The sequence below is a fragment of the Camelus dromedarius genome, chromosome 2 (genome assembly GCF_036321535.1).
Source record: "Camelus dromedarius isolate mCamDro1 chromosome 2, mCamDro1.pat, whole genome shotgun sequence".
Classification (NCBI taxonomy): domain Eukaryota; kingdom Metazoa; phylum Chordata; class Mammalia; order Artiodactyla; family Camelidae; genus Camelus; species Camelus dromedarius.
The window spans coordinates 2767869-2911004 of NC_087437.1; the positions used below are offsets into that span (position 1 = coordinate 2767869).

The 143136-nt window shown below is 45.3% G+C and overlaps 2 protein-coding genes and 3 non-coding genes across 13 annotated transcripts; 4 read left to right on the forward strand and 1 right to left on the reverse strand.

Moving 5' to 3' along the window:
• Positions 1-17312: 17312 nt before the first annotated feature.
• LOC105088760 (glutathione S-transferase LANCL1) lies at positions 17313-93877 on the forward strand. 9 transcript variants are annotated; one of them, XR_010382830.1, is made up of 8 exons: positions 17313-17574; positions 26803-26959; positions 36921-37030; positions 41948-42131; positions 42955-43092; positions 44437-44583; positions 89927-90024; positions 93579-93877. XR_010382830.1 is itself a non-coding variant. In XM_064490626.1 (6 exons), the coding sequence occupies exons 1-6, from the start codon at positions 17530-17532 to the stop codon at positions 63335-63337; spliced, it is 684 nt and encodes a 227-aa protein (XP_064346696.1). In that variant the 5' UTR covers positions 17313-17529; the 3' UTR covers positions 63338-63394. The 9 variants fall into 9 exon arrangements, 4 of the variants coding, with proteins under 4 accessions (XP_064346696.1, XP_064346703.1, XP_064346700.1 ...); XR_010382829.1 differs by lacking the exons at positions 89927-90024; positions 93579-93877 and adding exons at positions 53614-53720; positions 60248-62148; XR_010382828.1 differs by lacking the exons at positions 89927-90024; positions 93579-93877 and adding an exon at positions 60248-62148 and having other exon boundaries at positions 17314-17574.
• LOC105088759 (small ribosomal subunit protein eS7-like) lies at positions 67640-71496 on the forward strand. The gene has a single exon (XM_064477245.1). It carries the CDS (start codon positions 70870-70872, stop codon positions 71494-71496), a length of 627 nt encoding a protein of 208 aa, XP_064333315.1. The 5' UTR covers positions 67640-70869.
• On the forward strand, positions 79411-79482 carry TRNAC-GCA (transfer RNA cysteine (anticodon GCA)). Its single transcript has one exon. It is a non-coding gene; the product is annotated as a tRNA-Cys (tRNA).
• TRNAC-GCA (transfer RNA cysteine (anticodon GCA)) lies at positions 81970-82041 on the forward strand. Its single transcript has one exon. It is a non-coding gene; the product is annotated as a tRNA-Cys (tRNA).
• TRNAD-AUC (transfer RNA aspartic acid (anticodon AUC)) lies at positions 85606-85678 on the reverse strand. The gene has a single exon. It is a non-coding gene; the product is annotated as a tRNA-Asp (tRNA).
• Positions 93878-143136: the final 49259 nt, after the last annotated feature.

Here is a 143136-nt window from a genome sequence, read left to right on the forward strand (position 1 = left end):
GGTTGAAATAATTGCAATTTGTGCACTTATGTTGGTTTTTCTCATATTTTTTGTGTTGTAAGAGGGCTGCTGCAGTTCCAGATTTCTTGTCCAATTTACACCAGGATGAAGGGAGAAAAAAGAAGGGCATGCCAGCTGCATCTTTCTCTTTTATCAGGAAACATGAGAACCTTCCAAGAGCCCCTAGAGGACTCGCACTTGTGTCTGGTTGGTCAGAACTGTGTAGTGCCTGCCGCTGGTCATAAGGGAGTGGGGGAAAGCAAGAGCTCTCCTGGGGCTGGATGCGATGCTGCTGTGAACACAACCAGGATTCTGATCCTACGGAAGTAGAGTTAGGGGAGTAGACACCAGCTGGGTTCTACCTTATGGGTTCCATCACGTCAGGTTATAAAGAGGTCGTACTCCAGTGTTTCTTCTTCCCATGAAAATTATTCTGCATCTCTGATTCATGGGAGAATCCAAAGAGCAAGACACCGGAGGCTTAAATTGCTAACTTGGAGTGAAAAAGTTGTGTAACAGTTGGATGGGGAATCAGACAACTAGGCACATTTATTAACAGCAGTACGTACTAGTTCTTCTGATCCATGAACGCAAAGTATCTTTGCATTTGTTTGTGTCTTCAGTTTCTTTCATCTGAGTCTTACAGTTTTCAGCATACAGGTCTTTCACCTCCCTGGTAAAATGTCTCCCTAAGTATTTTGCTGTTTTTGATGCTGTTGTCATGGGATCGTTTTATTTCTTTTTTCAGATAGTTTATTGTTAATGTATAGAAACACACCTAATTTCTATATGTTGACTTTATATCCTGCAACGTTACTGAATGTATTGGTTAGTGGTGTCGGTTTTGTGTTTGAGTCTTCAGGGTTTTCTGCATGTAAGATCATGTCTGGGGGCCAGGCGCGCTGACCTGGAGCGCGTGTCCCGGGCGGTGACGCCGGCGGCGGGCTCCACGTGTGCGGCCGAGGGGCGCCTGATCCGGCCAGCGGGCGGCGCGCGGGGGAGACTGGAGCGGCGCGGGGTCAGGGGGCGGCGCGCTGTGCGAGACCCCCGCGTGGACATGGAAACGTGAGAGCGGGCGACTCCTGCTCCTTGTCTTCAGGGGGCGCCTTCCTCGCGCTCACCCGGGAAGTCCCGCGCTCCGCCGCCGCCTGGGCGTGTGGGAGCCGCGCCGGGCGGGGGTCCCGGAAGGTCGCGGTGTCGCCCCTCTTCCTCCTGCGCGTCCTTCGGGGCCCGGGGGAGGGGTCGGGACGGGTTGGGGGACAGCGGCACGTGGGCGCGCGGGGCGGGGGGCGCTGAACCCCGCGGCGACGGTTGCTGCGGATCCCGTGTCGGAATGAGAGTCCTCGGGCGCCCGCAGGGCCAGGCCCTCCCCCCCACCGCCCCCCCCCCCCCCCCCCCGCTCGCGCCCTTACGGCCTCACCTCCGGGAGCCTGGGGACCCTTCCCCCTGTGTGGGTTACACAGCCTTTCACAGGGCCGCACACTTTAAATTGGCCTCCCCATCTAAGACAGTGGCTGTATTGATTTCCTTTTTCCCACCTGCAAGGAGGGCGGCATCAGTGAGTACAGGGCAGCAGCTGACCCTTTAAAGGGATTATTGCTGAGAATCGGAATTGATCACTTCAACCTGGAAAGGTTTCTGGGCAGGGCCCAGGCTTAGAGCGGGACTGACACTTGGTGTTTGCGCAGACGCTGGGACCCAGAAATGATGGGGACCCTTCCTTCAGGAATTGGATGACACCTGGGGTGCGCGTTTCTGCCCTACACTTTGAGTTTTGCAAGGACTGCTTAGTTTTGTGTATTTGACCCTACACCTTTAGGTGTGTGGTTCATCCTTATGGTAAGAGCTCTGCATTCTTCAGCTCAAAGTCCGAGTGAGTCACTTGAGCCTTTGAGTTTCTCTCTTCCTCACCCTTTTACTTCTCTCAGTTTTCTTGGAGACAGTACTGGTTAAGTCTCTGGTTCTGTGTGTCCATTTCACACAGTGACGTCTTCTGGCGGTGGTAGCACAGAGAAACGGAGGGAAGCCAGCCTTGTGTACAGTTGCTTCAGGCTTGGGCCTATTGTCCTGTTGACGTTCTTTTTCTTCTGGTAGTGGTTACAAGTCTTCTTTTAAGTTAGTTTATATGAAATAATGTTTTCTGGCACCAGATCAGTCCATCGAGAGCAGTAGCTTGTTAGATCTGACAGCAAGCAGTGGAGGAAAGCTAGCAGATCATACTTGCCTGGATTCAAGTGCCTCCTGTGTGTCAAGCTCAGTGCGTAGACATATTTCAGTGCCCCTAGCAATCCAGTGGGGAGGGGAGAGTATAGTCCCCACTTTATAGATGAGGAGACTGAGGCTTCTGGAGGCCAGGCTGCTTGCCCCAGACCGCTGAGTAGTGGAGAGGCAGAGCTTGGCCTGTGTCTTCCCTGCAGGGCAGCAGAGCCCAAGAATGCTCCTGTTTGCAGGTCCAGTGTATGAGTATTTCCTGAGGGCTCCTAAAACACAGAGCCATTTACTTGTCCAGGCTCCAGTGCACCTCTGCTTGGAGTTGGGGGATGACCTGGTGACACCATTTCTAGCCCTGCTATGTCCTCAGAGAGCAGAGTTATAACAGCTGGCTTTTAAGAACCAAGCCACAAGGTCACTCCTTTGGTTTCCTTCCATAGCCTGCAACTCAGAAAACAATGTCCCTTTTCTGGGAAGCAGTTTAGATTGGGTGTTTTGAGAGTGATTTGCTAGACCCTCTTCTTACATACTCTCCTCCACCCTTCGTCTTTCATCCAGTTTCTTCCCTAAAATTCTGAAGCTGGTTTTTACAGAGGATTGCTTCTCATCTGGGATGTGGTGTAGAGAATGGGATGGCTCCTGTATCAATGATTTGGATACATTGTTATTTCTATTCAGATGACATCATTTTTTTAAAATGCCAAGTCATCTCTGTTAATGCAGTATTATTTGGCAGATCCTACAATCTTACATTTTGATAGTGAGGAAAGAAGTAAGGCTGCTCTTGGTAGAAAAAATCCTGGAAGGATTTGTACCAACATGTCAACAACAAAAAATCTTTGGATTAGGGTTAGCAGTAGGGTTTTGTTTGTTTGTTTATTTGTTTTTGTGTTTTGGTTAAGCTTTTTGGTATCTCTATTTTCTGATTTTTTAAAAGTTAAGGAATATTGTTTATTTCAGTAATAAAACACATTTTAAAGACTCCAATTCTCAGTTCTTCAGTAATTCTCACTTGTTTTGCATCATTTATTTTGTGAATTTCTACCGTTGCAAGTAGTGATTTCTGGATTGATTTAGTCAATAGATAGCAGTGTGCGTACCGTGCCTCCAGTGCTCAGCGGCGTTTGCTGTGAGATTAGTGGGAGAGAAGTCATAACTAATCTCATAAACTTGGGGAAACTTACAAGCGCCAAGGAGAGAGGGACCCTGTGACCTGGTGAGCAAGACTTGAGGGGGGGCCTTCAGCTGGGATCAGAGGATGTGTAGGAGCTAAATAGGTAAAAGAGAAAAAGAGTTTTTCAGGCAGAGAGAGTGCTCGGGACTGAAGGAAGATCAGTGTGTTTGAAGCAGAGAGAGACAAACAGGCAGTCACTCCCCAGGGCTGAGGGGGTCTGGAATTTACCTTGAGAGCAGTGGAACCCCATTGAAGAGGATAAAGCAGGGGCTGGTGCAGTGAGGGTGTGCTGAGGCTCATAGTTAGGACCTCGTGGCCCTTGGATACCAGAGGACTGAAAGATGCACCTGAAGGAGGTGAGTGGGGAAGGAGCGAAGCCATTCTGAAATGTTGGCATTTTTTTCTGGTGTTTTGTTCTCTTGAGAAAAAATCAAGAATGACCCGCAAGGTCTTGAATATGTCAGTTTCCATGGGGGAAAAAATGTCACACCCTTAGCACTGAATCCATTTAAGGACTGTTGGTGTGCTAATCTCTGAAAGTGTGGACAACTCAAATGATTGTCTGGAGAACTACCTGTTTGCACTTGGGATGCTTCTGTGCCGTCAAATGGAACAGACAAGGCTATTTTCCTGAGGCTTATCCCCCCCCCATCATTGAGTTAATCTATACTCATTGTAGAAAACTAGGAAGATGATGAAATAGGTGAGTAGGTGAGGCCTTTATGAGCAGTTGTCCTGGGGTAATAGAGCATCGTTGGGATTTGCTTATAACAAATGTCAGGTTGGCAATAGTGGCAGAAACAGCAGAACGAGTTGGCAGTGTCGTTTTTGGAGGCTTACGGAATTGTGCTGCCACCTAAGTGTGGTTGTCAGAATGGATTCTCTTGAATTATCTGAGCTGTTCTAGGAGGTGAGTTAGACAATCTGGCCTCCGACTGCTATTCTTTCAGGTAACGAAACGTGTTTCATGTGCTAACTGTGCAAAGCTGTGTCTTTTCTTTGAGTTATGAAGGTAACGTGTTAAGATGGTTGAGTTAAAAAAAAAAGATGGGGGACCTGAAGTGGTGGCAGTGAGGTGGCAACAGTGAGATGGTGTTAGAAACAAAAGTCCCAGCTGGGGACAGATCTTGCATACTTGTGGATTCCAGCAAACAGGATCCAGGACATTTTAGTCAAGAGGAATGTCAGGCCGCGGGCTTCTTGCCCCTTCCCTGGCTTTTGATGCTGTATTTGTGACTTCTTTTTGTCTGATGAAAGCGTAGGTTAGTCTTTTAGAAGACAAAGGAACTTACTCTAATTAAATACCTGCAGGTAGCCTTAGGAAGTGACTGGGAGTCATCTGGGAACCCTCCAGGGCATGTAGGAAAGGATCCTTGCAGCTTCAGTGTGCTGCACCCACTTTCCCTCTGTCTTCACAAATGTACTTGTTTCACAGGTGAGTTTGTCAGAGGCCTTGCTTTCCTGTTCTCCTGATTCCCAGTTCGTGGATTACTTACATAAAAGGACTGGAGACTTGATACCTAAGGAACAGAGGCCAGCATTTAAGGTAGAATGTGCTGGCAGGGGCTGGGCTGCACCCGAAAGGGGGGCCCCAGAAAGCTGAGGCAGGAGTTTGGGGGAAGGTTAGAGGCTGTAGGACTTTGAGGCTGCTTGGCCTCAAAGACAGACAGGCGCGGCTGCAACCAAGGGCAGGGAGGGTGGAGGCGGAGGCAGCATGGGGGACTGGGGAGGAGGTCTTCACTTGTTTGAGGTTGAAGAATCTTTCTGCCGTTCCTCCTGCAATTCCATCTCTAGATCTGGCACCACCCGACCCACCTTGCTGGACAGGTCTTTTGGTTTGAACCTTCAAACATAATTCTTCCTGAATGAGGTAATGCCTTTGAGTGCACTTAAAAAACTCCTGCTGCACTGTAGTGGTCAACCAGCTCCTCCTGGGGCCGGGGAGGTCGTTCCACAGCCAGTGCCTCCTGCTGTGTGCCAGGTGGGGCTGTGGGCCTGTTCCCAGGCAGCAGGTCCCTAGAGTGGTGGTGTGGGCCAGCTCTGGCTTTGGCTTGGACAGGTTGGGTGTGAGATCCACCGGCCACTTCCTAATGACTTGACCTTAGTGAACCTTGCCCTCTGTTTCCCATTTCTAAACAGGGAATAGTAATGTCTACGTTGAATAGCTGAGTTGGGAGTGAGATAATAAATGCAAGTGGCATAGCACAGCACCTGTTGTGTGTACCTGCTCAGTAAATTGGAGTCCAGGGAGTGTAGCATCGTGACTAGAGTAGAGGAGGCAGAGCCCAGAAGCACGGGTGACTCCTCCGCTTCTCTCGTGTGGAGCACCTCCATGCTTGTGGGAGAAACCGTCACTGTCTGCTCTGTGTCCCTTGGAGCTACAGCCTCTCCCCACATTTCAGATGGAAGAAGGTGAAGTCCTTACAGAGGGTGATACTTGTCAGGGCCACTTTGGTGATTTTTCTACAGCTGGGGTTGGGCCCTGGCCTTTCTGATGTCAGACTGTGAATGTTTTTGCCACCAGCCTTGGCGCCTCCCTAGAGATACAGGGTGGCTGGGGTGGTGATGCCTCACCAGGGCAGAGGAGCCACAGCCCCTTTTTCTGACCCGGGCTTACTGAGCCCCACATTCTGACTTTCAGGGAGAGCCCCTCCATCTGTTAAGATGGGAAGATGTTTGCCAGGCAGCTCTCTCATGGGGTCCTGCCTTTGAGAATCAAGAGGGTCCCCTGTACCTCTGGTTTTACCCCTGAGTAGACTCTGGCCAGGTATGGGAAGTGGACTGCTGGATGGTGCTTGCAGTGACAGATGAGAAGGTCCGGGCCCGGATCCCGTCCTTCTTCCACACCTGCACTTACAGCTCTCTAGCCAGCTCGGGAATTTGACGGGTCTGGCTTTGTCGCTGACTGCAGCTTCCTGCTCTTCGGCTTTGGGTGGGTTGCCTGGACACCTGGCTTCAGCTTTCCCATCCATAGATGGGGACTGCGTCTTTAACTTCATGGGATGGCTGTGAGGACAAGTGGGAAATGTTTGAAAGTGGTCAGGGGTACCCTAGCCCTTGCTCCTCCATTCACCTCTGAGACAGAATCCTTTTCCCCCTAGTTGACAACTACATGATGATCCCCCTGGAGTCTCGCATCTCAGTTACCACGCCCAGTGAACCACTCAGATCGAGGAACTAGATTTTCTTTATCATAAAATCCCACCACAACCTCACCATTTGGAGGTCTTCAGGAGTCATTGTAAGGAGATCTCACCTATAAAGGTCAGTCAGGTTATCCCAGAAAGGAAGTGAAAAAAACCCTGTGGCCTTAAATCTGCCTATAATCCCGATATAACATTTCCTCCTGTCCCAGTTGCTCAGTGCGGTTAGCCTTTGAGTCAATGGCTCTTAAACTTGACAACACATTTTTACGTTAGAGGCAGCTGCTCACCAAAACCTTGGAGGGGAGCAGGTTTCAGGCCAGGATCTTCACTTGAGTTTCCGTATGGTGGAATTTTGTAGCAGTGGCAACAGATTTTAAGTTTTCTTGTGTATTTTGGGCAGGCTTAATCTGCCAGCCAGTTCTTTTGTTTGTTTGTTTTATTTGGAGGGGGAGGTATATAGGTTTATTCATTCATTCATTTATTATTATTTTCTTAATGGAGGTGCTGGGGATTGAACCCAGGATCTGGTGCATGCTAAGCATGTACTCTATCACTGAGCTATACCCTCCCCCTGCCAACCAGTTCTTAAGGCTTTGCTGCTACGACCTTCATTCATCCTCAGAGGAAACACATTTTTCCCAGTTGCTCAGTCGTTTGGGGAAAGTAGGAGCAGGCAAACTGAATTCTTGGTTTGAAGACATTGACTGAATTGGTTCCGTCACTCCAGACCCGTGATGTTCTCAGGACTTGCAGGTTAGTGACCGAACACCTGAACTTCATTTTCTGTTCTCTCGTCTACTGTTCTTGTGCATGCAAAAGTTTAATGCCCATCGCCTTCAGTGGCAGGGGGTTCTTTCAGAGGATTCTGGAATCAGATTCCTCCCTGGGATTCTCTTATACCCACTGGAACCCTGGGATATTTTGAGGATTTCATTACTGTTTTCCTTAACACTTACTTATATTAGCTGACCTTGTCAGCAGTTTTGTATGTGGATCATCTGTCTTTTGCTTCCCCTCCCCAAACCTTTTAAGTTTTTACCGTTAAGTTTTTATTCTGTCGTTCAGCCTTACAAGTGACATTTCCTGATGCTGGAGTCTGGGGAGGACACCGGAGGAGCCTCAGGTGTCAGTAGTAGGTACTGCTTGGTCTGCTTTTGAAGTTTTCTTGGTCAACGATATTAATGGACTGAGTCTGGGTTGAAATGTAATCGCAGCCTTACTGTCAGTTTATATTTGTCAGGCAGAACGTTAGAAATGTAACCATTCTTGGTCCTTGGGCAGCAGATAAGTTTAACATTCACCTGGAGCTGGCTAGCTTGCTTCTGTGTGCTGTTTTGCTGAAGCCAGCATGCAGCATACAGACTTCAAGATGAGCGGGGCATCTTGATGTTTAGAACTGGAAAACTGAGGCCTGAGAGGAGGAGTGGCCCTCCCGGGGTTGACCTGCAGAGGAGGAGAACATAGATCTCTGTTCCCTTCCGGAGTGGTCTGATCTCTGTCATTCTTATTTCTTCATGGCTTAGTTAGTTCAGTGTTTTTTGTTTTTAGGTTCTTCTCTTTATTTACATAGGTCCATAGGCAGGTTTCCTTCCTCAGGGCCTTGTCTTTTTTAGGTCATCGTTGTGTTTCTAATGTGAAGATGGGACAGGGCACAGTGAAGAATTTTGGAATTCTTCACTCAGGGCTGGTTCTGAATCTCAGGGCTGCCTTAAACAAACAAACAAACAAACAAACAAACAAAACCCCCGAAACTCGATTCCTGTTCTGAAATCGAGTGGGTGATGGCTTTCAATTTTAAGAGCATTAAACTGCTTTTCCTCATCTATTAAAAAAAGTAATGGCACTTATTATTGAACTTCAGGTGAACCATTTTGGGTGATCATTTCAAGATTCAAGAAAGCAACCCGTATAAATTAAACAAGGTGGAGTGGGCTAGACGTCAGCTCCTGTGTCAGGCTCTGCTGGTCAGCTGTGCGAGAGTCCAGGGTGAGAGCGGAGGGCCTTAACACTTAGATAAGGGTGAGTCTAGAACAGCATAACCCAGCTGCTGAAAAGCTTTCAGGGAGGTTATTTCTCACATATTCTTTGTATGTGGGGGAGTATGTCCTGCTTGCTGAAGTGGTCATTTAACCATTTCACAGGAGAACTGGTTAGAGGAATTGAACATGCTTTTGGAAGAGACAGTATCGGGGGTTGGAAGTGGGGAAGGAGTTCTAGGAGGCCCACTGGTGAGTTGGGATCTGGGCTCAGGATTGGACGGTAGGCCTTTCCTCCTGCTGGTGCCATTAAGCACCCACTCACCCTCTCAGGGAAGTTGGAGGGGCTCTTACTTTCCAGAGGTGAGGTCAGGTGACCTTGCCACCAAAGGCAGCAAAAGTGGACAGGTCACCACCGGGGGAAGGTGCTCAGCTTTGGGTGAGCAGGTAAGAGACATGCACTGGCCTTTAAGTGAAGTTTAAGATGGTGGGAGCATGTGCACTTTGTTGCCTTGGTTTGTTGCAGAAGGGAGAAGAAACTTAAATTGCTTAGAAAAATTAGGGTCACTCTGATCAGTTTAACCAGTCTTCTGAGTCTGTTGAACCAGTGTTGGCTTATTTTAAAAAGCTATTTTAAAAAGTTAACCCATTGACATTAAAAGAATCTGAGCACGTGCTTTTTAAAATATATATATTTTTATTGAAGTATAGGCAGTTTACAATGTGTCAATTTCTGGTGTACAGCACAATGCTTCAGTCATACGTAAACATACATACATTCGTTTTCATATTCTTTTTCACCGTAAGTTACTATAAGATACTGAATATAGTTCCTTGTGCTCTACGTATGAACTTGTTGTTCATCTCCCATTGACATTTCAGAGTTTAAACTACTCAGGAGGTGCCACATGGAGTGAAACGCAGCACAGGCTTCTCATTACCGCACAACGGGATGGCCAGAGCAGGGGATGCTAGCTGTGTGACTCTCTGAGCAGAGCTTCTGAGCCAGCTGGCCGAGATGGGTGGGGGGCAGGGATGTAGAGAAGTCCTTGTGACCAGGTGGTCCCAGCCCCAGGCCAGCCCCTCAGGCTTCAGTAGTCCTCATTTTAACTGAAGTGTGTTGTGCAAATATACTTTTTGTTACATGCCATGATGTGAGAAAGACGGGGGATCTGATTTGTGCCCTCCGTGCACACTATTCTGAGAAGAGATGGTTTTCTTGGTCTTGGGTTCACAGATATTGTGAAGAAGGTTTGTCATGCTGGACTAAACTGTTTACAAGGAGTATTCCCTGCACTGGAGTGTCAGGAAGGGATGGAGTTGGCAGATCCACTTCCTGGACCTCAGGGTTTATGTGAAGTCTTAGTGGAGGTAAGGTTGAAAAATGATTATTGCTGATGACCTTAAATGGAAGGCTTTTGACACCTCATCCTGAAAGAATGGGGAGCCCTCACATTAGTGAGGAGGAGAATGTCGATTTGAAATGGGCAGGGAAGCCAGTGAGGTAAAAGGGTGATTGATAAGAGGCCGGCATGAACTAATATGGCCTTGAATTTGCCTGATAGGGAATAAAAGGCAGGGACAGGTGCCAGAGACACTGCATGGAGATTGGGTGGGGATTCACTTGATACCAAGGGCGGAGGACAAGACATCTGCCTATCCAGCAACTGGGGTCCTTTCCCTGCTGGGTGTGTGCTGTGCCCCTGGGTTCTAGTGATGGGTGAGATGGCCTGTTCCCATCCTGGGGGGTCTTACCACGAGACAGGGCAGGACACCCTGGGAAAGAGGAAGGACGGGCAGGAGTGTGTCTGAGAGGTGGCAGCCGAGTGAGAACTGGAAGGTGACACAGGCCCTGAGATAGTGGGTCTTTGTTTTTAGGGGTGCTGAGTTTGAGCAAAGGTGAGGTGAGCTGGGTCGTGGAGAGGATGGTCTGAGATGTTTCTACTGCCTGGGAGAATGGGAGTATTGGTCAGACAGCCTAGCCTGTGGCCCTGGATGGCCACTCCCTGTTTCCCTGGGCTGGGAGAACACAGTGGGTTGAGATGTGGAGGTCCTGTGTGACCATCAGGACCTAGGACCCACATGAACTAGAGGGGTGTGTCTTTGACTCTGGCAAATCTCAGCTGGCTCTGTGGACTGGGTGCAGAACTTGATAAAAGAAAAAAAAAATCATGTCTGTAGGTATAGATAGTTTTACTTCTTCCTTTCTGAGTTAAATACCTTGTATTTCTTTATTTTGCCTGATTGTATTCTAGCCAGGACTTCTAGTACTATGTTGAACAAGAGTGGTAAGAGTGGGCACCCTTGTCTTGGTTCTGATCTTAGGGGAAAAGCTTTCAACCTTTCAGCACTGAGTATGAAGTTAGTTGTAGCCATGTAGTATATGGCCTTTATGATGTTAAGATGTGTTCCTTCTAGAACCAGTTTGCTGAGAGTTTAGTCATGAAAGGATGTTGTTTTTTGTCAAATGCTTTTTCTGCATCTGTTGAGGGGATCATAGGATTTTTATCTCATGTTCTGTTAACATGATATGTCACATGTATTGATTTGCATGTATTGAATCATTCTTGCATCCCAGGGTTAAATCCCACTTGATCATGGTGTAAGATCCTTTTAATATATTTTGGAATGCAGTTTGCTGATATTTTGTTGAGAACTTTTGCATCCGTGTTCATCAGGGATATTGGTGTGAAGGTTTTGTTTCCTAGAGTGTCCTTATCTGGCTTTGGTATCAGGGTCCTGCTGGTCTTGTATTTGGGAGTGTTCCCTCCTCTTCAATTGTTGGGAAGAGTTTGAAAAAGATTGGTGTTAATTACTCTTTAAATGTTTGATGGACTTCACCAGTGAAACCAACTTGTGTGGGGTTTTCTTTTTTGGGAGGTTTTGGATTACTGATTCAATCTCCTTATCCATTATTGGTCTACTCTTATTTTTCATTTCTTCCTGATTTATGCCTTGGTTAGTTGTATGTTTCTAGGGATTTATTTTTTCTAGGTTATCCATTTTGTTATATATAATTGTTCATAGTACTCTCTCATGATACTTTGTACAGTTGACCCTTGAACAACTCAGGGATTAATCCATGTAGAATTTATAGTCGGTCCTCTGTATTCTTAGTTCCTCCACATCCCTGAATTCAACCAGCCATGGACCTTGTAGCGCTGTAGTATTTACTACTGTGCTGTTACTATTTGCATATAAGTGGACCCATGCATTTCACGTCTGTGCTGTTCAGGAGTCAACTGTATTTCTGTGGTATCACTTCTGTTTCTATTTATTGAGTTTTCTTTTTCTTAGTCTACCTATAGGTTTTATTTTAAAAAACAGTTCTTAGTTTTGTTGATCTTTTCTATTATTTCTCTGGTTTCTATTTCATGTATTTCTGCTGTGATCTTTGTTATGTCCTTTCTTATGCTAACTTTGGGGTTGGTTTATTCTTTTTCTAGTTCTTTGAGTTGTAAAGCTAGGTTATTTATTGAAGATCTTCCTTTTTCCTTACTGTAGGCATGTATCACTGTAAACTTCCCTCTTAGAACTGCTTTTGCAGCATCCCATAGTTTTGGTATGTGCTCACATTTCATTTGATTCAACATACTGTTTGATTTCCCTTGTGATTTCTTTGACTTGTTGGTTGTTCAGGAGTGTGTCATTTAATTTCCTCATATATGTGGGTTTTCCATTTTCCTGTTTTTGATTTCCACTTTTATACCAGTATCAGTAAAGATACTTGGTGTGATTTCAACCTTTTAAATTTGCTAAGACTTGGTCTGTGCCCTGTCATATGATCTATCCTTAAGAATACTCTGTATGTACAGAATTCTGTTGTATATTCTCTTGTTGGATGGGGTGTCTTATCTATGTCCATTGGGTCTATTTGGTCTAACGTATGATTCAAGTCCAGTGTTCTTTATTGATTTTCTGTCTGGATGACCTATCCATTGCTGACAGTATGGTATTGAAGTCCCCTATTAGCGTATTGTTGTCTATTTCTCCTTTTCGCTCTGTTAGTATTTCCTTAATATATTCGGGTGCCCTGGTGTTGAGTGCATATATATATTTCCAATTGTTAATTCCTTTCCTTTTTGACTCTTTCTACATTCCGTTGTGAATTGGTGATTTCCCTCCATTGTGCACCTCTGATTTCCTCGTCTTCATCTTTTGTGAGCCTACTCAGATTTTTTGCTTTGTGGTTATAATGAGACTTACATAAAACATCTTGTAGATGAAACAGTCTGTTACTCTGATAACAGCTTAACTTCAATCACATACAAATCTTTACTCTTTTATTCCTACTACCTCTTTTATGTTTTTATGTCACAGTTTGCCTCTTTTTGTATTGGGTATTCATTAGCAAATTATAGTAGCTATAGTTATTTTCTATAGTCTTGTTCTAACCTTTGTACTAGAGTTAAGTTTTAACACACCATCATATTAGAGTTTTCTAAGTTTGACTATATATTTATCTTCATCAGTGTATATGTTTCATGTTACTAGTTAGCCTCCTTTCATTTCAGCTTTAAGAACTTCTTTTTAGCATTTCTTGTTAGACATTTCTGTTGGTGATGAATTATATCAGCTTTTTTTTTTTTTTTTTTGTCTTGTCTGGGAAAGTCTTTATTTCTCCTTCTTTTCTGAAGGATGACTTTGCCAGATGGAGTATTTTTGGTTGAGTTTTTTTTCTTTCTTTCATCACTTTGAATATATCATCCCACTCTCTCCTGAGCTGTAAGATTTCTGCTGAGAAATTCACTGACACCCCACTTTGGGTTCCTTTGTAGGTTACAGTCATCTTTTCTCTTGCTGCCTTTAGGTTTCTCTTTTTAAAGTGTTTGATTTTTGACAGTTTTATTATAATATGTCTTCGAGAGGACATTTCAGGTTGAGATAATGGGATAATCTATTTATTAGCTTCATGAAGTCTGTGTCCAAGACTCTTCCCAGGTTTGGCAAGTTCTTAACTATTATTTCTTTAAATAAATATTCTGTCCTCTTTCTTCCTTACTTTTCCTTCTGGAACTCTAATGATTTGGATTTTGCTCTTTTGAAGATGTCTCATAGATCCTGTAGGCGTCTTCACTCTTTATCATTTTTTTTTTCCTTTTTTTCTCTTGAGACTGGATTATTTCCAAGTTCCTGTCTCATTGACGTTATCTTCGATGTGGTCTGCTCTACTTTTGATGCTCTATTGCATTTTCCACTTCATTAAATTCTTAAGCTCCAGAATTTTCTTTTGTTTTTTTTTTAATGATTTCTGTTTCTTTGTTATATTTCTCATTTTGATTGTGTAGTGTTTATTTCATTAAATCATCTTTTTGTGTTTTGTTTGTTTGTATTTTGTAGCCTATTGAGTTTCCTTAAAACAGCTATTTTGAATCCTTTATTGTGTAAATATTAGATTTTCATGTTTGGGTTTGGTTACTGGGGGATTATTGCGATCTTGTGGTGATGTCACGTCTCCTTGAGTTTTCATGCACCTGATGGAGTCCAGAACACACCAGCAGGAACTGCACTCATTTAATGCCCTCTGGGAGTCTCATATGCTCTTCTCATGATTTGCTCCCTCTCCCCAGTCATGGACTCCCTCTGCAGTGCTCTGGATGCATGGTGAGAAATGAGAGAAAGGAGTCTCTTCAGTAGAGTCCCACACAGATTTAGAAACCGGGCATTCTGTTGGTGACTCTCCCTGTCCCCTGCAGGAGAAGCCACTGGCATCTACTTAGCCAGACGCCATACCTGTAACCTTAGGTGGTGCAGGTAGAGACATGCTGTTCCACTTACCCATTCCATCCAAACTCCTTTTTGTTCCCTCCAGTGGAGTGTTGGTCCTTCTCCTCTGGAAATCTGGGCTTCCACAGAGGCTCTCTCATCTGAAGGTGACTGCCTGAGTCCCTGCTCGGCCTGCACTCCCACTGTAGCTGAGAGGAGCTGGAACCGGTTCAGTCTCCTGTAGGTTTCACAGCTGGTGCTGAAGTCTGTCTGCTTATTACCCGGTGCTAGACTTGCCGTGGGTCCCTGGGGTGAGGTGCTGGGCGGCACTTGTGTTCATGGATGATGCCTATTTTCTGTTCTTAAAGGGGCGGACGAAACAAAGGATGCAGTGCACCACCGTGGTGCTGATGCCATGCCAGTGGAAGTTTTAATATTTGCACTTGTTAATTTTTTCTTGAATGTACAGAAGAGGTTTCTGGATCATTGATTTCTTGATTTACCAGACAGAAAATAACCAGTGTGTGGTTCCCTGAGTCCCAGGTCTCACCTATGGGGCAATGGAAGTCAAATATCCTACATACACAAACTCTGTACTGTACTCAAGGGATGAAGAAAAATAAGTTTTCTGTGCTTTTTACAAAGGGGGAAGGGGCAACTGTCTCTCTTTCCCTTTCTGAGAGAGTTTCCCTGGAAATGTGTAAGTCTTTGGAATAAATAAATCTCTCTGAAAAAGACAGGCCCATTTGTTTTCAATTTTCAGAAATGTAGACACATCCCTCCAGGGTTAAGAAAACCTCTGGAGCTTTCACAGCATGTACATACAATTGTAACTAATTGTTAAGGTTGCTTTAGCTCAGAATCCCAAATTTCTGTAAAGTTTGCCCTGACAGCCCAAACTATGCAGTAGTGAGAACATTTTCCCTATAGTCCCACAGAGGGACGTTTCTTTATGATAAAATCTGTCAGGAAAATGTAAATTTATCTATGCCAAATAACAGAAATGCAAATGCATAGAGGAAAAATTAGGCAGAATTAAACGGAGAGACAGTTTCATAAGCACAACTGGAGATTTTGCTACATGTCAGGTACTGATGTAGCAGCTGGAGTTTTCAAAAATCATCAAAGGCAGAAAAATCTGGACACACTGTCAGCTACATGTTTAAGAATGTTGGCAAATTTCCCTTGAGAAAGATCACTAGCAATGAACAAAAATACCTGTTTCCTTAGCTCCTAGCAGCCTTGGGACTTAATATTTTTTAATTTTTTATTTGTTGCTCTGATAGGCAAGGGTTAGTACTTGTACTTATTTGCATTTCATTAACTGCTAAGTGATTGAACATTTTTGCATATGTTTGATTTTTTTAAATGGAGTACATTGCTAATTTTAGGTGTATTGTTATAGTTTTCCTTTATTTATATTTTATATTTGCAAATATTTCCCCTTGTCATTAACTTTTTTTCCTTTTTAAAATTTTTTTTATGTATTTATTTATTTTAACATTTTTTATTGATTTATAATCATTTTACAATGTTGTGTCAAATTCCAGTGTAGAGCACAATTTTTCAGTTATACACGAACATACATATACTCCTTGTAACATTTTTTTTCACTGTGAGCTACCATAAGATCTTGTATATATTTCCCTGTGCTACACAGTATAATGTTGTTTATCTATTCTACAATTTTGAAATCCCAGTCTATCTGTACCCACCCCCCGCCTCGTTGGCAACCACAAGTTTGTATTCTATATCTATGAGTCTATTTCTGTTTTGTATTTATGCTTTGTTTGGGTTTTTTTTGTTTGTTTGTTTTTTGTTTTTTGTTTTTTAGATTCCACATATGAGCAATCTCATAAGGTGTTTTTCTTTCTCTTTCTGGCTTACTTCACTTAGAATGACATTCTCCAGGAACATCCATGTTGCTGCAAATGACGTTATGTTGTCAGTTTTTATGGCTGAGTAGTATTCCATTGTATAAATACACCACATCTTTATCCAGTCATCCGTTGATGGACATTTAGGCTGTTTCCATGTCTTGGCTATTGTAAATAATGCTGCTATGAACATTGGGGTGCAGGTGTCATCCTGAAGTAGGGTTCCTTCTGGATATATGCCCAGGAGCGGGATTCCTGGGTCATATGGTAAGTCTATTCCTAGTCTTTTGAGGAATCTCCATACTGTTTTCCACAGTGGCTGCACCAAAATGCATTCCCACCAGCAGTGTAGGAGGGTTCCCCTTTTCTCCACAGCCTCTCCAGCATTTGTCATTTGTGGACTTTTGAATGATGGCCAGTCTGACTGGTGTGAGGTGATACCTCATTGTAGTTTTGGTTTGCATTTCTCTGATAATTAGTGATATTGAGCATTTTTTCATGTGTCTATTGATCATTTGTATGTCTTCCTTGGAGAATTGCTTGTTTAGGTCTTCTGCCCATTTTTGGATTGGGTTGTTTATTTTTTTCTTATTGAGTCGTATGAGCTGCTTATATATTCTGGAGATCAAGCCTTTGTCGGTTTCATTTGCAAAAATTTTCTCCCATTCCATAGGTTGCCTTTTTGTTTTACTTATGGTTTCCTTTGCTGTGCAGAAGCTTGTAAGTTCCATTAGGTCCCATTTGTTTCCCCTTGTCATTAACTTTTAAACCATCCTTCTTACGTTCTTTAACTTCTTATAATATTTGTGTAGTCAAATCCACCTCTTTTTTTTTCCTTGTTTTTTTCGTTTGGTTTCTGCAACTTATTTTCCGTGATTCTACTGATGACTTACAGTTCATTCAGGGTGTTATCTCATTTTAAAACTTACCCTGTAAAAGCAAGGCAGACTCCCTCCAATCAATGAAGCATTCAAGTGGGCCAATTAATTTCTGTCTGTTTTTACCACTTAGACTGTTAGTTGAAGTATTTGCTACAGTATTATCCTATTCTATTTTATTCTATCCTTTCTTTCTTTCTTTCTTTCTTTCTTTCTTTCTTTCTTTCTTTCTTTCTATCTATCTATCTATCTATCTATCTATCTATCTATCTATCTATCTATCTATTTATTTTGCAGGGCGGAGGGGGTGGTACTTAGGTTTATTTATTTAGTTAGTTTTTTTGATGGAGGTACTGGGGATTGAACCCAGGACCTCATGCTTGCTAAGCAAGCACTCTACCACTGAGAGATACCCTCCCCCACCCTATCCTATTCCTGTGCAATTTAAATGTCTGTCTTCTTTTGGTTCTCAGATCATTCATCATTTCACAAAGCGGATCCAGACCAAAATGAAGGATCTTCTACAGCAGATGGAAGAAGGGCGGAAGACAGCTGGTCCCCATGATTGCTCTGCTTATACTGGTTGGACAGGTAACACTCTGGGCTGTAAGTAATTGATATGTCTGATTTTTGGATTATGATATGTAAGACATGGATTTGAAATGTTTTCCTTTTAAGATGACCAAGTTTTATACCTTTTAAAAGAAGTTTTAAACTGTCTTTATTGATGAGATGCTTTGTAATTTTATTTCTAAAGAAGTTCTTTTCTGTCTGAAGCTTAAATGTCATATGAAGTTAGTATGTCGTATTTTTGTAACCTTAATTATCTGATGTAATATGTGGCTGTTTTTGAAAATGTAGTAAGAGCAGACTTACTTTCAGTGTTGCCAGTGACTAGGTTCTTGTCCTGTCACAGAAAGAATTCAGAGATGGGACGCAGAAGTTAAGAAAGTCAGGTAGGGATTTATTAAGGGATGGATAGCACACTCTCAAGGGGAGAGCGGGCAGGCTCCGGTGAGCGGCTGCCCTGTGTTTCTTTGGCAAGTTGATTACATAGGGTGTAAAAATGAATGGGCAGAATATTCATTGGGAGGGAAGGCTTTGGGGTCGTATTCCCTGATTTTCATCCCAGCTCCACCTTCCCAAGGTGGGAAGGGATTTTGTCTTTACTTAGTCCGGATTGGAAGTATCAGTGCATGATGGGTACTTCCAATCTGCAAGGCTAATTTTATTGAAATGAGGGCATAATGAGCAAAAGGTTACATCGGGACACTGAAAAGTCCTGTCTTTCCCCACCTTTCTTTGTTGGCCTCCAGGCCACTTGTCATCTCAAAATATGTGACCACAATCAGCCCGGAGGGTCCTGCTTTTCTTTCTCTGCCCAGGGACCCCTGTTGTTTACATGATGTAGGGTTTCCTGAATTTGCCCCTCTTTTCTGCCCAATTCCTGCCATTTGGGCTGTGTCCCCCTTTCTCTGCTCATGTCTTAGCCATCTGCCTGCTCTAATATAAGGTCAGTTTTTTTGTTTGCTTTTGTGTCTTTGATCTTTGTGACAAGCTGTCTTTTGTGTGATTTCTCTGGTCCTGTATGTATATGAATGATTTAACCTACCACTTGTTCTCATTTGACTCATTTGGATACATAAAGATTTTAAGATTTATCTTGGTGTTAGTAATGAAACAGGCAAGCAGTAATACACTTCAATTCAGAAAGTTTAATTTCAAAATTAGCTTGCATCATTAACTAGTCTTTACATTCATCTCAGTATTTTGCCATGTAGCTAGAACATTCTAATAGGTATTTAGGGAATATAAAAGAATGAGACCAACCTTGTTCAGAGGGATTAGACTAGAGTGTGATTACTGCTAATGACAGTTCGCATATAAATTTATAGGGTTTTCTTGCTAAATGTTTGTAGTTCAGTCAGTGAGCAGCGGGGACACAAGGGTAGGTGTCAGAGTCCCTGTGAAATGGCTCCTGGCTTTGCTGTGTCACCCACACATGAGGGCCCTGCCCTTTTTTATTGTTTGTGTTTGTGTTTATACTCATTTGTGTGATGCTTTATTTATGATTTGCCTGTTATGAATGTAGTATTATGTAGTGACCTCTTCTCACTGAGCATTTCACTGACTGCTCGTTGCTCAGGGGCTTCACCACACTGGGGGGCTCAGGGGTCCAAGTTCCCCCATCTTTTTATTCCACTCTCCCCTGTTGGGCGGGGGATGCCCACCTGACTTGGAAAACTTGAACTTGGAAATGACAAATGCCACTCCCCTCCCTCGGTGGGTGCGGGGTGGGAATAGGGGCTGAAGAGTCCTGTGAGGCACCTCCTCTCAGCCCAGCGGCCACCCTGCACTGTGGAGTGGGGTGCCCCGGGGCAGAGGCTGCCTCTGCCCACAGGCTCAGTCTTTTTCTCTTTCCTAGACCCCGTAAAACTTGTCTGTCCCTCCCCCACAGCCATCCTATTGTATTATTATTGTACTGTTATTGTTTACAACTTAAGGCTTCTTCAGGGCTCTGGGGCTCCCAGGGAGGGAGAGGTGGGTTAGGGCCGGAGCTGTGCTGGTTCGCAATCTGGGGAGCTTCCAGGGTGAAACCTGAAATTGGCTGGGTCCCCAGTGGGCGGGGAGGTGCAGAAGAAGGGGCAGGTCCCTCCAGAGGGATTCACCTACAAGGCGTGTCCTGGGTGCCGCCAAGTGAGCAGATCTCCGCGCCACCCGCCAGCATCGTCCTGTTCCCCTGGAGGCCTTGCTGGGGTTCAGCCGCGTGACGGTAGAGATGTCGCAGCACCACATCACCTCTCCCAAAGTTGCGCTCTGGGGACCCCCGGGTGGACCGTCCGCTCACCGCACAGGGGAGGTGCGAGGAGCCTCCGAACGCCCGGGTCAGCTCTGGGTCGACTGGCGGTCACGTCCTCTCCGTGACCTCGATTGCAGACCACCCCCTGGCTGTGCACACGTGCGTGGCTGAGTGCGCGGACTCGCTGGGAGGTGCTTGGCCCTGGCCGTGCGCGCAGGAGGGACGGGAGGCCGTGCGTGCACAGAGGAGCCCGCGGTTTCCAGTCATATCCAGTGACCCAGCAGGTGAGGTGCGCGTGTGAGCCCCTGGGGAGAGGACACCCATCCTGCTCCCAAAGATGGGGCTTCAGCGGCTCTGCCCGGAGTCACAGGAGTGAGGACCTGGCAGCTCACATAACTGTGGGGTTCCAGACGCAGAGCCCTCCGGCGGCACCGCCCGCTCAGGCTGTTGTGGGCATGGCTACGTAGGAGAGAGAAGCGGAGAAGTTCGTTTAAAGAATAATTTATTGAAATTGAAATTCCCATAACGTAAAACAAACCATTTTAAAGTTAATATTCAGTATATTCACAATGTGCGACTTCCCACCTGCTTCCAAAATCATGTCCTTCACTCAAAAGGGTGACCCTTCACCCCTGTGAACTGTTTCTCCCCACCGGCCCTTCCTTGGCCACCACCAGTCTGTGGGTTTACCTATACCTGCGTGGAATGAGACGTTATGTGGCACTTTGTGCCGGGCTTCTCTCTCTGGCTGTAGTGTCTTCCGGGCTCATTCACGTTGTAAAGGTGTCAGCGTTTCTCTCCTTTTTATGGCTCAACAATAGTCCGTGTGTGTATTTGCCACATTTTTTTTATCCATCATCTTTTGATGGACAGTTGTGTGGTCTCCACCCTTTGGCAAGTGTGAATATGCTGCAGGGAACACGGGTGTGTGTGTACTTGTTTTGAGTCTCTGTTCTGGATTCTTTGGGAGTCGAACTGCAAAGTCACATAGGAGTTCTTGGCTTAACTAAAATTGTCGTCTTGAATCTTGGAAAACTGTTCTGGGCAGCAGCACATCCTCATGGGTGCAGTTGTGCTGTGAATACCACATGCACCCTTCCCTGAAAGCAGTAGATGAAATCATGTGCAAGGGCCCCAAACGCTGGCTGCTGTGAGAAGGAAACGGGGAAAACCCCACGGGTAGGGGCTCGTCCTTACACTGGAGGTTTTAAAAAGAATGACAAGCTCCCTGTGAAGTAGTGTTTTCAGTGCCACCTGCAAAGGGAGCCAGGGCATCAACGCTGAGACTGCGGGACCAGGCTTTGGAGGGTGACAGCCAAGGGGGATCTTGGCGGGTGGCACCAGGCAAACCGTGCCTGTGTGCCAGCCCCCCGCCCCCGCCGGGGAAGGGCTCTCACCCTGGTGCCACAACATATGTAATCGGTAAGAGAATAAAGATGTTAAATTATGTTCTTTTTTGAAAAAAAAAAAAAAAAAAACGGATTTACCGATCATTGACTCCATTTCTCTGCTGAAGCCTTTGCCATTTCCTGTTGCAAAAGCTGCCCCCCAGAGAGGGCTTTCATTGCTTGTGAAAATTGCTTTATGAAATGAAGACCAGAGGAGTCTGGTTGCCTGACATCCGTCAGACCACAGCTAGAGGCAACAGGAACCCAGGAGCCCAGGCCCCAAGGACGATGGAGCAACTGCTGCTCAGCTGAATCCATCATTCCAGTTAAGATGGAACCTGTGTGCAAGAGTCCCCAGGACCCAAGTGACCCACCCACTCCCCTACCCTCTGAGGGGTGGGCCCCCACCGCGGATGCTCCTAGCTCTTTGTCCATAGCCTTTCTGTCGGGCAGCAGTGAAGAGTTACAGGTGGGAGAGTGACAGCGTTCCTACTTTCCCTGGGCATCCTGGGTTTACTCATGGACCCCCTGCTCTGCCCTGCTGCTCTGGGAAGCACAGATCCTGAGCTTCTGGGGAAATGGGTGAAAGAGGTGGTTGAAGGGAGTGCTTCAACATAGCCATCCTTGAACTTGAAACCCCCTTCCTCGACTCCCCCCCCCCCCCCGGCCCCTCAACCTGCCCCAGACCAGCAATGTTTCCATCCTTCCTCTGATGGTCCATCTCAGGACCTGCACAGAAGACACCGTTTTGGTGGATTAGTGTGTTTGTTGGGCTCTCAGGAGGGGGCGGGGGTAATTCCACCCAATTAACATCAAGGGAGAGGGAGGCTCAGGGCTGGAGGGAAGCATTTCTTCTGGGCACATGCATCAGTTGTGTGTGTCCTGGGAAATGTGCGTGCCCAGGACAGGGCCTGGGGGCTGCCTCCTGTATCCCAACCCTCCCGGAACACTGGACGGCCAGTGGGAAGGAAGCATCTCCACACAGAAGCAGAATAAGAGGGCCATTTGCTGCCCGCCTTATTCAGTCCCCAGTAATCTGTCTTGCATCACTCACTTTTGTTGGGATTGACTAATAAGCAACATGCTTTCACCCAGCCTGGTGGATATAAGCTGGGTGCTGGGGGCTGGCGGGGGCTGGCTCCCTAACCCAGTGCAGGAGGCCAGGCATGGGGTGGGCTGGGCACCAGTTCCAAGCCCTGCTCTGGAAACACTGGCTCTGCAGAATCAGACACCCCGTGAGTGAGTGCAGCGTGTCCCACAGAGGTTGGGGATGAGAGGCTGGTCCCCACACTGCCCACAGGGAACTTAGGGGAGCCCGGACAACTGAAAGCCAGAACCCCCCCTCAGGGCTGGAGTAGCTGAACAACCATCATGACCAGCTCGAAATCAGGGCTGTGGCATTGGGTCAGAATAGGGCTAATTTAGAAAACCTCTTAAAAAAAGGGGAATTTGAACTTTAATAGATGTTTTGGACATCTGTTGTAAAAACTGAAGTGTGGATCTTCTTGAGGGGACGGGGAATGAAATGCATTTAATACAGAACCACAGCCTCACGGGTAGTGAGTTCAGTCCGTGAGGCTGCACAGTGTCTGTAACCGGAGGTGGTGTGAAGCATCACTCAGTGTAATTCTTCGATGTCAGATCTTGAGTGTTAATGCACTTCTTTTGGAAACCATATGCAAATTGCAAACCGTATCCTAAGTAGCTTGGACTTGCTCAAACCCAGTGTGCACTGATGCTATGTAAATATTCTGTAAGAGGGTGTCTTAATGAAGTAGAAATCTTACTACTATGATTGGCTAACCTTTATTCCTAATGCTACTAGATTAATATGAACACTAGTAAACGTCCTTTTCAGTAGAAGTAGCTCTGTCATTTCTGATGTTAGGGTCCACGCTTAGCTTATGGAGTTTTTGTTTGTTTGTTTTTTCCTGCTGACCCATTCTTCTGTTGAAAGAAATTCAGTAATTGACATTGAATTTCATTTTGCTGATTCTCATATGCAGGCTGTTCTTTCATCTTCAAAGTAAGGGAAATGTAAAAATGTAAAAAAAAAAAAAAGGTGTTTTCTCTCATGCAAAGCTCTTCAGGATTAGAAGAATTTCAGTTGGAAATTTGCACAGAAGTTGTAAAGTCAGAAACTAACAAGTGAGATTTCTGCTGTTGCTGGATTGTTAGTGTGTCGGGTGTCTTAAGTGTTTTTTCAATTTATGAACAGCATAATTTATTGATATACTGTTGATTTTGGGGAACTAAGCCTATTTTTCTATGAAAGAATTTTGCAGGTCGAAGTTAGATACCCAGGCTCCACTCTTTCTGGTTTTTTTGGAGAGGGGTGTTGTGGTTTTTTGTTTTTTTTTTTTTTTTTTTTGGCAGGGCGGGGAGGGAGGTAATTCGGTTTATTTATTTATTTTTAGAGGAGGTACTTGGGATTGGACCCATGCTGTGCATGCACTCTACCACTTGAGCTATACTCTCCCCCTCTTTCTTGTTTTTGTTATCAACTCGTTTAAACCTCAAACCTGCTGAGTGGGACAGGTACCAGGACTGTCTCTCCTTTGCTATTGGACACTTGAATTGTTTAAATGTTTTCATGGTTATTAATGCTGCTGAGATCAACACCCACATCAGAAATATTTTATGCATTTATGAATTTGATGACCACTTCGTTAAATGGTAGCTCAGGCATTGCATCATTCTTTGCCTTATTTTTCTTGTTGGTATTTATCACTTCTGACATCACATGGATTTACCTATCAGTTAATTTCCTCTGGAGCTTGGATTCCTTAGGGCAGAGTTTTTTCTGATTTGTTTACTAACGTATTCCCCAGCACCCAGAACAGTGTCTGGAACCTAAGAGGACAGATGTCCAGTAGATATTTGTTGAATGGGGGAGAAAGCAAAGAATACAAGATTTATTGCATCTCTGCTGTGTGCTTGATGCTGGGTGAGCCAGCCAAATGCCTGCCCAGAGCTCCAGGCGCTGTAACTCAGGACAGAGGAAAGCAATGGGGTGTACACGTTCGTACTTAATGAACCTGCTTCTGGGGGGGGGGGTCCTGTCCTACGTGCGTCTCTGCGCGTGTGCGAAATGGTGTTTGTGCCGGTAATTCGTTACAGCAAGAGAGAGAAAACGACCCGGGGGTTTGATGCTGAGACCTGGGAGCCCGTCCCCGACTGGACTCACGTCCCAGTTTTGCCACTTCCTTGGTGACTCGTGTGGGCAAGTTTCTTAACTTGGTTTTCTTCCCTCTGCAGTAAGATCGCTGGTAAGGATTAAACGAGTGTGTCGTGCTTGTAGTGTGAGAGCTGTTTTCTTACTTGGCCTCTGGCAGAGATGGGAGTGGTAGAAACAGGTGGTCTTGGGCGTCCACAGGGGCAGGAGATGGCCCCATGGAATGCAAGGAGGGGGACAGAGCCAAGGATAACTTACGCCTGTACAGATGGGTTAGAATGGAGCCCAGTGTGGCTTCACATCTCCTCACGCTATTGCCTTGGAAATACTGAGGCCGGACCCCTCTGGGCGATGTCTTTGAACTGACCTCTTTATCACAGCTTTCTCCTGCTCTCCAAAGAGAACCTGTCCATTCTTTGTTTCTGCACGGCTGCTTCCCAACTGTGTGTGAAACGGGGTGTAGGCATAACTGGGGGGATAATCGGTCTGACCATGAGATTAAATGGCCTCAAAGAAATGTTCATTTAGTAAGTAAAAATCAAGCAGCATTTGTCAGGTGAGTATACCATTGAGGGAAATATGTTTCATTTCATATTTAATTAAGAAACTCCATGTTATTATATTTTATTCCTATAGTTCCTGTAGAAAACCTCTTATTATGGATGGGCATTTCAGACAGAATAGTATGAGTATTGTAGAATGAATGAACAGTAACCATCACACTTGTATTCATACTTACTTAGCTTTACAGATTGTTGAAATTCTCCTATTCTTGGAAAAAAATTAAAGTAGAAGCATTTAAATGTTTGGGGGAGGGCAGGAGAAGGTAATTAGGTTTTTTTATTTATATACTTTTATTTTTATTTTTCTTAATGAAGGTGCTGGGGATTGAAGCCAGGACCTCGTGCGTGCTGAGCCCGTGCTCCACCACTGAGCTGCACCCTCCCCCCTCGAAGCACATTTTTGTAACTACTTTAATACCACTTTTTTTTCCTCTTGAATTTTATTTATTGCACAAACAGCACTACAACAATAAGGAAACATTTAAAAATCTAAGCAGAAGCATATTTTTGTAACTACTTAAAAACTGCTTGTTTTTTTCTCTTGAATTTTGTTTATTGCACAAACAGCACTAACAATAAGGAACATTTAAAAAATCATCTAAAATTGCATTATCCTAATGTGCCTGCTATTTTTGTGCTTTTTTTCTTGCTATTTGTTCAACTTTCGGCATCTGAAAAAATTAAGGATTGGTTAAGTAAATAAATAAAGTCTCACAAGAAATAATAGAAAAAAGTATCCAGTAACAATTTTTTTTCTTGTTTCTTGCTATCAAGAAAAACTTGATATTTAAACTGGAAAGGTAGGAGAATTAGCAACAAAAAGAAAAAAAATAACACCTAAAATGTCAGAAAGAAATGAGAACCCAGGTTATATAAAAAATTGCATCCTTAAGAACATACCTGATGTATATTTAGTACTTAAGGATTAAGGTGAGGTCTCAGAATCCTGTTCCGTGTCTTGAGAAATTCCTGTAGCCTGCAGGTGGGGCCAGTTTCAAAGGGAGGAAAACCCCATAAATTGCAGAATAATTGTGAACAGGATGCTAATCTCCAACATTAAATCATTAAAATGGTATTGTTAACCTGAATAAAAGAATGGGCATTGTTTGACGCTTTTGTAGGTTTTACTAAAAAATGAATTATGCTCTTTAAGCCAATTTAACTTTTTTCTTAAAAAAAAAAAAAAGACATGAAGACTGGGGCTGCCAAAATGTTTATTTGAACTAAGTATTTGAAAGGTCACTGATGAACATGTAAATACAAAGAAAACACCTCCATCTTATATGCTCTAAACTCATTTTCTTCATGCCTCAGTTACGGGGCGGATGTCTGCTGACAAGAGTTTCTAAAACCCTACTACACAGACATCATATTTTCTGATTTAAGAGGATGTATCTTTCTACCCAGGGACAAGTACCATAGATCGTATAGAAAAGGAACTAGACTAAAACAAAGAACTCGATCCGGCAGGGTGCCCGTGCAGAGGGCGCTTTCTGGTTTTATCTTTTTGTTTTTTTTTTTTTAAACATCTTTTTATATAGAGCTTTCCGCTGTTGATAGCTTTTCATTCTCACTCTCACAAACAGGTATTTCTCCTGCTTTATGGAGGGGAATCAAAGCAAAGGAGCGAGACTAGGCTTGCCCCTTGTGGGGGGACGGCGGGGCTGTGGGCTGACTCCAGATCACATTGCTGCAAGCCCCGTCCCGGCCTGGACCCTACCCCGGGCTCTGCCCGTTAGATTACAGCGTCTTCAGAAGCCCCTGAAAATGTGCTTTGTCTTCAGAAAATCCTGCAGGATTTATTCAGTAAAATGTGCTTCTGCTCACTGAGTGAGGAAAAATAACCAGATGAACAAACGCTTTATACCGCTGAAGAAGAGGAAGGTGATTTTTCACTCTACTTTTCAGGTATGCGACTTTTCCTTGGATGTACCTGATCTCCAGAATCTTCTCCAGTTCCAACATTGCTTTCACCTCGTACAAGTCCTTGAACTTCATCTTTGGCCTCCGCACCTTGCTGATGACCGTCATGCTCCGGCTGCTGGCCACCACCTCCAAAGTCCAGGTCAGTGAGTTTCAGTACTGCCGCCCCCAGGGCGCAGGGAGAAGAGAGTGCTGACTCATGCCTGGTCTGTTACTTTCCAACTGAGATTAAATGAAATGTGCTAGTATCCACTGCCTTCAACCTCCAGGAAGAGAAATTGGCTCTAAGTAACAGAAACGTCTGTGTCATGGTAAGAGCCTCCCCCAGGCTGGTGACCACAGACAAAGCACGAGCATTTGGTGCTGTTCCCTTCGTGAGGCCAGACCCAGAGGCGTGCTCATGGCCGCATCCATGGGTGCGTTTGTGGATGAGTCACTGATTGATGGTTGAAGAGTGGATGTGGATGTGAAATGTGTCCTGGCGAGGTGTCATGGGAGAGGGGTCAGATCTTCCTCTCTTTGGGGTTGGATGCTCCAGGGTCATAGGTCCTCGGTGTCAGATGCTTCAGGGTCATCGGTCCTTGGGGTCAGATGCTTCAAAGTGGGATTGGCCACAGTGGCAAACCACACTGTTGGACCACAGCAGGTCCAGATTATCTGGGTGATTCTGCCCTTTCTCCTCTGACCCCTGGAACTTATTTGGATTTGCTGCTTTCAAAATGTTGGAGCAAAGGGCTACCCTGAGAAATGTCTCCTAATTAAGGAATGTGTCTCCTGGTGGGGAGGATGCCCTTCTCAGAGAACCCTCTCTCCAGCAGGCCATTGGCATCAGCAGGCCAGTTTGGGTATTATCCCAGCAGGTGTCTAGATCAAGTGGAATCCACTTGTGCTGACACATCCTTCTTGTCCCCTCCAGGCTCCTTCCGCCCATCTCCTCCTGGGAGGCCTGCCTAGGTCTTGCCTGCTTCAACTCACCTTCCGTTTTCCATCTTCCGCAGCCTACCCTGCGCTGCTTGTGGAGTAGACTCAGAGTTCACCCTCTCCTTTGCGTTTATGTCAACTTCTCTTTTACTTTCTCCTCTTGGCTCTGAGCACACTGTGCTCTCCTGGCTCCCTACTGTACAGACCCCCATTCCTCATGTTACTGAACCAAACTCAGGTCCACTGCCCACGAGCAGTGAAGCCAGTCTTCTGACCCCTGGTGGTGTTGAAGGAAAGTGCAGAGTTTATTGCAGGTGCCCAGCAAGGAGTCCAGGCAGCCAGTGCTCAAAAGACCTGAACTCCCTGGAGGCTTTCAGGGAAAGATTGTCTTTTAAAGACAGGATGAGGGAGGGGGTCGCTGGGGGCATGATCAGCTCATCGACAGTCCTCTGACTGGTGGGTGGTGAGGTCACTGGGAGTCAACATCATCAACCTTCTGGTTCCAGCTGGTCTGGGGTCCACGTGCTTGTGGGCAGCATGCACCACAAGCTTCTTCCACCTGGTGGGGGTTTCAGTGTCTGCAAAACAGCTCAAAGCCCTTTGAGCTACAGCCCTTGAGGAGGAACTAAAGATGCTTGACTTTGTTTAGTGGCTAAACTAATATTATTTTGTCTTGCTAGACTGTTTTCTTTCCATTCTGCGTTTTCTCACTTCTCCGATTAAATGTGCTCTTTGGAACTCTGGGCAGGCCTAGCAGGCTGATGTTTTTCTACAGACAAGAGGCAGGTGGAGGACATGGAGGGGGGTCTTTTCCAGGAAGGCCCTTTGGGGTCCTCAGTAGTCCCGGTGTGTGATTGACTCACAGGCTGAGAAAACAGTGTGGGAAACGCCCAGCCCTCCCAGTTCTGGCGAATGTGCTGCTGGTCGTGTCTCAGAGGGGTCCGGGACTGAGGCCTGCGTAAGTGGGGCGGGCTCGCTTCCTGACGCCTGGACTTGCCAAGACTTGGTAGGCTCTCCACTGATGGCTCCTATTAATTTTTGTGGTTATGCCTCATGTTTGTTTAGAAGCAGTGAGTTATGTAAACATCCATTATGCATTCAGTAAAAGGAACGATTTATTTTGGTGATTTTTATAGATCTGCTATTGACACTAATCTGGATTAATGTGTCTAAACTTTAAATAGAAAACTAGCAAAACCATTAGTTGGTTTTAGGTTGAGGAGAACGTTGAAGTTAGCAGAGGCAGAACACAAATTTCCTCGTCCCCAGCAGGTCCCTAATGTCATGGATGGGGCAGAGCTGAAGCAGTTGGCCTCACCACTGATGGTGACACGAATGAGAAATCAGTGCTTGGTGTAGTAATAAGCACTGAGATTTGGGGGATGTTTGTTACTATAGCAAAGCTAACTTATACATCATTAAACTGAAACCAGCTGCTGTCTTTAATAACAACAATAAAAAATCATGGATGTCAGTCATGAACTAAGATGGGGAGGAAACCAGACTCAAGGTAGATGGACCTTATGGTGAGAAACTCGCAGCAGGATCTGCTCCAGGGGTCAGGATCTCAGATGGAAAAGGAGAGATCTTCCAGACCCAAAGAGGATCTAGCCAGGAACCTTTGTGTGGTGAGATCCTAATGCTTAGGTCAGTGGGAGGCATTGTTCCCTTCTGTTGTAAACAGAGTTGCTCACTTGGAGAGAAAATCAGCAGGTAATAGGTTGTTTGCAAAAAAAAGGGTCAAGCTCGATTGTTAACAGATAATAAAAGGCATTTTATTGCTGTTCCTCAGGACTTTCTTTTCCTTTGCTCTTTATTTTGATGTTGTTTGCTTTAAAAACTCAATGTTATAAATAGGTGGTTTCAAATATTCATTTGTAAGTTAATGGAGCAATTGATACACGTTCATGGCATCAATAGAAGAATCCAAGAAAGGTGACTGGAGTCTCAGATCAGTGCCAAAAGCCAGTACAACTGGTATTGACCATTGCGTACACAACCTATAATGTTAATAAGAGCATTTTAGTTTTTACCACATCACAATTTATAAGCCAATGTCTATAGGAAATACATTTTGGGTTCTAACTCAAGGGCTGGGGCATCTGTCTCTCCCACTGGTGAGGCTTCCTTTTAAGTGGAGAGGGAGACTCACAGTTTCAGTAATTTATTTCTCTGGATACTCAATCTCTAAGTATTGTAAGTCAGACACTTGTGAATTGCTGTTCGATGAATTTGTGTAGCTGCCCGCCTCCACGTGTGGATTACTTGTCAACTCAGTGTCTATGCATCATGGACAGCTTTGTTCATGGCGGGGTAGGTACCTGGGGGTTCGTCACATTCAGATCTGAAGTCCTTATGGTTATTTCCTGAATTGTCACTTCCTGAGTTAAAAGCTACAAAAGTCTACCGTTTCCATCTTACCACTAGTAAGACAAAAATCCTTTCATGTGGGACATTATTTGATCCAGAGACTTTGTTTTATGAAAAGTTGGATTAATAGACCCCTTTAGGACTGGTTGACATCTGTAAATAGTGTCAATCAAGACAGGAATTGAAGGGAAATTAAATGAACCTTTTGTGTTCTTCCCTTGTCTCTACGCGGAAGACGGTAAACCATCGTATAATAATACACGCCCCGAGAGGCTTCATTGAATTTTCTGTTGTCCCCAGTCACGTCAGTTGAGACTACTAATTGTGAACACCTGTGAGTATGCATTACAAGGGAAAACTGGACCTTTTTGGGTGTGTAATATATAATTGACACCTTTAATATTTTATTCTTTAATTTTCATATAACATACCCTGCTGTGTGTGATTAGGTACACATGGTGAGGATTTGACTTCCCTATAGAATATTATTGTTTGAACCAATTACTGAGTTTGAACATAGGGAGAGAAGGGCTCTAAGATCTGAGTCTGATTCTCAGTGATACTTGCATAGCATCATTTGTTAGTTGTGGTTCACGTAGCCTTTCTGGGTTAAACTCTTTAGCTATACCGTATCTAAAAGTCAGTTCAACAAACCACGTTTTGGTGAATTTTCTCCAAATGTTGCGTTCCTTGGTGGAAAAACCTTATTCTTTGGACCCGACAGGTGGGGGTTGAGTCCTGGCCTTCCCACAATGTGGTTTGGACACATTAATCAGCCACTTGAAACTGTGTTTGCGAATTTGTAACTGAATTTACTTCTTAGTACCTTGTACATTTATTGAGAGAATGAAATGCAGTAAAATTCAGTAAAGCGGGGAACATACAGTACTTCACAGAAAGCACCTAGTAGACAGTGATTAACACAGCAATAACTTGAATTTCATTATAAAACACCAGATTCACAAAACATCAGATGGTAGAAACAATAATGAAATTTATGGCAGATTTGTTTTATATATATATATTTAATTTCAAATTGTATTTTTCAAATATCTTCATACTTTTTGGTTTCTCTGCAATTACATACTAATTGTTCTCTTTCCATCTCCTTGGCCTTGTAATACTATTTAATTTGAATGTTAATGACAACTACGTATATTTAATATCTACTCTATGCTAAGTGTGAACTTTTTTCATGTTATGGAAATGTTCACAGTCACAGCTGTTGACGAAAATGATTGACCTAAGAAAGAAATGGAAAATTTTATTTGAGCCAGATTTGAGGATTGTAACCTGGGGAGAGCATCTCAGAAAGCTTTGAGAAGTGTTCCACCCATTACAAATCAAGGCGGTCATATACGTTTTTTGAGACAGAGGGCTGTGCATCAAATGATGTATTATTGATAGTTTACATCATCCAGATCTATGCGTCATCCTGGTGGGTCATGTGACCCCTAACAGAGTCAAGAAGGAATGTTATCTTTTAAGGATTTGTCTTGTTGGCACTAGGAGAATGTGGCTCTTTATGGTTAACCAGGTGTCCCGATCGATGCAGAATGCAGACACATGGTGCACAGTGCCAGGAGAGGAGGTCAGAGGGCAGAGAAGAATTTTTTATGTTTCAATTTTTGTTGTCTTGCCATAACTTAACGAATTTTATTTTACGCGTAATTTTCTTGTCTTGCCATAAAATGTGAACTTTAATATTATCCACTCATTTAGACACTCATGTCCTCCCACGAAATTAGCTACTCAAGTTCTTAGTCAGTTCGGGCTGCTCCAACACAGTGCAATAGAGTGAGTGCCCAAAACAACAGACTTGCGTTTCTCATGGTTCTGGAGGCTGGGGTGTACCACGGTGCTGGCAGGTTCCTTCTCGCTGTGTCCTCGCACCGCAGAGGGAAAGGATGCTCTGGTGTCTCTTCCTCTTCCTGTAAGAACACCGATCGCATCAAGGGTTGTACCTCAGACTTCCTCTAAACCCAGTCATCTCCCAAAGCCCCATATCTTAATACCATCACATTGAGGGTTAGGTCTTCAACACGTGCATTTGGGTCGGGGGGCAAACAGTCTATCAGATTCCCCTCCTGGCCCCCCCAAATTATGTCCTTCACGTATGAAAAATACATTAATCTACCCCAGCAGCCCCCAAAGTCTAAACCCGTTCTAGTCCAAAGTTCCATCTAAATATCATCTACATCAGAGATGGGAGAGACTCGAGGTACATTCATCTTGAGGCAGAGTTCCCCTCACCTTGTGAACCTGTGAAACCAGGTAAGTTGTAAGTTACGCACTTCCAAAATACAGTGCTAGGACAGGCATAGGTGAGATGTTTACATTCCAAAAGGAAGACGTTGGAAGACAGAAAGAGGGGAGGGGTCCCAGCGGAGTCTAAAACCGCGCAGGGCTGAACCCTTAGGGCTTCAGGCTGGAGAATACTCGTCTTGGATTTGATGGCTGTCTGCAGGTATCCTTGAGTGGCTGGGATTGGGAGTTCCAACAAGGAGAAATGGGAATTATGAAGCACTTTTCATTTGATTTCTCTGTCTTTCACTGCACAGAATTTGCAGAACATCTATGATGTCTTCAAGTGAGTGTTCACTATTTTCCCTCAATTCTGCCTGGGCCAAGGATTGATAGAACTCTGTTACAGTCAGATCAAATATGACTTGACCCACAACTTCAGCTTGGATTCCTACATGAGTCCCTTTGAGATGAACTTCTGGGCTGGATCTTTGTGCACCTGGCCTCACAAGGCACAGTTGTGCTCCTCTTGAGGATTCTGCTGCACTGGGGCCTTCTGCAGTGGTCTAGGTACATCCCACAGGGCGCATCCTTGAGTGGTACCCACTTCTGGATGAAGAGGGAGGGGAAACTGCATCCTGGAGGTTGCAAGATAAGACGTGTGTCTGATCAGTATTACACACTGCTCTAATAGTTCAGATTTTATGTTTTCTTGGTTTGTTTTGTTGGTTGGGAAGTTCAGTGCTGATAACTTACTATTAGTAATAATGCATCCCCTCATGAGCAGTGGCCCATGGTCTGCTCCTGGTGTGGAGCGGAGTGCAGGCCCAGAGGCCACTGGGGTGCCACCCTCACGTCTCTTGCACTTGCTCCCATCCCGCGGCCCTGCTGGTTGTCCTCTCAGCTCTGGCCACATACCAGTGAGGTTGGGTGGGTTTGGGGAGGTGCCCTGTTTATTCTCTGTCTGGTCTGGAGCTGGACTTTGTGCTCTGTACCCCAGATGCCGGCTGGGTCTGGGCAGTCCCATGGCCCAGGGCCGCATGTGCCTTCTGACCTTAGGTGTACTGACCCTCTGGAAGGTTCAGCCACAGCTAGTACCCATCAGGTTGCTTCCTTTGTAGAACAGTGACATTTTTTTATGGTTGCCACTGGAAGATGACTAAGGGGCACATTTCTGAGTGCAGGTGAATGGACTGCGTGTTGGATCATTGCAAGCCCAGTAGAAGTGACCCCTCCCTTTGTCCTTCACCCATCAGAGTAACTCGAGATGTGAAGAAGCGTGCGGGACCCTGATTTCAGAGGCTCTAGGGGTGGGACCCAGGGAGGATTTGTAAGTCTCCGAGGAGACTGTAACGAGGAGAGGGTCAGAACTGCTGTTGTGGGTGCCTTGGGGTGGGTCCTGGAAACAGGAAGGAATAAGTGAGTATGGTTTCCTGGTAGAGTGAGAAAAGACCTCTGGAAGGCAGGCCAGGCTGAAGGGTCAAGGAGTGCACTCTCAGCGGGGGAAGGGGAAGGTAACTGTCAAGCAGAAATGAGTAAAACTTGATGATTTTCCACAGCTTGAACACACCTGTGCTCCCTTCTTCCAGACTGAGCACTCTCAGCATCTCCGCAGCCCCCTCACAACCCGCTCTAGTCAATGACCGCTCCGCAGAGGACTGCCTTTCTTATTTGTGCCCCCGTCGGTTCCTGTCTCATGCTTTTGGAAACTATGTAGATTACATGGTATAACATAGACGCCAGAGGGTCTCCCTGTATTTTCTCATCACCTCTGTTGTGTTGAAAACATCATCTGTTTGTCCAGTGGTGATTTCAGGTATGGAAAAGAATAGTACAAAGGAAAGATCTGGGGGCACCTGGCTCTGGCAGTGGATGTTTTATTTTATTTTTAATCCTTTTTATTTTAAAATAGTTTCACTCACAAGAAATAGCAAAATAAGTACAGAGTTCTTATGTCCCCTTCACCCAGCTTCTCTCAATGATGTCATGATAATGTAATAATACGTTACATGACAATAAGACATTGAGAAAGCCAGGAAATTGATGTTGGCACAACACTCTCTCGGTGATCTGTACTCATTTAGTTATTAAAATATTGGCATATTACAGTTTGCAGAAATGGAGATTTATGTGAAAGCTCAAATGCACCGGAATGAAAAACACAAGGAAGATTGAAAAGTGAGCAGCTCAGATTTAGAGTAAATAAATTAGACTTGAAAATTAAATTTGTATTTGTCCAACAGACATGTAAGTCTGTTGGGCCAGGCATTGAGCACAGGGCTTGCCGTGCAATCCTTTTATACAATCCAGCGTACGCTATAGGACTATAGTGTTTGGGTCCTTTTGTGTGTAACCTACTTTATAACATTACTGTTTGCTAAAAGTGCTTACATGAGTTGATCTCTTTTTATTCTAATAAACTATTTGTCCCTCCAACACGAAAGTCTGGCATGACTTTATTATTCATCAAATTGAAGAGTCGTTCTAGTTTGGTGTCCATCCACGTCGCTTTCAGGCACACGCACATTTCCTTCACGTTAAGGGATGAATACTGACTCTGTGGTTATCAGTCACCAGGATGGCAGAACTGGGGTGCATGCACCCCAGCTGATACTGCAGACTCGGAAGACCGTATCTTCTGTTTGGGTGACCTCTGAGCCGCCCCCTCTCTGGATTCTTCCAGCCCCATTTCCCAGGAGTGAATTAACTCTCACTTCTCTCTCCAGGCGTCCTTCTGCCATTCAGGGCACAGTCACATTTTCTAAGGACATAGACGTTGGAAAGGAGCAAATGAGGGTGTTGAAAGGAAGAACCTATGGAGACATTCTCATGTTGTACAACCTTAGTAAAAGTTACAGAAGCTTTTTCAAGAGAACCACCGCTGTGCAAGACATAAGCTTGGGTGTAAGAAGACTAGAGGTAAAAAAGCTGCTCTTTGTTACTTTTCTGCTGCAACCCCCTGTTCCTCTAATTGTTGACCTGCTTGTGTAGTCTCAGAATACCTAAAATCAGCTAAGAGCAGCCTTCACATTTCAGAAATTTCTGCAGAATCCGAGTAGAGAGTCAGTCGGCTCTTTCCTAGTGAAAACTTTGCTGGTTGATGGGGTTTATTCCATTTCATAATTTTTTTTTTTAATGTAAGTGATTCAGGAGTTTTAATGATTGGGCTAGGGGATTTTTCTATTGAGTGCAAATATTTTATAAATGCAACTAATGAAGGAAACCACATCTAACTCTTGCTTGGGCATCAGTACTCTTTAAGTGGCCAGTTCAACCCACCTAGTGAAATGCTGTTCTGCAAAGGTAAAAACGCTCACACCCTATAATAATAACTCAGAATTTTTTTTCATGAATACGACACTAATTCTAGTAGAAATATTCAATCTGAATGGACAGGAGCCGTATAAATTGTTTCTGACTTGTGCTTCATGCATGAAGGAAAATAGTTCTGGAAATAATTACCTTGAATTAACTTAAAAATAAGAGAGTACCTTGCAGTTGTATTGTTCCAAGCTTCTGAGAAATTCAAAGTAGGTTATATCATCACTCTGCTGTGAGTGGCAAACAGGCATTTCAGAGCTGAGTATTCTTAGGTGAAGAGAAGCCAAGAGATTGATCTGAGTCAATCCAGGAACCCCCTTACATCCAGCACTGAGGTGTGTGGTCAAATGGGAGAAGATGGTGAAATTTTTTTTTTTAAGAGTTTACTACCCAACTTTAAGACCAGCTACACAAACTTCAGCATCCTACTGAGCTATATTTTTTTAATCTTCGCTTTAAAAAAATAATCTTTAGTTTTGCCGCTACCTCTCCATGGTAATTTTAAACTCAAGGGTAAGAGAAGAACTTGGAAACCTTCGTAGGAGAGGTGCTCCAGTATCTGAAATGATCCAAGATGTCATTTACATCTGGGTTCTCTTTGCTAGACGTTTTCCCAGCATCTCAGTTTAATTACTGAGTTGGAATGGAAGAATCCGCAGAAGAGACAGAGATGGCTCAGATACGTCCCTGTCCCTCCAGGAATGAATAACTGTGTAAGATCTACAAAGCAGAAACAGGTTCGCAGACGTAGTAAACAATATTATTTTTTTTTCCATTAAAGGTTATTACAAAGTATTGAACATAGTTCCCTGTGCTATACAGTAGAAAATTTTTTTAAAGTCTATTTTTATATATAGTGGCTAACATTTGTAAACCTCAAACTCCCAAATTTATCACTTCCCACCCCCTTTCCCTGGTAACCATGAGTTTGTTTACTAAGTCTGTGAGTCTGTTTCTGTTCTGTAGATGGGTTCGTAATTGTCTCTTTTTTTGTTTGTTTAGATTCCACAGATAAGTGATATCATGTGGTATTTTTCTTTTTGACTTACTTCGCTTAGAATGACTATCTCCAGGTCCATCCATGTTGCTGCAAATGGCATTATTTCGTTCTTTTTTATGGCTGAGTAGTATTGCATTGCATAAATATACCACAAATTCTTTATCCAGTCATCTGTTGATGAATATTTAGATTGCTTCCATGTGATGTAATTTTGCTTATTATTGTTTACCTTGTTTTCCCCTCTCAGTTCTTTGGGCTCCTGGGGTGAACGGAGCTGGGAAGACCACCACGTTCAAAATGCTTGAATGGAGACATCCCTCTGACCTCCAGACATGCCGTCATCAGGACACCCATGGGGTAAAGTCCAGATTTAATCATTTTTGCTGCTTATTGAGTAACTGTCGGTCCCCAGCATCCCCTCCCAGCATCCTGTGCACCAGAGTCTGTGGATGTCATTGTCCTCCAGATTTACCTTCTGGTGAGCACTCCTCGGAAGGGGGAAAAGAGCCTCCAGATGCGAATGAAATGAACTTGGTGTTTCTGGCCAAAGGGTTGAGGAGGTGTTGGCAAGAAGCAGCCAAGGGCTGACCCCTTTCAGAGGCACCAGGTGGGTTTTAGGTGTCCAGCTGCTCCCTGCCTTGGGTAGCTCAGGTGAGCAGGAAGCGGCTGGGGCTGGTTATTCCTGCTTTTTGCCATGGGGTGGAGCGTCAGGTCCCCTCGCTAATGTGGAGGTGCCGGGAGGGGCTGGGTGCTTTCATTTGTCTGGCCACCCGGACCTGACTTTTGGGTGGTACAGTAATTCTCCAGCTCCTCCTCCACAAGCCACCCATGTGAGTCCCAATACTTTATTTGTTCCCATATTCCATCCTATATCCCACTTTTCTTATTTTCAGTATGCTATGAGAAGGTCCTGGCATTTTTTTTTTTCTTTCTTTTTTAAATTGAAGTAAAGTCAGTTTACAGTGTTATGTCGGTTTAGTGTCTTGTCAGTTTCTGGTGTACAACATCATGTTTCGGTCACACATCCGGCATTACATCTTTTCTCTTTGTCCTACTGAGTGAATTCACGGTAACTTGATAACAGATTTCCAGAGTCTGTTGTTGAACTGAAACAGAGAACGCTCCATGCCTGCTGTCTGCTCTCTAAAGGTCATTGTAGAAACAGCCATCGAGTTCTCAGCACTGTATTTGAGTTCAGTCTCTCTACTGCAGATATTAGAGCTATTCTGAAATAGACTTGGAAATGATTTGCTTGGGATTATCGTATATTGGTGCCAATATAGTCATTGGAAAGAGTTGTTCAAAAAAATCATAATTACTCATTAATTAGCCAAAGTTCTGCATCGACAAATACTAATAGTCCATCTCTGATGTGCCGGGTGCCAAGAAGATGAAAAACTTTCCTGTAATCCTAAAGTCCAGTGTTAATATTTATGCCTCCTACTAGTTTAAACAGACATACATATCTGTGTGCATAGATTTAATTTGATCTGTTATCTGCTGTGTATGTACATTTCAAAATCCTCTTCAACAATACTTATTAAAAGGTTAAGTTTTTTGCGAGTCTGGTGGGTATGCGATCGCATTGTTAAATTCATCTGTGCTCCCTAATCACTCATGAACTTGATTACATCGAGTGCCTTCTCCACGTTTATTTGCTGCCCAGGATTTCTTTTGCCAATTGTCTGCCACATCCACTGTCCTTTTCCTATAAGGTTGTCTTTTTGTCACACATTATGTACGGGTTTTTAATACATTGAACTGGCAACAAATCCTTTGTGTGTGTTAAGTATTATCTTTCAGCGGTACCCTGTGTTTTAACTTTGTTTTAAAAGTGTACGTAGAGAAGTTCTCAGTTCTGATAGAACCAGTTGATCATTTTTCCCTTTCGTATTTCTTGCTTTTCAAATTCTTGCAAATTCTTCTTTTTCTAAGGAGATAGAACTATTCTTCATATTTTCTCTTCAAAGGCTTATTTTCTACATTCATGTCTTTAATTTATGTGGAGTTCATATTTGAATATATTGTGTAGTACAAATACATTTTCTTTTTCTGTCCAGAATTCCAGTTTGCCTAGTGCTGGTTTTTCAACAAATTATCTTTCACCCATCAGTTGGGAACACTTCTGTTGCACACGGAGCTCTCAGATAGACTGGACCATCTTAACTCCTCTTCCTTCGGGGTGCATCCTAGTGGTTTCCAAAACCTTCAGTCTTTCCAGCTCTTCATTTTCAGAATTGTTTGGACTATTCTGGGCCTTTATTAAGTACTATTTCTGGAATCATTTTGCCAACCTGCATAAAAATGTCACAATATTTGAATATTGTTGTCTGCCTTATCCTTAATTTAAGCTTAACTTTATACAGGTCACTTTAAAAACATCATTCAGTTGCGATGCACTTTTCTTTCTAGAGTCCTCCCACATCTTTTTTTTTTTAATTGAAGTATAGTCAGTTACAATGTCAATTTCTGATGTACAGCCTCATGTCCCAGTCATGCATATACATACATATATTTGTTTTCATATTCTTTTTCACTAAAGATTATTATAAGATACTGAATATGGTTCCCTGTGCTATACAGAAGAAATTTGTTTTTTTAATCTATTTTTATATATAGTAGTTAATATTTGCAAATCTCAAACTCCCAGATTTATTCCTTGCCACCCACTCTCCCCGGTAACCATTAGATTGTTTACTGTGTCTGTGAGCCTGTTTCTGTTTTGTAGATGAGTTCATTGGGTTTTTTTTTTTTGTTTTTTTTTTAGATTTATTCATCCAGATGAATTAGGAGGGAGGTTATTCATCTCTTAATTGTTTTTGTTTGTTTGCACTTTCTTCTTCTTTGATTTTTTCCACGGCTTTTAGATTTTGCTGGCTCACCTTGCAGGTGAGTTTATGTGCTTTTGCTGTCAGTCTGTCTTTTTTTATCTTTCCCCTTCTGTGTTTCAGTTTGTTGCTCCTTCTGCTTCTTATCCCGTGGTCCAGGGCCAGGTCTTAATATGGACAGTTCGGGGTTCCCTTTTCTGGTCACTGCAGGTGGGCCGTAGTCCTGGTCTTGCACCAGGACCTGGCCAGGAAGATGAGCATCTTGGAAGTAGCCTGAGCTCCAGGCAGCATCCCTAGCCTCCTTCCAGGAGAGGCAGGGCTGGAGACCAGGTACCACACATTGAGCTTGCTTTTGGTCCCTCTCCACCCATGTATGAGTGCTTTTAGTTCCCACCACCTCTCAGGGGCCCAATTCCTAGCTGCTGTATGTAATTCAGGACCAGAAGATGGCAGCCAGTGGCTATAGACCTGCTTCCTGGATCCCCTTGTTTCTGCACAAAGATACTTATTTTGGCGTGTGTTTTCTTATTCTAGACACTAGTCACAAAGCAGTGAATGAGGCAGATAAAAATCTATTCATCATTTTTGCTTGGAGAGGGAGAGAAATGTAAAGCCTGGTGGCCACAATTCTCATTGGAATTTTAATTGGTTTTATGTTGCATTTATAGATTAACTTGAAAAGATCTGACAGGTTAATGTGTTTTCTCATCTGCAAACCTTGAATATTTTTCACATACTGAAATAAATCTAACTCATTTAGAAAAGTTTTAATCCATCTAGAATACAGTGCATGTCCCAGGAATTCATGAAACAAGCATCTCCTTCTCTTATGGTTATGAAACCATAACCATAAGAGGTTATGAAACCTCTGATTTCAATTCTCCTTTTTTGTTCTCCCCAGAACTATCGAAACAGTGTAAAAGGCTAGTGCATCTTATTACTCAGTTAATGGTAGTATTGTTACTGAGTTCCAACTTGTTCTGCTCGCTGCACAACAGGCCAATAAATTAGAGAGGAGGTGTTGGGGCAAGGAAAAGCGACTTTATTCAGAAAGCGGGCAGACCAAGAGGACGGCGGACTAATGTCTTGGAGAACCATCCTCCAGTCAGAATACAGGCTCCTTTAATACAAAAAACAGGGGAGGGAGTGTGGTTTGTTGCTGCAAACTTTTTGCTGCAGGAATTCTTTGTTCTTGCAGCCGTCCATGTAGGTCAGGCCATGGTGTCCCTGCAAACCTCCAACAAAACAAAGGTTATTCTCTATCTTGCAACTTGTGTTTCTACCTAAGTGCAGAAGTGCTAACATCCTTCAAGGTCAGAGCTCCCAGAATAGGCTCTCCTGTGTATTTCAGGCTAAAGGCAACATTGTTTCATAAATGGTGCAGAGCTGGCAAGAGTAGAAAACAGGGCACAATGGTCAAAACTAAAGGAACAGATCCAGTATGGAGCCGGATCTGTTCTCTGTTACAGATGGACGCTGAGGGACATTTAGGAGAAGTTCGGGACAGCTCATTGATTTGATATGGGGGGTGGGGTGCAGGCAAAGAGACCAAGACGATCCCTGGGCTCCCTTCTGACTGGGAAGACGGCTTTGTCTGGACTGTTTGAATTTGAGGTGGCCTGTGCGACCTCCAGGAGGGGACCCTGGGCTGAGGGTACTTGGCATTCAGGGTCACTTGACATCTGCAATCTTTACCTTTTCTATTTGTTTCTTTTCTATATGTAAGAAATGAATTTTCCTAAACCTTGATACTTTTCAACCTAGTGTCCCACTGTTCTCTGTCTCATCAGAAGCTTCCTGAAAGAGTGCCAGCGCCCCTCTCTATCCTGTGCCCCATCACGCTCTGACACTAGCCGTGGGCTCTTGCCACAGCCTCCAGTGGCCTCCTCCTGTGCCTTCCCCCTCCCCCAATTATTTGAGAGTCCCAAGCTCACCCTCCCCCTGGCATTCACCTGCCAACCCACTCCAGCCTCCACATCCCCACCCCGTCCTGACTCCCGCCCTCCTTTTCAAACCCCCCATCCTCCTCCCGGGTTGCGGCCTGGGTCCCGCGGCAGGGGCCCCGGGAACCGGGCGCCTATGCGCACCTTTCGCCGGCGCGGAGCTGCGGTTCTTCCTTGGCGACGTGGCCCTGGGAGGCTATGGACACAGATGAGTAGTAGGTCTGTGCTTCCCTTGTCTGGAGGCACCGCCTCTCTGTGTCAGAACAATTAGCAATGTAACACCTTTAAACTTATTTTAGCTTTTTTCTATCCTGAGTTTTTTTTTTTTTTTTCATTGTTAGGAAACATGTAAGTTGTTTGATGTTGCCTCTTCTGTAACATAGGCTTTATGTAGGCTTTTCATGTAATCATAAAATAATGTTCTGAAGGTAAAAAGGAAAGGCAGTAATGCTTTTCTTTTGGGGCGGGCGAATCCTCCAGGCATAGCCCTTTTGTGCCTGCAGCTGTACTGGGTCGCTTGTGACCAGACCTGTCTGCTGCGATCCCTGGACCACGGAAAGAGAACACTTCGGAATCTGCACAGCTGGAGCCGCACTTTCCTCTGTGGAGATGCTGGGCCCTTTGCCTTCCGAGCTGTGGTACATCATAACTTAAAAGTGATTGCGAGTCCTAGGGGTGCATCACAAAGTGAGTTATTAAAGCTGAAAGTACTTTCTCCAGTTTCTCCGTCTTGCTGTAGAAAGAGATTAAAAAACAAAATTAGTTTTTAATTCGTCTACTCTTGCAAACAGGTCTCTGCAAGAAGCGAGGAGTTTGTGTACTAATCTAGATCACATGCTCCCTTTCTGTCCTAGCATGTGTTTGCCTTGATCTGAGGGCGGACTAAACATGGTTTCTCCTAAGCAGTTTTTGGTTGCCTTCAGTGCGTGAAAATTAGCTTGTACACCTTCGATGCACTATGATTGTCTATGAAACAATTAGAGATTGTGAACTTTTATTGCACCCTGTTGGTTCGTATTCTCTTGAAGCAGCAGAAATCAGGGCACACTGCCATGGTCTGGAAGCATGTTTGGCAGGTGCCAATCAGTTAATGTTTGTTAACGATGAGATGATTCAAGCTGATTTCCAAACATTGGCTACATTTTGGTAACATTTTCCTTAAGATTTTAAAGCACTTCCTTGTATTTCTAAATTTCAAAATTGAGTGTTTTATATAGTTTGGAGCACCTTACATGGTTCAGATGTATATATCTTACACATTTTAGATATAAATGTAGAACTTTTAAACAAAGAATTTTTTATTGTTAATTTTGAGAGAAATTTGGTTTTGTAGTGGGGAAGTTTTTGTTGTTTTCCATGGGTTTTTTTTTGTATTTTTAAAATAAGATTTAAATTAAAAGTAAATAATAGGTAACTTCCAAAGTGATAGGGTTACTTGTAGCTTCAGGAACAGTTATTTTAGACATTCTCTGGGAAAACAGAATTTTTCTTGTTGGGTCGACTTTTGCAGCTCCAGAGAACCATCGCCTGCCAGGATTCAGACCTTCCCAGCGAGCTGCTCTATGGACAGGCCGGTTATCTGTACGCCTTACTCTACGTGAACTTGGAGATGGGTCCCGACGCCCTGTGCGAGTCAGCTGTCAGAGAGGTACTGTGGGATCCTGCCGCCTGCAGAGTCCTGCCCCATCCCCCTGGCTGCTTGCACAGAGTTATAGGAGTGGCTGGATTCTGCTTCTAGGTGGGAGTAATTTCCTAAGGCATCTCATCAGATTCATAAACAGCCCCTTTTTCTCCTATCAGGGATTTTTTTTTTTTAATTAGGTCTGTATTAATTCAGCCGTTTTTACTAGAACCAAACAACAGCAGCTTCAGAAAGAATGTTTATTTCTCTTTCACGGGGTCTCTGAACAGCTCAGCTGGGCAGTCCAGGCAAATACAATTCTTCTGTCTCGCTCCACCTTATTTTAGGGCCATGCCCTTCTCTGCATGACCAAAGGCAGCTGAGCACCTGCAGCCCCCAGGGTGGTGAGGGGTTGAAGGGTGAGCACTTTCCTTTTTAAGGCCGACTGGAAGTTGCCCACCTCCCTTCTGCTCATGTTCCACTTCCAGACCTCAGTCAGATGACTGTGTCTGGCTGTCTGTATCTCTGAGGCCAGATGCCCAGCTAAAAGTTAGAGCATTGTTAGCAAGAATAGACAGGGCAGAGGATATGAAGAAACAGTTAATGTCTTTGCCACATAATCATTACAGATGTGATGTTCTTCTTTTGTTCTAACTAGAATCCTGCAATACACCTCATTTCTTAGCCTTTCATGAATAAAGCCAGTTCCTCCAGCCTTGGAAGATGTGCAGTCACCCCTCAGCACCTGCTGGGGATTGGTTCCAGGAATCCTCTCCTATACCAGAATCCTGGGGTGTTAAGGTCCCTTATGTAAAGTGGTGTAGTATTTGCATATAACCTGCACACACCCTCCCCTGTATTTTAAATCATCTCTAGATTGCATGTAATACTTAATATAAATGCTAGGTAAATAGTTGCACGTGTGCAGTAAATTCAAGTTTTGCTTTTGGGAAATTTCTGGATTTTTTTCCCCCAATACTTTTGATCTGAGGCTCATTGAACCTGTGGATGTGGAACCCGCAGTGGATACAGAGGGCAGACTGTATTTGCCAGTCCTTTGCAGGAAACATTGAAGCTACAAAGCAACTAAGAAGTCTAGGATAGTTTTAATAGGAAGCTTTTCTAGATTCTAGTAAGCTCTTCATACAAAGACCTTTTGAGTTCTTGGGTCTACTTAGTATCTTTTTCTATTGAGATTGTCTTCTGATTTCTCTCTGCCTATATTTATTAATTTATAAAATAAAGATAAGTGTTGGCTACTAACTAAAGATTTTTACATTAAGTCACCTGTCTGTATAAAGATGTATTGTTATTTTTAATTAGACTAAAACAGATTTAAGTTTTTGGACTTGTGCTGTCTCATCTCCGTAGGCAGTCGCTGCTGTTATTAAATCGGGCAAGACTTCATCGAGGGAAGAAAAGAAGGCTGAGCGCCATCCCCTGTTGTATCAGTGGCGCAGGAAGCAGTATGCTGGCGTGGCCCATGGCGTGGCTGGAATGTACTGCATGTTAATGCCGGTGAGTGGCTAGCGCAGTGACCGCATTATGACAGATCCCCGCTGGGACAGGAGATGGGAACTGAAGGTTTACTACAAACCAAGCAGGTCAAAATGAAACGAGGATCCTACTTTGAGTCCTGGCTCCCTGAGCTCTTCTTCATCCCCAAGCAGTGACCTCCTGAGAGCACATTCTGTGTGCAGGCTTGTGCTCGATTAGGTGTCTGCTGCCCAACCTTATTCTGTCTATGCCCTCCTGCTCTGATAATAGGGGAGAACCTTCATGGGGCTGAAATGGCTTCCAGAATCCACACCAGGGCAGAGACTGTTTCCTATTCAGATACCTCCAACTTGCTATCAGTTGTGTTCAAAATGTTTAACCAGTTTATTGTTGTAGTTAAGATCTTGTCTCTGTAGTGAGTTAAGTACTGACTCTTCCATCACATAGTCAGAGACCTCTCCCCAAACATTGCTGCAGCCTGCTTGCAGCCTTACCGTCTGTGGGTCCCGTGGCCCCTTTCTCTGCTCTGTGCATGGCCTACAGGCAGACCTTGGGGACATCGTGGGTTCAGTTCTAGATCACCACAGTAAAGCAGCTACTGCAGGGAAGCTGGTCACAGGAATGCTTTGGTTTCCCAGTGCATATAAAGGTTATGTTTACATGATCCAGTGGTCTCTTGCGCAGTTGCATTATGTCTTAAAACATGTACATACCTGAGCTTTAAAATATGTTATTACTAGAGAACACTTAACCACCATCTGAGCTTTCAGTGAGTTGTAAGCTTTCTGCAGTGGTATCATCAAGATCACTGGTCCCAGATCACCACGAGAAATACAGTGGCAATGAGGCAGTTTGAGAGAGAGCGAGCTTTACTAGAAAGTCTCCCAGATACAGACTGAGCAACTGCTGTTGGAAAACTGGTGCCAGCAGGCTTGCTCCGGGCAGGGTTGCCACAGTCCTTCAGCTGGTAAAAAGCACAAATGAGGCACGATACAGCAAGGTCTGGCTCCTAGCTAAGTTATTCTACCACACCCATAACAGAGTGGTTAAATAAATTTGTTCAAAAAACTTGTTCAGAATTACAGAAATAGTAAGTCAGGGAGCATTGATTAGAATTTAGATCTTTTTAACTAAAAGGCCATATATTCCTTTTAAAAATTTTTACCATAAATTCCTTTTTTATTTTTACCTTCTGCACCATCCTGCTACTTGCTAAAGGAGATTCATGTCTGCACAGGACCAAACTCCCTTTTCTGCTGATTAGCTGTCTTTGTTTATTGCTGTAGAAAGTAAAACGTGTATATTCCAAGATGTAAATTTTGTTTATAGTGCAGACATTTCCAAAATATCCAGAATTGTATCATTTAAAAATGGTAGTGTTATTCTGGTTAGTTGGCAGATTGTCCATTTTTTGGTATTTTTAAAAGAGAGAATACCCTTAGGGAAAACATAATGAGAATCACACCCATAAAAAATGACCTTTAGATTCCGATGTTTAGGTTCATTTTGTTAGGTATTAGAGGGTTCCTTGTGAGAATCACAAGTCATAAAAATTTCAGCTCATCTACTTATAAAGTGGAGAACATGGAAACAGTATTTAATAAGAATTCAATTTAGAAATTGGTGTCAGGGAGGGGCTTCCAGATGGTGGAATAGAAGGACATGGGGCTCACTGTCTCCCACAAATATATCAGAAGCACATCTGCATGTGTAACAGTTCTCAGAGAATGCCTGCTGAACTCTGACAGGAAGTATGGTACAAGAGGGACTACAAGGAAAATCTTCCCAAAACTGGGTAGGAGTTAAAAAAAGAAAAAAGAAACTGGGACAGGACCTCCTCCCCGGGGAAGGGGAAAGGAGCGGGAGCGGCCAAGGAGGAAAATCGCCCTCCCCCTGGGAAGCCCCGCCGCAGTGGGGAGGTCATCGGGGACAGAGGGAGCCTCGGAGGCTCCGAGGAGAAAGCAGCAGCCGCTTGGCAGGCAGGACAGAGAGAAGTCGTCACAGAAGGTCCCTGTGATCCCTAACCCGAGACGTAAGCCCGCAGAGTGGGCTGGGACGGGGTGCTGGAGCTTGGGCTTCAGAGGACGGATCCGGGGAGAGACCTGGGGTTGACTGCACAGAAGCAGCCTTGGAAGGGATGGGAGTGTGCACAAAAGAGCCTGGGTCCACCATGGAGAGCTGCACTGTGGCGAGCACAAGGAGGAGGGCTGGAGCAAGCAGCCAGAGCAGCCTCCTTCTCCGTGAGCCCACAGGGCGCTGCTGGGGCGCAAAGGGCCGCACTGTCAAAGCACCCTCGCAAAGGGAGATGCGCAGTGCTGCCCTTGGAACCTTCTCCGTGAGCCCGCAGGTTGTGGCCTGATACTAAACGCCCCATAGTTAACAATTCTGTGAGCCCGTGTGATGAGGGGACAGGCAGCAGCACAGAAGGCTCTTCCCGGTGGACATGCCTTGTGGGAGGACACCTGGCAGCTACTCTAACGGCAGAACCTCTCTCCACCTGCACGGGTTGCTGTGCCTCTGTCCAAATGCACAGAAGTCACTGCAGCAAGAGTGAGCCCTGCCGGGTATGACTGTGAACTCAGGGTGGTGGTGATGTGTAAGTCACTGATGTCACGAATGTGCCACCTCTCCCAGTGTTGAAAGTTTTGAGTGTGTAAGGACTGGGTATAGAGGCGAACTCTCAGTACCGTTAAGTCAATTAGGCTGTGTACCCAAAGATGTTCTAGAAGTAAATCCTTTTAATGAAAAAACTGTAATGTCTGGAACACGGGCCATGGAAAGACAGGGCCCCAACGCTGAATCAGTGGACAACCACACCAACGCCCTGGGCAGTATCCCCATCCCTGCTGGACACAGAACCCACATGGGAACTTGGGAAAATACAGATGTCTAGGCCCCACCTGCAAAAAGTGGGTCAGAGTCTCCCAGGGGGCCCAGAACGACGCCCTCCTGCCTTGGCCTCCTGCTGCGCCGTCTTCCCCGAGCCCCTTGCAGACACAGCAGCTTCATGTCTCACGTTGTGTCCTGAGTCTCAGCGTCTTCTTACACCGCAAGTGCCCTGGAATCGAAGCAGAAGACTGTTGTCCACCTCTGGTCCACAGTGCACGTGCAGGCTGCATCCCAGGGACTCTGCATCAGAAGGACTTGTGGGAGAAGATTTCCAATTAGAGGCTCTTGTTCTTCCACAGAAAATTGAGGGTGACCCTGGAGCCCTGAGCCCTCACGGGTAGACCGTCGTCCTTGCTGGAGGCCTGGTTCCTGGAGCCCCCACCTCTGGCCCCCTGGTGGTGGCGGCCAGGGCAGCCGGAGCACCAGGGCCCCACAGGAAGGGCCAGGGGTTGCCCTGGACCCGCAGCGCCTGCCTGTGGTGCTGGCTGTCTTCTCTGAGCTCCTTGAGCTTTCTGTCCGTCCCAACGGCTGCCATCCAGCTCTTCCGGGCTCTCTTCTCCATGAAGAGGCTCTTCCGATGGTAGGGGGGTGGGTTTCCTCCCAGTGCTGGCCCAGGGCCTCGGCCATCTGCTTGTAGACACTGCGGAGTAGCTGCATGGAGGTCACCTGTCTGCTCGCGGCGGCCAGCTTCCTCTCCACTTCTGAGCAGCACGTTTTGTCCTGGCACCATGTGTCCTGAAGCTGAGTCAGGTGATGCACGTGGACTGCGGGCAGCATCTGGAGGCTCTGGCGCAGCTGCTGAATCTCACTGTCGAGCTGGGCGCTCTCTTGCCGCAGACCTGCTTCCCCCTCCTGTAGACTGGCTGTTTGTCCTGCCAGCTGTGCACTCATCCACTTTTCTTCCCCCACTTCTCTGGCTCTTCCTTGAGGCTCCAGCTCAGGATCTGGATGGGACAGTCTGATGTCACCCCGGACAACCTGAGGTCCCCTTCTGGCCAAGGGACGGATGGGGGGCTGTGTGCCGTCCCTGCGCCCTGCTGGCCTCTGGCACTGCCGTCCGCCCTGCTGTGTCCCAGGATCCTGGGCCGGGGGGTGGCCCTCAGCAGGCGCTCAGTCAGGGACTTTAGCTTGGTGGCCTTGTCCTCCGTGGCCCGCTCTCTCCGCGCGTTCGCACCCACCAGCCTTTCTTTCCCCTCCTCCTCTTCGACTCGCTGCTTCCATGTGGTGATACCTTGGGCCAGCACCGCCTGCGTTTGTGGAGAAAGAGCGTTTTCCTTCAGGTCATTCCTCCGTCTCTGCTGAAGCTGCTTCCAAGTCCTCTTAGGTGCTTGGACGCTTGTTTTCTCACCAGTCACTTGGGAGATTTCAGGAGGTGGATTCTTCTGAGCCTTTTCCATAAAGTCTGCAATGCCCTGAAATGATGACTTCCTCAGGTTGTGTTCGTAGACGAGAAGCACGAAGTCTGTAAGAAGGGAGGGCTGGCCTCCCCCCCGCTGGGCAGCCTGCCAGCTCCATGGGCCTGGGTCATGGGTCCAGCACTCTCGGTTTGTTGTAGAGTCTTCGTCGTGGGAAGAGCACGCCTCGCCTGTTATCTCCCCACTTTGGGACATATACCTTCTCCGTAGTAGAAACACCAGCCCCAGCACAGACACCAGGGAAACACCAGAGTCAGGCTTTCCCAAACCAGTAGCAGAGCGCACCACAGCCACACCAGCATCAGTGGGGATGTGGGCCTGGGGGCAGGGAGCAGGCCCCCCATGGCTGCCAGGGCCCACAGCTCTGCCTCTGAGGCCAGGGTTCTCTGGGCCACAACTGACGGTTCAGAACTCTGGGGGTGGTCCATCTCTATGTAAACAGGTTCCTGACGACTGGGGCGGACCATCAGTTGGGCCGGGGGAGGGGAGGCAGGCCAGGTTCTAAGAAATTGTTCTCCCAAGTTGGCTCTCGAGTTACAGTGGTGTTACTTCCCCAGGCACTGGGGGAGGGGGGAAGGGCTCTTCCCAGCCTGGAGCTGGGCCACTCTGGCCCCTGCTGGCCCCACAGGAAACCCAGGGGTTCAGAACAGGGCCAGGCCAGGATCCTTTGCACAAGGGTAGGTCTGGGCCGAGTAAGGGAGTCCCGTCCCGTGGGGAGGCTCGTTCTGAGTGAAGGTTCCCTCCAGCGAGGAAGGCTGTGCTCCCACCCAGTTCCAGAGATCTGACTACCCTGAGGCTCCATCTCTGCTGTGATGGGTGATGTGGGAGACAGTGATGGGGGAAGGGCGACCCAAATGATAAGGAAAGCCCCAAAACTCACCAGCAGGTCCCTTGATCAGGTGGCAACTGGATGGCCAGGATGTCTTAGTACAGTAGCTGCCACTGCTGTGTTAGTAGATGTGGCCAATAGCACCCTGGGACAGCCACTGGAAGTTCTAACCCCCAACCAGGTATAGGGAGTCTTAGAGACAGAAGGACACCACTGGCCGACAGGTGGGCGAGTACTTGGTTCCCCAGACAGCACTCTTACAGTTTGTCAGGTTTCACTTCTGGCCACTCTAATGCCAGATCCCGCATCCCAAGAATCCCTTATTGCCTCCTGTGTGGAGACCATGGAGCCAAGTGCACTCTAACCGCCCAGATCTCAGGGAGGAGCCCCTGTGCAGCCCGCTGCAGAGTGGGTTACTGATGGAAGTGGCTTCACACAGAATGGGACAAGGAGAGCTGGTTACGCTCTAGTAAACCAGACACAGCTTTTGAGTCTGGAGCTGTGCCCTCCCAGACTTCTGCCCAAAAGGCATCGAGGCACTTATCCAGGGGAAGACTGGCCAATGGAGTTTACCCAGATGCCCCTTTGTAAGGGATGGAAATAACCTGTTGGGATCCATAGACACCTTGACAGGATGGGTAGAAGCTTTCCCCACCAGAACAGAAAAAGCAATACAAGTGTCAAAATTTATGCTCAAAGAAAAAATCTGAGGTTCGGGCTACCAAAATCTTACAGAGTCATAATGGACCCTCCTCCACTGCCAAGGTGACTCAACAGGTTTCCTCTGCTCTGGGTATTAACTGTGGCCTCCACTCTTCCTGGAGTCCCTAATCCTCAGGCAAGGTAGAAAAAGCCAATCATGTTCTAAAGAGAACATCTGCTAAGCTGTGCCAGGAAACCTCAGAAACCTGCGTCCCCCTCCTGCCTATAGCCCTTCTAAGAATAAGGACGGCCCCTAAGGGAATTTTAAAACTTAGCCGATTTGAAATGATGTATGGAAGGGCTATCTGAACTTCAGCTTTCCTGTTTGATGAGGAGGCCCATAGATTAGTCTCCCACATTGTTAGCTTGAGCCAAGTTCAAAGAGCCCTCCACGAACGTGGAAGCAAAGCATTGCCCTGTCCTGCCGAGGAAAAGGTTGAAGTCCCCCTCTAGTCAGGGGACTTTGTCTTACTAAACCCTTGGAAGGAGGGGTCCCTGAAGACCAGCTGCAGCCACAATGGAAGGGAACGTATCAGCTCTTGTTAAGCTACGAGGAATTGCTAGTTGGGGCCATCTGTCCAGAATAAAGCCTGTAACTTACAGGCCCCAAGAGGAACCAGGAGAGAGCTAGTCCTGCTCGACAACACAAGACCTCAGGTACTTGTGTAAAAAAGACAAATAGCATCCTGTAGTGGTGATTACAACAGCTCACATTGCTTAAATGTATCCAATCAAAGCTCCTAAAATAAGAAGTACTTAGTATGCAGTGGAAAAGATGTATATTCTCAGTAAAACAGTTTTGTTAAGAAGAAATACTAAAAAAGAGTTTCATGCATAATCAGGATTTTAAGTATTTAACAAATTCTAAAAGTTCTTTGTAGCTCCTGCTAACTCTGAGAAGTTTTCAAGGAAACCTGAGGCATCGTAGATATTAAATTAACTAGGAGTATTTGGTATGTTGAGTTAAATTTGGTCAGTCATAGTGCTACTAACTGTAAACACGTCTCTCTTTGTCAGTTACAGATGTTTAACCATCCCTTATAAGTCTTTGTCATTATAGACTGTTAAGCTGCTGTTACAAGGTGCTCCATCTTTAAGAAGATACATCAGAAGTCACTGGAAACAGTGGGTTCCAGAAGCCCCGCATCAGATGATGGCTATGGCAGGATTCCACCCATGACTGCCCTCAGAGGCAAAAAGGAAAGGCTGCCCTGCCCCTGGGCCCCTAGATTAGGCATTCAGAGATTTTTACTCCCTGATAGGCAGGGTCAACGCCCCTACTCAGCCTGGAAGTAGTTTCGGAAGACAGACCTTCGCCCCTCTGCAACCCCATAAGATTATGGGAGTAAAATCTCTGAGGGGGAAATGAGACAGGAGGGAAGGGGGCAGGGCACAGCCATTGAGGAATGACAGCAGTTAACACTAGGACAGTGGAAGATTCAACCCCCAGTAGGCCTTGAGGCTCAAGACGATGGGAGATTTGACTTCTAGTAGACCCTGAGCTTCATTATACGCCCTTTGTAATACATTATGGTGAGTAACATGCCCACAGGTGTCACGACAGCTCCAAGGCTGACCATAGGAGGTCCACAGTGGGCAGTGGCCCACTTCCTGGGAACCCCAGCCCCTTCCTCAGGCTAGTTAGACTGGTCCTCCCACCACAAGACCATAAAAAGTGGCAGCACCTCACTTTGTGGCTACCCTTTTTGTTCCCTCCTCTTCGGAAACGGCCTGCAGTCTGCCTGTGGAGTGTGTGCCTACTTTTACTCTAACCTGAGCACCCAACTCCGACACCTCTTGGCCTTTCTCTTGTGTAGCCCTCCGACTGTGAGAACAAAGGAAGGAGCCTTGGGCTGGAATGGTAAACAAGTTCTAAAAAGCTGCAGACTCAGAGGTGAGAAGGCTGGTTAGCCAATGACGGGTAAGATCCCCAAAGGGGGAACCTAAGACGGGCACAGCCACCTGAGTCCGAGAAGAACGTTGTGAAGCAGCTGTTTCTCATACATTCCGCCCTGATAAGCTGTAAGGCTCTCTGGTGCCAACACGAACATGATTTACCAAAAGAGAAAGGGTCTTCTGACCTTGAGCCAGACGCTGCCTGTTAAGCATTCCCCTTATCATTCTTCTTTGCTATGTAAGACTGTGTAACTTAGTGAGGATTTAGAGTAGCCGTCAGCTCTCTCCGCGTACGGTGTGTATGTGAACGTGATACTGCGACACCAACGTCTTGCCTTCTGAAACAGCCTAAGCTCTCTGCACTATGTTATCTCTCTAAATGAATCTACCTTTACTCAACTGTGGCTCACTCTTGAATTCTTTACTGTAGGAAGCCAAGGACCAACACTTGGCAGGGCACGTCCCAGGGGCTCAACCGAGACCTGGGACGCTGCCTTACGCTGCACGTCCATTTTTCCTACATCAGTGTGGCGGGGGCAGGGGGGCTGGTAACATTGTCCCCACCAGGTCCGTGCTGTGGGTCTCTTCCCACAGGACACAGGTCTGGGGAACCCCAGGCTGGGGTCTCCCTTAGCCTCCATGTGCATACAGCAGGCACTCAGTGCACTTCACTGAGCTGCCCCAGGCTGAGTCCTGGTGGCCAGACCCCCAGTTCATGTGTCAGAGGCCATGGAATTGGTCTCAAGTGACCACAGGCCAGATGCTGTGTGCCAGGCCACAGTCCCACTTACACCTCAAGTGACCTGCTGTGAGGAGGGTCCTGGGTGCATCATGACACCCATTTTACAGATGAGGACTTTGAGGCACAGAGAGGTCAAGGTTTGCCCAAAGGCACACAGTGAAAAGGAGGTAAGAGCCTGATGGTCTGGCCCTGCACACAGGGCCTTAACCACAGTACTCTGCTCTGCCTCTGGTTCAGACTTCCTGGAAGGCTGATGAAGTGATGTCTTGGGGCTGAAGATGCCCCCAGGGGGAGCTGGAGGAGGGCTGGGCACTCCTGCAGAGGCCCATGGACTTACAGTCTGAGGGATGGGTAACCCTCCAGAAGGGGGTTTGCAGCCGCCCTCTGGCCCCCAACTGCCAGCCCCCAGGATCTGGGACCCCAGCACCCTGTTCAGCTTCTTGACCTACACGTCACCAGCAAACGATATATAACCCGAGTGATAGGGCAAACCACCCCGAGTTTGATCAGTAAGTGTATTTCCTTTCACTTTCTTCATTAAGGTCCTTCTTTTAATCACTCTTACATAATTTTTAAAGCTTTTATTAGGAAAATGAACCCCATGTGTGTCCTCCTGTGGAGGGTTCTCAGTCAAATCGGAGACGTCCTGTCACTGCAGCCGCAACGGCCTGTGTCCCGGGACCACGTAAGTGTGCTCCTTTTAAAACCCATGGTGAAATCGATGCCTGGGTGTTCAGTCTGCCTAAGTTCCCCTGACTGTTTCATTAAGAGTTTTCTGTGCTTGTTTCTGTGGACCTGGATCCATGCAGTGGCCCTCCTTGGACTTGGCCGATGCTGCCTCTTTAACCCCATACCTCTCCATTCCTTGTGGGAGCTCAACTCTGGGTTTGGTCACTGTTCCCCCCCAAACCCCGGCTTGTCCCACAACTTCCCCTGTCCCTGCACTTCCTGAAACCAGGGGGGTAGGGGGGTTGATCTAGGGTCCTGATCAGACTCGGAGCAACAGGTGGGGGGGGCGGCTGCATCTGGGGGCAATGGTGTGTTTGCCATTGTGAAGGAAAAATATCGCAAACCACATCAGCAAACAAAGAATGCTGAAGCCATGAAGTCATCAGTGGCTGCTGCCACCCCACAGCGAGGGCAAGCCTGCAGCCCAACCTCTGCAGCCACTCACAGTGGTGCCCTCTGAGGGAACTCAGAACAAGAAAGGACACTGGCCCTAAATAGCTAGGTGCTTGTTAAAGGAATGAAGCCAATGAGCCCAAATGTCTGCTTCCTCCCATACATAGAAAAGTGCTAAATTCTTTAACATGAGAAGCCTTGTTTTCTTCCGATAATAAGTAATCTTTTAATGTTCCGACTACCTGCTCTTTGTTGTAAAACTCCTGTATATCCTAGCTCCTCCCCTACCTCTTAGGAGCAGTCCCTCAGAGCGATCTGAGAGGCTGTCATTCCTGCTCGAGTCTTCCCACCAAATAAAACAACTCTCTACTTTTAGGCAGTGCATTTATTTCAATCGACAGTTGCAATAACATATGATTGTAACCCTGAGAAATGCAGTTTTAAAGGAATTTGCAACAATAGAAGGAACTGTCATTGCCATGTAGGCTGGGATCCTCCGTATTGTGTAAACAAAGGTGCTGGTGGAGCAGAGATAAAGGACTCCCGCGAAGAATGATGTGGTCAGTAAAACAAAGCCAAGAATCAGTGGTGTATTTGACAGTGATCTTCGGTCACATGTATGCCTTCATAGCTGCATTCCTGTTTGGCATAGCCAGAAGTATAAAGTTATCAAGACCTCCACAGTGCAGGAAGTGACAGAAGGTACAAAATAAATGATAAACCAGCCTCCCAAGCCCTGTACGGCCATAGGCAATACAGAAGTAAACCCTGTGATTAAGTCAGTTAAGATGGCAAAGCTGAATTTCACGTTCTAGGACCCTTGAAGAGACACTGGAGGACTTGCACATATCGGGGGTGGTCAAGAGGCATGGACGTCTCCACCTCAGGTCTCTGATAGGTCGCTGATCAGCTCACTGAAAAAATCTTCAAAAATCATTTGTTTGTGTCCTCTAATATTTTGTAAACTCTCAGTGAGCAAACCAAGCCTGGGACTTCGGCCAGCGGAGGAGATGTGGGACAGCAGCTGGGTCTGGACCTGTGTTTGCTGGTCCCAGTGTTAACAATAGTTGCCACGGGCTTCCTTAGGGACAGATTGAGGACATTCTCTAAGTGAGTGCTCTTGCACACTGGGATTGTCCTCTCCCTCTAGGTAACCTGAAATGGGTTCAGGGTAACAGAGGGCTGCTCCCAGCCAGCATCGTCTGTCCCCTTCTGGAGTGGCTGTGGGTGATTGTGATGTGGGTTCAGCTCCCACCTAGTGTAAACTATGACACTCTGGAGAGACCAGGAGGTTGAATGTTGCATTCACTGGAATTCCACCAGAAAATTAGATAGATGTGCCTATCAGGGACTCTGGCATCCAGGGGGGAGCCATTCCATGAGCACAAAAGATCTCATTTGTTTGTGTCTTCAGTTTCTTTCATGGATGTTTAATAACATTGCAGTGTTCAGATCTTTCACATAGTTGGTTAAATTTATTCTTGGGTATTTTATACTTTTTAATGAAATTGTAAAAGTATGGTTTTCTTTATTTTTAGTTCTGAAGGTTTGTTGTTATCATATAGAAACTAAGTTGACTTTGTATATTAATTTTGTATTCCACAACTTTCCTGAAATGGTTTATTCATTTTCACAACTTATTGATCGGGCCTTCAGGGTTTTCTATAAATAATATCATGTCTTCTGAAAATAAAGACAGTTTTCTTTCTCTCTTTCTAATTTGTATATATTTTGTTTACCTTGTCTAATTACTCTGGCTAAAATTTCCAGTGCCGTGTGGAGCGTAAGTGGTGAGAGTGGGCTTTTTTGTCCTGTTTCTGATTTTAGAAGAAAACACTTTTAGCTTTTAGCTGTGGAGTATAAAGTTACCTTTGAGTTGATCAAATGTGCCTTGGTTATGTTGAGAGATATTTCCTTTTTACCCATTTTTTAAGAGTGTTTACCATAAATGGATTTTTTTTTCTTTCTACATCTATTGAGATGATCATATGGAATCACCATCACTGGAAGAAATCCCATTTGATGGTGTTTGGTCTGTGTAACAGTTTGGTGAATTTAGTTTGCTGAGAATTCATGCATCCATATTCACCAGTGTATTGGCTTGTACTTTTTTTTTTTTTTCTCTAGTAGTGTCCTTTGTGGTTTTGGAATCAGGATAATGCTGGCCTTATAAAATTGGTAAAACAAAAACCAAAGAACAAAAAAAAAATTCCATCTTCTAGTATTGGAAGAGTTCATAAAAGACTGGTATTCACTCTTTTTAAACTGTTGGGTAGAATCCATTAGTAAGGCCATCTGGTCCTAAAATTTTCTTTTGTTTTAATGTTTTTGATCACCAATTCAATCTTCTCACTCATTTTGGTGTCTTTTGGATTTTCTGGGGTTTTTTTTTTTTTATTGATTCAACCTTGGTTGATCTAAGAGTCAAAGGACTCACCAGTTTTTTCCTGGGTTATCCACTCTGTTGGTGAAAATTGTTCATAGTGGGCTCTCGTGATCTTCTGTATATTTGTAGTACAAGCTATAGCATCTCTTCTTTTGTGTCTAATTTTATTTATTTTGAGTCCTCTCTTGGTGAGTCTACCTGAAGGTTTGTCTATTTCCGTTCTGATCTTTTCTGTTGTCTTTTTAGTTTCTATTTCATTTCTGTCCTCTCAACTCTTTGTTACTTCCTATCTCCTATTACCTTTGGGCTTAGTTTTCTTTTCTCTTTCTAGGCCTTGATGTGTAAAATTACTTTGGGTTTTTTGTTGTTGTTGTTGTTGTTTTAGGTTTCTTCCTTATTTCATTCTGTGTTTGCAGGAGGCCGCAAGGCAGGTGAAAGCATGCGCCGGTGTACTGGCTGGCTGTGGCTGCTATAGCAAATTACCACAAAGCTGAGGCCGTGCAAATTTATTCCGAAAGTCAGAAGTCCAAAATGGGTCTCACTGAGCTAAAATCAAGGTATTGGCAGGGCTGCCTTCCTCCTGGATGTTCCAGGGAAATACTAATTCTTTGTAAAATTTCTTTGTTTATTGGAGATCTTTTCTGTTTCTTGAAGTAGGTATTTATTGTTACGAAGTTTCCTCTAGGAACTGCTTTTGCTGAGTCCCATATTTTGGAGTTCTGAATTTCCATTTTTATTTGTCTCTAGATTTTTTTGATCTCTCTTTTCTGTCTTCTTTGACCCACTGACCGTTTAGTAGCATGTGTTTTAATCTCAAATATTTGTAACTTTTCTAGTTTTATTTTTGTAATTGTTTTCTAGTTTTGTATCTGTGATCAGAAAGAAAATGCTTAATGTGATTTCAGTCTTCTTATATTTATTGAGACTTGTTTTGTAACCTAACATACAATTAATTCACCTTGGAGAATGTTCCACATGTGCTTGAGAAGAACGTGCATCCTCCTGTTCTCAGGTGGAATGCTCTGTGAGGGTCTGGTGAGTCCGTATGGTCTCACGTGTGGTTCAAGAGCATTGTTTCTTCATTGCCTTTTTTAATCTGGATAATCTATTCTTGAAGGTGAGATTTTAAAGTTGCCTACTGTTACTGCATTTATGCCTATGTCTCATTACAGGTCTGTTAATATTTGCTTAATATTCATGTGCCCCTATGTTGGGTACATAAGTATTTACAAATGTTATATCCTGTTCTTGGGGTGACCCTTTTTCGTTATAGGCTGACCTTCTTTGTCTTTCATTACAGTTTTAGGCTCAAAGCATTCTTTTGTCTGATATCAATATAACTTTCCCTGCTTTCTTTTGTTTTCCATTTGCATGAAATATCTTTTTCCATCACTTGACTTTTAATTTGTGTGCACCTAAGAACTGAAGTGAAACTTGTATTGGCAGGATATAGCCAGGTCTTCTATTTATTTGGCTATTCAGTATCTTTTCTTTTCAGAGCTTCTTTTTCTAACTGAAGTATAGTTGATTTTCAATGTTGTGTTAGTTTGAAGTGTACAGCAAAGTTATTCAGATTATATATATTATATATAATATAATGTATATTATATTATATTCTAATATATATATATCTTAAGAATCTCTTCCATTATGAGATATGGGTTATTGTAAGATATTGAATATAATTTACTGTGCTATACAGTAGGTCCTTGGTTGTTTTTTTGTTTTTAATCTATTTTATGTATAGTAGTGTGTATTTGTTAATCCCAAACACCTAATTTATCCCTTCCCCCCTCCCCTTTCCACTTTGGTAGCCCTAGGTTGTTTTCTGTGTCTGTGTACCACTCAGTATCTTTTGATGAGAATTTAGCCCATGCAAGTTTAAGGTAACCATGGATAACTGCAAACTCGTGTTGCTCTCTTGTTCATTGTTTCCCGGCTCTTCCGCACTGCATTTGTTGCTAACTTCTTTTCCTCTCCTTTGGGGATTTGAAGATTTTTCTGTAGTGGTATGTTTGATTCTTTTGTCTTTATCTTCTGCGTATTGATTATAAGTTTTTTGCTTTTTGGTTGCTGTCTGGCTGGTGTGAAATACCTTACACTTATGTCAGTCTATTTTAAGATGATAACTTCTTAGATTTGAATGCATACTAGAGCTCTTCATTCTCACTGTCTCTCTCATATTTTATGTTTCTGATATCACAGTTGTCACCTTTTTATCCTTGCTACTTTATGCACTTATAGTTAATCTTACCACTTCTGTCTACAGCCCCCATGCTAGATTTATAAGTGATTTACCCATCACTAGTACAACATTAGCGTATTCCGAACTTAGCCATACATTTTCCTTTGCCATTGAGATGTATACTTTCACACGTTTTCCTGATACTAATTAGCAATGTTTTGGCATGAACATTTTTCTCTAAGAATTTTTGTAAGGTTGCTCTAGTGTTGACGACCTCTTTTCAGCCTTTGCTTGTCTCCAAAACTCTTCCCTTGCCTGCAGATCTGAAGGACTACTTTGCTGGGTAGAGCATTCTTGGTTGGGAGGGCTTTCTTTTTCTTTTCTTCAAACCCTCAAAGTTTCTGCTAAATACTCTGCTGATTGTCTTATGGGGTTTCCTTGTACATAACAAGTCACTTTTCTCTTCTTGCTTTTACAGTTTTCCCCTTGCTTTAACTTTTGATAATTTAATTTTAATTTGCTTTGGTGTGGGTCTCTTTAGATTCATCTTATTTCAAACTACCTGGGCTTCCTGGATCTGGTATTTCTTTTTTCCTTCATGTTAGAAATGTTTTCAACCATTAAAAACAAACAAACAAACAAACAACTCTTTCTGCCCTCTTCTCCCTCTTTTCTTCTTCTAGAACCTGTATAATCTACACCTTGTTCCACTTGATAATGTCTCGTATGTCCCTCTAGCAATGTTTACTATTTCATTTATTTTTGCACCACTGATTGAATGTAGTTCACTGCCCTGCCTTTAAATTCACTGATTTTTCCTTATGCTTTGTCTAATATGCTATTAAACCTCTCTACTGAATTTTTCAGTGTAGTTATTTTATGCTATAGCTCTGTAGTTTCTGTTTGGTACTTCCTTAAATATTCTATCTTTTTTGAAATTCTCACTTTGTTCATGCATTTATCCCAAAGTGGTGGATATCAGTCATCATGAAAAAAACCAGACTTCTTGGCAGATGTATTTCTCTTCCTGGTATGGAGGCATCTTTGCAACATGATTTTCTTTTATACTTGTAATTTCTTTGCAAAGGGGGAAGATTATGCTTTATTTTTAGTCACAGTGAGTTCCCTGTGTCACTTATGGTGGGAATGCAAAGTGACTAAACCACCTGAAGACGTCTTAGCACTTTTCTGCGGAGATAAACCTGGACTTTCCATCTGATGGGGTAGTTGTGCTCTAATGTAGCTCCTCAAATCACTTACAGACTTAAGTCCACACAAAAACTTCATGGGGATGCTTGTATCTACATTAATTCCTTTAGCTTCTCCTCACTCCCTAAGTTTTGCTTACAGGGCATTTCTTGTATGGAACATCACAGGGAACACATGTTTCCAACCCCATTTTCAAAGGAAGCCTTTAACCCCGTCATCCCTGTGTCCCCTCCCCCTGCACAGTCTCCTTGTCCCTCAGGGTTCCTGACACACTCAAGATGTGGTTTGTCTCACTGTGTCTCTCACACAGGAGTACATAGCCATGTCCTTGGATATCAGAGGGCTCACCTTCATGTCGATTGTGCTGGTGGACGTGTCCTTGGTCAAGGTGACCCTGCCCTGGAACTTCTCTGCATAGCTTGTGGCACCGTCTTTGAAGTCAGTTCATCCCATTGACTCAAGCTCTTCTCCAGGGGCCTGCTCCACCCAGTGCACGTTGTAGCTGGCGAAAGTGTATCAGGAAGCCTTGTAGGAGACCTTTGCTGAAGCCCCAGGCTTCCTCAGCTCAGCCCCAGACTGCAGCAGCTGGACCTGCAGGTGGACGCCTGTGCACAAGAGGCAGAGCTGGATGAGCACTAGTTGACGGGTCCTGGATCCCTCCTCATCCCAGAGACTAAGGAGCCCCTGACTTGTAACCACTGCCACCAGGGGGAGGATTCTTCAGCTGCAATCCATGGTGAGGGCTGTGCTCTCAGGGCGTCTGTGAAGGAGGGCGTGTGACTGTTGCATGATACTCCCACAGCTCAGGTTATCCATATTTAACCTAGGAGACCTCAGCTCATTTGTATATTCAAGAGGTTGAAAACTCTGTACTTAACAATCTGGTGCAACTTGAAAAGGAGAACATAAAGGACACAAGGACACACACTCCATGGATGCTGAGGGTCTTCATCCTCATCCTTGTTTGAGAATGTGCATCCCCTGCCACATCCCTGAACTCTGTGCAGAAAGAGCTCTTCCCACTGAGGGCCAAGCCCCCACAGGACAAGGCCCTCATTGTGACCCGCCTTTGAATGACTCAGAGACACCTGAACCTGTTCTGGGCTTTCATGTGTGAATGACTTACTCCTGGGACTGGAAGGCCGCACACTTTTTCACATTTTGAATTAATAAAACCATCCCTGTCTTCAAGCTACTTACTATTGAAATAGCAGGAGCCCTAGAAATTCTCTTTTTAAATGTGGTCTTCACTGACTTACTAAGGCATGCAAAAGCTCTCATTAGAATCCAATATTTGAAGACACATCAGTAGTCCTTGTCAAATTGTTAGTATAGACTTTTTTTTTTTTGAAAAAAGAAAACCATGGCCCCCAAGGAAACCCCTCCAAGGCCCTCTGCCCCTGCTCCTGGGCTGGAGGCCCGTGCCAAGGCTTCCTGAGCGCCCTCACGTGGGAGGGCCCTCTGAGGTCACAGGGTGTGTACCTTCTAGTCCAGTATTACATTCCTCTGCCCTGAAATCAGGGAGCACTTTCAGGGACATCAGGTTTTCTTTTCTTTTCTGTTTCTGTTCTCAGTTATTGAGGATGTTTTTGTTTGTTTCTTTTTTCCGTGTGTGTGTGTGTGTGTGTGTGTCGGTGTCGGTGTCGGTGTCGGTGTTGGGGGTAATTAGGTTTATTTATTTATTTTGTGGAGGTACGAGGAACTGAACCCAGGACCTCATGCATGCTAGGCATGCACTCTACCACTGAGCTGTATCCTCCCCCCATTATAAAATACGGAATGTAGTTCCCTCTGCTATACAGTAGGATGTTGTTTTTTATCTGTTTTGTGTATAGAAATTTGTATCTGCTAATTCCAAACTCCTAAAGTGTCCTTCCCCGATCCCATTTCCCCTTTGGTAAAAATGTTTGTTTTCTATGTCTGTGACTCTGTTTATGTTTGTAAGTAAGTTCATCTCTATCATATTTTAGATACCACATCTTAAGTGTTATACCAAATTTGCATTACTCTTTCTGACTTACATCACTGACTATGAAAATCTCTAGGTTCACTGATGCTGCAAATGGCATTATTTCATTCTTTTTTTATTGAAGAAGAGTCAGTTACAATATGTCAGTTTCTGGTGCACAGCACAATGTCCCAGTCATGCATATGCATACATATATTTGTTTTCATTTTCTTTTTCATTAAAGGCTATTACAAGATATTGAATCTAGTTCCCTGTGCTATACAGAAGAAATCTGTTTTTTATCTATTTTTATATATATAGTGGTTAACTTTTGCAAGTCTCAAACTCCCTGATTTATCCCTTCCCACCCCCGGATGCTCACTTTGAGCCGTGCAGCTGTGGTGAATCAGCAGTTGAGTTGAGTCTGCTGACATCAGGTAGGATCTCTCAGCTTAGGGGAACTTCACATGGGTAGCGCCCCATCTCATTTGCTGTATTCTCGGTGTCAGGAATTTTTTCTTGCCTGTCAATAGTAAGAGTAATAATGAAATTTCCTGCTCAAGATGGGTGGCAGAGCGTGCCTGTTTACCTGTCCTCCTTTCCCAAATCGCATTAGGAAAAATGGGGCACAAGAGGATGGCTATGACAAGACGCACCCCACCGAGTGAGGGTGCTTGGCTTCACACAAGAAAGAATTCAAGAGCGAGCAATAGTGGAGAAAGTAGGTTTATTCAGAGAGACATATACTCCATAGACAGAGTGTGGACCATCTCAGAAGGCAAGAGGCGGCCCCAGGGCATGGGTCATCCAGCCCAGGGGGGTGGGAGTGCTCCATTTTTATGGGCTCAGTAATTAATGTCCTAACAAGTAGGAATATTTTTCCTTCTGTTTGAGGAAGGGGCGGGGATTTCCTGGAATTGGAGCACGGCCCACTCTTCGGCCTTTTGTAGCCTTGGAACTGTCATGGTGCCCGCGGGTGTGTCACTTAGCAGCTAAAGTATTACAATGAGCCTATAATGAGGCTCACAGTCTACTAGGATTTGAATCTTCCGCCATCTTGGGCCTGGTTGGTTCTAACCAGTTTATGTCCTATCCTCAATAGCTGTATCATTCTTTTAATGGTTGTGCCCTGCCCCTTCCCTCCTGTCTCATTGTGAGGTCAAGAAGAAACTCAAAGACTAAAGATGGTGCCCTATCAGGGGTAGTGGTGGGAGTGGTCCCCTCTGGGTGCTGGCAAGGGCTGGATGCATTGTCTATAAAGAGTTTAAAAATAATAATAAAACTCAAAGTTAGTCTGCTTTTTATTATCACCATGCAGTAATTCTAAACAGTGTTACTGACAAAAAACACTTCTCTGTGCCTCAGCTGATGACCCCACCCACCCACCGCCCACTTGGAACTCCTCTGCCCAGCAGACACCAGATTGCCAGGCTTCTCTCTGAAGTAAGTTGAATTTGCCTTCTGGGTGAGAGCATTAAAATAGCATATCATAGACCTCTGTTTTCTGCTAAGGTAGCCACTAGCTAGCTACACGTGGCTATTTACATTTAAATCAATAAAAATAAAATTATATTAAAATTCACTTTCTAGTCTCACTAGCCACATTTCAAGAGTTTATCAGCTTCAGAAAACAAGGGGCTACTGTACTGGGCAGCGCAGACATAGGCTATTTCCATCAGTACAGAAAATCCTGTTAGGGTTGCTGTGGACGCTACCAGGTGTCTGACCATAGGAAAACGTAAATTAACGGCATGCTACTCATGCATATGGTTGCCAGAAAATCAGCCTCTGCACCCCAGAAAGCGAATTCAAACGTGGAGACAGAGTCTTGGGAGCAAAGAAGAGAGCCACTTCACTGCAGCGGGCTCATGCCTTAGAGACTGTGCCTCCATCCCAGGGCTGGGACTTGGTGATTATATAGGCAGACGGGACCGAGCACATCAGTGATAAGGAACAGTAGAGGCTTTTACTGAAGTTTATCTTGTGTTGGGAATTTCTGGTCCCGAGGCCTTGGCGTTGTCAGGTCTGACCCCACTGGTGTCACAAGGGCTTTTGGAGGCCCTGGCCATTCCTTCAAGGTTATCGTTCTGTGACCTTTCTGGAAAACAGCCTCTGGGTTTTGGATACAAGTTGTTTAGGGAAGAGTGTAAATCAGGGTTGGGTTGCTAAGCACGTAACCATTCGAGCAAGTTAAACAATAGCAGTAGCAAGGAGGAAAACCAGTTAGTCAGTTAGAACTCTGAGAAAACAAGTGAATCCATCACAGGAAACTCTGTAAGCTGTCTTAGCATCAGGGAAGCCATTCTGTGACTCCTTCAATATCGTGTATAATAGTATTTCTGAAATGAACTGTGGCATAATAAATCAGCACTGCCTGGGGCAGCATTAAATCTACCCCACAGACATATGTCTCTACCTATGAAAGTCTGAGAATGGTTCAGTTCAATGCAGATATGACTGACTGCCCACTCCGAGCCAGGACTGGTTAAGGAACTAGAGATGAGTCCGATTCCTGCCAGGAGGAGTTGATCATCTCCAGATGATGAAGAAACATACAGGTAAACAATAGTATATTGCAGGATGATATGTGTCAGAACTGAAGGGTGCTTGAAGTATAGAGCCAGCACAGAGGAAGGTTTAACAAACTATCTCTACCTCGAAGGTGGGAGGAAGTTGGTATTTGAAGACATAAAGGCAAGCCCTACCTTTGTGTTACAGAACTAAACCAATTATTGCTAATAAATGTGTATTGCAAATTATATAAATCTTAAAGCGCCCAGCAGAGACTTAGTGGAAATTGAGGTCTTTGCTGCAGCCAGCGTTCTGCTTCTCCATGGCTCTCAAAGACCCTTTTCAAGTGCCCATGAGGAATGTTCCCACCTCAGATGAGAAGGCAGCACAATGTCACCATAGTTCACCGTTCCTGATCTGCCCTAAACTTCCTTTCTGACCAAAATGAAAGGCTCTGGGTTGAGGTATTTTCATGGAAACATGGTGTCTCTGGACAAGAGAAGGTGCTTTTCGATGCTCTGTATCCTTGGGGATTAAAAGAGGGCAGAGAGGGTATCTGGGTGTCTTGGAGCAGAACAGGGACCAACGCTAGGTGTTTTGACCCTCTGTGGCTTCTTTATGTTTGATCTTGGACATCCCTTACAACTCCATTTAATTTAGTTATTAAGTCCTTAAAAGAAAAGTGTTTTTCCTTCTTGGGCGGATGGGCAAGGGGGACCTAGGTGGACAGGATGTCTTTCCTCTCTAATGGGATGGAATTCCTGGGAAGGCCGTGGATAGGCTGATGGAGACAGAGGTAGTAGCCTCTCGAGAGGTTAGAAAATGGAAATGCTTTAGAAGTGCTGAAAATCTCAGTTGTGATTGCCCTTAAGCAGAGTTCCATCTTCTGCATTTGTTCTGGGCTGATAGGTGCAATGCTCTCTCCTTCCAGACGGGGGTGGAACTACTGAACCCAGGGAAGGGATGGTGGCACTGCCAAGTGGGGCCCCTTACCACCGTGCTCAGGAAAAAGCAGGAAGTCTTCCTGTTCCTGAAAGTGAACTTTTTGGGTGTCCATTGTCTAGAGGGCTGGCTAGGGAAGATACCCCTCCTGCAATCCAGGCAGAGATTGGCTGGAGGCTGAGGCTGAGGGACAGACTAGGGAAACTCAGGGCTGATTAGAAGGAAGCACAATGGTTGATGGAGGGTGGAGGGGGCAGAAGTGAGCAAAGAGTGACAAGCATCTTGCTTGGGATATCTGCTCTTAAAGCATCACCTCTGAGGCTCTTCCTCCTCCAACCTCCAAAGCCCCAAATAAACCATCGGACTCACGATGTGAAGACCCACGTCACTCAAGAGCACCGTCGATAGCAGCAAGGGAGGCCCTGGCTCTGCGGGACCGCTGCCAATGCAGCGTATCTTCTCTGGGTTTCCAGTCTGAGGAATCTGAGAACAGAACCAAAGTCTCAACAGGTGCTCCTTAAGTCCCTGTGGAAGCTCTCTCGTCGTCTGAGGCAGCGGTTCTCCAAGTGTGGTCCCTGGACCAGCGGCGTCAGCACCACCTGGGAAATGGTTAAACACGCAGATTCTCCAGTCCCACCCTGATCTACTGTGTCAGACCCTCTGGATTTTACTTTCGAGCCTTACAAGTGCTCAACACGTAGCCCACCTGAAAACACGTCTCACTTCAGTTTCTGTAAACCCTGGGTCCCTGAGCCAGGTTACAGTTTTGGAGTTTTTAGGAATTTGCTGGGGGGCACGTTTCATCCCTCTCACTTGGAGCAACACAAGGGAATATCCGATAAATTGAACAAACGCCATACTTGTCTCTCCTCACCCATGGCAGGAGCCCTCAGTGCAGAAAATAAAAATAAAAGACGACTTTGTTAGTAAAGAAAACCCACAGAAAATTGGGAAGCTGCAGGTGCAAAGTCAAGATCAAGGTCTTGCCAAATGTAGGTTTTTCCCTGGGATGTACAGGTATTCTGCAAAGTTAACAGAAAGGGAAGATGAAAGCAGGGTGGAGAGCCGGCGGCTTCAGAGTGTCAGCACCACCCACTGCGCAGCCTGTGCACCTTCCTGCAGGTGCCCCTGGGGCGCGCCCTTAACAGTGGGCGCTCAGCCCAGCACAGCGCTCTCCCGGGAGGCCTGCCTCTGCCTTCCTGGCGCCTCAAGCACCAGCTGTGTTTTCTCCCTCTGCCCCCACTTCCTTCCTCTTTCCTGTAGGATTGCCAGGACATTCCTGTCGGTGCTGGACCAGGCAGAACACACCTTCCTACCTCTCCTGGCCTATGATGACTTGTCCCCTCTCATTACCTTAACTGGGGTCCTGATGGGATGGAGCTGCGTTCCTGGGCCCTTCTAGGCTCTCTTTTGGCTAAAGAAGGACTCATTTCTAATTGTGCCTTTCAGGGTTGCTAGATTTCCCACGTAAAAGTATAGAAAGCCCAGGTAAATTTGAATTTCAGACAAATGATGAAAAAATTGTGTAATATTTGGGACCTCCTTAGATTGAAAAAACTATTCATTATTTATCTGGAATTCGGATTTATTATTGTCTTGTATTTTAATATTGTCTTGTATTTTACATGGCAAACTGACTTCCGGGGGTCCCATTTCAGCTGCTTTATGCAGGAGAGACACTTTCTTTAAGAAAGGAATGTATTTAGTCATAAAAAGGGCAGGCTTCCCTACCCACTAGCTATGTGGTGCCATATACTGATTACATACTGAAATGATAATGTTTTTCACATATTGGATTCAACTATATTGTGAAAATTAATTTCACCTGTGTCTTTTTATTTTTTTTCCTTAAATGCAGCTACTAGAAAATGTAAACTTTTATATGGTGGTGACATTTGCAGTCTGCATTCCATTTCCAGTGGACAGTGCTGGCCTAGAGCCAAGTTGGGGGGACCTGATGACTGTCAGGCCGGGAGCTGGGTGCCCACTGCTCAGGAGTTAGACTCTCATCATTAGAGTCTCATGCAGCCTACCTGGCTGGAGACAGACAGAATCCTTGAGCGTAGTTTGTGTTCACAAAGTTTTCATTGCTTTTATTTACTCTTCTGACCAAACCTCGGTGATTTCTGAGTGGCTCCAGCACAAACAGGATTGGGGCTGATGTCTCCTATGAAGTGTGTTTGGCCGATGACTTATGTCTTGAGGTCGAGACACGGTGGGAGGGGGCAGGATGGGGCTGTTGGGAAACGCGGTTCCGAGTTGTTCTTTTTACTTCTTTTTCTTCCTTTGATTTTATGACTGCAGACTGGTGGTGGCAAGACAGCTCTGACTATATTTGCTCAAAGCAGATGTCCCCATTAATTTAGAATTTGAGAGACTGAAAACCAAAGAGGGTGGCACTAAGAAATGTAGAAATTTCAGCAGCCAAACCAAATCTCTGCAAGTCTCCTGACTTCTGAACACTATTTACAGAGCTGGGTTCTGGGAAGTGGGACATCTTTTTATAACTGGCGGTATTTTAGGGTTTCACAGTTTAGATCTAGGACTTAAATTCTCAGTCTGTCGCTCCCTTCCTCCCCCCACTACCTAACCTCCTTCTGAAGTTCTTGGAAAGTAAACAAACATGAGTGAAAGCAAAGCAAAGAGTCAAGACCTTGCAGAGGCCAAGGTCGGACTGTGGTCAAACAACTTGCTGTTTACCAAGTTCCATTTAGAATCTGTGTGCCAGCCATGTCAACCTGCAGAATCTGCTCTCGGGTGCAGAATCCACCATCTGTCCACTTCCACTTTTTCTTCTGAGTCTCACCACCCGCTGCCCGGGTTGCCACATTGCCCTCCGTGGTTGCCTTGTCCCTGATTCTGGGATGCTATTCACGATCTCAGGCCAGTGAGAGGGGGTTGCTGCCGCCTCCCTTAGCAGTGAGCCTAGTGAGCTAGTGAGTCTAGCGGTTACTTCATCTAAGCCGAGCCCTCCCCCGACCCTCGGTCCTCTTGTTGGCATCACTGGCATCCATGTGAGGGGCTGTTGCTGTACATGTGTGACCTGTGGCTCTGCAGTGAGAGGAGCACTAATGGCATCGGCTGGCGGAATGAGGACCAGGGGCTGAGTGCCAGACTCCATTTTGGGAGGACAGCATCTCACGTCCACGGAGCCTTGAGATCTCAGACCCAAAGGAGACGGAGGCCACGTGTGTAGAAGGGTGGTGGGTGCTGGCCTGGAAATAGGCACACGTGAGAAAGTTGTTGCTACTGGGCCTGGAAATAGGCACACGTGAGAAAGTTGTTGCTACTGGAGTCCTGGCTTGTCTAGAGAGGGGTCTGGAGCAATGGCATCTGGCTTGGAGTTCTGCCAAGTGAGGCTGGAGATTTGCCAGAAGCTCTCCATCCCCTGCTCACTGGCCCTTGTGCTAGACCAGCAGGAAACTGGAGATGAGACGTAACTCTCCAGATAGAGGCGCCAGGACAAGCGAAAACAAAACCCAAAATTCAGCAGTCTCATGCTCTGCTCGCCAGACCACGCTGCCAAGATGTAGCCGTTAGACTGCGCCTTTCTTTCCCTTATGTACCTCCCACGATCGCCACTCACCCTTGTGTCTGTGCTGTCGGGTTTCATCCAGGCAGCAGTGCGGTTTGCCATGTACAATCAGAGCAAGTTAGGGGAAGGATGGGGCCTGGATCTTAGCTTTGTGTGTTGGGATGGTGGTGGGGGGTGGTCCGCAAGCTGGGAAAGGACCAGGACCCCAGGGCATTGCCATCTCCAGTCCCGGGTGAGGCGCGAAGCGATGGAATGTCCCAACAGCTGAAGTACAGACGGTGGTACAGACGGTGAGTATGGACAGGCACCTCCAGTTACATGTTGCAGCGTACTAAACCAGCCAAAGTTACTGGTGTAAACAAAAGTTACTGTGTTATGCTCATGTTAGGAATTTGGAAAGAGCAGGATGGGCAGGGCTTATCTCTGGTCCACGTTGTCTGGGGCTCAGCTGGGAAGACTTGAAAGCTGGGGAGGACTTGACAGCCTGGGCTGGAATGACCTACAGTCCTGCTCACTCACATGTCTTGCTGTTGGACTTCAGCTTGGCCTGTTGGCCTGAATGCCTACACATGACCCTCCCACATGGCCGCCTGGGCTTCCTCACAGCATGGGGCTGGGGTCCCAGAGCAAGAAGCCCCAGAGAAGCAGGGGGAAGCGGCGGGTCCCTTTCTGGCCTAACCTTGGAAGTCACACAGCACCACTTCTGCAGGGATGTACAAGCCCCAGGCCCTGGTCAGAGTCAAGTGGAGGGGACACAGACACCACTTTACAATCCGAGAAGTGACACAGACGTGAGGGGTCATGTTTTACATCAGAATATCCTCTGGCCACAATTACTTACATTCCTCCCAGATGGAAAATAGGTTTCCTCCTCCCAAGTCCCTACAGAAGTCTCACCCCATTGTGAAATCAGGTTCAGCCTCGAGGTCTAGGTGCCAGTGAGGCTCCCTGGGTCTGGCTCCTCAAACCCAGCTCCCTGAGTAGCATCTGTCTGAGTCTGAAGACCTGAGAACTGAAGAGACTGATGCTGTCTGGTGGGACAGGCATGGGCAGCTGCAGCAGACATTCCCATTCAAGAAGAGGGAAAACAGGAGGCACTTAGCAGCCGCTGGGCCATAGCAGTTCTGAAACCCAGCGAGGCACACGTGACGGATTGCTTACTAGGGCTCAGTGCTGCCACCTGGGAATATTAATTCCGTGGCTCTCGTGTCTGCTCTCTGGGCTCTCAGTTGTACCCTCTGAGTAACTCTTCTTTGTCTGCAAGAAACAGACTCCAAGGTAATGCCAGGAGGTTTGGTAAAGGAGGCAGGAGACATGTGGACCACCCGTCCACGGGGAGCAGAGTTTGGCCCCTGGGTTTGGTTTTGGAGCATGAATCCAGATTCCTGTTTCTGGGCATAGAGACTGGTAATAAAGTGACACACACAACCTTGGTCCTTGTTGAGGGGACTGGATGGAAATTTGCGTCCGACATCCCTCACAAAAGTGAGGCGGGGTGGAGGACCCAGGGAGATGAGGGAGTTTTCTTATGTACAAAGAGTGAAGCTATTTCAGTCTGTGTGAAGTTGGTCAGCTCAGCAAAAACTTTACGCTGGTGTTTTTCTAAGCTTAATTCACTTCCCAAAAGTCAATCAGGGCCCTCTGAGAACTGTGCACTTCCCAGCAACATTAATATATGATGCTTTGATTTGCTGTTCCCAGGTGACACAGTAAAGGAGTTTTCACCTGAAGTAGTTTGCCTGCAGAGCTACCAGGACAGTTTAATTATCTCCTTACAGTTTATATGTCACACACTCAACCAGGGCTGAGGCGGTTTGCATTAAAAACAAGATTGGGAGGAGAGGCACAGCCCAGTGGTAGAGTGTATGCTTAGCTTGCATGAGGTCCTGGGTTTAATCCGGAGTGCCTCCATTAAAAAAAAAAAAAACACCCAAGATTATCAAAATAAAAATAAAGGGTCAAAAACCATGTAGACAAGTGTCTGCCGAGGCAGCCAATGCTTCCTGCACCCGCCAAGGTCAAGGCCATGTTCAGCTGGAAGATGGTGAAGCCCAATGGCGAGAAGCCAGACAGGTTCGAGTCCGGCATCTCCCAGGCCCTCCTGGAGCTGGAGATGAACTCAGACCTCAAGGCGCAGCTGCGGGAGCTGAGCATCACCGCGGCCAAGGAAACTGAAGCTGGTGGTGGCTGGAAAGCTATTATAATCTTTGTTCTGGTCCCTCAACTGAAATCTTTCCAGAAAATCCAAGTCCGGCTAGTGCGCGAGTTGGAGGAAAAGTTCAGCGGGAAGCACGTTGTGTTTGTTGCTCAGAGGAGAATTCTGCCTAAGCCAGCTCAAAAAAGCCACACCAAAAATAAGCAAAAGCGTCCCAGGAGCTGCGCTCTGATGGCCGTGCACGAGGCCATCGTGGAGGACCCGGCCTTCCCGAGTGAGACCGCGGGCAAGGGGCTCTGCGTGGGGCTGGACGGCAGCCGGCTCATAATGGTCCATTTGGATAAAGCGTGGCAGAAAGACGTGCAGCACAAGGGTGAGATACTTTCTTGTGTCTACAAGAAGCTCACGGGCAAGGATGTGAGTTTTGAATTTCCAGAGTTTCAGCTGGAAACAAAAATAACTAAATAAAATAGTATTCACAATGAAAAAAAAACATGTAAACAATATGCTAAAAATTAGAATTAATTTAGTAGCAGTGATTGAATATTGAATTTGTTCTGAGCTTCATTCTGGAATAAGCTGTCACACAGCTATGTCTGTGGGGCACATCTTTGAAAATGTGCAGAAGTCTAAGTATTTGCTTCTGGAGATATTTACTTCGGCTCCTCTGAAGATGAAGCTTCTCTGAGTGTATTTAGAGGGTTATTTAGAAGTTTGTTTTGAACAGGATGTTTGAAGTTGGAGGGGTCTTGAGAGATTCTTTCCATCTGCCGACGAAGGTCGGATGTGCTGAAGATGCAGGGCTTTGCTCAAAGGTCACAGTGATGGAACAAAGCTGGCTCGACTGCGTCTCCCTCTTATGTAGAGGAGAGAGTCTTAGGTCTGAAGCTGCTAAGAAAAGCTTAAAGAGAAATTAAAAAAATATATACTTGCAGTAAGAAAAAATGATTTGATATACACTGGTGTTATTTCAGATATAAAGGAGTTCTAAACAGACATGACTCAGCGGGTTCCTGGCTGGACGGTGGTGAGTGCCAGGGAACAGAGGAAGCAGAATACAGAGAGAGGTAAGGGTGAGGTTGTGAAGAGAGGCCCCAAGGGAGCCAGAAATCCTTCTCTTGGTTGCTGCCTGGCAGGGAGGCTCCTGAGAAAATGAGAGATTAAGTCTGAATACCACTATCCTCATCTTCAGCATCCACCGAGGTGAACACCGGGGCAAAGCAGGATTTGGTTGGATCAGAGAGTTTCAGCGTCCACGCGCTGGGATGTTCTTTGTCCCTCCTCCCCGCTTCAGTGAACCTGACATGCACCAGTCCCAGACTTTCTTATCTGTCTCAAGACTTAACAAAACTTGACTACATGCCACAGGAGAGAAGCCCTGGGCACAGGACCGGTGGATTTGCAGCTTTGTGCACTGGGCTAAATCCAGAGGCTGCTTCTTCAAGAACAGAAAGTAGAGGATAACATTAGCTTGATTTGCTTTGTTGTTAAGTGGATACTGAAAAGGGGCTGAAATCAATGACCCCCTGAGCATCTGGGGAATGGAGGGAGTCACGTGGTGGTGTACCCTGCGGGAAGCAGTGAGAGGCATCAGGTTTGCTATTGGATTAGAGGCGAAGCTTGTCTTGGTCTGCCATTCAGGCAAAATCTGTTCACTGAGTGGGAGGTTGAGGAGTCTCCCAGCAAGTGAGACATGCACTTAGCCACGTCTGCTGTTTCTACAGTGTGCGTGTGGTTGGTTTTTTGAAGTGGCGTGCTTTGTTACTCAAGTTCTTTCTAATGTGAGAGCACAGGCTTTTTTTTTTTTTAATATATAACATAAAATTTATCATAATCATTTTTAAGTGCACAGTTCATTAGCGTTAAGTATATTCACAGTGCGGTACAACAGGCCTCGAGAGCGAACCTCTGTACTCACTAAACACAGATTCCTTCCTCCCCGAGTCCTTCACAACCACTTTTTTTCTTTCGTTTAAAAAAAAAAACTGCTTTATGGAGATACAATTCCCATTAAAAAAAAAAAAACTGCACATATATAAACAATGTATACAATCACTTGAATTAGGAAATACACCCATGAAACTATCACTACATTCAGGCCATCTACCACCTCACTTCCAAAAGTTTCCTCCTACCCTCTTTATTTTTAAATATGTATTTACTTATTTTTTAACATTTTTCTTTTGTAGTATGAGCACTGAACACAAGGTTTACCCAATTGGCAGATTTTTAAGTATCCAGTTCAATATTGTCAGCTATATATAGGCCAGTGTTGTATGGAAAATCTCCAGAATTCATTCATCTGGTTTGACTAGAACTTTGTGCCTTTTTACCAACGCCCCTCTCGTGTCCCCCTCTGCCCAGCCCCTGGTAACCACTATTCTATCTACTTTCTCGTTCTGAGTTTGGCATAAAAGTGGGATCATGCAGTATTTGTCCTTCTGAGTTTGGCTTATTTCACTTGGAATAATGTCCTCCAGGCCCATCATGTTGCAAAAGGGCATGATTTTCTTCTTTGAAAAGGCTGAATACTATTCCATTGTAGGTACAGACCACAGTTCCTTTATCCACTCATCTGTCTGTGGACATCCAGGCGGCTGCAGTGAACATGCAAATAGCTCTTCAAGATCCTGTTTTGAATTCTTTCGGGTAAATACCCAGAAGTGGGATGGCTGGATCACAGGGTAATTTCATTTGTAATTTTTTGAGGACTCTCCATACTGTTTTCCATCATGGCTGCACTACTTTACATTCCCACCAACACAAGCGTTCCAGTCTCTGTGTCTTCACCAACAGTTGCAATCTTCTGTTCGTTTGGTAGTGGCTGTCCTAATGGGTGTAGGGTGATAGCTCATTGTGGTTTGGATTTCTCTTATGATTGGTGATATTGAGCATGTTTTCAGTGAGCATAGGTGTTTATAAGAAAAAAAAATCTTGTGCAGAATAAAATGGGAAAAAGTCAAGGGAGTAAGGTTGATGGTGAATCTTATGGCCATGGTGAGGACACATTTTGTTTCTTTTTTATGTTGCACTGTATTTGAAACATCCCACATGGTTTAATCACTTTTTTCTGCTCTTATTTATTCAGGTCCTTTTTTGCTTTCATCAGAATTTTGTAGTTTCTAGCATACAAATTCGGTTAAACTTACATTTTAGTATTTCTTTTTTGTTATTGTAAATGGTACTACATTTTAAAATTTTGGTATTCATGTATTCATCAACAGTATGTAGAAATATAATTGATTTTTGTGTGTTTATGCAATATCTTCCATCCTGCAAACCCCCTACTATATTAGTTCTAGAAGTTTTTTATATAGATTCATTGGGATTTTTCTGTATAGATAATCATATCTTCTACAACCAGAGAAAATTGTCTTCTTTCTTCTTTAAGCTGCATGCTTTTTAATTTCCTTTTGTTGCATTAATGCAACTTCCATCATTGTCTTGCATAGAGTGGTGAGACCTGGTCCCCCACTAGAAGCTAAATTTTGAATTTGTGAGTCATAGTTTGCTGGAATGGAAAGGATATAAGAGATCTTCCAATGACAATAGCTCCATTTTCCACTTGTGGAAACTGAGGATTAAAAAGTGAAAAAATTCAACTGGGAAGCAATATCTTAATACAAGAGGAAAAAAATCTTTCTAATTACTGCAAAACTTAAGTTCTGATTCACTCCCATTATGAAGCAGTCCTACCAGGTCTGGAACCAGGAAGACTCAGCTGCTCGTGGCTGAGCACATTTTGAGTCATTACCCCAGTTTTCCCGAGGTCTCTGCAAGCTGTTTCGAGCTGTCATCCCCTCCTCCTTTGTTGTTGCTCCAATATGAACCTTGGTGTGTTAGGCTTTGGAACTCAGGCCAGATTATGTGGCTTGTGTGCCTTCTAGTTAAACACAGACTAACTTGTACTTTTGTTTATGTTTTGACAACGAGAGCAGATGCCCGTGTGCGATGTCATGGTGGTGGAGGGAGCAGGGAGTTAGGAACACACAGCAGGTCAGCTCAGCCATCGTCACTGAGCCCCTGCCTTGTGACAGGTGCTGTTCTGGGCCTCGTGAGGCATATGAAATCTCGACAAATAGGGGCAGGATCCTGAAGGCCAGTACAGGCCCACCAAGTCTTCCCAGAGTGTGCGGTGTGTATTAGGGGTCTCCAGGGAAACAGAACCAGTCGGAGGTACAGACATACAGACAGAGACTTGTGACGAGGAAGTGACTCATGCGATTATGTGGGCTGACGAGGCCCGAGATCGGCAGCCATGAGGCTGGAGACCCAGAAGGGCTGGTGTTTCAACTGGATCCTGAAGGCAGGAAAAGATTGATGTTCCAGCTCCAAGTGGTCAGGCAGAACAAGGTTCCTGTCCTTGGGCTTTTGTTGTTGCTGTTGCTGAGGTGTAGTTTACAATATTATAAATTGTATCAGTTTCAGGTGTACAACAGAGTGACTCAAACTTTACAGACCATATACTCCATTTAAAGTTATAAAATCTGGGCTCTGTGTTAGAATATACCCTTGTAGCTTATGTACTTTATACACAGTAGTTTGTGTCTCTTAATCTCCTTCCCTTATTTTGCCCCTCACCCTTCCCTCTCCCCTCTGGTCACCACTAGTTTGTTCTGTATATCTGTGTGTCTGTTACTGTGTTGTTATATTCCTTTGTTTGTTTTATTTTTTAGATTCCACATGTAAGTGATAACATACAGTGTTTGTCTTTCTCTGTTTGACTTACTTCACTAAGCGTAATACCCTCCAGGTCCATCCATGTTTCTGCAAATGGCATTATTTCATTCTTTTTTATGGCTGAGTAGTATTCCATTGTATAAATGTACTACATCTTTATCCAGTCACCTGTTGATGGACATTTGGGTTGTTTCCATGTCTTGGCTATTGTAAATAGTGCTGCTATGAACATTGGGATGCAGGTACCTTTTTGAATTAGGGTTCCCTCTGGATACATGCCCAGGAGTGGAATTGCTGTGTCATATGGTAAGTCTGTTTTTAGTCTTTTCAGAAATCTCCAGACTGTTTTCCATAATGGCTGCACCAATTTACATTCCCACTAGCAGTGCAGTAGCTCCCTTTTCCCCACACCCTCTCTAGGACTTGTAATTTGTGGCCTTTTTAATGTACTTGACCTTTCTAGTCAGCCCTTCAGTGGATTGGAAGAGGCCCACTTAAAACAGAGGCTCAGGCTGCTCTACTCCTTCGCCTATTCAGATGTTAATGCCATCCAGAAACACCCTCACAGACACATCCAGGACAATGACACCAAAATCTGGGCACCCTGTGGCCCAGGGTGGGCACATAAAATTAATCATCACACTGTTATCACTGAGGTTTCCAAGATGACTTTGGGCACCATGGACAAATTTACCAGCTGTGTGACCTTAGACAAGTGAATTAACTTCACTGTGCCTCAGTTTCCTCACTGTAGAGTAAAGGTGATAATAGTCCCTTTCTCACTGGGTTGTTTTAAGGATTAAGTGAATCAATATTTGTAAAGCATTTAGAGTGGCACATGGCAAGTTGTAAATATAATGTGTTAAATATAATTTTAACTTATTTCATAATCTATGTATTTGATGTGCAGCAGAAAGAAATGCAATTGGCATGATTTCAAGGGTATTTTTGCTTAGGATGAGGCTAAATAAAAAAGCGGTGCATTGATTTCCACACGATTATTGACTAAATACTAGTTGAGGCAGTACATGAAAATGGTAAAATAATTGAAGCAATAGAAATAAAAGCAAAAATAAACAAATGGGACTGAATTAAACTTACAAGCTTTTGCACAGCAAAGGAAACCATGAGCAAAATAAAAAGACAACGTATGGAATGGGAGAAAATATTTGCAAAAGATGAGACTGACAAGGGCTTGATTTCCAGAATATATAAATAGCTCATATGACTTAATAACCAAAAAGCAAACAACCCAATCCAAAAATGGGCAGAAGACCTAAACAAGAAATTCTCCAGTGAAGATATATGAATGACCAATAGGCACGTGAAAAAATTCTCAATATCAATTGAGAATTATCAGAGAAATGCAAATCAAAACTGCAATGAAGTATCACCTCACACAAGTCAGAATGGCCATCATTCAGAAGTCCACAAATGGTAAATGCTGGAGAGGCTGTGGAGAAAAAGGGAACCCTCCTACACTGCTGGTGGGAATGCAGTTTGGTGCAGCCACTATGGAAAACAGTATGGAGATTCCACAAAAGACTGAAAATAGACTTTCCATATGATCTAGCAATCCCAATCCTGGGCATATATCCAGAGAGAACCCTAGTTCAAAAAGACACCAGCACCCCAATGTTCATAGCCACACTATTTACAATAGCCAAGTCATAGAAACAGCCTAAATGTCCATCAACAGATGACTGGATAAAGAAGTTGTGGTATATTTATACAATAGAATACTACTCAGCCATAAAAAATGATAAAATAATGCCATTTACAGCAACGTGGATGTCCCTGGAGAATGTCACTCTAAGTGAAGTAAGCCAGAAAGAGAAAGAAAAATACCATATATCACTCATATGTAGAATCTTAAGAAAAACAACAAAAAGCCCCCAAATGAACTTATTTATAAAACAGGAACAGACTCACAGACATAGAAAACAAACTTACGGTTACCAGAGGGGAAGGGGATGGGAAGGGATAAATTGGGAGTTCAAGGTTTGCAGATACTGACCTGGTATACATAAAATATATAAACAGGTTTATACTGTACAGCACAGGGAACTATATTCGATATCTTGTAGTAGCTTATGGTGAAAAAGAATATGAAAACAAATATATGTATATTCATGTATGACTGAAGCATTGTGCAGTGCACCAGAAATTGACACAACATTGTAAACTGACTATACTTCAATTAAAAAAAAGAGAAAAAAAAAAAAGAAAATGGTAAAAAATTGAGACGTGGAAATACTGTGGATGAGAAAAAAAACTGGGCCTATCTCCAGTGACCAACCAACCCCATCCTGGTTTTCTGAGGGATTTCCTGGCACGCAGGGCATTCAGTGCTAAAACCAGGGAAATCTGCAGTAAACCAGGACGTTTGGTTTACCTCCATATAACTACAGTTTGGTGTTTATCCCACAAACATTTGTTAAGCACCTTCATCATTCCAGGCACTGAGGGCTTCCAGAGGGCCCCTGTCCCCAAGGAGCTGGCCGTGGAGTGGACCCTGGGTCCTGCCCCTGCTACTGTTATGTCTGTGCCTTTAAGCAAGGCTGTTCATCTTCCCTCCACCTGTTTCGCAGTCTGCAAAGGAAGTGGTTGGAATCAGTGACCTCTGAATCCTTTCCAAGGCCAGGGTTCTCCCTTACAAAGCACACAGTGCGTCTGTTACTGCGAAAACCTCCACTTTCACTGACATCCAGGGTGAGAAAAGAACAATGAGCAAAGCGTGCCTTGTGATCTTTTTTTCTGCTCTCAATTCCAGCCTGACATCGGCGGGAGCAACAAATGGAGTGGAGTTACTGCCCCTCCCAGGCTCCCAGACAACCACCACCCTGGCACAAAATGACCGGCCCTTGCTAGGATCCTTTGACCAGACCTCAGTATGTGTATGGTCTGGGGAACTGGCAGGAGAGAGACTTCTCAGCCGGTCTGAACATGTAAGAGTCCATCAGAAGCACCTGAAGGGTTTACTGGGGGAGAGGAGGTGTTTATGAAGCCATTCAATACCGGTTACTCCAACTATGGTTGTGTTTGGAAGTTGAAAAGGAATTTCGGGTGGTAGGATAAACACTATACTTAACCGATTAAGAAGAGGCTCTTGTTTGGAGCCTTGTCTTCATCAGTTGGCCTTTTGGGTTTGGGAGCATCCCGAGTGTCCGGCAAGCTGTGTTACACCACAGTGCCATTCACCGACCATCCTGTTTTACGTGAGTAAAATCGTCTTACAATTAATGTCTGGGAAAAGCTAGCTCACACAAATCATTATTTACATGTATTTTTTCCCAGAATCAATTTGATGCCACACATGTCTGTTGAGTTCCAGTTATGAGCTTGGTTCTGTGAAACCAGACAAGGAATGAGAACCCCCGTTGCTGGGAGCGTGACCGGAGTCGAGTCACCTGCATTTTCCTGCTGATGCCATTTGTGGGAAACATGCAACCAAGGTTCACTTCGTATGAAGCATGGGGGACAGAAGAGACTTGGGGTTTGGGGAGCCTAAGGAGAGCTTCTCGGTTCAGAGAACGTTGTTCTCAGGTGCCCGGTCTTTTCTTCGTAATAAACCTTTTCTAAGGCTTTGATGCTTGGACTCCTCCCAGGCGACAGTCTCTAATTATAGTTCCTGAGTCACTGCAGGTTTTACAGCCATAATGTTGAGACAGAGATAGATTATAAAAAGGAGTTCAGCCTGCTGGGGGTATAGCTCAGGGGTAGAGCATTTGACTGCAGATCAAGAGGTCCCTGGTTCAAATCCAGGTGCCCCCTGTGTGGTTTTCCTCTTTTGCTTAAGAATATGGATTGATTTTGCCTGTATTGTCTTGACCGTCTTCTGTAGTTCATGGCTGGTTGAACCATAACTAATGTCATTTGTGTATGTGCCAGACGGCACACTCGGTTGTCAACATTAATTATCTCCTCCATTTCTCACCAAAATGTTACAAGATACCTTATCTCCATTTTGCATGAGGAGTCTGAGACGAGATGCTAGAAAGGGCAGGTTCAGGATTTGAGCTCAGAGCCCCGTTCGTTCTCAGTGACTTCATTATATTACTCATAGTGGTCTTCTCTGGTCAAAAGCTTTGCCACAAAATTCCCCTTAGCAGTGCTCCCAAGGGCTGGGACTGTCCATAGAGTTCTAGAACCTTTGGGCTGCGGGCAAAGCCAGGAACTTAGTGACCATGCCCACCCTGTGCATTGTCCTGGGGACAGTCAGGGAAAGAAGCCTTTATTCCGAGAGCGCTGCTATGGATAAACTGGCCGGAAGCTTGGGGAACTGTGCTCTTTTTTTTGCTCTAAAGCTTGAGGGCATTCTGTTACCTTTCCATCCCCACATGGTTTCCTGCAGCTGAGCCCCCCGACTTGGGTGCCTGCAGTCAGGACCTAGGCTGGGGCTGGGCTCAGGCCTTAGTCCAGGCACGGCTGCGTCTTTAAATCACTTTGAATGATGTGTGCTGCGCACCGAGTCTGTGCCAGAACTGTGCCAAGTGTGAACTTAGACCTGAACAAGACACAGCGCCTGGGCTCAGTGTGCTCCTGGCCAGGAAGCAGGCCTGTCGAATAGGAGGGCAGACAGCTGTGAGCTGCGCCGAGCTGCAGGAACACAGAGGAGGCAGCGGCTACCTCTGTCCAGAGCAGGGAGGCTTCCAGGGGTTTCCAAGAGGGGCTGATTTCCCAGAAGACCGAGATCTTACCAGAAGGAGGGTGAATTACAGGCAGAGGTGCGGGGAGTGGTGCTTGAGTCCCGGGCAGAGGCTGGAGCCAGGTGGAGGCAGCTGGAGCACAAAGTGTGATGTGGGGAGTGTCAGAAGGGAGGTTGAGGCTGGAGAGGCAGATGGGATGAAGGTGTAAGAAGTCTTTATGTTGTGCTGAGAAACCTGGAGTTTATCGTGAAGGCCTTTTAAGACAAGTGACCTTGACAGAGTTGGTTTTCAACGGCTCCACTGGGAGTAGCAGGGGGATGGATGTGAGGGGTGGAGGCCGGGAGGCCACATGGGAGGTGGCGGCCCTGCAGTGCAGCGGTGGGGATGGACGTAAGTGACACCAAAGGGAAAATCAGCCATACCCAGAGATCAAATGGAATTGGGGAAGAGAGTTGAAAGGAGCCCACAGCTGAGTTTAATGTTTCGGCCAAACAGCTGAATACACCATGGTCTCACCCACCAAGACGAGGAGGAGGCTGATGAGATGGCGAAGTAGGCAGGCCCGGCACCCCTCTCTGAGCCTCCCTGGGACCCGGGGCCCCGCCACCTCCCAGAGGTGTGGCCACGCTGTGCCTCAGTCTCCTCACTGGCAAAACCAGTATGCTAACCATAATGCCCATTTTGTGGGATTTGGGGGTGATGATTCAATGGGAAGTTATGGCTAGAACTTTTAGTACCGAGCCTGGCACACAGCAAGTGTTCTGTGAACATGGACTATTGTTATTATAAAGAAGCAAAATTGCAGGATGGGCAGGTTTGGGCAGGAAGATAGCGAGTTTGGTTTGGGGCATACTGGGTCTGCGATCTGAGGTTTCTATAGAACATCAGGGTGGAGAGGCTGCGAAGGGTTGTCTGCGGCCCTCGGAGCTGTGAGCTGGGGCCCTGGTTACCCTCGGCCCCTGAGTTTCTCGGCAGCTGAGGGGCCTCCTCAGGGAGAACTTGCTGTAATGATGGAGATCTCCTCCACCTTTCTTCCCAGTCTTGGAGACACGGAAAAGTAAAAGTTCTCCAGTTGGAACTCAAAGGACTAGGAATTAGCGGTGTTCAAAGGTGGATTTGGGACTTTTTCACTCCCCCCTCAACTGTAAAATGAGATAGTTCACCCAGAAGAAGTCCCTTTGAAAATCTTCCTTCCTGCAATCATGCATAATATACAACACACGCACACACACACACGCGCACACACGCACACACATGACATTCACCTGTAATTCCCAGTTGAACACGAACCTCTGGCTGGGGGATACCCAGCTAAGAGCCCCTGTATGTCTGACACTTGGTGGCACCTGTGAGACTTACAACACCCATCTACCTGCCCACAGACGGATGGGCAGCTGCAGGTGTATTTTTAAACATTGGGGAACTAGACTGAGAACACAGCACTGGGAAGAGAGTCCCCCACGTGGTCTGGGAAAAGCAGGAGGTGGTGTGACCAGAAGGGATTCAGGGATGAATGTTAATTCAGGAGGAAACTCAGCCACTAAGATATTTATCAAGTATGGTGTAATTCATATGAATGGAATGAGTACTTGTAGAAGACATGTTACTGTCTGGGGGTATGGCTCAGTGGTAGAGCATTTGACTGCAGATCAAGAGGTCCCTGGTTCAAATCCAGGTGCCCCCTCTTTTTTTTTTTTTTTTTTTCTCCTCCCGGCAGCTTCACTGAAAGACTGTATCTAGGATGAGGTAAACAAGGTGTCTCGGGCTCAAATTTTAAGGACACACTTTCAGTTTCCTGCAAACACCTTGGCTTATTAATTCCCTCCTCGGGGAATGTGTGCTCACATAAACTCACCCTGCCTGCGCCAGACACACACAAACACAGCCACACACCCAGAGACACCTCCATGCACACCCCACACCCGATGTCCCCCAACCACACACACACACACCCACACACAGTCACACACCAACAGACAAAATACACACACAAATGTGCACTTTCTCACATGCACCTTTATTTCTCTTACCCTTTATATAAGTCTTATTAACCAGACCATTCATCCTTCCTTCTGCAAACTGTTTTTATTTATTTTTTATTGAAGTATAGTCAGTTTATAATGTTGTGTCAATTTCTGATGTACGATATAATAATTCAGTCATACATGTATATTCCTTTTCATAGTCTTTTTCCTTACATGTTACTACAAGGTATTGAATCTAGTTCCCTGTGCTGTACAGTAGGACCTTGTTGTTTATCTATTTTATATACAGTAGTTAGTGTCTGCCAATTCTGAACTCCCAGTTTACCCCTTCCCACCCCCTTTCCCCCTGGTAACCGTGAGTTTTCTTCTATGTCTGTGAGTCTGTCTCTGCCTTGTAGATAAGTTCATTTGTGTCTTTTTTTTTAATTCCACATATGAGTGATATCCAGGACATTTTAAAAGTTAATATGAACTGATTTTTTTTCATTTAATAATGTATTCTGTACCTGATGTTAAATATTCTAAAGCTTTTCTAAAATATATGACTTTTGAGTGCTGCATGGTATTTATCGTAGGGATCATAAAAGTATATGTTGAACTTTTCAGTGGGCTCCAGTTTTCCTATCCAGCTGTAATTAATGCAGCGCTAAATGGAGTTAGACAGGCGTCATCTCTGGGGCAGAGATACAGATGCGCAGGGCACGGGTGGGTCACCTGTGCACATGACAGGAAAGAAATAATCAGCATAGACACTCCCCCTGACTTCTAGTAGATGTTTCTAGAAGATTACCGTATAGCAGGGGTTCTTTAGGAAAAAAATCGAAGGAACCTCAATTAGATTCTGCCTTAGAAGGAAATGAGCTGCATCCATGATGTCATTAAACAAGGTACCACCTCCGTCTCATTTCTCTTTGGAAAGAAATGACAGCTTAAGCGCGTTAAGTGGGACTCTGTCACCTTCGGGATTTTTCTGCGGGGAAACGCCTGCTTCCAAAGGGATCCACCCCTGTCACTGTCGTACAGTTAGGACAACTTCTAAAGGTTTATTGCCATTTCCTGGGTGATTTGGGGCCAGTTGACCACCTGCTGTAAGCTCTGGGTTCTCTCCATTTGGACCTTGGGGATAATAAGAGTATTCCCCTCACCAGGTTTGACATCAGAATTGTCAAACGTGCCGTCAGTAGAGTACATTAGAGGCTCGGTAAATGATAGTGATGATTTTACAGCTACTCCACGTTCAGTGGTGAAAAGATGAGCACAGAGCCAGGGGAGGGGGGCTTGAGAAATAGGGGCGTCAGGGCGGGATACGCAGACGTCGGACTAGACTCAGGGAGCACACGGATGGCTCTGGGCTCAAGGCCGTCTCCTCCGCAGATTCTTTCTGCTGTGACGGGCCCAGTCCCCTAGTCCTGCGTGAGCTCCGTCTTTCTGCCTGGCGCAGGGCTTCTCAGGGTGCCCCGGGAGCAGTTGGAGGACTGGGGACTCCTAGAGATGCAGATCACCAGGTGCCCTCTTTGATTTTAGGCTCAGGATCTGGAGGTGGGAGGCAGCAAGCTCTGTTCAAAATACAGCAGCAGATGCATGTAAAGGCTTGGTCCTTAGTACCTGGCTGGCCCTGGGGGTCCTGCCCTTTTCAGGTCCCCCCCATTCCCGCCTTCATCCTGAGATGTCTCTGTTCTGTGTCAGTTATATCCTCCTTTGCAGCTCTGATTTGGACTCCCCAACTTCCGAGTTGTCCTAAGACCTTCGGTCTGCCGAGGGGTGTGATTTCTACTCATCCCTCGGTCTCTGTGTCTGGTGGCACCAGACAACTCACCCTGGGGCCGTTTAGCCCCTGAGACCTCAGGCTGCTGGGGCCAGACCAGGAAGCCAGCATCTCTCCCGGGTTTTGGCCCCTGCAGTGGGACTGGCCCACTAACCAGCCCACCTTCCAGGCTCCGTCCTGCCCCAGGCTTAGCATCAAGGGTCAAGGGGACTCCATGGCAGGGAGAGATGAAACCCTCAGAATTCATGGCTCAACTCCAGGACTCAGGCCAGCACGGGGTTCCTCTTGCTCTGATGGCCCCCAGTTTCCATCTCCAAGTTCCTGCCTTGGTCCCCAGCTCCGTGGCCCCTTCTTCTGGGGCTGGAGTCCTGCCTCTCCTGAGTCTTGGAGGCTGGAGTCTTATTCCTCTCAGTGCATTAGGTCCCTCCTGCTACATGCACATCTACCCCAGCACTCACTGGCAGAGAGCAATGACGAGCCTCTGTTACCTGACACAGCTTCCCAGGGACAAGGACTTGGGAGCAGCTTTGCTGGGAGCTCCGGGCTCCAGTCTCCAGTGAGGCTACCGTGAGGCTGTTGATGGAGGAAGTCTTGGCTGTTTCCTGCGGTCGGCAGTCAGTACTGGCTGTTGGCCAGAGGCTGGGCTCTTTGCCGTCCAGACTTCTCCACAGGAGTGTCTGAATGTCCTTACAGTGTGGCAGGACTTTAAGTGAGAAATCTTGGTTTCCTCTTTGGCTTCAGACACGGCTGGATCCAGGTACCCAAGTCATGTTACCAGGCATCTGTTTCTCTCCTTTTCTTGGATCTGCTTTTCTCTGTGATGAGGTTAGAAAGATGCTCTCCAAGTGGTGGTCAGTGGACCAAGCTGACCTCCTTCCCAGTGGGACAAAAAAAAGTGTGTCTTCTGGAAAGTTCCAGCACAAGTCCTCTGATTAAGTCTCACTCGTCTGGTTCTGAACCAGTCCCATAGCGATGGCCATGGAATTCTCTGAAGCCACTGGGCCTTCATTCTTTGCCCATTTCTAGAGCTGGGGGAGTTGATTCTGCCCCATTCAGACCACACTAAGATTGGGAGGGGGAGGTTATCTAAAGAAAAATTGGCTGCATTTACCAGAAAAGAGAGGGTGGATTAAGAACAATGCATTGTCATTACATCCACTCACCAAAGTGCTTCCATGGCTGGGGAGGGTATAGCTCAGTGGTAGAGCATGTGCCTAGCTTCAACCCCTAGTGCCTCCACTAAAATACATAAATAAATAAACCTAATTACCGCTCCCCCCCCCCCAATAAAGTGTTATTACGGAGTGAAATAGCAGAAGGGGACTGAGCAGGTGATGGAATGTTAGCAGACAGGTGGACGACTCCCCAGTGGGATTCCACAAAAGGAGGGTTTTATCTGCCAGCTGGAAAGAATTCATAGGGAAACCTGCTTTAGTTGCTTAAGGCTTCTTTGTTTGGTTGGGAGGATGAGAAGATAATTAGATTTACTTATATTTAATGGAGTTACTGGGGATTGAACCCAGGACCTCATGCATGATAGGCATGCACTCTACCACTGAGCTACACACTCCCTCACAGTCTCCTGAGGCTTCTCATCTTCCTCTCATTGGCTGTCCCTTTGCAAGCTCCTTCCTCCCTCTGATCATTCTTCTCTTTGGTGGAGAGAACCCTTTGCAGAAAGAAGACAAGCAGGCAGGACTCTCAGTGTGGTCCAACAAGTTAAGCTGGTGGGACATTCTGCTCCCTTAGGGTAACTTTTTCCATCACTCAAGCAAAAGCATCACCTGAGGCATAGATTACATTTAAAGGATTCTCTAGGCAATGAGTTTCATTTCCCTGGTTCCCTGCCTCCTTTGTTGCAGAAAGATCGGCCCTGTCCCCGAGGAGCCAAATAACCCAGAGACCGGGTCTTGGAGCTTAGAAGAAAAGAGGCAGCTTTATTACTTTGCTGGGCAAAGGGGACTCACAGCAGGGTGGGACCTTCAAAACTGTGCACCACCTTGGAGATGGGGTGGAGTGATTGTATATCATAGCTTAAGCAAAACAGCAATCAACAGAATCATTCCTCTTGTCACAAGGTTTCTTGCGTCAGGACGTCCTCAGGCAGCAGTTCTATAGAGACTGGTAGTTGTAACTTTTCCAGTCTTTTTAGCGCGTTAACACCTGTGGCGTGTTTCCCTTTTTGACAAATTAGCCTGTTTTGCAGGGTTACACTTCTGGGAACTTCTTCCTGGAGAACAACTCAGAGGCCAAACATGATTATAAATTTTAATTGCCAAAGTAAAGTTAAAAACAGTAAAATCAATAACTTTTGCTTTAACCATGATGCTGGGGCTGGGAGCAGTGACTGGTCGGTCAGTCAGGTTTGCTGACTGTCCTAAGAGCAAGCAGCAAGGGTTAGAGCAGGCAGACAGCTAGATATGAGCAGAGAAAGAGACACACAGACCAAATGGCATGACTTGGGCAGAAAGGAGGGGCACAAGCCAAATACACCACACATCATGTAAGCACCAGCGGTCCCTGGGCAGAGAAAGAAAACAGGAACCTTTGGGCTGATAAGTGGTCACACCTTTTGGGGTGATGAGTGGCCTGGAGACCGACAAAGAAAGGTGAGAAAAGGCAAGAATTTCCAGTGTCCGAATGTAACCTTTTGCTCATTATGCCCTCATTTCAATAAAATTAGCCTTACAGATCAGAAGTACCCATCGTGCACTGACACCATGACAAGGCTGATCCAGACTAAATAAGGACAAAAACCCCTCCTCCCCTCAGGAAGGTGGAGCTGGGATGATAATCAGGCAATATGACCCCAAATCCTTCCCTCCGCAATGAATATTCCGCCCATTCATTTTTACACCCTATGCAACTAACTTGCCAAAGAAACTCTTGGGGCAGCCGTGACCAGGAACCCTGCCGCAGCCCCAGGTCCCTGGAGGTTTCTTCTCAGGGGACTTGGCAACCAGTCCCACAGGTCAGTCAGGCCTCTGGAGTCAGCAGTGTAACTGGCCCTCCACGCAGCCCCTGCATTTTATCTCGTTCCATTTTGTCTTCCTTCCAGTTCCTGCCCAGGGCCCCTTGCAGGACAGCAGCCTGGGTTTGAAGGACACTCGTGGGATGCTTTGGACGTGTCGCTCCTCAGTGCCACCAGACTTTTCCTTTCTCCTTGTGCTGCCTCACTTCTGAGTGTGTAGTCCGAGGAGCAGGAGCTGACATTCACGGGTACAGACGCATCCGAACGAAGCCCGGAGAGCATCCTTCTCACGCACAGAAGGCAGTCTGAGCGCCTGAGGACGGGCCAGGAGGGCCCTTTCTCCTATTTCAGGCTGCGTGTCTGGGGTGGCCTGTCCTGGGTCCGGGTCCCTAAGCCAAGCAGAGGGTTGCCTGGTATCATTTCCTTAATTTCCCTTTCTGCCGTTTCATTGTGAGTGTATAGAGGTGCAACTGGTTTCCGTGTATTAATTGGTTCAGGAGTGGAGTCACAACCCCGCGGACAGCCAGCACTTCCCAAAGGGGCTTTTTCTGGTTCTGTGGGGGAAAGGATCCTTTTCTGTTTCCTTCCTGCAGGCCTTGACCCTGCAAATACGCAAAACTGGTTTTGTTTTTTTTTTTTTTGTGCCAAATAAAACCCCCAAGGGGCAGTCGGTTCTGAGAATGGAGCTGATGTGACATGGTTTCAGTCCCTGAAGAAAGTCACACTAGAAACTAGACAATTCCTGGACTTTTCTGTCCTGAGACATTTGGCTGGGGAGGGGGGGAAGAGCACAGCCTAAAAGTTGAGAATTATGTTTTTTTTGGTGGATATTTCTGAGGACTTGCACCCCCTTTGAACCTGGGATGGCAGCCTCTCAGATTGCTCTGAAGGGCCGCTCCGAAGAGGCAGGGGAGGGGTCGGGATATATAGGAGTTTTTGCAACAACGACCAGGTAGTTGGAACATCAAAAGATTACTATTAATTGAAGAAAACGAGACATCTCAAGTTAAGGAATTTAGCACTTTCCTATGTATGGGAAGGTGTAGAAGTCTGGGCTCACTGAAATCATTCCTTTGATCTGCATCTAGCTGCCTGGGGCCAGGGTCCTGTTCTTTCCCACCCTGAGTCCCCTCTGGGTGCACCGGCAGGGCGGCTGTAGTACCGAGGGCTGGATGGTGGGCAACCGGTTCCCACCCCAAGTCCCCTCTGGGTGCACCGGCAGAGTGGTTGCAAGGTGATGACTCGAGGCCTGCAACATCCGTTGTTTACGGATAAGGCAGGCAATATTTTTCATTTGCAAGACCCAGTAAATTCCCTGTTTGTCACATTTCTGTCACCTGCAAACAAGATGCCTAGTGGTGGTGTCCTGACACCCTGCTGTGCCGCAACAACTGAGGTCCCTGAAGGCCTGGGTGCCTCTCTTCCTGCCAAAAGCCCTGTTTCTTTCACACTAAACCCTCATGTCAGCATTCCAGGTACTCCCTCCACCCTCTGGACTTACCTCTCCTTATAAGTCTGCGATGCATCCACCACCTACAGGGGCTGAGGACTGACTGGAACCCTTGTGAAATTCTGTTTTACAAAATGTTAGCAAAAGGGCTCTGGGCATTAATATTTCCTCCTCTTGCTTCTCCTGCCCCCTCTTAAAAAAAATCACTTCTGCAAGATAAAATTTGTCTTTTCTTTTAAAAAAAAAGATCAATTACCTGGATTCACATCTTAAGGAACTAAAATACCCTTCTCTCTGGTGAAACTGGGAGGACTCAGGGCTGGACTGGCTGCCTGTCCCCTGTCCTGTCCCTTTCCTTCCTCGGTCTTCCTCATCCTTGACTTTTGTGCGTCTGGTGCTGGGAAGAAAGGCAGTAACACCAACACCGGTGAGACGTTAACTTGACCTTGTTTTGAATCTAGGTTTACCACACACCAGTCTCATTTTCCATTGATTTGTGTGAGTGAAACAGATTTACTGTGGAGGAGATTAACCATACGGTACAGACACGAGGAAGGAAAACGGGGGTGAAGTGTATCAGGACGGAGGAGGAGAGACAGAGGCTGAGTGGGATGGGGAGGAAGGCGACATGAACTGAGGTAGAAAATATACTTGGATCAATCTTTGATCATAGTGTCAAATTTTAGTTAGATAACAGAATATTGGTAGGATTGCCAGATTTAGCAAATAGAAATACAGGACACCTGGTTGAATTTGAATTTTAGATAAATAAGATTTTGTTTTTTAGTCTAAGTGTTACCCCAAAAGGAAAGGAAAATGACTCCAGTCCTTGTCTTACCCAAAAGATAAGACTGCAGGGGGGAGACGGTGCGCTGTGTAGCGAAAGATTTTAAAGGGCTTATTTAAGAAAAGCACCCCTCCAAGAACGGGAGGCGGGCTGATCCAGGGGCGGAGAGCGGTGGTCTCTGCCCCCTTCTCTTACAGCCTCGCTTAGAGGTGGTCTCTTGGTTGGTTGACGACTCTTGTCCCTGGAGTGCTTAGTCATGTTTGGCCCCTTTGCACGTGTCCTTACCCGTGATGCACACAGAAACACCCATGGAGGGGCCTAAACCGAGGTGTTAATTATGTTACAGTGAGCACTGGGTCCTGTCCGGTTAGGTCCTTCTCGCTACCGCACAGTTGCCGCTTTTGGGTTCTAACCGGTCTCTTGCTGGTGCCCATTTAGAGGATGTGAAGCCCCTCTGTGCTGGAGGTGGGCATCTCCTGGACCCTCCCCCCTCTCCTCCACCTTATCTGTCCAGTGCCCCAGCTTATCTGACTCCTTAACGTAAGTATGTCTGCTTCACTATGTGTGTGGCTATCCTTAAACGTATGAATGTGGGGATTTTTCTCTTCTAGGGTCAGCATTCTGGAACCTACAGGTGACAGTGACTTCAGCTCAGATCAAACCATGGTGTGGTTTAACTACAAGTCCCTGGAACAGACACCTTCAGCAGGTTCAAGTGTTCACATGTCTTACCTCTCATCTGAGCATTAGGATTGTATTTCTCTTTAAAGAAATTTTTTTTGAGGGGGTGGAGTTACAGCTCTGTGGTAGAGTGTGTGCTTTTAGCATGCACAAGGTCCTGGGTTCAATCCCCAGCACCTCCATTATAAAGAAACAAACAAACAAACAAACAAACCTAAGTACCGACTCGCCCAAAATTAAAAAAAAAATCTTTATTATGGAAAATTTTCAAATACACACAACAGTGGGGAGACTTGTCCTGAACTCCCACTTCCCCTGTTTGAAGTTGTTAATGCTTTGCCAATCTTCTGAAAGAAGGTGAAATCTTTTCTCCACTCCTTTCATTTTGCCTGAGTGTTTTTTGAAACATCCCAAACTTCGTGTCACCCTTAGATACTATGTTTTATTTGAAAATCTTTTGTTTCCTCTCCTGGCCTTCAGTATACCTAATTGGCTTAAAATTGCCAAGATCCCACTTTTCGCCTCTGCCTTCCTTCGTGTGAAATAGAAAATATAAAATAATGTCTGTCTCCCTTCACAAGCTGACATCCGGCCATTGTCCGCTTCAGAGCATCCCTAAAATCAAGACTTTCCCATAACTCCACAGCTTGCGCAGGATGCCAGGGATCCGTCCCCCACGTGCTAAGGGGCCCACGGACTGTGGTGGGTGGGAGGGGGGTGGGACTGGGATGAACATTTGGGGGAGTTTTCTCTCAAACTCCCTTCCTATGAGAAATACTAATCTTTTCTCTCTTTACTCCTGGCTTTATGCTCCAGGCAAGTCTCCACTTTTAAGGGTAACTCTTGGGTCGTCTGATTTAACGTTTAAATATTTTTAGGAGTAGTGTTGGGGGACACAAGGAGGGCTGGCGTCATGGGTGGTAAAAGACTTTACCAAGGGAAATTTGAGAATAAAGGAAAGTTTATTAGGTCCCAGCTACAGGCAACAGCGGGCCACACAGACGAGAGGGGCCTGCGAGAGCCGCGAGGGTGAGTGTGCAGGGCCTGTTACTGGGGAAGGGCTGTGAGCACAAAGGGGAAGGGGACGGATTTCTGACTGGCTGTAAACGGGGTGGGGGCTTTGGTTCACAGGAGGAGAGACGATTTACGTCTCAGTAAGATGGAGACGTGGGCTGACAAAAGCAGGGTGGTGGAATTTATGATCCCAATAAGGAGCAGACGTGGGCTGTGACAAGTCGGCCTGAGGCACCGTGAGACTAGCCATTTCCCAGGGCTGTTAATTCTGCTGAGGCAAACGCCCCTCAGTAGTTTATCTCTCAAAGACGCCTAAGGGCTGGGAGTTTGAGGCCTGCAGGGCCTCAGCAGGCACCAGTTGGCACTGCAAGTAGGTTTCTCCTTTTTAAATATTCCCAGGATAAAGGAGGGTTGGAAGATGCTGAGGGCAGCATGGTAGAGGACGGCGGTTCTCAGACTCACATATGCACAGCATCCCCTGGAACACTTGTTAAAACACAGGTCCTGGGCCCACCCCCAGAGCTTCTGCTGCGGTAGGTCTGGGACAGGGCCTGGGAATGTGCATTTCTGCAAGTTCCCAGTGATAAGCTGCCGGTCGCCCTGGGAGCACTGTGAGAACCACTGTTCAGTAAAACTTGAAATCACACTGTATATAAAGTTTGGTTATATAAACCTGAAGAATGATCCTTATTCTGTGACCCTGGGCGGGTTACTTAACCTCTCAGATTTCATTTCCTCCTCTGCAATCAACACATGTTCACTTCTCTTTTTCCAATAGTGACTTGCTGCTTTTAAGAGCGAGGGCTCGCCTTTCCCTTGTATTGTTTTGTCAGTGGCAAACTGGGATTGATTTTGCCTGTATTCACCTCTCAGAATCCAGGTTCATCTCCAGTGTGGAGCTGTGGGTGGACAGGAGCACTGCTGAGCTCAAGGGACTGTATGCAGGCTCCTGCAGGGAGGCAGTGAGGAGGAGGTGGCTGCAACTCGCTCATTCAGCCAGTATCTATCCAGCATCCACTGTGTGCCAGGCCCTGTTCCAGCTGCTAGGATACAGTGAGAGGGGACCGTGCCCTAGGGAATTTGCATTCTAGGAGGAGAGTTGGAAGGAAAAAGGGAGCAATCTTGGTGCGGCCCTAATGAAATAGGAAAAATACAGCAATGAGTCAGCCAGGTACAAATCTGTATCATTCTCTCATGGTTCTGGAGGCCAGAAGTCCAGATTCAGTGTCGCTGGGCCACAGGCAAGTTGCTGGCGGGGCCGGGCCCTCTCTCATGGGTCTAGGGAAGAATCTGCCTCCGTGGCATTTCCAGCTTCTAGACCTGCGTTCCTTGGCTCACGGTCCCTGCCGCCATTTTCAAAGCCAGCATGGATGGCATCTTCACACCTCTCTGCTTCCAACACAGCACCCCCTCCTTTTCCTAGTGTATCAGCTGGAGATAATGTGGGGGTGGTGAAGACGGCGGGTTGGAGGAGGGTCCAGGAAGGACGGGACTGGAATGTCTGAAAGCTGAGATCACAGTCTAACGCAGATGTTGCGGGAAGTTGCGTCGTCTTGCGGCCATGATGATGTACATTTGTTGGAAGATTTCCACGTGCCCAGTTTTACGGGTTTTATACGTGCCTATTTTAATTCTCACACTAACCCTCCGTCCTGTTCTACACATGAAATAATTAGGCTCCAAGTTCACCTGGCCCCTAGTCACAGGGTTAGTAAGCAGTGACACCAGGATTGCCAGGCAGGCAGCCTGTGTCCAGGACAGAACCCAAAGAAGGCCTCGCTGCTCTGCGGTCCGAGGACTAGCACGCATCAGAAGCACCCAGGAACTTGTTAAAAAAATGCAGAATCTCAGGCTCCACCCTAGATCGGGCGAATCAGAATCTGCATTTTAACAAGAGCCCATGAGATTTCCATGCACAGTGAAGTCCGTGAGACACTACCCCCCCCCAGGCACGGCCCCTGAAACGCACGGAAACTAACACCGGCTGCTGCAGAAGCTGGTGGTGTGCTTCTCTTTGGGGTTTGTCTTAACAATATGAGGGAGCCCCATTAGTCTGGTAAGTGTTCGTTTGAGTAAGCAAATAACCATTAAAAAAACACTTTTGGGGGTGGAGGGCCGGGTACAGCTCAGTGGTAGAGAGCATGCTTAGCATGCATGAGGTCGCGGGTTCAATCCTCAGTGTCTCCATTAAATAAATCAATAAGCCCAATGATCTCCCCCACTAAAAAAAAATATAAATAAATACATTTAAAACGCACAACTTTATTACAAAAACAAAAACAAAACCCTCTTGAGTTCCATCTCCAGGCCTAAGGAAGGATCCCCACAGAGCACTCTAAAGGGCAGTTACCAGTCTCCTTGAAGGAGGATTAATAAAATGGCCACATTTAGGTTAACAGATTGCTTATTCTCATCCTTGCCCTTAAAACGGTCAACTGACCTGACTGACCGGTTGCTACTTACAGTTCCAGGCCCGTTGTTAAAACTAAAGCTATCGATCTTACTGTTCCTGCTTTATTCCAGTAATCAAAAGCTGTAATCATACTTGGTTTCTGACTTGTTCTCCAGGGAGAAGGTCACAGAACTGTAACCTTACAAAGTAGGCTAAGTACCAAGAAGACCACACCTGGAGTGATTACGAGATAAAGAGATGGGAAGAGTGACAACCACTGGCCTCTATAGAATTGGTCTCCTGGAGGCATCATGACGCCCCTCTGAGACTTCTGATGAGAAAATGATTCTGCTGATCGTTATCGATGCTTTATTGTTTGAGCTCTGGCTGTATACCCACCCCACCCCATCCCCAAGGTAGGCTCACAGTTCTGAAGGCGTCAGCCTGCTGTGAGTCCCCTTTGCCCGGCACAGTAATAAAGCTGCCTCTTTTCTTTTAAGCTCCAAGACCCGGTCTCTGAGTTATTCGGCTCCTCCTGGGGGCTGAAATATTTGCTCACTCAGTTATGTATCAATTCTGTGTGCTGCAGGTCCAGGGTGATAAATTATGGATGAGCATTATTAAATTATAGCACTCTGCCTGACATCAGATGCTAGTGTCGGGCACGTTTGGGGCACTTCCATCATCACACAGCAGGGAGAGAGAATCGTGATTCTTGTGCTTATAAAGGAGGCTTATTCACAGAAGCTGTCTTTACCCCAAGTCCTTGCTGGGCTGGTACTCTGTTTTGAAGCCTCGGAGTGTAGTTTTGGCAGAGTCAAGGAATGGGATAAACAGAAATAGAAGATGAAGTGTGGACTACAGTTTCTCATGGATCATTTACATCTGAATTAGCTAGTGCAGGTTAAAAACACAGATCTTTAGGACCCACCTGGAAAATTAGAGTTTCTTGGGGCTTATCTGGAAAATTTAACTTTTAACACGCTCAGCAGGTATTCTTATGTAAATTAATAGTTGAGAATTACCACTGTATACCATCAGATCTAACCTTTTATGTGGATAAGGAGTCAGAAAAAGAGCAACCTAATGAGTTGCCTAAAATTTCAGTGCCCCACATAGAGTAGCGTTTTTCAGGAAAAGCCGGATACAGATGGATGACTTTTTAGCGGAGCCTTTGAGATCCAATAGTATCTAACGAAGGCAGGGCTAGCTGATTCTGAGTGGCTGCGTAAGAGATAGGCAAGTAAGTACTAAAGAAACAAAGTGAAACTTAAGAACATCTCTCATGTGCTGGATTTAAGGGGCCGTTTGTCACCAGGCACACCCAATGCACAGGATTTCACCAGAGTTTAGAGAGTTAAGGCAACTGAGTTCCTTGAAAGACCTGATGTAATGCCACAAACTGCCAGGAGAGAGCAGCAGAGAGCTTCCGAAGGGGCCTGTGGAGTCTTCAAATTCTTTTTTTGGAAAATGCCCTAGAACTAAACAAAACAAAACAAAATGAAACAGAAACAAAAAACTTAAGGGAGAAGGTATAGCTCAGTGGTAGAGCTCATGCTTAGCATTCATGACGTCCTGGTTTCAATCCCTAGCACCTCCATTAAAAAAAAAACTATACCCTAAGGAATACAAGACAGTGCAATGATTAAACACTGCCAGACGGTGTAATCAATCCTTGCTCAAGAAACTTCCGTGAACAGGAAGGTCAGTGAACGTCTGAGTGGCCAAGGAAGTGAGAGTCCATCTGAGTCTTTGTGGACACGTGATTTAGAAAGGCAAGTGCCCTCAGTGAGCCAAGGCAGGAGGCAGGAAAGTCCAGTCTGTTCCCAGACCTGGGAGGGGGCACCCCCCTCACTCCACCCCCGTCTGCATCAGGGGCCTGGAGCTCATGGTGGGCTGGGGAACAAAGACATCTGTTTGAGCTTTGCCAAACTTTGTTTTGTCTGATGGTCTTCCACATGTTCCAAAGGAACAGGGTCCAGCTTCTTTAAGCGATGGGAACATATCATTCCCTTAGAGGAGTTGAACACTGATGTCACAGGCCTCTCGAACAGGTAGCTCATGGTGAGAGAGTTTGCCAGAGGACATGCCATCTGAATTCTTCCTGTGGGGGGGAGGGCACCATCATTTTTACTCTGTGAGTAGCTATGATCTGCCCAGTATGTGTCTGGATATTCAAGATTATACCCAGAATTTTATGACGATGACAAAGCTTTTACTGAGAATCCAGTACGGTTAGCTATGCACTCACACAATAAAGGACATGAGTGACCCATCTTCTCCCCTCTAAGGGGCTGGCGGGCACCACTCACAATCGTAGTCCAGAGAGTAGTTAGAATGTAGCTGGGTCGACTTTCTTTGTATGTCCCCTCGCTCCTGGGATATTAGCTCCTTGCTTGTTGTTACTAATCACTGATAGGTCTTTTTGTCTTTGCTTATACACTAATTTAAAATAACATCTCATACTGTACAGCACAGGGAATGATATTCAATATCTTGCAGTAACCTATACTGAAAATGAAAAAGAATATGGAAAGGAATATACGTATGTGTACGTATGACTGGAATGTTATGCTGTACACCAGAAGTTGACACAACATTGCAAACTGACTCTACTTCAACTTAAAAATAAATAAATAACCCTGAAATTTAAAATAAAATAAAATAAAATACCATCTCCTTTTCAAGCAATGTTTATAGAGGGCTTCCTGTCCCTCCTTGCACGTTCTGGAAAGCGCTAGCCTGCATCTGATTTGTTGACACAAGAGCTCCTGTTTCTCTGATACACGTGGTTTCTCAACTTTGCGTTTATTTGTTTACTTATCTGAGCAGGTTGGAAGATGAAACACTTCTGCAGCAGTAGCATTAGCTCCATTGGGCACAGATTCATATGGGAATGGAGATGGGGCTGGGACTGAAGCAGGAAGGGTGTGTCACCCAAGGAAACATCCCAGAGACCCTGAGAAATTCTCCTCTGGGGAAGGGTCTATCTCAGTGGTAGAGTTCGTACTTAGCATGCACCAGGTCCTGGATTCAATCCCCATTCCCTCCACTCAATAAATAAATAAACCTAATTACCTCCCCCTGAAAAAAATTTAAAAAAAATTTTTTTAATCCTCCTCTTTTTTTTTTTTTTTTTGAAATCTTCTTCTCTGCCTGCTGTGAGGCTTTTAGTTAAGAGGCATTGCTATAGCTTCAGAATCTGGACACTGTGTGTGTGTGTGTGTGTGTGTGCGTGTGTGTGTGTGTCTTGGAGTGATCAGTGTTCTTCATCTGTGGTTGGTTTGGGAGGGGTGTTTAAATCCCTTTGGTGGGTCAGATCACTCCCCACTCGGGATCCAAGGGAGCCCATGTCAGCGGCTTCGGTGTCAAGGATGCTGGGACAGCTCTTGGACAGTTCTCTACACCTCTTCCTGGCAGCCTAAGTTTAGAGGGAGCGCAGAGACAGTATGATTTAATCATTCAATGTCCGGTGTCAGGACAGGCATTGTTTCAAGAAGGCATTTCCCTTTGAAACATTCTTCCAGGTGTCAGACCACACACAAAAAATTATTTGCGGAAGAGAAAGGAGCTAAAGGTGGGGTCATTTCTTTAAAGTTCCACCTAAGAAGGGTACTTTTGACAAGAGGAAATTAACCACTTGGAGGCATTTAATTCCTCTAAATGCCTGAGAGTCTTTGGACATAACTAACAAGCCTGAAATCACAGTGGAGCCCGGCTGTAGTGTGTCCAGCCAAAATAGACCACGGTTGCTGATCTCTAGAACTGGGACTACACCCCTTCTGCGCTTTGTTTCCTAATTAACTGCTGGGTCCCACTGTTTAGTCCAATGGAATTTTTTATTTTGAGGGTTTTTTTTTGAGGGGGGGGTGGAGAGTAATTAGGTTATTTATTTTTAATGGAGGTACTGGGGACTGAATCCAGGACCTCGTGCATGCTAAGCAGGTGCTCTGCCACTGAGCTGTACCCTCCCCCAACAACGGAATTATTTTAGTCCAACCCAGGAATTGATGCCACGTCTAGAAGTTTATTTTCTTTGTATAAACACTGTCTTCCTTTCCTCACCTATTGTGCTCTTCAACGTCGTGGTGAGTACTTTAGGGCTGTGGTTCTGTGGCCATGGCTGGTGGGGTGGAGATGGGATTCTGGGCTGCATTGTCTTCTGGGTCTGCTCTGATCTCCGTAGGGGAGGGCCTGGGCTGGGCTGCGCCCTGGTGTGGAGAACTCCAAGGTCAAGGGCCACCAGCTCCTTCAGAGGGGAGTTGGGTCGATGTCTGTGGTGGAACCCAATGGTCTGGCCTCTCTCAGTGCGCCTGCTTCCCGGTTAACTTGGCCCTGACTCGTCCTGTGCTGTGGGTATCCCAGAAGTCTGACTGGGCCTCCCTACTGGAAGTGCTTCTGTGAAGCCCCCGCAGACTAACTCTCAGGGGCTTTGGGGAGCTTCAGGTACCACCCATGGGGCCACAAGGCAGCATTGGACAGTTAACTGAGGACTTCCCTCTGTCTCATCATTTCTCATCGTGAAATTTTGTTTGAGGCCAGGGGGCCACACTCAGGATTTTCATTCCAGCACTGGGAACCACAGCGGGACAGGATTCTTCCTTTTTGGAAATCCCTGGAACCCCTTCCTGGTGCACCTCTGTTCTCGGGGGCTCAGGCCCAAATAACGGAGGCTGAGGTGCATCTTACCTTCCTCTGCCTCCTTTGTTCCCTCCACCTTCCCTCAGGTTGGAAGGGAGAACTCTGGGCTCCCCACTTCCGTCTTATCTTCTTTCTACCCTAGGGCAGCAAGCCTCACTGGAGCTGTCATACATCCATGGAGTGGCCTCCTTTCAGTATGTCCTCACTCAGGGTGTCGTCCCGGCATCACCTGGGAGCTTATTAAAATGCAGGATCTCAGGCCCTACTCTGACCTAACAGGTCAGATTCCGCATTTTAAAATTTTATTTATTTATTTATTTAACATTTTTTATTGAGTTATAGTTATTTTACAATGTTGCATCAAATGCTAGTGTAGAGCACAATTTTTCAGTTATATATGAACATACATATAGTCATTGTCACATTTTTTTCGCTGTGAGCTACCACCAGATGTTGTATGTATTTCCCTGTGCTATACAGTATAATCTTGTTTATCTGTTCTACATTTTGAAATCCTAGTCTGCCCCTTCCCACCCCCCGCCCCCTTGGCAACCACAAGTTTGTATTCTATGTCTATGAGTCTGTTTCTGTTTTGTATTTATGATTTTTTTTTAGATTCCACATATAAGCAATTGCATATTGTATTTTTCTTTCTCTTTCTGGCTTACTTCACTTAGAATGACATTCTCCAGGAACATCCATGTTGCTGCAAATGGCGTTATGTTGTTGGTTTTTATGGCTGAGTAGTATTCCATTGTATAAATACACCACATCTTCTTTATCCAGTCATCTGTTGATGGACATTTAGGCTGTTTCCATGTCTTGGCTATTGTAAATAGTGCTGCTATGAACATTGGGGTGCAGGTGTCTTTTTGAAGTAGGGTTCCTTCTGGATATATGCCTAGGAGCAGGATGACTGGGTCATATGGTAAGTCTATTCCTAGTCTTTTGAGGAGATTCCGCATTTTTTAAAACTGAAGTATAGTCAGTTACAGTGTGTCAATCTCTGGTGCACAGCACAATGTCCCAGTCTTGCATATACATACATACATTTGTTTTCACATTCTTTTTCATTAAGGGCTATTACGAGATATTGAATATACTTTCCTGTGCTATACAGAAGAAATTTGGTTTTTATCCATTTTTATATATTGTGGTTAACATTTGTAAAATCTCAGACTCCCAAATTTACCCCTTCCCACCTGCTTTCCCTGGTAGCCGTAAGATTGTTTACTATGTCTGTAAGTCTGTTTCTTTTGTAGATGAGTTCATTAGTGTCCTCTTTTTTCTTTTCTTTTCTTTTTTCTTTTTTCTTAGATTCCACATATGAGTTATACAGATTCTGCAGTTTTAACAAGACTGCCAGGTGACTATGTGCCCACTAAGGTTGGAGAAGCCTGGGTGTAGAAGAAACTGTATAATATAGCTCAGAGACCCAGCCCTTAGCTGGTTAATGCTGGTTTAAGAGATTTAAGAGATGCTTTTTCTCTTGAAAAACCTTGCTTTTATAGACCATTAAGTTGCTGCAAAATTCTATGTTGGAATTCCAGGGCTCAATATTCACTGGTTCTATTTCTGGCCCTCTCGCTGTCATGATCACTAACCACCTCAAGGGAAGTAGCTGTTTCTGCTCTAGGAGGGTCAGTAGGAGGAAATGAAGATGAGGAAGCTATTTAATCATATTAAAATAGTATCCCTTCTAGATTTTGAAAAAAAGAGAAGGAAATGATGAGAGATGAGGTGAGTAAAACAGTTAAGTTGGTGACAACAGAACTTGTTACAGTTAAGCTTTTCTTTGATAACTTCATTCCGGTGCTGTGCAGTGTGTAAGAAGAAAGCAAATGTCATTGGTTTGTGTCACTATAGCCATGCTTCCTAACGTATATTTTGCCAAAATGCTCTAAAAGGTCGGTTTCTCCAGGTTCATCCATGCTGCTGCAAATGGCATTATTTTGTTATTTTTTTATGGCTGAGTAGTATCCCATTGTATAAATATACCACAACTTCTTTATCCACTCATCTGTCGATGGACATTTAGGTTGTTTCCGTGTCTTAGCTATTGTAAACAGTGCTGCTGTGAACACTGGGGTGCATGAGTCTTTTTGAATTAAAGTTCCCTCTGGATACTGAATATAATGACCTTGCTGTGTCCGGCGTCCTTCACATCCCCAGTCATTAATGCCATTTATGTGAATCTTTGTGGCAAACATTCATTCATTTGTTTAACCAACAGGTATGCATGCTTTCTAGGTGTCTGGCACTCAATCAGGCACTGGGTTTCAAAAATAAATGAAATATGATACCTTTTAAGAAAAAAAGGTCATTTCATAACCAATTAGTTTGCAAAATGCTATGAACTAGATATTCTTCTTGGAGACTTACAATAAACACTTATTATCAAGGTGCTGCAAAGTCCTTCCAAGAAATCCCTCTGACCCTATGCAGAAGGGATTTCTGAAACTCAGTTGTCCAGGGAGCTCTGTTTCGTGCAATGCCTGTTAGCATATCACAAAACTCGTGTTCTCTGGACAATCTTGTAGATGAACAAATGCTTTATATTAAATATGCAGTGATTGCCAGATCTGTGGTGTCCCCAGGATCCACCCGGTGGCTTGTAACTGGTCCAACTGGGCCAGATTCTTCTTGCTCACCAGCAAGGTCCAGGGCCCTGGATCTGTAGGACTCTCTAAGAAGTGCCCCACCCCCCGTCCTGGACCCAGCTGCCCTCGATGCTGGGTTTTGGATCTAGTCCTTGTTTCCTGCCTTTCTTTTTTTATTTTTAGTTTTATTTTTTGACAGAGGAACAGGTAATTAGGTTTATTTGTTTGTTTATTTTTATTTTTTAATGGAGGTACTGGGGATTGAACCTAGGACCTTGTGCTTGCTAAGCACACACTCTACCCCTGAGCTATCCCCTCCCCCCACTTCCCGCCTTTCTAATCCGCTAATTCTTTTGACAGTATGGATTGTCGACCTGCCTCTCAATTCTGTTTTCCCTCGGATGCTACGTCTTAGAACTTGAAGTTGAGGGCCAAACAGATGATAAAGAAGTTGACATCCCTTGCACAGTCCAGCTCCGGCTCCCGGGCTGGATTCCCAGGACTTGCTGATGAGGTGGAAAGTTGGAGAATCACTGTAGTAAATATACTCCCATGAGTCAGCACCAATCTCCTGACAACAGCTACAAGAAGCAAAGGCATGGCTTTGCAAACCCAAAAGGAGAACACGGAATCTGCAAAGGATTTTTGTGTCATTTCCTCGTGTGGTCTTGGAAAAGTTTTCAAATTTGGTGTGAGGCTAGTCTGACAGATTCTTCCTGCCAACACTGTATAAAGAAAGCACATGCCTATTTAGAGAGGATGGGGACTCAGAGATTCCTGTGTTTTCTTGTACTTGTGTGCAATGTGTTTGAAAAGCAAGCCTCATTCTACGGTTATGCATCTAGTCAACTGGGTATAGATTAGCACAAAGCACATTCCACGGAAATCATTTTGGTAGATAGGCATCAGAAGAGAGTCCTCTGCTCAGAACAAAGTTGGGAACTGCTGGGATGATCATTGAAACATTGGTGGGGTCACAGTGAGATGGAAGGAATTCCAGAGAGCTGACGGAATGTCAGGAGGTAGTAGAATTCCACACCCAGGCTAAGCCATGGCCTCAGAGTCAGTGCCTTGCACTGGGGTGCGGCCATGTGTCTTGCTTTGGCCAGCGGGATGTTAGCAGACCTGACATGACCAGAAGCTTCTAATGTGTCTGTGCACGAGTGTCCCCTGGGCAGCTGCTGCTCTTTCAGTCTGGGTCCTGGCATGAGAACTGCAGATGCTGACCTGAGCCCAACAGTACAGCCCAAACCCATACAGCCAGTCTTCAGCCTGAAACAAAAGTGCCCAACTGAGCCCAGCCTAGATCAGCCAAATTATTGTCAACCCACAGATTCGTGAGTGTCAGAGTAATTGCTTGCCATAAGCCACAGACTTTGGGGGGGGTTGTTTGTTATGTGGCACTATTGTGGCGATAGCTGCCTAATACACTGGGCTAAATAAAGTTAAACAGGTTTCTCAATTGCATTGTTTCTTAGAGATTTTCTTCTTCTATGTGCATAGCACATCTTTAAGATGGCCATGGAATGAGTGACATCTCTCACTGGACCTTTATTTTTCAGAACAATTTCTGATACCAAGGCAGGTAGAGAAATAACCAGAGCTGGCCTCTAGGGGGAGGGTAGTTAATCCTCCCCTTCCCCTCTGCCCACAGTGCAACACACACACACACAGAAGCCCACCCTCATAAGAAGGACTGCTAATGTGATGGGTTACAGCCAGCTGGTCACAGGGTCGTGGTGTGAGGAAGAATCGTTTTGGGCATGGACAGGGGAAAGGGGAAATTTTTGAAGTTGCTCCGTCTCTTACCTTTTTGCACATAGCTGTTAATATAGGTATAGCAAATATTCATGCTTTGGGAGATGGAGACAAAAGACAATATGAAGTATGGACCGTAATGCTCTGTCTGAGGTGGGGAAGATGCTTAGCTATGAGGAATTGAGGAGGGAAATACGAAGCGTGACAAGAAGTCATCCTAGTTACCGCGCCCGTTCGTTCACTGGGGTGTGTCCTTCCTAGGCTCTTCTAGTGCATCCTTTTCTCCTGGGAGGGCTGATTGGAGCTGCAGCCTCATTGAGAGAGGCCTCCTGCCTTGAGAAAGCCCAGGCTGGGTGACCCCGCCACTCTACTCAGGGTCTGGAGCGGGGTGCCCCAACCTCCGGGTGCAGAGGTTCCTGGGTCTCTCCTTCCTTGGCTGCTCTTGCCGTTGAGGGGATGAATCCTAGATGCTGAGCTAAGAAGACCAGGGAGGACATTTGCTTCTAGCCTTTGGGACAGCAGCAGAAACACTCCTCCTGTTTTCTAGACCTAGATAGTGAATGTTTCAGTCTTCGTGGGCCACACAGTCTAGATCACAACTACGCGTCTCCGTCCTTGTAGTGTGAAAAGTCATAGACAGTGCTTAAATGCGCAAATGTGGCCGGGGTCCAATAAAGCTGTATTCCCCCAAATAGGTGGTGGGGTGAATTCTGCCCACGGGTCATAGTTGGCTGACCTCTGCTTGGGGCAATGGCTTCTCGCAGCTAACAGATCCCTGTGCTTTAAGCCACCAAAACCCATGGTAAAGAAAGTACATCTTCTGAGCTTTTCCCTCTGCCCTTCTTGCTCATGAACCTGTGGCTCTGAGTGCTGGATTTGAAGACCTGGGTTTTTGTCACCTTTTTCTCTTTTTTATGGATACCATTCCCTGGGAAAAAAAAAAAAAAAAAAAGAAAGAAAAGAAAAGCAAAAAACCTCAAAAAACAAAAGAATTTTTTTTGAGATGCTCTTGTGAGGTAAGCTTTACCTATGAAAAATTTGCTCCTATTTTGCAGATACTTAACATTTACTTTTGAATTTTCTACGAAAGACACTTCAGAGTGGGGAGGATGCAGTTCAGTGGTAGAGCGCATGCTTAGCATGCACGAGGTCTCGGGTTCAATCCCCAGTACCTCCACTGAAAAAAAAAAGACATGTTAGGGAAAATTTCAGCAGCAAAATAAATTGCAGCAAACTAAATATCACAGCTTGAAATTGCAAAAAGGCAAGTGAGATTTGCAAGATAATCACCAGGAGGCATAAGGCACCGGCGCACGGCTTGTGCGTGAGACGGCACTTTCAGCTCCGTGGTAGGTCAGTAGGGATGACGATGAATTCAGCTCCACGCTAATGAGACCCACGCTGTCCACACAGCAGCCTTCCTGCATTTCTGCACATCTGAAACTTTAATGACACGATCTCGACATGTGGCCCAGATTTCTTCCCTTTCATGAATCACCTGCATTTTGTGCCATCACTGTTTCTTACAGGATACCTGCAGATAGTTGGTTTAAGCAAGCTGAACCAGAGCTCCCCTGAGAAGTCATCCCTGCTCTACAGGATCCACTTAATTGCCAGCTTTGCTAGATCACCCATCAGGTCACCCCAAAACTTTTCCAAAGACACAGAGCCCAAATCAAGGCGTGGGGGCATTTGACAGTTGCCAGCGTGTGGCTGCCTGTTTCTGCGTTTTGATATCAATGGTTTCATTTTCAGGCTGGCAAAGCAAATAGGTCTTAGGCACCTGTGTCCCTTAGTTCCATAGAGAGCAGTTTCTTTCGACACTGTGGAAGTATGGAGAATACAAGCAGAGAATTCTAGCTGCTAACTTACGAATCTCTGTCTTAAATTCTATCCTGTTGGTTTCTCTGAAGTCTGTAAAATCAAATTACACAAGTTTCTGTCTGATTTCCTCCCCAAACCTTACATGCCTTTGTGTCCTCTCATTTTGATGTCTAATGAGGGGGATAGGGTTCATGCTTATCAGCTGGTCGTCTTGAGGTCCACAAAGCCATCGCCACAGTGAAAAAGCACAGGTAACAGTCCCAATTAGAAAAATGGGAGTATCTTTCTTCTAAAAGAACCAGAAGCAGTAGCCTGGGTTACATTTGCTTTGGATAAGTTTTTCTTTTTTAATTGAAGTATAGTCAGTTACAATGTATCAATTTCTGGTGTACAGCGTCATGTTTCAGTGATACATGTACATACAGATATTCCTTTTCATGTTCTTTTCCATTATATGTGACTAATTGAATATAGTTCCCTGTGCTATACAGTAGGTCCTTGCTGATTACCTATTTTATATACAGTAGTCAGTATCTGCAAATCCCAAACTCCCAATTTATCCCTTCTCAGCCCCTCTCCCCACTGGTAACCATAAATTTGTTTTCTATGTCTGTGAGTATGTTTCTGCTTTGTAAAATAAGTTCATTTGTGTCATTTTTTTTTTTTAGATTCCACATACGAGTGATATCATATGGTATTTTTCTTTCTCTTTCTGACTTACTTCACTTAGAATGATGATCTCTAGGTCCATCCATGTTGCTACAAATGGCATTATTTTATTCTTTCTAATGGCTGAGTAGTATTCCGTTGTGTACTCCACATATATATACACACACATCACATCTTCTTTATCCAGCATCTGTTGATGGACATTAGGTAACTTCAAGGAAGATATACTTTTGCAGTTCAATGTACAATTCAGATTGTGTATATATTGATTTAGTTGTTCTTAGTTTGTTGTTTGCATATCTTGTATGTAACAATATCCAGACATAACGATATGTTTTGTATTATAGCTCCCTTAGGGTAAGTGCTTAGAAATACCTCTTTAATCCATATTTATGAAGCAGCTACTATGTGCAAGTAAAGTGTAGTGCTGTCTCCTCAATGAATGGCTCAGCACCACTCATTTTAGAATCACCTGTGGTGCTTGTGGATGCTTGCTAAGTGTATGGATTCCACCCCAGGACCCACCCCAGACCTACTGTAACGTGGTATCTAGATGTGGGACCTGGAATCTGCATTCCAGATGAGGCATATTGGGAATCACTTGTGAGTAGCGGCCTGAGTGGGCAATGGTTGGAGCATCCGTGCTGGATGAACTGTGTCCCTGAAGTCCTGTTGGTCAGCTGTGGGCACAGGAGCCAGCCAGGTGTGGGTAAGCCCACTGGTGGGGGCCAGGGGTAAAGGAAAGGCACAGTGCCTGCCGCCAGTTGGGTTTTTGGGGAGGCTGAGTCTGCCTTGGAGATTTGAGTGCATTCAGTTTACGGGCGGTGCTTGCAGGACCAGAGGAGGAGAGGAGAAGTGGGAAGACGGAGAAGCTGTACTGTGATGCTTTCACACCAGAGGCCTCTGTCCATGTCCCAGGGGCTCTGAAGCCAGGAGGGCCTTTCAGAGCCATCCTGGATCGGGTCAGATGGATGTGGCCCCCACGTTCCCCATCACCAGTGCCTGGATGCGGGCCCCCTCTAAGCCGACAGACTGGACCTTGGGCCAGGCGTCTGTCTTCAGCTGAGAGCAGGCCCCAAACAGGGCCTCAGTCAAGAGCACTCAGCCTCCACAGTTGCCAGTGCCTAGAGCTGTGAGTGCGTTAGACTCCGGGGTGGGGCAGGCGTCACTCAGCCTCCCGGAAGGCAGGGCTTGGTGAACTGTGGCCCACGGGCCACATGCAGCCAGCCACACCTTCTAGGAAATGAGCTTTTACTGGGACACGGCCGTGCTGCTTCACTTACCTGTGGTCTGTGACGGGTTTCCCGCTGCGATGGCCGAGTTCAGTGGTTGTGCCTAAGATCTTTATGGTCTGGCCCTTTAAGAAGAAGTTTGCTGCGGACCCCGAGGCAGACGTGCTTTCTTCAACAGAAGGGCTTTGTGACACTTTTTCCAAATGTTAGGGTTGTAAGGGGCCGGGTGGAAGGAGGGAAAGGCAGCAGAAGGAGACACTCTGGCTTAGGCAGGGGGCCTCGTTAAAAATTTTGCTTCAGACAATTTAGGTACGAGGACCCAACCTCCCTAGGATCCCACTGCGGTCATCTGCAGCCTGGTGCCAGGTTTCCTCTTTCCTTTACACCCTGGGGTCAGAGAAGGAGGTCCTTGACTATTCTCACCAAGGTGATGCAATCCACTAAAGGCTTGTGTGTTTTTATATTTTTAAACTCATTTGCTGCACAGAAAGAGGGTGGTCAACTCAGTCTCTCTTGCGTTTAAACAGGGCCTGGGATTGGAAAAGATGTGGAATATTCTGAAGCCCTAAGGCCTCTGGCAGACGAGAGGGGAGAAATTTGGAGGAGCCTTAAACACATCTGGATGTCCAGTCTATCAGCCAAGACATGCGTTTCAGACACATCAAGCCTCTGAAGCTCTAGGAAGGGCTTGTCCATTTCAGTGGGGAAAGTGCTGCTGCTTCCTCATACCCTCAAAATAGGGAGTTTCCATGACAACGGTCCTAACTTAAACAGATGCACGTCCATCTCTTTGCTCTGGGGGAAGACAGTGTTTCAAAGGCTCTGTTCTGCTTGTTGATCACTTTTAGAGTCAGAAAGACGCTCTGACTCATAACTTCCCAGGGGACTGGGCCCATCTCGCTAAGCCGTCTCCACAAGCTGGGAATCACTGTTTTGGGGCCGAACCCAGCCCCCTGCAGAGGCCAGAAACCCAGTGCTCTCTGCGCAGCAGAGCAGTTAGATGCCTTTGAAGTCTTGGGTCTGGGCTGAGAGGGTGAAGGATGCAAGACCATCAGAGTAGGCACCTTCAGCCTGGAGCCCTTCCGGGGGCAGGTGGGAGGGAAGGTTCAGGAAGAAAATGTAAGCTTTTGGAGGGTGAGGGCAGTGTTTCTTAAATCAGGACAAAAGACCATCAGCATCAGAATCACTTGGAGAGAGTGATATAAAAAAACCTCCTGGGCCCCAACTCAGTCCTTCCACATCAGATTCTGGGAGAGCAGGACCCCAGAATCCTGGCTTTTAAAAAAAAGCTCTTCAGGTGGTGCTGACTTCAGCTCATGGTTTTCTCCATTGCTGTCTGCCGCAGCCAGGGGAAAAGTGTTCACGTGACCATCAAGAACAAATCTGTGGGTGGATAAGATCCCAATGGGGAACTTGCATTCGGGTGGGTTTGGCATCTGGGGATGTGGTGGTGATACCATTAGGGTTTGTGATTTTATATATGTAAACCGCAGAGCTCTCATTCATTCTTTGAAAATCCAGTTCACAAACATTGAAACATTTATTGACCACCTACTGTGTCACAGTCATTGTGCTAGGCTCTGGGGGTACCAAGAAGTAGACAAAGGATCTCTGCTCTCCGGGAGTTGACAGTTGGATCATTGCTCCCATTTCACAGTCAGTGGACTGTGGTCCAAACATGTTAAGCAGCTGACAAAGGTGGACTGCTGGTACCTGGCCGATCTGAGACTCAGTGCTGAACTCCTGAATCCTAGTCTTGAGTTTTTTTTAATTGAATTATGATCAGTTTATAATGTTGTATCCATTTCTGGTGCACAGCATAGTGCTTCAGTCATACATATACATACATATATTTTTTCATATTCTTTTTCATTATAGGTTATTACAAGATATTGAATATAGTTCCCAATGCTGTACAGTAGGACCTTATTGTTTATCTATTCTATGTTTAGTAGTAGTGTCTGCACATCCCGAACTCCTTATTTATCTTTCCCTACCCCATTTCCCCCTAGTAACCATAAATTTGTTTTCTATGTCTGTGAGTTGAGTTCTTTTGATTCCACTGTCTACCTTTTTAGAGGCAATGATGCCTTTGAAAAAAAAATAGACCTGGCTTGGAACATGCTATGAATATAGAGAATCACACAGCACGTCTTTACCACCTTTTTCACATCACAGCCTTCTCTTTGGAGCCCACAATCCTGCTGTCATTTGAGAATGATCCTGAGGGTGCAATTCTCTCACTAAAATCATGTTCAAGCCTTGAGACTTTCTTGAGTGAAAGGATTCTTTAACATAATGCTTTTGGAAACCTTCCTAAGGAAGCTCTCTTAAAAGGAGGTCACAGAGGACAAGGTCAAGTACTGCAGCGATATTGAATAAGAGGAAAATGGAGACAGAATCATTGAATGGGGATTGGGGGGGCACTTAGGAGGCTAGGAGTGACCTTGGGTGAGCACTTCCTGTCCGGTGATGTGAACAGAAGCCAGAAATCATGAGACAGAGCAAGGGAAGAGCAGGAGAAACATGTTGAGCTGAATCAGATTATTGGGACAGAAGGGGGCAGGTAGATGGTGGGAACTGAGGCCGGGAGCAAAATCTGGCCAGAGGAACAGGGACATTGAGCACCAGGAGGGGTGGGTGATTGTGGAGTTGGGTTGTTTCCAGACCTGCCAAGCTACTCGCAGAGGCTGGGGCTCACGCTCACCCAGGTGGGCAGAACAAGACTTGTCACTGGGGGTGGGGCTCTGTGGAGGGCTAAGAGGGGGCTCTCATTCCAGACCTGACCTCTGACTAGTGTCTGCACTTGTCACTCAGCAGCCATCTGCTTTCTGTTTCTCCGGCATCATCTCGCAAAGAGCATTTGCCCCCAGAGTGGGTCTTCTATGGGTATGTCTCTCCATGGAGCTTTTGTTGTACACCTAACCATCCTGAAATTTTATGATTTCAAACAACCACTGTTTATTTAGCTTACAGTTCTGGGGGTGGCAGGGTTATAGCTGGGGTCACGTGTGTGCCTGTGGTCACTTGCTGGTCAGCTAAGAGGCTCTGTTTCTGGGGTTTGCTGGCTGGTGGCTGCAGTATGAGGTGACTGGGCCAGTGGTCCTCCATCCTCTAGAGGGCTGCCCTGGGCTTGGTCACATGGTGACTTGGCAGGATTCCAAGAAAAAGAATGTAAGGTCTTGAGGTGTAGGCTCAAAACTGGTACAGAGTCACCTCTGCTGTGTTCTCTTGGCCAAACCAAGTACAAGTCCAGCTCAGTCCCGAAAGATTAGGAAATAGGCAATCGATGGGAGGAACTGCCAAATCACCTTGCAAATGGATGTGGAAGCAGAGAGAGGAATCACGGGGGCGACATCTGCGAACAATCTACCCAATATCCTGCTTATGCGAGCAGGTGGGGCCCGCCATATTGGAACGTAAGTCACACTTGATGGTTTGCACAGAAAATCAACTCCTCTTCCTGAGGGTGAGGACTGTCCAGCACCCACTGAATGAATCACTGGCTGCAGCATGATTACACCCCCATTGCTTGGTCTTTGGTCTAGAGAGCATGCTTCTTGGTCCTGATCACCTTCACCATGCTCTGTTGTCCTTTGAATTTGAAATGCTTTTGGTAACAGCTTGCTATCCAAGGGAACCAGTTCTGGGAGGAATGCATAACTCGAGCAGAAATGAACAATACAAACGTGGCTATCGACCCCCATGACTCCTGGGGCTGTCCAACACAAAAATGTCATCTCAACACCATCCCTGGTCTCTGACTCAGTCGATGACCAACAGCACCACAAAATTGATATAATTAAGCAATAAACTCCCTAGATGATGACCTTGGCCAACCTTAGTATGTAAAGAAGCGTCCCTTCCTTCTCCACCCTCACTGTGCCAATGAGAGCTGCCTTGGGGACTTCTTTATAGTTGAACAAAGCTGGTGACAGTGAACCCCTTCCATGGAATGACCCTTGAATATCAAATGCGCCGCTCCTTCTCCGCACAGCATGTGGCCACCATTAACATTCCTCATTCTTTTGTGAGGATTACAAACTAATTACAGAATGCATAATTAAGTGCTTCATCTTTCCAATGCTGAAAAGAATAACCAAGCATTCCTCCCTTTGAGCTTGATTTTACTATTGGTGACTAGCAACATGATTCACTCTGAAATGGGAGGGGTGTGCCCTGAAGCACACTTTTTACTTTTCAAACATAAGAAATTGGAAGCTTGGGATGGGTTTGATTTTATTTTTTCCCCATAGAAGTAGAATTGATTGGAAGCCCTTTTCTTCTCATCCTTTGTGAATTACTGTTTAATTTCATGGGGGGGGGGTGTAGCCTCTCCTCACTGGCTGAGGTCAAGGTGGTGGATCTATGAGGCATAAGGCAATGACTGTTAACGTTAATGCATCACTCTACTGTTGTTGAAGCTCGTTTGTACCTGTGTATTATTTCGTACTGACAACAAGCCTGTAATAAAGGTGTTTTTATTTCCAGTTTATAGGCAGGGCTCATGAAGTTCAAGGAGTTACTGTGATTCAGAGTCATACTACTAACTAAAGAATGATTGGGGTTTTGGCCAGGGTCAGCATAATTCTAGAATTCCACATATGCCCTCTTAACCATTGTGGACAGGGGGAGGGGTCGGCTGGGGAAGTCCTGTTTGGAGGCTGCTTTGGGCTACCCCATTTCATCCCTAGTGTTCCCTTGTGTCTGACACAACCCAGCACTGCCCTTGTGATATCTGGTGGTTGGCAGGTGGGAGTCGAGTTACGGCAGTGCAAAGTAAACAGGCAAATCCACCCATTAAAGGGCGTAGAGGTAACACTGTCTGAATGTCGAGGTTTGATTGGTTTGATTATGGGGTTGGACCTTGTTATGACATGATAGCCCCTTAAAATGGCTTAGAAAGTGTGGAGTAAGCCTCCACAGACATGAGGATGCTTCAACACAATTAGACTTGTGGATAGGGAAAAACTCTTTGTCATTTCTCTGCTCACACTCACAACACTTCTGATGCTGGGTGTGTGGGTTTTCCCCACACTGACCAACCCTCCGACACTAGCTGATTGTCCTGAAATTCAATTCAGTTCCGATACTATCTTCCTAGAGTTAATATCAGATTCTGCAAATTAAGGGCACAGTCCCACAAGATTGCTCCCACTTCAGAGGCAAATCACAAGACCTAAGCTGCCACTTGTATTTCTGACCAAGCAGCTATAAACCAGGGTTCCCCTGACCTCTTGCTAGAACAGCTCCCAAGACTCAGGGAAACACTAACATATACTGATTTATCACATAGTAAATGACATGATAAAGGAGAAAGAGAAGCAGCTAGATGAAGAGATACACAGGCAAGGACTGGGCACAAACACTTCTGTGGCCTTCGGGTGAGTCACCCTCTGGCCATTTGAATGTGGTCTCCGACCCGGAAGTTCTCCAAACCCTACAGTCTAGGGAGTTTAACAAAGACTTTATCATATAAGCATGACAGATTATTAACTCAATTTCTAGTTCTCTTCCTCTTCCTGGAAACTGTTAGGTAGGACTCAAAGTTCCGAGCTTCTAATCATGGCTTGCTCTTCCTGGTGACCAGTCCCATCCAGGAGCCCATCAAGAGTTGCCTGATTAGAATAAAAGATGCTCTTATCACCCGGGAAATTACAAGAGATTCAGGAACTTTGTGTCAGGAACTGGGGTCAAAGACCAAATATTAGCAGGAACCAGTATCTATCTGTCTGTCTGTTTAATTTACCAAGCAGGACCTACACTGACACATCAGAATCACCCAAAGTCCATGGTTTGCCTCAAGATTCACTCCTGGTGGTGTACATTCCGTGGGTTTGGACAAATATATAATAACATGTACCCATTATTTTAACCTCATGTGGACTATTTTCACTGTCCTAAAAGTCCTCCGAGCTTTGCCCATTCATTTGGATTTTGGCCATTCCAGTAGTCACGTAGAGGTATCTCACTGTCGTTTTAATCTGCATTTCTCCAATGACATTTGATGTGTAGCATCTTTTCATGTGCTTATTTGCCATCTGTGCATCTTTTTGGTGAGGTGTCTGTTATGGTCTTTGGCCCACTTTTTAATTGGGTTGTTTGGTTTCTTACTGTTGAATTTTAAGTGTTCTTTGTACATTTTGGATAACAGTCCTTAATCAGATATGTCATTTGCAGATATTTTCTCCTAGCCTGTGGCTTGTCTTCCAATTCTCTTGCTATTGTATTTCACAGAGCTTTTAATTTTAATGACGTTTTTAACTTTAGTGAAGTCCAGTTTATCAATGACTTCCTTCAGGGACTGTCTCTTTGGTATTGTATCTAAAAAGGTATCGCCACACCCAAGAACATCTACATTTCCTCCTATGTTATCCTCTAGGAATTTTATATTTTTGCATTTTACATTCAGGTCTAAGATCTATTTTGAGTTAACTTCTATGAAGTGCCTAAGATCTTGTCTAGATTCATTTTTTGGCACACAAATTTCTAGTTGTTTCAGCACCATTTATTGAAGAGACTGTCTTTACTCCATTGTATTGCCTTTTCTCCATTGCCAGAGATTTATGGGGCTCTGTTTCTGGGCTCTCTATCTTGTTCTGTTAATTTATTTGTCTTATCTTTTGCCAGTACTACCCTGTCTAGATTACTGTAGCTTTATAGTAAATCTTCAAGTCAGGTTGCAGCAGTCATCCAACTTTATTCTTTTCTCCTTCAATATTGTATTGGCTATTCTGAGTATATAGAAAACTTTAGAATCAGTTTGTCTGTGTTCATAAAATAACTTGGTGGGATTTTGATTGTGATTTCATTGAAACTGCAGATAACATGGGGAAGAACTGACATCTTGATAATATTATCTTTCTATTCATGAATGTGGAACATGTCCTCATTTATAGTTTTCCTTTGATTTTGTTCATCAGAATTTTGTAGTTTTCTTCATATAGATCTTGGACATATTTTTGTTAGATTCTTACCTAAGTATTTCATTATGGGGAGTGCTAATGTAAATGACATTATGTCAAATTCCACTTGTTCATTGTTGACATATAGGAAAGCAGTCAACTTTTGTAAAATATTTGTTTTAAAATTAATTTTGTACAAAATATGTTCTTGATCACAGAGGAATTAAATTAGAAATCAATAACAAAAAGAAATTTGGAAAACTCACAAACATGTGGAAATTGAGCAGCACATCTAAATACCCAGTAAGTTAAGAAGAAATCACAGGGGAAATTTAAAAATAGTTTGAGGTGAATGAAAATGAAGACATAACATACAAAAACTGTGAGATGCAGCTAAAGTAGTGCTTAGAGGGAAATTTTTAGCTGTAAAATGCCTGTATTAGAAAAGAATAAAGATCTGAAATCTCTCAGTTGAAGGCATTGGAAAAACAAAGAGCAAACTAAACCTAAAATAAGCAGAAGAAAGGGAATAATAATGACTAGAGTGGAAATTAATGACACGAAAAAGTGAAAAACAGTAAAGTCAACGAAACCAAAAGTTATTTTTTTAAAAAGATCAACAAAATTGACCAAACTTTAGCTAGATTATCCAAGAATAAAAAGAGAAAACTCAAATTACTAATATCAGAAATGAAAGAGGAGACATTATTGCTATCTTAGTCAGCTCAGGCTGCTTAATAACAAAAGACCACACCCTGGGTGGCTTATCAGAAATCAGAATTTCCTTCTCACAGTTCTAGAAGCTGGGAAGTCTGAGGTCAGTGGCCAGCATGGCCAGGTTCTGGTGAGAGCAGACCGCTGGCTTCTTGCACCCTCCCATGGCAGAAAAAGAGTGCTCGCTGTTTGGCCTTTCTAAAGGGTGCTAATCCCATTCATGAGGGCGCCACCCTCCTTACCTAATTACCAAAGTTTTACTTCCAAACAGCACCACACTGAGGGCTGGATTTCAACAGATAAATTTTGGGGGAACACAACATTCAGCCTTTAACACTAACCTGACAGAAATTTTAAGAAAGGATGTTAAAGAAATACTATGAGCAGTTGTATGCCTGTAAGTTAGATAACGTAGGTAAAATGCACACATCTCTAGAAAGACACAAATTACCAAAATGAAATCAAGAAGCAGCATGTCTGACCTGGGCAATAAGTAAAGGGACTGAATTAGTAATTAAAAAAAAATACTCACAATGAAAATCTCAGGCCCACGTGGCTTCTCTGGTGAATTCTTCATTTACAGAATAAGGAGTACTAATTTTTCGCAAACTCTTCCAGGAAATAGAAGAGGAAGGAACATGACTAATACAGTCTGCTTTTTCAGTGCCCAGCCCCACACTTCAGTCCCCGGTTTATAATGCAGCCCTTGCCTCCTGGCTTGCTAACTTACCCTTTCGGTTTGGCCTTGGAGTCCTTACATGTGGACTGCCCCTTGGGAGAAACCTAATGAGATGAAGCCCCCAGTCCTGGACCTATTCCCATCTCTTAGTTTGGGGCTCCGAGGACAGACCTGGTTCAGTTGAGATGCTGTCTCTCTGTGTCACTCCCCTGGGTTAAGAGACGATTTAGTCACACAGGAGATACAAAGTCTAGACCTGACTCCATCGGGCCTCTGGTTGTGCTGAAGCCAGCCAACAGCTGTACGGACCTCTGAGAATCTGCAACAACTGGTTCCAGGTCGGCTTCCAGTCAGGCTCTGTCTGCTACCACCAGGTCAGGGGATGGGGTGCCACAGGATGTGCAAACACATGGCTAGGTTTAGCCTTTACAGGAAAACGGCCCATCTTTAAGAGGTCCCTGACCCCAGTCAGCAGGACACCTCAGTGGCTACATCTGGCTTTACGAGCTAGAGCAGAAGCTTCTTGGAATAAATTCATTCATAGGAAGCACTTGTAACAATGTCTGGGATGTAAAAAACCCAGCAAATGTTAACTATTGTTGTTCGTCGCTTTTATGGTGCCTGACTGTGAATGGAGACTCAGTAAATGATAATTCACCACTACTGCTAACTCATGCTGCCCTGCAACCTCACAGAGTTTATAGGAAATCAAGACAGAAAATAACCCTGTGGGGTCTTGGTAATCTTGGTAATCGGCAAGGCATGAAATAAACACAAGAGGACAAGTTCCTGGTAATAGCTGTAATCATGATTTTCAAAGAAATGTGAGAAAAAATAATAGACACACATCAAAGTATTTTGACTAACTGATAGCTACAAAAGGTTATGAAATGCTTAGCAGGGTTAAACAACACAGTCCCTTTAGTGGAACCTGACCTTAGACCTGCTGTGGAATTAATGGCTTTTAATGACAAGAAAAACTTATGTCTATATAAGCATAGATTTAGCATATGTTTTTTTTAAAAATTTTTATTGTTTGTTTGTTTGTTTGTTTATTTATTTATCAGTTACAATGTGTCACTCTCTGGTGTACAGCACAATGTCCCAGTCATGCATAGACATACATACATTCGTTTTTATGTTCTTTTTCATTAAAGGTTATTACAAGATATTGAATATAGTTCCCTGTGCTATACGGAAGAAATCTGTTTTTTTATCTATTTTTATATATAGTGGTTAACCTTTGCAAATCTCAAACTCGCAAATGTATCCCTTCCCACCCCCTTTCCCCTGTAACCATAAGACTGTTTATTATGTATGCGAGTCTGTTTCTGTTTTGTAGATGAGTTCATAGTGTCCTTTTTTTTTTTTTTAAGATTCCACATATAAGTGATATCATATGGTATTTTTCTTCCTCTTTCTGGCTCAGTTTACTTAGAATGACAATCATTCTATTTTTTTTTTATTGAATTATAGCCGGTTTACAATGTTGTGTTAATTTCTAGTATACAGCATAGTGATTCAGTTATACACATATATGTATATATATTCCTTTTCAGTCTTTTTCATTATAGGTTATTACAAGAACTGAGTATAGTTCCCTATGCACTACGGTAGGGCCTTGTTTATCCTGTTTTGTGATTTTCCTTGTAGTTCCGAGTGTTATGAGATCTTCTGCCAGAGTCCAGCAGGTGTTCTGTGAGAAGGGTTTCACATGTAGGTGTAGTTTTGATGTTTTTATGGGAGGGGGTGAGCTCTGTGTCCTTCTGCTGCTCTGTCTTGAAGCCCCTCCAGATTTATCATATGTTGATAGTCATTCTAGGATGTGCATTTGGAGACAGTTCACACTAACGATTCCTCACATTTTCTTTCTCATTATCTTGTTAGAATTGAGGGAGAGGACTATTTTTGAACTTGAGAGCTGCTTAAAGAGAATGAGGTTCCCATTGTTTTTAATATGCCTTAATTACTCCAGGGAGAGTCAGCCAGGGGCTAAGAATATTTTATAAAAATAATCCCCAAACACTGTGTTCTCTCCCTCACCTCTGCCCCCTCCTGCCTGGTGGGATCTTGGTTTCCTCCAAAGTGTTCTTGAAATCCCTGGTGCAGGTCTCACACGCGCTCTTGCTGTCCCCCCCCCCCCCCCCAACTGCCTTTAGGCTTTTCCTCTCTGATCTGCTGTGGCGCTTTCCTTCAAGCCCTGCCCCACCATCCCAATGGGGCGTTGCTGCCTCAGGGGTGCCAGTCCCCGTCTCAAAGCCCCTGGTGCTAACCCCGTGTGTCCTGTCATCACAGAACCTGCTGCTACTAATGTCCTCTTGATGGCCCAAGAAGATCACGGACAGAAAAACCTGCACTCCCTCCCTTGTTTACTGCAGCCCCCTACCCCGTGATTCAGATTTGAGTCTGCGGAGGTGAGGGAATAATTGGGGGTGACTTGCCCACCTCATGAGCACCTGCACCCCCTCAGAGACGGAGCCCTGCCCTGGGACCACACTGCCCCTCGCCCTGGCCCCTCCCCACTGGGTCCTAGAAACTTCCAACGTCCCTGCGGCCCACATCCCAAGGCAGAAGCAGCCTGGGACCATTCTTGGGCTCCCACTACCACTAACGAAGTCCAACTGGCAATTAATTTTGAAAATCCAGCTGACCTGTTTTCTTTAACAAAGGAAGCGTCTTACAAAGAAGTACTTCCTATTTCCAGAAGATCCTTACAATCCCTACAGGAGGCCCCCCAGACGCCCCCTGGGCTGACGTTACACCGAACACACCCTAGTGCAGGGTCTGGAGTCCCGTCTGGGTTTGAATCCTATCTGCGCCAATTCAGTTAGCTCCGTGACCTGGGCAAGGTGCTTCCGCTCTGTGAGACTGGATTTATTCATCTGTAAAAATAAGGATAAAAAGAATTTTTTGTGAGCTGGTTGTGAGCACAAATTGGTATACATAAGGTGTTTAATAGGGAATGTGGCCCATAGTGAACACTAGAGGGCCAAGACCACCCTGTAGTCATCATGGCATCTTGAAATAACATAAAAGAAAACAAAGATTATTCTGGCCCAGAGTAACAGGGGAGAGTTTTAATATTTTTGTGAAGTCTAAGATAAACAGAAAATGAGATTCCTCAGGCCTGCCTCAAACTGTAAAATTTCAGCCTGAAATTAACATTCCATGACAAGAATATTAATATTTATAGCAAGAAATCTCTTTTCCTCGTGCAAAGGGTGGGAAGGGGGCATGGCTAGCTGAGGTGGGACAGGTTAGCTAACTGCTGCCCCTTTTCCCTGGGAGGTACTTTCTTTCCCCCACTTTTTAAAATTGAAGTATACAGTCAGTTTACTATGTTGTGTCAATTTCTGGTGTACAGCATCAGAAATTGCATGTTTCAGTCATACATATACTTACATATATTCTTTTTCATATTCTTTTCCATTATATGCTATTATAAGATATTGAACATAGTTCCCTGTGCTATGCAGAAGAACCATGTGGCTGTCTGCTCAGGACATTTTACCAGACGTCTCGGGAATGGGTTTGTCTCCCATGGCTGTGTCAGAGCAATGGCCGCCGCCCCCACTTCACAGCTGAGCACGTGCTAGAACTTCCCTGAAGTAGCTGAATTTCTAGGATCAGAATCCAGGTCACCTGACCATGGACCGGCGCACATCCCATCTGATGACTCTGACCTCCTTTTGTGGAAAGGAGAGGAAAGTTTATTTCATTAGCACTTGAGGAACAATTCCATGGTCCCAGAAGAAGGTACCATTTCCGTCTGGCCTAACATTTCAATTAAAGCACCATGGAAATCAGCAAATCTTACAAACAGTCCACCCCTCCCACATCAGCTATTAAGCAGTTACCAGCACCCCCTTGCTAGCCTTCCAAGACAGGGCTTCTCTCCTCTGTCAGTTGATATCAGCATTATTTTCTAAAATCGCTGTTTTCTCTGCTACACCTGCACTGTCGCAGAAGCCCTGGGGATGTGTGTTTACTGAGTGCTTGAAACATGTTAGTTTGAACTGAGATGTGCTGTAAGAGTAAAATACACACCAGATTTTCAAGACTTAATGTTTTTTAAAATTTATTTTTATTTTTATTATTTTTTTTAGTGGAGGTACTGGAGATTGGGCCCAGGACTTTGCACATGCTAAGCATCCACTTTACCACTGAGCTATGCCCTTCCCCCACCAAGACTTGGTATGAAAAGCAGAACATGCGATATCTCATTAATAATTTTTAAGGTATCGATGATGTTGAAATGATCATCTTTTGGCTATGGTTGGTTTCATGAAATATATCACTAACATTAGGTTCACCCTTGATTTTTTGCTTCTGTGACTGCGGCTGCTAGAAAATGTAACATGATACATGTGGCCCCCATTGTCCGTCTGTCTGGCAGTGTGGTTGGACAGGAGCACAGTGTCTGCTATACAGCAGGTGCTCAATAAATGTGCATTGACTGAATGTGTGGGAGACAGTGGAGCCGAGGTGATGGCTCTGCAGGGAGTGATTGAGTGGGACCTTATCGTCTGTAGGCTGTACATTTGTTAGAGCTGGAAGGGATGCAGGCCAAGTTCTCTGCCAGTGACCGCCCCCATCCTCAGGTTTCCTGGTGAGGGCATCCTGCCTATGCAGGAACGTGTTTAGTGACTGAGAACCTAGTGCCTCAAGAAGGAGAGGGCATCTCCAGCAATCCCCGTGCCCAGCCAGGGGCACCCTCCCTCCCAGCAGTGACCTGGATGGTAAGAGTTGCTCCAGATCCTGCCCCCCTCCCTCTTCCCCACTGGCCCCACTGTTGGCCTCCTTCGCGGGTCCCTCCTCCTCATCCAGCTCCAGTTGTTTTGGTGACACATGTGCATAGTCCTCTGGGATTTTGAATCCGTTCTTTCTCAAGTGTTGCTGCCTCTTTGGTTGCTCCCTCAGCCTCACACATCCCAGCTCGCAAGGAAGGAAAGGGTGCAGCCTCGCTCTCAAATGAAAGACCATTGGCTTGAGGCGCCGTCCAGAGCCTGTGCAGTTCAGACAGGGGACCTGGGACGGGAGCAGAACCCCTCCTCCACTGCGGGGTGGCGTTTGTCCAGGGGAAAGCTTAGAATTTGCTCCCAGAAATTTCCACCCGTCAGTCCATCTTCCTCTGCCTCCTTCTCCACCTCTTCATCATTTAATAAAAATGGATAATATTTGTAGAAAAATTTCTTAAGCCATTAGCTCTGCTGGAACAGAGCAGACTGTAAAGGGTAAGTGAAGCTTAACAAAGGGAGGGCACTTCTCAGTCTTCAATTTAGGAATAGTATTTCATGACACACTGAGGCCCGAGCTCAGATTCACTCATCCGAGCCAGCCCTGGTGTTGGTCTCCACCTTGTTCCCCAGCAGGGTGCCTTAGAAAGGCCCTTCTGAAGGGTTTGTATACTGTCGCCACGGTAACCGGGTTCCATGGTAACCAGGCGCAGTTAGGATGGTGGTCGCCAGTAACGCTATGTCATTGAAGTAGCCAGTCTTTTTCACCATCGCTGCCAATAACAAGGCTGCCTTGTTCTGGGGACAGGACTAGGGCACCCCAGCAGCGCACAGGTGTCCAGTGGAAACGAAATCGCTTCTCAAAGGTCGCTGTACGATCACCACTGAGCTCCACTGACCCACCCCGTAAAAAGCACAGCCCGCTCACGCCCACCCACGCCTCCCTGCTCTTAGCATCTCTTGGCCAGGAGAGCCGCTGAGCAGTTACATTAAGTGGCGATGTTCTGGCTCTCAGCTAGTTTTCACCACCCAAGCTAGTTTACTGCCTTTTTGGCCTCTGGTAACTCACTGGGAAACAGTAGCACCATTAAAATTTTTTCTGGGGAGGAGGGCACAGCTCAGGGGCAGAGCATGTGCTTAGCAAGCACGAGGTCCTGGGTTCGATCCCCAGTGCCTCCATTAAAAAATAAAAATAAACAAATAAATAAACCTAATTACCTCTCGTCACAAAATAAAAAAAAATTAAAACTTTTTTCTGGATGGCATGTGAACACAGGTGGCCCTGCTTTCACATCCAGAGTGACAATAGCGCGGGCACAATGGGAAGACCCGGGCTGGTATGCCGCTTTGCAGCTCGCCGAGCTCTGCTGTCATCATGACGTTTCATCCGCCCGTGAACCCTGGGAGGCACTGATTGTCCCCATTTTACAGATGGAGAGGAGAACGAGCCTCAGAAAACAGAAATGTCTTATTCAAAACCCCCAAACGGGTAGCGGAGGGGCTGGGCAGACTAGGCCTTGTCAACCCCTACACTGTCTGCTGGCTGCCCCGCTGACTTGAGGACGAGTGCTCCGTGTCTCCCCAGCCTTTTCCTTGCTGTTCCTCCAAAGCCATTTAACCTGCTCCGTTCCATGCGTGGGGAACGGTCTGCCTGCTCTGCTTCTCACGCTGCTGCCTTTGTGTTCTCTTTCAGGAATTTCCACTAGCTTCCCTCCTCCCGCCCCCCCCCCCCCACCTGCCCAGAAAGTGTCTCCTGATCTTTAGAACTCGGGTGAAGCATCTGTGAGATATTCCTGGAACCCCACTTCTTCATTAGGAAAAGAGCTGTTGTTCTAAGGAACGCCTTTCATTAATTTCCCCATCTGTCCCTCTGCTAGCCCATGAACGGACTGAGGGCAGGGCCTGATACTCTTTACCTCTGTATTTCCAGGAGCTGCCTCCGTGTCCCAAACTGAGTAGAAACTTTCTACTTAATAACTTAATTTTGATGTGAAAGGCCCACGGGGACTTCTCACAGTTAATCCCAATTCAGTTCCATTTGATTCATGGATATGCTGTTCCGTTCCCTGGACGGACGCATCCCTGCAGGGGACGCGCTGGTTGCCCTCCCTTGCTGGCGAGGCGTTCCATGAAGGCACAACTTAATTTCCGTGTGATTGTCCGAAGGAGAGCCCTTATCTTCCGTGGCCGAGATGATCAGTATTTATGGTTCCTTCCCAATCTTCCGTCTTCAGTTTATGGTTCCAGCTAGCACATTTTTCTATAAAATGTGTGTTAGCAATTACTGTGTACAGGGTGCAATTTACAGCCCTTATGACTTGGAGAAATTTGAAAAATGACTTGTTCTTGGCTCAAGAAGGCTGGACACTTGACAGTTTTCTCATCTCTTTATGGCTGTGCTGAAAACAATTTATTTTCTCAGCCAACGCAATTTCCCAGTCATTGTAGCTCCCACACTGGTCCTTCTCAGTGAAGATAACAGTCTGAGATGACACTACTTTTCCTAAATGAGAAGAAGGGAATTGTAGGCAGGTTGCCACTGGGTTCCTACGGCTTTATTTTGCCTGGAGCTTTCATTGCTCTCTTCCTTCATATATGCTTGCACAAATTTCCGGTGTTTTCAATTAAAGGAGTATCTTTCAGAAGGTTACCTGCTCAGAACTAGATGATGGGGTACTTGAATATCATGAGACAAGCATCAGTGTTGGTACACGTGGTGGACAGTCTCAGTGTCTTTCCCCTGGTCCCTGCTCACAGAATTTAATTTCCGGCAGGAATACATCCAGTCTCGACAGAACCCGTGTGATCAGTGTCAGTGTACCACGGCTTTCTGGCTTTTCTTTGCCAGATAATTCCTTTCTCTGACTCCCGAGAAGCTAGGGGTAGAATTGTGAGTGTCCGTAAGCTTAAAGGAAAGGGTTTTTAACTAGGCTGCTCCTGTCTCCAACACTTCTTGCCTTGGGACCTTGAGGGGACAAGCCTCAGGTTAAAGAACCGAATCTTTGGATGATGGAGAGAAAGGACAGCTCACAGGATGTCTGAGGACACATTTGAGCTTCTGAACCCACCATAGCGTCCCCAGGTCTGGACTTGTGAAGCCAGCCATAAATACCTTTAAACTTCAAGCAAATGTGAGATTGCCCGTTACTTGTAGACTAATGCCCACGACTGATGTAATACAGTGAGCGCTGCATTTCCACCGCGTAGCCGTCAGGGACTCTAGCCCCATGTAGATACCTGTCTCTGCCCAGATGAAGAGGGGCTCCTCTAAAATACATGGATTTCCCCCCATTTCTTCATAAATTCAGCTTGCATGAATTTGCATTTAATCTGTACTCTTTTCTCTGCCATCTCGGATCTTCTCAGCATTTTTGTCTTAATATTTATAGGCAACAGCAGGTAGAAAGTGAATCTGTCCCAACAATTATAATGAGCACTTTGCTTTCCTTTTTGGACTGTATGACTATCTCTTTCATCCAGGCCAGTCCTATCTGATAGAAATACACTGAGAGCCCCATGCGTAATTTAACATTTCCTAACAGAAGAAAGCACGTGCACATTATAATACAACAGTAATATCTTATGAAATGCCAAAGTCAGAGTAAAATGTAATCCCACCAAAACAATCAGTTGGGTTGACCAGAAAAAAATCGTTTGCCTTGCTTCAGTTTAAAAATGTAAATTAGTTAAAATTAATGTATTGCGTATAAAATAGAAAAAAAAAAAAACAAATTTCTTCTGTACAGCACAGGGACCTTATTCAATATCTTGTAGTAACCTACAATGAAAAAGAATATACGTATATATATGGATGACTGAAACATGACGCTGTACACCAGAAACTGACACAACATTGTAAATTGACTCTACTCCAATAAATTAAAAAAAATTAACATGTTGCACTGGCCACATTTCAAGTGCTCAGAAGCCATATGTGACTCTGCCCTGTTGGGTGGCTTGGGCCTGTGCTCTAAAGCTCTGCAGGGCGGGGACTCTGTTCTACGCAGGCCTCCCCTTAGTTATTGCTTCTTCCCAGAAGCCTTCCTGGGTTCCCCCAGGACTGGGGTAAGTGCCCCGCGCTGTACTCCTGCAGCTCTCTGCACTGACTTCTCGGCAGTGCTTGCATCCTGTATTGCAATTACTTGTTTACTTGTGTGCAGTCTCCTGACGGACAAGGACTGTTTCTGGTTCATGTCCTGTGCTTAGTACAGGGCAAGGCGTCTCATAGGCACTCATTAAGTATTTATTGCTTTTTGAAAATTAATTATTAAATTCACTCCAGAAGTTGTTTTTGGAGCTTTTATCAGAATAAGAGTTCCCTGAATGTAAGGATCACAAGCTGGTCATGTCCATATCCTCTTCACACAGCATAAAGCTTAGCACATAGCAGGTGCTCAGTGAGTGTTTGTTGAAGGACTGCTGAACCGTGCCCCAGACTTCGCAGCCCTTCTGTCTTTACAACTGAGGCCAGCTGGTTCTGCTTGCAGGTTCAACTTCTCCCTCAGTCTTTGCGACTCAGAGTCACCTTCTGAAGACCTGTGTCTGACCCTCTGGGCTGGCCTCAGCCCTGTCCCCTCAGTCTGGTTGGTGCTGGGACCTGCCTTGAGCTTGTCAGGGCCCCTCTGCCTCTGTTGCCCTCTGTAGGACCAGAGGCAGGGGTACCCCCCCCGACTTCCAGAGTCCACCTCCCACATCTTGGATTATGCCTGCCCTTGATTTTTGTGCTGTGGTGTCCTGGTAGAGCCATGTTGCACAGTCTCAGGACTTCCTGTTCTACTACCAGACTAGATTTCCTCTTAAATCGACCTCAGTTTTGTTGCTTGGGTTGTGCAGTGACGGGGCACATCTCCAGGGGGCAAGATTCCTTCGCAGTCGCCCAAGATGTGAAGATTATTTTGACAACATTCCAGCAGATGGCAGTAAAGTGTTTTGAGCAAGGGGTGCCTTTTTGCATAACGTCCCCAAAGGAGTGTCTGGGCTGCTGGGTGGTGGGGGGGACGGGAGGGGGGTCTGCCTGCGTGTCTAGCAGAAGAGTCTAGTTGTGGTTTCTTTTCTTTCTCCTCTTACCTCAACCCCCCATCTTTGTAATTAATCATCCTTGGCCAGGTACAGAGAAGACGTGATATACAGGAAAAGCCTCCTGCTTGGGGAATGAGACACATTTCCTTGCAACCATCTCCTGTGGCCAAGCATCACAGGGCAACGCAGCATGGACCCCCGGCCCAGCCTTGCCTCCACCCTTGCCCTCGCTTCCTATCATTCTTGTGTGGACAACACCTGTGCTCTGTGATGGGGCTGAGTAAGGCTCCTGGTACAGAACACCAGTGGGACATGGCCCTGGAGTTGGAGGACCATCTAGGCAGAATTTTCTTTCTTTCTTTTTTTTTTTTTAAAGAGAATGCTATTTAAGACAGCCAAAAGGAGAGAACAAAGAAATGAAAGGGAACTATTTAGCGATTCCAAGTGGAGGAGGGTGCTGAAATGCTTGAGATGCTAATCTTCCTTTCAGGTCCAGTCATCTGGACTGTGGGGTCAGATCGCATCTAACTGTGCAAGATCTATAAAGCTGTGTGCATCTCTGTGTGTGAGGCCATCAAGAGGAAGGCAGCCCTCTGATTATCGGCTGTCAGGGCGCGTTTCAGAGTGCTTGGGGAAGGAGAATCTATAACCACATGCCCGCAGGGCTGGACTCCATCCCTCCCCCAGCGGGCTCCAGGGAGGCGAGCCCATCACAGCGTGAAGCGTGGGGTCAGTTCTGTTTCAGGAGCTGACTTCATCCCCTGAACCCTCTTGTCCCCAGCTCTCCTGGGAATGCGTCCTGCTAAGGAGACCAAAATCAGTCATTGCCTTGTTGGGTTCTTCTAGGGTTGGACTGTTGCATGTTATTTCTTGGTGGTTTGTGAACCAATGTGGTATTGGGAACAAGAGGCCACCGCTCCCTGCGTGGGAGAACTGCCCACTGTCCTGGTGTAATGGAGATTTGCTCAACTTTCTTTCCAGATGCTACATAACAGATATGGCCAAGGTCTTTTTTGTTTGTTTTTTTTTTAATTTTATTGAGTTACAGTCAGTTTACAATGTGTTAATTTTCAGTTTAGAACACAATTTTTCAGTTATAGATAAACATACATATATTCATCATCGCATTCTTTTTCACCATGAGTTACCAAAAGATCTTGTATATATTTCCCTGTGCTATACAGTATAATGCTTATTTATCTATTCTATATATACCTGTCAGTATCTACAAATTTTGAACTCCCTGTCTGTCCCCTCCCACCCCACTTCCCCCTGGCAACCACAAGTTTGCATTCTATGTCTATGAGTCTGTTTCTGTTTTGTATTTATGTTCATTTGTCTTTTTCTTTTCATTTTTTTTTTTTTTTAGATTCCACATATGAGCAATCTCATATGGTATTTTTCTTTCTCTTTCTGGCTTACCTTCACTTAGAGTGACATTCTCCAGGGACATCCATGTTGCTGCAAATGGCGTTATGTTGTCATTTTTTATGGCTGAGTAGTATTCCATTGTATAAATATACCACATCTTCTTTATCCAGTCACCTGTTGATGGACATTTAGGCTGTTTCCATGTCTTGGCTATTGTAAACAGTGCTGCTATGAACATTGGGGTGCAGGTGTCTTTTTGAAGTAGGGTTCCTTCTGGATATATGCCCAGGAGTGGGATTCCTGGGTCATATGGCAAGTCTATTCCTAGTCTTTTGAGGAATCTTCATACTGTTTTCCACAGTGGCTGCACCACTGTACCCACCAGCAGTGTAGGAGGGTTCCCTTTTCTCCACAGCCTCTCTAGCATTTGTCATTTGTGGACTTTTGAATGATGGCCCAGATACGTCCAAGGTTAAAGGGAACCTGTCTCATGGTGAACCATCCCTGGGGGTAATAGAGAGACTCTGACAGGCAGAAAATAAAACCGAGTTCTAGCCTTGGTTCTGCATTTCCAAGTAGTTATTTAGCCTTGGGAAGTTCACTCTTAGTGAATGCCTGGCCCGTGGCCTTGCCCAGAGTCAATCTCACTTCTCCTTCCTCTTGAGCCCGGGTGTGGTCTCAGAATCTTTCTCAACACAATTGAAGTTCAAGATAGAATCTTCTTGCCTTCTGGGACTGAGAGTTCAAGGTTCTACATCTCTTATCACAGTTAGAATTTCCATTTTCTTAACAGCTCCTAAAGCTAGTTGTTTGTGACAACAGGTATCGCCACAGACTCACCAGGATGAACTCCCATTCCCGATTTTTAGCATAAAAGAAGATCTGAATGTGAAAACAACAGAAATGAACGGCAACAGTGAAAACAGGCTCTACCAGCATTAACAAATAGCATTTGATTTGTGCTATTGTTGCCGAAAGATCGGCCCCCCTCCTTAACAAGCCAAATAACTCAGAGACTGGGTCTTGGAGCTTAGAAGAAAAGAGGCAGCTTTATTACTGTGCCGGGCAAAGGGGACTCACAGCAGGCTGGTGCCTTCAGAACTGTGAGCCCACCTTGGGGATGGGGTGGGGTGGGTATACAGCCATCACTCAAACAATAAAGCATCGATAACAATCAGCAGAATCATTTTCTCATCAGAAGACTCAGAGGGGCGTCATGATGCCTCCAGGTGACCAGTTCTGTAGAGGCCAGCGGTTGTCACTTTTCCCGTCTCTTTATCTTGTAAGCACTCAACGAGTGGTCTTCTTGGTATTTAGCCTACTTTGTAAGGTTACAGTTCTGTGACCTTCTCCCTGGAGAACAACTCATATGATTATAGCTTTTGATTACTGGAATAAAGCAGAAACAGTAAAATTAATAGCTTTAGTTTTAATAATGGTCCTGAAGCTGTGAGTAGCAACCGGTCAGTCAGGTCAGTTGACCGTTTAAAGGGCAAGGATGAGAATGAGCGATCTGTTAGCCTAAATGTGGCCATTTTATTAACCCTCCTTCACTATTAAATAGGAGAACTAGAAAATAATTTTTTTAAATGTCCCGAGTCTGGTTTGGCAAAGTATCCTTACATCTCTGGATAGGGAAAAACATCCCTTTGGCTAACGATGTCTTGACAATTCTGTGCTGCCAATTTGAACTCTGAAGGCTTTTTCTTTGGCTCCGTGTACATTGATGGACAGGGTGGTCTATTGTGTGTGTTCTCCAGGGACAAGAAACCCCACATCCAAGGTGTGACATCCTCTGTCCTTTAATGGTCATCCTTTGCGTCTTATTGAAATCCAGTCCAGTCCAGTTGGACTAGGATTCATTTCACTTGCCAGTTTTTACTAGTGGTTCTCAGACTCTGTGGGTAACAGAATATCCCAGGGAGCTTGCAAAAATGCAGTCCTGGGCCCCACTTCCAGAGAGTCTGACTTAATGGGTCTGAGGTGGTCCTCAGGCACAGGATGCTTTGTCAGGTCCCAGAGAGTCTGTAGATCACAGTCTGTGGAAGAGTTGTCTGTGGTACAGCGAAGCAGTTCTTTCTTGAGTTTGAAACTGGGTATCGATGGCTTCCATTTTTCATGTAAGTGAACCACATACTGCCTTAATTCAAGTCTGTGGTGCCAAGTTTATCCTACCTTAAAGAATACATTCCAGAAGCCCTGTGGAGAAAGCAGTAGGTCTTGAGTGTGAAAACCCCGAACGACAAAAATATTCCAATATCCGTGTGATCATATTGTGCTTTGGCACCTACTGATGAGAAACACATGCAATAATGTGAGGACTTTGGGCTCACTTAACACTTTTAAATGCATTTATATTTCACTACCAGCATCTCTGCACACTCAAAATGTTGCTGAGTCCAAACTCGTTCTGCTCGCCGCACGACAGGCCAATAAATTAGAGACGAGGTGTTGGGGCAAGGAACAGCGACTTTATTCAGAGAGGCCGGCAGACTGAGAGGATGGCAGACTAATGTCTTGGAGAACTATCCTGCTCTGGTCAAAATACAGGCTCCTTTTATACCAAAAAAAAAAAAAAGAAAGAAAAAAGAAAAAAAAAAAAAAAAAAACAAGGGAGGGGGTGTGGTTGTTGTTGCAAACTTCTTGCTGCAGGCGTTCTTTGTTCTTGCAGCCGTCCACCTGGGTCAGGTCATGGTGTCCCTGTAAACTTCCAACAAACAAAGGTTATTCTCTATTACAAAAAGCTTTAGTGCATTTATATGTGAAGGATACTGTTTCTTTACTCTGCATACAATGGATGAGGAAACCCTGTGAAAGAATTCCACCAGCTAACCCATTTGCTCCCCATCCTACCTAAGGGCCCTTGACACAGAAGCTTGAATCCTTTGGGACTTGAGTTTGGATTCCCCAGAGACACACAGGGCTGAGTTATGTAGCTGCTTCACCCGTAAGTCTGTTTCCTCATCTGTACAGTGATGGTGGATAACATTTTCCTAATGGGTTTAAGGCAGAGATTGAATTCTGTGATGCACATACAGTTCTTGGCCTGAAGTAGACAATCAATATTCGTTTTCTTTCTCCCTTCAAAAGAATTAATGAAGTGACTCTTTCAGACACAGGAGACTCTGAGGCTTTATGCTTTCCCCCTTGATTTAGCTCAAATGACCCAGGCACTGTCCTCCTCTGCAGGAGACAGGGCGAGGGGCTCTCCAGCTGGGGCTGTGCTGGCGCTCTGTTGTCCTGTGCTGCTCCGGTGGCTGTCAGTTCACCAAGCGTCTAGAAACCACAACAATCCTGGGAAAATCTGGTGCAGAATTCGAGTGGGCTCCTGTAGGTTCCTGGCGTCTGACATTTGTTCTTCATGTGAATGAAAACTATGGCAGCTATATTGATGCAGGAAAAAAGGATGTGGGATGTGAGGAGGGCTGTGTCCCAGGCCTCAGTTGAGCCCCTGGGATGTGTCCCACCAAGTATGGGTCCTTGGCTTCACGCTGTAAGGAATTCAAGAGTGAGCAGCAGTTGAGTACAGGTAGATTTATTTAGAGAGATTCATAGTGCAGAGAGTGTAGGCTGTTTCAGAGGGTAAGAGTAAGGCCACAAGGTGTGGGGGTTGGGTGCTCATATTAGAATAAAAGTCGGTACACACTCCATAGACAGAGTGCAGGCCATCTCTGAAGAGGAAGGAGCAAAAAAGGTGGCCACGAGGTGCGGTGTCGCCAGTTTTTATGGGCTTCGTAGCTTCATTTGCTAATAAGTGGAGGGACCAGTCTAACTAGCCTGGGGAAGGGGCTGGGATGCCCAGGAAGCTGGCCATTTCCCACTCTTTGACCTTTCGTGGCTAGTCTTAGGACTGTCATGGTGCCTGTGAGCATGTTATTCACCATGATAATATGTTACAATGGGCGTACATTGAAGCTCAGGGTCTACTAGAAGCCAAATCTCCCACCATCTTGAGCCTCAAGGCCTCCTGGGCTTTGAATCTTTCACCATTCTGCTGTTAATTGTTGTGTTATTCCTTGAATGGCTGTGCCCTGCCTCCTTCCAGTCTCAATATCAGTAAACTAAAGGATGCTGCGGCCATCAAGTCATCAGCCACTACCGCCGCCCCGGCAGTGAGAGGAGGGAACTCAGGAAGGAGACCAGCAGGCTGCCCGGCCTCTCAGCCACCCCCAGGGGTGCAGTCTGAGGGAACTCAGGATGAGAGAGGACAGGACGCTGGCCCTAGACGGCTAGGTGCACATCCAAAGAGTGATTCCACTGAGCCCAGACCTTTGCACCCTCCCATGTGCGAAATCCCTTCCCTCGAGACGTCTGGTTTTCTTTAATTAACAGTCACCTTTTGATGTTCTGCCTACCTGGTCTCTGTTACAAAACCTCCTCTATATCCTGGCTCCTCGCCTGCCTCTTCAGGGCAGTCTTTTCGAGCAACCTGAGAGGCTGTGTCCTGGGCTCAAGTTCTCAGAAAATCCGCCGAACAAAATATAAATCTTAAGTTGTGCATATTTTAGTCGACACTCTTTAGAAAGATTCTCGGCCCTCGAGGAATGATGCAGAACAAACAAGCACCTCATCCCCTTTCCTCAGAGAGAAGCACAAGGAGCGTTACCCATAATTAGTGTGTTTTGTCTTAATGTTCCTGAGTCAAGCCTACAGATGGAGCCAAGCTGATGACATCCGCTTGGAACGTTCTTTTTTGCCCCCCCACCCCTCCACCAGGAGCTAGCGAGAGGAAGCTTCTGTTTCTCGCTTCCTCTGCAACTAGGCTACAATTTGACACTGAAAACACTCAGGCTTGAGGTTTAATTTGAATATCTGTGGTATAAAATTACCAGTGTTCACATGCCACAGCATTTTCCTGACAAATTAATTGCCAATAGAATTTTCCACAGCGGGTGGGTGTGGAGGGCAGTGGGGTGGCGGGATCAGTTTACAGGGTAATTACGGGCGCCCTGGGCCAAGGAGGAGCAGAGATGATGCCCTGGGGGCCGGTGTTGCGGGTGAGCAGCACCTGCTCCTTTGGCTGCACCGTAGATCCCAGGGTCTGGGAAAGACGCATCATTTGGAGGATTTGGTGTCTACCTCTGGATCTGTGGCTGCCAGGGGCTCTCTGAAGTCACCCGGGGGGGGGGGTCGCCCTTACCTAGCTCTTAGGTCTTTGGTTCACTTTTTCAGCAACCAGAGTCCTCAAAGCATCAGGATAAAGAAGGCAAACAACAAATCGGCGAAGGGAGAGGGTAACCAAGGCTAAAAAGAGAGTCTTGGTTTTGGCTGGGCCTGAGGGAAGGGCCATTTTTGTTGACAGATCTGAGAGTACCTGGTCCCTTCTGAAAGACGTGGGAAAACATTCTGTCGGGATGAAGCATTTGACCTTTTGGAAGATAGTCTTTGCTCATTTCAAAGCTTTCATTGAAAAACCCTCCTTGCGAAATACATCTTTAGAGAAGATGGGTAGGTTCCTTTCTCAGCCTGAGCCTCTCACAGCGGCTGTGGTTCTGTGTCAGACGCATTTCCTGCTGGCGTTGTTTTAATTTTTATTGTGCTTAATTGTAAAAGCAACAACAATGTTTTTAAAAAAAAGCAGAGAAATGAATCAAAGCTGATAGAAACCCCCAGCAGGGTGAGGTAGCAGTGGAGGTGGTGAAGACCAGAATAGATAGAAACCCTTAACCGCCTCCTTACATTTTTCCAAGTACTTAAAATATCACCACTTTTATAGATTTCCTTTCATCTCAAGGGTATTTTTAGAAATAAAGGGTTATAACATTGTGTGACAAGAAAAAAAATACAACAGAAAACAGAGAAGTGCATAGATTTTATTGCATTAAGTCCAATTCTCAAGTTTTCCAGGTGATGTCAGTTGCTTTTAAAAATATTAAAGGTCCAGGGAGGATGAGAGCACAATTCTGGCATTCTAGCTCCAGGGATAATGGTACTGGGGAGAAGAGACCGAGGCCAACAAAGATGTTGGCCAAGGTTAATGAGCAAGGGTGTCACTTGTCTTCTTGCTGAATTTGGATCTCATCACTCAAATATAAGGCTTTTGCCACATCTCCCGGGAGACAGGTCCACTCTCTCAGAACTGTCACCAGGGTCATCTGTCAGAAGACACCAGAGATGGGGAACCATCTACTTCAGTCTTTCATTTCACAGCGGCCCACAGATGCTCAGGGACCTGCCAAAGATCATCAGGGGAGTTACTAACAGAATGAGGGCTGGAGCTCAGATGTGACTGTCGTTCAAGCAGCAATAAGTGGCTGTTATGACAGGGCTAGCCTCAGTTACTTTACCTGGATGTGCCTTGAGTCCTAAATTTGGAAATCAGATTTGCTCTACAAAATTCGCAGATTATTGTGATTCGATACACATGCCATGGTGTTAAATGTCCATCCACAGATGACTGGAACAAAGATGTGGTGTATATATACAATGGAATACTACTCAGCCATAAAAAAGAATGAAATAATGCCATTTGAAGCAATTTGGATGGACCTGGAGATTATTATACTAAGTGAAGTAAATCAGACAGAGAAAGACAAATATCATATGGTATCCCTTCTATGTGGAATCTAAAAAAAAAGATACAAATTTTATTTACAAGCCAGAAACAGACTCATGAACATAGAAAGCAAACTGTGATTACTGGAGGGGAAAGGGATTGGGGGAAGGATAGATTAGGAGTTTGGGATTAGCAGGTACACATTATTGTATATAAATTAGATTAACAACAAGGACCTGGTGTACAGCACTGGGAACTATATTCAATATTTTGTAATTAGCTGTAATGGAAAAGAATATGAAAAAATATATATGCATGTATATGTATAACTGAATCGCTTTGCTGACCACGCTCAATAAAAATAAGAATTAAAGACAAAAGCAAATGCTATGGTGCTGACATTCAGGTGGAGCTGGGAAGGAGAAGAGAGTGGCTGTTTACTGAGCGTGTATTATTGTAAGGCATGTCCGTTTAGCTGTTGCATGTAAATCTCCTGTCTCTTTAATGAAATGGATTCGATTCTTGTTTTATAAATGAGAAACTCCAGGCTCAGAGAGGTTGAGCATTTTGTCCAAGACCTTTCAGCTGTCATTGTAGGATTTGAACCCATAAGTACGCAATTCCAAGCCCATCTGTTCTTTTTCTATTCGCTCACTTTGCTTTACCCATTCCAGCATATGTTGTTACTCTTTCTAGCACCGAGCAAACCACAAAGCTGGTCAAGACTATCATCTCTGCCATTTGACACAAGCATTACAGAATGTCTACCAGATACTCAGCTTTGTGACGGGTGAGGGGAAGATACCAAAGGGATGTGAGACCTCTGTGTAATTGGTGAGGGCATCAGTTAAACAGGGCTTTCCATTGCAACTGGCAGGAAATTCAAACATCTTCCTATGGCTTACAAGGCCCTGTAGCCTTGCGGCTCACAGTGGGCTCCAGGCGCCACCAGAGTTAGCACCGCAGGCAGCGTCTGAGAAACGTGGAATCTCAGGTCCCAGCCCCACCCTACTGAATTAGTCAAGACCCCCAGGGGATCTGTATTCACACTGACGTTTGAGATGGGAGCCTCAGCCCCTCTGATGCTATTGCCCAGCCAGAGAAGCCTCTTTTTTTGCCCCTAACTGTGAGGTGCCTTCCTCAGGGCCTCTGCCCTTGCTGTGCCCTTTGCCTGGCTGCTCTGTCCCCAAGTTTTTCATGCCTCTGTTTTGTCGTTCAGATTTCAGCTCAAGCCATATTCCCCAGAGAGTCTAAGAGTGCTTCTGTTGCCAGAAGATCGGTCCCCTTCCTGAGGAGCCGAATAACTCAGAGTCCGGGTCTTGGAGCTTAGAAGAAAAGAGGCCGCTTTATTACTGTGCCGGGCAAAGGGGACTCACAGCAGGCTGGTGCCTTCAGAACTGTGAGCCCACCTTGGGGATGGGGTGGGGTGGGTATACAGCCAGAGCTCAAACAATAAAGCATCGATAACGATCAGCAGAATCATTTTCTCATCAGAAGTCTCAGAGGGGCGTCATGATGCCTCCAGGAGACCAATTCTATAGAGGCCAGTGGTTGTCACTCTTCCCATCTCTTTATCTCGTGGTCACCCCAGGTGTGGTCTTCTTGGTACTTAGCCTACTTTGTAAGGTTACAGTTCTGTGACCTTCTCCCTGGAGAACAAGTCAGAAACCAAGTACGATTATAGCTTTTGATTCCTGGAATAAAGCAGGAACAGTAAGATCGATAGCTTTAGTTTTAACAACGGGCCTGGAACTGAGTAGTCAGGTCAGTTGACTGTTCTAAGGGCAAGCATAAGAATAAGCAATCTGTTAGCCTAAATGTGGCCATGTTATTAATCCTTCACTCCCTCCTAGGGAGTGGCATTGTGTTATATTTTCTCATAGTATTTATTATTCTCTGAAAGGATAACATTGCCGATTTATTTGTTTACATGTTTGTTACCTGTCTCCTCTCACTGGAGTGTTAAGCTCAGTGAATGCAGGAACACTCTGCTTGTCGGAGCCACTGTTTTACCCCCAGCATCTGGAGCACTGCCTGGCCTGCATTAGGTACTCAACACATCGTGGAAGGAAGCAACAATGGAAAGAATTTCATTGCTCTTGAAATCTCAACATTTTGATATTAAAAGCTAAGACCGTTTGCAAAACTTTATCTAACCAAACTACCAATCTATAGGACAGCAGCATTTTCTCTGACTGCTGGTTGAATGGTTGAAGATAAGTTCTTTGGGGCTGCAATTCATGAATCAAGGAATGTGGTAGGGAAGGAAAAAACTTTGTTTTCCAAACTTGGGCCAGTTTCATAGAAATTGATTGAGTTAAGGTAGTGTCGACTGAAATAAGATGCACAACCTTAAAGTTGAGAGTTATGCTTTAATCGGTGGACATTTCTGAGGACTCGAAGCCCTTCGAGCCGGAGCTTCCCAGACGGCTCTGAGGGACTGCTCTGAACAGGTAGGGGAGGAGCCAGGATGTATAAGAGCTTTACAGCAAAGACCAGGTAGTCGGAACATTAAGATTACTGTTAAAGGAGACCAGGCATCTCAAGTTAAAGAATGTAGCGCTTTTCTATGTACGGGAGGGAGCAGACATTTGGACTCATTGAATTCATTCCCTTGACAAGCACCTAGCTATCTAGGGCCAGTGTCCTGTCCCTTCTTATTCTGAGTCCCCTCAGAGGGCACCACTGTGAGTGGCTGCAGAGGTCGGGCTGCAGGCTTGTCCTCACCTGGGGGGGGGGGGGAGGGGTGGGGGGGTGGCCGCCGCTGATGACTTTGTGGTTTCAGCATTCTTTGTTTATTGATTTGGTTTGCAGTATTTTTTGTTCAGAGTAGCATCTGGGGATTTTTGACTTAACTGGAGGTGAGTTTTTCTCTTAATATTTTTTTTCCAGCAATTCCGTTGAGAAATGCAGATGTTTACTTTTGGCACATGCAAAAAAAAAAAAGTGATTGGAAACCTTCCCTTTTAATTTATGGGCACCTAGAGTGAAGCAGTTTATTTCTTGGTTAAAAACACCAGTTTGGAAAGAGTTCACACAACTTTATGAGCTGACTCTGCAAGATTACACTGCAGATCTTCTTGGAATGAAAGGCCAGGGTGACTGTCCTGAATTCTGATGAGACATCCTGGAAGAGTTCTCACATCACGATCTACAAAAGCCCTATAAAAAAGGAAATGAGAAGGAAAAATGATTTGGTACTTAATATGTGTCAGACAGATGCAGGAATACGGATGTGGGGCGTGAGGAGGGCCATGTCCCAGGTCTTGGTTGAGCCCCTGGGATGCGCCCCACCAAGTGTGGGTCCTTGGCTCCGTGCAGGAAAGAATTCAGGCGAGCCAACAGATGAGTAAAGGTAGGTTTATTTAGAGATACATCAAAAGGCAAGAGAAAGGCCACGGGGTGTCAGGGGTTGGGTGCTCAGGTTAGAGTAAAAATAAGTACACACTCCACAGAGAGTGCGGGCCGTCTCTGAAGAGTGAGAGAGAGGGGGTCCGTGAGGGGCAGTGTTGCCAGTTTTTATGGGCTCGGTAGCTTCATACGCTAATAAGTGGAAGGACCAGTCTAACTAGCCTGGGGAAGGGGAAGGGGCTGGGAATCCCAGGGAGTTAGCCATTGCCCACTCTTTGACCTTCTGTGGCTAGCCTTGGGACTGCCATGGTGCCTGTGGGCGTGTTATTTATCATGTTAATATGTTACAATAGGCATATAATGAAGCTCAAGGAAGCCAAATCTCCCACCATCTTGAGCATCAAGGCCTCCTGGGGGTTGAATCCTCCCCCATCCTGATGTTAACTGCTGTGCTGTTCCTTGAATGGCTGTGCCCTGCCCCCTTCCTGTCTCAAGGCGACTTGGAAAACACGATCTCATTTTAATTCTCATAGCAACTTTATGAGGCAGTATTGCCCCCATTTTACAGAGTGAAGAGCCAAGATTAAGAGGCTAAGATTTGATCCAAATCTTGCAGATGGTAAGCGGGGAATTGGAATCTGTGTCCTCCCATCATCCTAAAGGAATGAATAATGAACAAAGGACATAAAGGAATGAACAATGAATGGAAAACATTTCATTGCTCTTGAAATCTCAATCTTTTGATGTTAAAAGCTGGGACCATTGGCAAACATTTATCAAACCAAACTACCGATCTTTGCATCACACAACCTCGCATCATATTAAAGAAATGCCCATTCTTGCTGAGACTCCCTCCTCCTCCATCTGCTGCCCTAACGAGGGTGACTCAGTTGCTGCCCTTTTACATGAAAACTTTTTTGTGTCTGAGATGAATTTTCTACTTTAGAAGAACGCCCCAGGGATCAATTGCATTATAAAGGCTTTATGAGAAAAACAGCTGTCATGGTGCGAAATCTCCAGCACCACTCAGACAGAAGATGCTCTGGTTCTGAGGGGAGGAAACTCGAGACTGTGGCATTCGTAGTCAGCAGATCCAACCAGAATGGAATTGATTAAGAGTTTGAGAGAGCAGCTATTGTGGTTTCCCTTGCATACATGTGTGTCATTTTATGAGCCAGACAGGGACAGGCCTTGTCATGTGGAGGTTCCTACTTTAGCCTGCAAATTCATGGTCCTGAATCGTCAGCCGAGGAGGAAAGAATTTCGTGGACAACGAAAGATATTCAGAAGACAGAGCCCTTGTTTCCGGTCACCTGAAGGCTGTGAGAGGAGTGGAGAGGGTTGCCGGGACAGCCCTCCCCATGAGATTCTGCCCCTAAGCCCCACCCCTAAATAGAGAGATTCTGGAGGCTTCATTTCCTGAGGGGCTCATTTTGCGGCTTTTGCCCTGGAAATGGAACCCCCGACTCTTATCTCAGTACCTACGCAGCGGGCCAAGCAGAGATTCCCAGGTGAGCCCAGAAGGCTGCCTGGGTTCCCAGGTGTTTTCTTTTCCATGCCGAGAAGACAGGGTGCAAAACTGGCCCTGAAATTCACCAAGTGCATTGAAATTTTCCATGGCAGTTTGGATCGCTCCCAGCAGACGGAGCTCGTCAGCAGCGTTCTGGCGAAGCACACCTTGAACTTTTCCCAGAAGAACCTCAGAAAGGTTTGGTTTATACTTAGACTCTTTCGGAAGACTGGAGCTTTGGTTAAAAAAAAAAAAAAAAAAAGATGCACTTTTGCTTCTTTCTTGATTCATGGTCCATTCTTTCAGACACCAGAATTCAAAGGGAAAGAGGGAAAGCTGCTTTCCTTAAGTTCACAAATTTTTTGTTAACTCTGATATTTTCCATGGCTCAAAGAGGGGAAAAAATTCGAGAATAATTCTTTTCAGTCTAGTCTCTTTGTTTTCTTTCCCACTTTTCTTTTCAGTCTAGTCTCTTTGTTTTCTTTCCCACTTCAAGGATTTGAATGTGCCCTGTCACCGCTCTGAACACATTGTGCTGCAGGTTTTTATTGGAGATCATTTGCTTACAACTCAAAGTCCCCTTCTTCTTGAAGCAGGTGTTTTTAGAAATGGTGGTGAGATGCTTATACATGTCTCCTTAACCCCTGAGATGCCTGAAGGTCAGAGTCTCAGCACCATGTCTACAAAATCTGGGCAGTGTATATACCATGGTTTCCATGGAAAATGGGTTCTGAATTCCTCTCCACTCAGTGGAGTTGCAGGGGCTGAAACTTTTCTCCTGGCACCAATAATTTGTCGGTTTGTTATCCTGGATTGTTGAGGGGGGATCTCAGGAGTTCTTACCTTGTGTCACTCTTAAATGGGCAAAGACGGGCGGTAACCCTTCTGGGGGGACCTGAGCTCTCTCCCCATTATTCTTCCAACCAGAAGACACCTTTCCTCAAAACCAAGCCTCCAGTTTTCAGTAATGGACTAATTCTGTCTTTGGCAGGTGCTACCCCATAGTAAATTACAGTACTGTAATCACAAATTTTATCCATTATAAAGGATATCAGGGTGTGTGTGTGTGGAATTGAAGTAGAAAAGTGCTTAAAATGCAGTTCAGAGTGTAGCAGAATCAGAGGAAAACTTCGATGGTGAGTAATTCACTGAAAAATCTTTTAGAAACTGCAGGTCGCTTTTATCATCACTGCTGGGACATACACCTAACTTCTGTGTAATAAACTGGTAATCTAGTGAGTAAACGAGTTATCTGAGTCCCATGAGCAACTTTTGCAATTAATCAAACCCAAGGAGGGGGTCGCAGAGACCTGATTTGTAACCTGTTGATCAGAAGCACAGGTAACAACCTGGACTTGCAATTGGCATTTGAAGGAGAGGGCAGTCTTGTGGGACTGAGCCGTTAACCTGTGAAATCTGATGCTGTCTCTGGGTAGGTAGTGCCAGAATTGTGCGGGGTTGTAGGACACCCAGCCGGGGCTGGGGCATTGCTTGGTGTGAGGAAAAAAATTCACATATCAGAATTGGTGTCAGAACCATGTCACAGAAGTGCAAACTCAAGGCCAACGCATTTGAGTTTACTCAAACTTTAGATTGCTTATGATTCATCCTGCGATCTTGCTAAAATGAAGATCCATTCTGGTTCAGCGCATCTTCAGTGGGGTCTGAGAGTTTTCATTTCTAACCCATTCCCCATGGTCCTAATTTCAGGGACTCTGTCTGAGTGGCCAGGGTCCAGATTTCTTTAAGGTCAAAAATGCCATGACTTTATGGTAGGGGGTATAGAAGGTGTAACTTTGTCACCATTCATTCATTTAGTGAATATTTACCTGGTGCTCAACATAAGTCAAGACCTGTGCCGGACGTTGGGATTGCAGAGGTGAATGTGGTCCAGTCCCATTTAGAAAGTCACACCCTATTCAGGGAGACAGACATTGAAACAAACATTTTTCAAAATCACTCTGACCCAGATTCCTAAAACAGCTCTTTTCATTTTCTTAAAATCCTTATCTATTCTCTGGCTAAGTTCCTTTTGTTCACCCATCCTGAGGTTATCTTAAAAGATATGATGTCAGCGGGATGCTGATTGGCATGTCTCTAATGAAAAAACACCTGGGCTTAAGCATCACCGAGTTCACTCTGAGTCTCAGCTCTTTCACAGCCCTGAGACCCTGGTCAGAATCCTCGAGGCCTCAATTTTCCTGTTGCAAAATGGGGAGACTTATACCTTACTCGCTTATCATGTGGGATTTTCATGTGGCTCAGACTGAGAATGGACATGAAATATGTTTGAAATTGTCAAAAGATGTCTAAATGTAAAGAGATTTTCAATTTATCACGTGCCCAGGCGGTACAGTGTTATCTGTAATGGTGAAAAATATTGGCAATAAATGCAAATGTCTCAAAAATGGGACTGCATGAGGTTAAGGCCATAGGACTGGTTCCAGCCAATGGAACTAATTGTCATGAAAAGCCAGTGTGCTTCTCCCGCCCAGCCTCCCCTGGTGCAGACGCCCTGAAGGCCACACAGACAAGATTATGGAACTTACATGTTGGGAGGAGCCCAGATTTCCAAGCCACTGTTTGGAGGAGGACCACATGTTCTATGTCACACTTTTTGAGAGGCTAAAATAAACTTTCGTTGTGTTAGGCTCTTGAAATCTTGAAGTATCTATTATCACAGAATAGCTTATCCCTTGCTGACTAAGAGTACAGTTAACTCCTTCAGACTTTCTGTGCATTTAGATATATAAGCAATTACAAAGACAGTATTTTTGCCATAAATGCTCTCTCACTGCATATACTGGATTGTAATTTATTATTTCCGCTCAATAATATATGGGAGATGTGTTTTACATTGTTTCATATAGATCTAGCTTGTTCTTTCAGTAGATACAAAGTATTCTTATGAGACAGCAGCCTTTCCTAGCTGATGTATTCAATTTCTCACTCTGGTTTTCTCAAACAAGGCTGAAATAAGCATATTTGGACCTGCCCTGTGGGATACACGTGGACGATTGTTTAGAATCGACACTGAGAAGGACAACTGTGGAGCTACAGTGCATATGCATTTCAAATGTCAATAATTACTGCCCAAATGCCCTCCAAATTAACTGTTTTTGTATTAAGTATTTGTACAGGTTTTTTTTTTTTTTTTCTGGTTTTTGCGTTAAGTACAAACTGAATTTATACTCTCACCAGCCCAGTGTGAGAGTGCTCATACCCCACGGCTTCATATTCCTCCTGAAGTAAGAATATCTAAAAATCATTGTTTATCTGTTTCTGTGTAACCAGCTACCCCCAAACTTAGTAGCTAGAAACAACAATCATTTTATTATTTCTTGTGACTTTATAGCCTCACTGGACTCAGGTGGGTGGCTTTTCTGCTTTTTGTGTCCAGGGCCGGGCTGCGGTCATCTGGGGACTCAGCTGTCCTGCATGTCTGAGGCAGGTCGATCTCGTGGTCGCCAGTGTGTCTCCTCCGGGTGGCTTGAAATCTGGTAGAAAAGCGGCTGGACTCCTGGAAAGGAAGCAGAAGCTGTCCGTTCTCTTAGGGCCTGGGCTCTGAAGTCCCAGAGCATCGTTTGCCCCATATTGGTCAAAACACTCCCAGAGCAGCCCAGCTTCAAGGGCAGAAGGACTCGGAAATTGGTGGCCATCTTTGGAGACTATTGACACAGTGACTGTATATAACAAACCAATATTTTTATCTGAGAGTTTGAACAAAATTGAAAAAATGGTATCTATCTGCAGAACTTCCAATAAACTAGTAGAGCTTCATGTCTGGGATTTTTTTTTAAGTTCTTTTTTTTAAATTGAAGTCTCATCAGTTTACAATGTTGCATCAATTTCTGATGTACAGAACAATGTTTTAGTCATACATGTACATACATATATTCCTTTTCATATTCTTTTTCATTATAGATTACTACAAGATATTGAATGTAGTTCCCTATGCTGTACAGCAGGACCTTGTTGTTTATCTATTTTATATATACTAGTTTGTATCTGCAAATCCCAAATCCCGAACTTCCAATTTATCCCTTCCCACCTCCTTCCCCACTGGTAACCATGAGCTTGTTTTCTATGTCTGTGAGTCTGTTTCTGTTTTGTAAGTAAGTTCGTTTGTGTCTTTCTTAGGTTACACATATGAGTGATATCATATGGTATTTTTCTTTCTCTTTCTGGTTTACTTCACTTAGTATGATATTCTCCATGTCCATCCATGTTGCTGCAAATGGTGTTATTTTATTCTTTTTTTTGGCTGAGTAGTACTCCATTGTAGAAATGTACCACAGCTTCTTTATCCAGTCATCTGTCAGTGGACATGTAGGTTGCGTCTGTGTCTGGGCTATTGTAAATAGTGCTGCTATGAACATTGGGTGTATGTGTCTTTTCGTGTTAGAGTTCTCTCCAGATATATGCCCAGGAGTGGGATGGCTGGATCATATAGTAAGTCTATTTTTAGCTTTTTGAGGAGTCTCCATACTGCTTTCCATAGTGGCTGCACCAAATTACATTCAAATGCGGAATTCTTGATGATCAAGCGAATGTGCTCTGGGCTAATCAAGTTGGAGAAGTAGGAATGCTATCAGCTTGAAGGTCAGTCATCCTACCAGTGACTATGCACGTCAAGGTGGAACAAGCTGTAATTTCTTCACTTTCTAATACTGTCTGAATATACCAGGTGAAAAGAAAATGAGGAATCAGGTTCAGGCTCACTTCTAGTTATCAGGTATTTGGGAGCCTCAAGGTTAGGCGTGATGGGAAGCATTCAAAATAAATGATTCAGACGTGAGCCAGGACTGCATCGTTCAGAGTGACAGCTCGTTAATTACTCTCCTCTCCAGAGCGAGGGAGGGGGAGGAGGTGAGGCAGATGAAGGGGGTTGTGGCGGGAGGGCAGGGCAGGGGCAGGGCAGGGGCTGGGCAGGGGCTTGGAGCCAAGTCCACTGATGCCCCAAGTATGCCGGATGGATCAGGAAGACCTTCCTGACTTGGGGTTTGATTTAGTTACACCATTGAGGGTGGCCTCTGGAATGGTGGGAAGAAATAAGAACCAGAGTTTGGGCTCGAGGGGAAGAAGGTATTTACCATCTCCATCTGCTCATGGCTCCAAGAAAGGATGCTTCCTTTCAGCCTCTTCTAGAGAAGATGTCTATGAAAATATTCACAGTCTTGATTGTATTATCTTAAATTTGCTGGAATAAGACCATTAAGCACCAAATTTAGGGCCTCCTAAAATGTTGGGACACTGAGTTAGAAATACAAAAAGTTGGGGGAACAGGTATAGCTCAGGGGTCGAGTGCATGCTTAACATGCACGAGGTCTTGAGTTCAACCCCCAGGACCTCCAATAATTTAAAAGAGAGAGAGAGAGAGAAAGAAATACAAAAAGTTTATTGAGGAGTAACACCTTTGAAAGGGAAAGAGAGTGTAGGGTTGGACACAGAGAGTTTAGACTGTGATGCTGAAATGGCAAAGCCTCCGCTGGCCCTGTGGGGAGTGTGGGTGTGGAGGAAATTGTCCATATGAGGAGTCCCGCATTGGGTGGACATGGCTAGTTCTTGTGCCCCGTGTCTTGCTTAATTATGAGCTGGGAGCTTCGCCTGGGGTAGCAAGACCTCAAGCACCATTGCTTTAGTCAGTCCTTGCCTGGGGACTGTCCCTGGGATGGTGTGGCCCTGGCTGGGAAGTGGAGGCAGACCGCGGGAGGACTTAACAGCTGGGAGCTCTCCAGCTGGGCAGCGAGCTCTCTTGAAGGTGGAGGATCTGAGTGGTGTTTCTCTGTGCCCGCCACAAGTACCTTTTCTTCCTCCGTTGTTTTCTTTTTGCAATTTTCTTTAAAGCTGCGTTGCAAAAGCAAGATGCTCTCTGCTGGCAATTTCATCATCAGATTCTTGGTTGCAAGTATTAGAGAGAGACTTGAACCTGTGTAGGAGAAAAGGGGAGTTCACGGCTCATGTCATCAAACCAAGGCCAGAAATGACGGAAACTAGAATCTCAGATGCTCCCAAGGTGGTCCCTGCCTTTTCCCCCAACACCCCCTGGTATGGTGGGGTTTTCTTCAAGAGTGCTGGAAAACATATCTGCCCTGTGGTCACCATTCTCTGCTTCTGCAGACAGAGGAGAAGGGTCTCCTCCTCTTGGTTTTAATTTTAAAAATCTCAAGAAAGGTGTCCACTGGGCCAGCTGGGGCTGTGTGCCCACTGCTGAGGCAGCCCACTGCCA

Bases quoted from the DNA above. Each gene is read 5' to 3' on its own strand.
- LOC105088760 (XM_064490621.1), top strand. From the start codon at position 17,530: ATGATTGCTCTGCTTATACTGGTTGGACAGGTAACACTCTGGGCT. The intron at 43,093-44,436 runs GTACTGTGGGAT...TCATCTCCGTAG, and splicing joins GCGAGTCAGCTGTCAGAGAG to GCAGTCGCTGCTGTTATTAA. The intron at 44,584-60,247 runs GTGAGTGGCTAG...TCTCTCACACAG, and splicing joins TGTACTGCATGTTAATGCCG to GAGTACATAGCCATGTCCTT.
- LOC105088759 (XM_064477245.1), top strand. From the start codon at position 70,870: ATGCTTCCTGCACCCGCCAAGGTCAAGGCCATGTTCAGCTGGAAGATG.